Consider the following 144,179-nt stretch of genomic DNA (forward strand, 5'->3'; position numbering starts at 1 on the left):
GTCACACAATTATAGATTTAAATCTTAATTCACAATTATTGTGCAATATTTTATAGACAAGTTAATGTTAAAAATATTAACATGTATATTTTCTCTGTTTATATTAAAGTAATGAAAAGAATATGTAGGTAGTACTGAATAAAAAAAAATAGAAGAAAAAAATTGAATTTGAATTTCTGTATATATTAATTAACAAATAGTTAGTTTGAATAATACATACTAATTTCTTTAAATAAATTATAAGTTGAAGCTTTTGTGGGAAAAACAAAAATGTGTTAAAAGAGTTAACCCTTTTTTTATTTATGTATATTTCTAAAACAAATAAAATTAACTTTTAACCAAGTTTTAGAGGGAAAAAAAATCTACATATTCAATTCGTTTCTTCAAATGTAGTATCACAAAAGTAAATATATTTCACAACCTTTACAAGAATCCACATGGTGGAATAAAGCTCTACTACTCCTATAGCAGCACCTTTGAGACAACACCTTTCCAATTAATGCCTTATGTGAAGGAATCAATAATTGAAAGAGGAATACTCGTGAAACATTTTTTTTATTATTAAATGTGATGAGTTACATTCTTATATAATAAAACTTTTCTAAAATATATTTAACAATGAAAATATCTTAAAAATAACATATTAAAATTCTATTATATTTTGATGTACAACAACAAGATTTGAACATAATATCACTAAATTGACTTTTGTGGTTCAAATATGTTACTAACAATAAAAGTTTATTTGATCGATAAAGATTAAAGATATAATGCATTTCTTAAAAATGTGTTCAAATCTTTGTTGGTATGAAAAATTGTTACTAAATTCTTTATAAATACTTTTTTACATGAAATTTATTTTAACCCATATAAATTTTTATGATTGAACTCTCCTAATTTTTTTTTAATAAAAAGTTTCATTTTCATAGGTCTTTATAAAAATAAAATAATATTTGTAATTATAATTTTATACAAATAACAAGAATCAAATACAAATTTTTAATTAAAAAATATAAATATCAAATCATAACTAAGGAGTTTTTTTTTTAATTTTTAATTTTTTCTCTTCTAAACTTTTATTATGAATAGTAATGATAGATATTTAAAAGAGAAGTGTATTAATTGGTAGTGAGAAGCTTCCCTTGGCTTCCATGAATAAGGAGACAGAGAATTGGGCAAAGAAAGGCTCACTATGCATAGGAAGATTCTATTTCCATTCCTGTTGGAGTAAGCCAATGAGAACAAAGGTTACAGCTGGTGCAATGCATTGTTTTTTTAAAGCAACCAATAACACACCCACTTGTGTTGTGTCATGAAAGCATATGATTGGCTTAGCATGGCAAGTAGCAACCTAGTGCTATTAGTATTAGCCCTTCATGTAACTCTCTCTCTCTCTCTCTCAAGTTTCAACTATAAGTTGCTTTTGTTGACCAAGTTACAAGAATTGTGCACCACCACCAATATGTTTAGTGGACCCCACTCTACCCTGTGTGCCACATAGCTATTTCAATTGGTTGAGGGGTTTATGTCAGATAATAAAGCCTTTCATTTCTGACTCAGATCAGAACAAGATAAGAAAGAGGGTATCTGTTTTCATTGTTAATAATAATAAAGAGGAGAAGAAAATAAAAAAGACTAGAAGAGTAGTGTCCCATGTTTCTTTCTTTTGGGAATTCAAATTTAGTTAGATATTTTTGGCCAACTAGTTCCTTAGTTTTTTTTTTTTTTTTTTTTTTTTTTTTTTTTTTTTAATTATTAAAAGTAATAACCTTTTTTTATTTCTTTGAATTTTGTCAAACCAAACATACAACTTTTCGTTATGGAATTTTGAACTTTCCGCGGTTTTGGACTTTAGATCCATAGATTGCATCTAATGGGGTCTCACTGTACTGTTTGACTTGATCAAATGGATTTTTGTGCCATTAAACTAGCTACCATAAAAATGTATTTATTTTATATTTTTATGAAATTAATTCCAAATGTGATTAAAATGTATACAGAAATTATTTTTTTTTCAAAGGAGAACTTAGTTGGTTAAACAAATATATAAAATTATTGTAATTAAATCTCTTGATACGAAGTTCAATTTTGATGGATAAAAAAATGTTAAAATTAATTTTAATTACAAATTTTATAACCCTTTGTCCTTTCTTAAAGAATCTTTTAACTATTTTTATATGTGGGGTTCATAGCTCATTCTTTCAACCATTTTAGCACAATTAAAGAATTTAACCAATTGTAGTAAATTTATTAATAACATTTGCATAGTTTTCTAGAACTATTGTCATCTCATTTTTATGTTTTCATTAGTTAACTAATGTACTCTACTAAACCTAAAACTATATATATTAAGCCAACGTTGGTTCAACATATTTTGGTAATAAAGAAACAAATTAAGAAAATTTTTATGTTAGTTGATTTGATCTCAACTCCAGCCACTTTAGTTATTGTTATTGTTATTATTAGTACGTAGAAGTTGATTATTGTAGTCGAACATCCTGGTGGGTCCATACGTAATGAGACATAATACTAAGATAATTTAATTTAGGAAAAAGAAAGGAAAGAGGAAAATTAAGTAATAATTTGGTGAAACCTAAAACCCTGAGGTTATGTTGCCGACATGGCACGCATAAACGTGTTGGAAAGTCAATAATATTTCGACAAGTGGAAGGTGTCGTAATTGGCCACCATAATGCTTATCAACATGTGGCCATAGATAATAGAGAATAATATCGATGACTATATCAATCATAGTACACAATTATCGCAACACTAATTAATATCATTGCTATATAATCTTATTATTATTATTATTAAATATGTAATTAGAAGTTTGATATTGAATTAGTTTATATAAAAACTATTGTTAAAAAGTTTAATTTCTTAATTAAATTGTAGCACATCAGAGAATAAATTCTTTATTTTTGATTTCAAAAATATTTCTACTAGATTTATATATATAAGAAAAAAGACCAATTTTATATAGATTAAAAAAATTAGTTAAATATGTTTAATCTTAGAATTTCTCATAAAAAGATACATTATATTTAGTGAAATATATATTCTCAACTATACATATAATTAATAGTATTCTCATATTTATTGTTTTAAGGATATTTTTGTTTTAAAATATTAAATAACTTTGACTCAATTGAAATTTATTTATATTTTAGTAAAAAAAATTAAATATTTTTTAATTATATATAAGTTTAGAAAGAATAATCTTAATTTATAAATGAAAAATTAGTACACAATTATTTTAATTTAATTAGTAAATTTGGGTTTGAGTTTTAATATATAATCATATCAAAAGAGAGTTGTTTGGCCATAAAGATTTTCATCAATTTCAATAAAGTTGTTTTTGGTAAATAAAAAGGATATATATTTGAAAAATACTCATGAAAAGATATTAAAAAAGGGCAATTTTTTTTCATTAAAAAATATAATTGCACATTCATTCATATAATTTTATTGTAATTTTCAAAAAAACTTTTCAGTTGTTAATGTTTTAAACAGTGTTCTAGGGATATTCACTAGGTAGACTTAATGTATATTTTATTAAAAAGGGAAAATAGAAAAGAGAGAGAAAGCTTAGCACCATGTTTGTTTGTTTGGTACTGGTGCAGGCATTGCAGATAAGCATTGCATTCTGGAGAGAGAGAGAATTGGTGAGATTTCTCACTCAAACGTCCACCTCATCATCTGATCTACTTGTTCAACTTGGCAAATTATACTATATAAAGAAAATTCAAATAATAATAATAATAGTAATAATATGATTGGTATTTTCTAATTCAGTGGAAATTTGTGTATGGTGCATTTTTTTGTTTTGGAGGAGACTTTTTGGTGGGCATGGAATTCGAGGTCAACCAAGTCAACATCTTTGTCCATTTCCTCCATTACAATTCCAGATTGATGCACTTTTGTTTTAATAAATACGTGTACAATTTCCATGATTAAGCAATTACTGTACAATTTAGAACACTTTATTTATCTCCTGCATACTTTTAATTCATTAAACAGGGTTGGTTAGATCAGAGTTCTTTAATTTGACCAATGGAAAAAAGAAATAGAGCCAGAAATTAAGATAAAAAAATTAGTAAATTTAACTATTTGTTTAAAAGGGAAAAATAGGAATTATTTGTAAAATTAATATTAAAATTTCCAGTCTCCCTGTGGCAGAAGCGGGGGAAAATTAATTATTTTTTAGTTTTTAAAAATTAAATATTGTTTGTAATGTAAAAAAAAATTAAAAAAGAAGAAGAAAGAAAGTATAACTGTTTATAATGGAAAATATTGTGTACTAAAAAAATAGGATTAAAAAATGAAATTCTACTAAAAGTAGTCAATTATATTTTTTAATAAAAGTTAATTATCAACAAAATTAATAGATATTTTGTACTAATAAAGTAATTATAAGAAAGTAAATCTATTTTATTGTGTATGAAAAAAATACTTATTTTAATGTGTATTAATTGCTAATTTCTTTTTTACACTTTCATGTGAGTGTCTTTATTTATTGATTTATTAATAATGTAAAATATCACCTTTTATCCTTATTATAAGATTCAAGTAACCAATTGATAAATATTAAAAAATTATTTCTTTAAATTAGTAAATATGTCTTAAATTTTTTTTTTCTTTTCAAAGACACTTAATATACGTCTCCAAAAAAAATTGTATTCCCAAGAATAAAAGGTATATATTTTTAATAAATCAAGCTGAAATATTTTAAACTTAAAAAATAAAACTAAAATAAAAATTTAAACAAGAGACTAAAATTATATTTTTATTTTATTTTTTCCTGTCATATTTCTCTTTTTATTTTTTATTTTCTACTCCTCGTCCTAAATAAAACATTAAACAAAAACCAAAGAATTGAAAGTCAACAAAATTAGATGGCATTTGTTGTCATAAACAAAACTAATGATCTACTCGTGTAGGGAATAAATGAACATGAAATCGACTCCCATTGCTTATTTGATTTTTTGAAAAGTATGGTTCACTCGATTTACTTCCATTTATTATCAGAACTCATTATGAAAATAATATTTTCCCATTATAGATTCAAAATAATAAAAATAGAAAAATATTTTTTCCTAAATTAATAAAGAATAAAATAAGTGCAAAATGTGAAGCACGTATAACCCTCTAATCTATGGGAAAGTGCCCCTTTCTCGAAGTCCTCCCCCAACAACTATTGTTTCATTAAATCAAACTGCAATCTGCATTAAAAAACATAAAATCAGAGACACAATTTCAAATAGTCAAATGGGAAAGACAAAATTATTTTAGACATGTTATTTTCGGATACAAAATTTGGCGGTTTGGAAGTTTGTTCCAATAGTCGTTAGTTATTATTTGTTTGCTCACAGGACAAGGGGCGTGTATTTTTTGTCTATGACGTCATCTGTGACGTAACAAACCATTATTTTGTGTTTGTTTTTTCAATTTTTAATATCCAATTATGTGTCTTTTCAAAAATAAAAATAAAGAAAAAGAAAAAGAAAAAGAAATAATTCCTTTGCAATAATTCTCTCTTATTTAGCTGGGTCTTGTTTTTTTCCCTCAACGCATATGAATTGAAATGACATGATTAGAAAGAAAAGGCAGAATGAGATTGATAATCTGGTTTAGAAGAAAATTTTGCAAGAATTAAAGAGAAAATTGAAGAAAAAAATTATTTTAAAAATCAATAAAACAACTAATATAGTTATTAATATTTTTATATACCTTTTTATCCCTTCTCTATTCAAACAAAACATAATAGTATTTTGAAGGAGAAAAAAATATAAACATTGATGTATTTATTTTTTGTTTGACCAAAGAAAAAATCGAAAAAAGAAGAAGAGAGAAAAGCTAATTTATTGAAATAAATATTTAAAAATATTTTTTCTAATTTTCTATTAATTTAAATCTCTAAATTTTAGTGTTGATACTTTAGAAACTTTTATATATATAGCAAAATAGAAAATATTTTATAAAAATACCTATTGTTAGTTAAAATATTTTTCGGGCGATGACCCACAAAATCAACATGAATAAATAATTGAATCTTACAGCGAATTCGATCCATAAAATTTATTTTATGATTAAGGGATGACTTCTTAAATTAATAATTTTATGCAAACGAGCCAAATGTACATGCAACTATACTTAATCAAAGACAAAATATTTGTTCACAAAAGAACTTATACTTGTCTTTTGGGCAAAGGGATGATTATCTAAGCAAGCAAAAATATGGTTTAAATGTTTAATCTTTATGAGAAAGAATGGAAAACTAACTGTAAAGAAATGTTTGGTTTGTGATAATTTTGAACGAAGTAATTGATCAACTAATAACCTCAAATCAAACACCTACCTAAATTATAGTGATCAACTAATGAGCTCAAACACCTACCTAGATTAAAGTGGTCAACTAGTACTAATAATAACTTCAACTAAGACTGCCTAAATTAAAGTAAACGGTCAACTAATATTTTGAAACGACCATCGAAGCAACCAGGTGATTGGATATTTATTTATTTATTTTTGGATTGTTTATATGCAATAATATAGTTAGGCTAGTAATCAGCACAAAATTAAAAAAAAAATATATATATAGTTAGGCTAGCTTTTATAGGAGGGAATATTGCTTATACAATTTGGCAAATTGCTTAGATATGATATGCACCAGTTCCTAACTTGGTAACCTTCTAAGAAATCTAGCTGTTGAAATCAGATAATTATACCGTTGCAATATATGACTAAAAAACTATAGTTTGAAAACCATATTTGCTAAGTTAATCACTAATGCGTTATGTTTTCTTCAGCAGTAGTAGACTGTTGAATGATACCTAATTAATATCAAATTTCCACCAAACGTTAATTAAAATATTTTTTTCTGCATTATATCTTTGCTGCACAGTGTTATTATTATTATTTTTTTAATTTTATATAATTGTGATATTGATAAGAGTATCTATCTTTAATAGAATCTCCCCTTTCAAACAAGTTTTTTTTTCTTCCAACCTTTATACATAAACAAATGAATCAACTAGGGCATAATTGTTCCATCTTCATGAGTGATCTTTTGTTTGAATGATATGTGACCATGTTATTGTTAAATTCAAAGATTTTTTTATATAAATAATTGTATCCAATAAGTTGAAGAAAATTATTTCATTTAGTTGGTATAAAAGGATTTGTCATTTTTACATATGAAAATAGTATAAGTCTACCAATTGATTGGATTGAGTCTTACTCTTAAAACCATTTTTGGCACACCAATAAAATAAAAGGAAGTTATTATGTTCAAATTTAACATGAACATTGTAGCACTCTAAGGGGGGTGTATTGGATTAGGATTTTAAAGGACTTTTTTAGTTAAAAAAATCCTGCGGATTTTAAAAGACTTTGCAGGATTTTCATGACTTTTAAGATTTTGAAAGATTCTACAAGACTTAAAATCAGGATTTTAATGGATTCTGCAAGACTTTTAGATTAGGATTTTAATGGATTCTGTGGGATTTTGTGGAGTTTTGACATTTGATAAGATTTAAAAAAAATTATACATTCAAATTTAAAAAGAGTCAAAGATAAAAATAATAAATAAAAAAAATAATGTCTAGATAAATAATAATAATAATTCTCTATAATATTCTATCCTCTTTTTATAGCATCCACTATCAATTGTAACAATTCATCGGAATCATCCTTAATCCAAGCTTCATAGTTTTCTTTCTCTTTTCATTTTTCTTTATTATTTCCTTGTGAATCTCCCATTTGAATTACTAAAACAATATATGTTAAAAAATAGTTATATAAATAATTACGGATAATAGACAAAATCAATAAAATTATATTATTATTTTTAGAAGCACACCATCATACAAGATCGAATATATTTTTGCTATCCAAATGGATCAAATACCTCAGTTATTATAAAAAAAATGTAAAAACGAAAATATAGAAACATAAGATAATTTTTTATATAAAAAAATTAGTATATTCGATACTGAAAAAATATTTAGATATATAATTTTTTTTTATATAAACAGAAGTATTTAGATATAGAGAATATATATATATATATATATGATAATTTTTAACGATATTTATAAATATAAATTATTCTAACAAATATTTTAACAATATTTTCTTTTTTAAAAAATAAGTTAATGAAGGCATAAATCCTAAACCCTAAAAAATTATATATTGCAATGTCTTATGTTAATTTTCTTTTTTTAAAATATAAAAAATCTTAATTTCATAATATAAAAATAAAAAAGAAAAATTCATAGTAAAAAAAATAAAATAATTGTTGAGTCATAAAAGGAGGAGGGATAAGAGTAACAAATTCAAGGGAAAGAGAGAATTCGCAATTTTTATGCTAAGATGGTTCTTCCCCCTACTAAGATCCATTTTTATCTCATTCTACTCACAAAAACCCTAACAAATTCATCTTATATATATATATATATATTGTTGAGATTATGATATCAATTTCATCTTTCACCTTTTTCTTTTCTTAACGTGTGTCATAAAAAAAATTACCACTTAAAAGTTAAAATTTCAAGTATTTTTTTGTGTTATATAAAGGAACAAATTCAACTACATAGAATAAAATAAAGTAAGTCAATTAAAGAGAACGAACAGAAAAATAAAACAAGTCAATGACACTATCATTTACATATTAGAGTTTCACAAAATAGGAGAATGGTATGAGAATAGTATTATATATGAGCAATGAACAATAGTGTAGTATTATTAGTAGAGAAAAAATGGAGAAGACAGGAGCATAGAAAAAAAAGATGAAAAACTCACTTGAAAATTCTTAAAACACTTGAAAAATCATTTCAAACAATCCTTCAAAATCCGATGGGTTTGGATGGGATTGTTTTATGAATCTGGTATTTATAGATAACACTAGAAAGTCTTTCAAAATCCCTCTCACACAACAATCCTTTAAAATCCTTAAATTTTTGAATACCAATGGATTGTTTTTAAGTTGTAAAAAATCTCAAATGAATACCAGTGGATTTTAATGGACTCTTTAAAAAATCCTGAAAATCCAGATTGAATACCACTGGATTGTTTTTAAGTGACATAAAATCCTGATTGAATACCAATGGACTTTTTTACTCAAAAAAAGTCTTTTAAAATCCTACGAAATCCTAAACCAATACACCCCCTAAGTTTTCGTTAATTATTTTCTTTTAACAATACTTATGTTATGGTATTTTGAGACGTGGTGTTTAAAGACTTTGGGAGTTAAGAAACTTGTAAGGAGTCTTTGTGTGTTTTAAAGATATTTTTTTTGGCAGAGACCCAATTTGACCTTGAGGAGAGAAATATATAAGATTTCTTTTAAGAATTGAGTTTCATAAGTTCAATTCTTAAGAAATCATAGTTATTAGTGAGAGAGAGGCTCTAGAGTGTTGATTCTTCTTCTTCTTCCTTGGACTCCCCGAAGGCGTAAAAGACCCTTGTTGACCAGTTGAATTGCAATCTGAAGTTGTTAAAGTTAAGGATTGATGTTGGTGTGGAGCTTTTCTTAGTGAGAACTCAAAGTTCTTCTTCTTTTTTCTTCCTCTCGGATTGGTGAGGTAATTAAGAGCATCTAGAAGTGATCGTTGTTGATTTTTGATTTACTTGGTTGATTTGTGTTCATTGGTACATTGTTGTGCTAGTTGAATTTAGATAGAATGATTGAGATTTTAAGTTTTGGGTGTTTTGAATTTATGAGGGTGAATTTTTGGTGATTAATCAAACTAGTTGTTGAATGTTGAATTTATGGTGCAAAGTATAGTGTGAATGATGTATATGTATGGTATGTTGTTTTGCATGTTTGGGATTTCCTATATTTCAAGTGGTTTGAGCCAAATTCGAGTTTTGCTATGTGTAGACTTATTATCACGTCGGGTGCGCCTTTAAGGCGTTGGACTCAATTTCAATAAGAGGTTCTCTGTCTTGCTCATGTTGAGCACAAGATTGGTGGTGCCAAGCGTGAGAAGAGAGAATTGTCTCAATTGAAATTATGTTGGGAGTGATTTGAATGACATAAAACATGAGATGAGAGAATCAGTGCTGCCTGAATTGGTGTCAGACACCAAAAGAGTGGTGTCAACACATGAAGAGAGAAAATCATCTATGTCTATATAATCTATTGCATGTTGTATGTGGATTGATGATATTTGTTCTATGTATATTGTTAAGGAATAAGATATATAAATGATTAAAGTGTGATGTTGATAATGCTTTAGGAATTTAGGCATGTTGCGTTGATACATTGTTGAGGCAAGATTGAGAATGTTATAAACATTTAGGCATGTTGATTGACTTATGACTAGAGGAGAGATATTTTTGAAAGTTGGATATTCTATTGTGAGGATATCGATGTGGTGCTCTATGAGTCAATTGTTGAAAAATACTCCTTGAGTAAGTGTTATATCTTGGAGTGGATGATTGAATCTCCTTTAGGACCTTAATTGATGCAGCATGTGGGCCAAGTTAAGGTATACTAGTTATAAGTGACCAATGTTGATTTGTATGTGGGTAAGGTTGAGACATATGTGTATATATAAAGTGACCAACTGAGTAAAGTACAAGGTGGAAAACTTAGTTCTTAACTGAATATTGGAGCAACATAATATTTGGAGGATAATCGGTGAACTAATTTCATAGGGAGCTTATTGTTGCAAGTTAATGTCACAATATGCTCATACCCAAACTATCCTACCTTGATAAAAATACTAGACTTTCTAGTTTAAGTGACAACATCCAAAAAATTATATATGTTGTTAGGGATTGGTATCCCAACCTAGTTGTTAACCTAACAAATGTAAAAAGGTCGTCTTAGTTCTGTAGCAACCTCGGTCGCGACGGGACGGCGAAAAATAAATTGAAAAAGAGGGAGTCGCCACCAATGTTATTTTTTACGGAAAAACATTGGAAAAACCATAAAATAGAAAACAGTCTGCGAAAACCAAATTTTGAGTTCGGGAGTCGATTACGTATGAGGAAGGTATTAGCACCTCACAACGTTCGTCCTAAGACGATTACCTTTAATTAATTAAACTAATTATTTATAATTTATAAAATATTTATCTCACTAAATTATCAAATATGTTTTATTTAACTAATTTAAATTATGCATTGAAAAAAGGTTAAAATTATTATTGTTATATAAAAAGGAGGATAATATATTTTTTATTTTTTTTGGCTCGACAAGATTTAGTTCTTGCTCCTACGTATCTTCATGTGCAATGAAGAATCAGAGTTACGTAGTTCTTTGTAGAAAATGTTTGTGTGTTGATATTTTTTTATTTAAATTTATTTTTGTTAAATATAGGATTCTTGAACTGTCGCAGCTCATTCATCTTAAAAATATAAAATTAACTAAGGTGTACACCAAAGTCAATTTAATGAAATTTTAATTATAATTATTGCTAGAGATTGTTATGAGGTTTTAGACAAAATTAAAGATAAATAGAGTAAAGTAGAAAGCTTAAAAGGAAATAACAGAGGATAAGAGAAAATAAGGAGGCTCGGCCTTCCATCTAAACATGATTACAATTCATAAATTAATAGGAGGCTCAGCCTTCCATTCAATGAATATTTTGGAATAATAAACTTGAAATTGATTATTAAAAATGTCTTAGATATTTAAATGGAGAGTATGACAAATAGAACTGTACACAAGAGATGATGAACGTGACTTCCACCACGGATCTCCCTCCCTTTCTCTCTATTTCCTCTTTCAGCTACTAGCCTCTGGATAAACAGAAACTTCGGGCAGAACCTCCTCCTCTCTTAGGGATCGGAACTAGGGCAGAACCTCCTCTCTCTTTCTCTCTTTCTCTTTTTTTTTTCTCTCTCTCTCTCCCTCTCCTTTTTTTCACTCCCTCCCTCTATTTATAGGAATTACAAAGTTACTATTCAGGTACTATTCACTCACGAAAATACTATTCATGAACAGTAAAAAATACTATTCACTCACGAAAATACTATTCATGAACAGTACAAAATACTATTCACTCACGGAAATACTATTCACACCGAAATTACTGTTCACATTTTTTTTTTATTTTTTTTTTATTTTTATTTTTATTATTTTTTTTAAAAATATACCTTTTTTGCTATATATATATATATATATTTTTTTTAAAACAAAAATTGACATTTTCCGGACGAAATTGGGTTACTACAGTTGCCCCTCTTTACTTAATTTTACTAGATAATATAAACAAATCTTGTTTCCATATTATCGTAGTAAAATATAAGTAAAGAAAACACCAATTTCGTCCCTGAGCTTGAAACATTAAGAAACATGAGCGCGAGGAACACGAAACATTAAAAAAACATGAGCGCGAGAGCTCAAAACATTAAAAGACATGAGCGCGGGGACTCAAAACATTAAAAGAGTGAGCATGAAGGCTCGAAACATTAAACAACATGGGTGCGGGGGCTCAAAACATTAAAAAGGTGAGCGCGGGGGCTCAAAACATTAAAAGAGAGTACGGGACTCAAAAGATTGATAGAGTGAGCATAGAGGTTTGAAAATTAACAGAGTGAGCACGGAGGCTTGAAAGATTGATAGAGGCTTGAAAACTAAAAGAGTGAGCGCGGCGGCTCGAAAGATTGATAGAGGCTTGAAAATTAAAAGAATGAGCACGAGGGCTCAAAAGATTGATAGAGGCTTGAAAATTAAAAAAGTGAGCACAGCGGCTCGAAAGATTGATATGTGAGCATAGAGGCTTGAAAATTTAAAAGAGTGAGCACAGCGGCTCGAAAGATTAAAAGAGTGAGTACGGGGACCCAAAGGATTGATAGAGGCTTGGAACTTAAAAGAGTGAGCACGGAGGCTCGAAAGATTGATAGAGGCTTGAAAATTAAAAGAGTGAGCACGGGGGCTCGAAAGATTGATAGATACTTGAAAATTAAAAGAGTGAGCACATGGAGGCTTGAAAAGTAAAAGAGTGAGCACAGCGGCTCGAAAGATTGATAGAGTGAGTACGGGGACCCAAGCATTGATAAAATGAGCACAGGGGCTCGAAAGATTGAGAGTGAGTGCAGGGACTCGAAATATTGATAGAGGCTTGGAACTTTAAAAGAGTGAACATAGAGGCTTAAAAAGTAAAAGAGTGAGCACGGGGACTCAGACGATTGATAGAAGCTTGAAACATTAAAAGCGTGGACATAGAGGCTTGAAAAGTAAAAGAGTGAGCACGGGGACTCAGACGATTGATAGAAGCTTGAAACATTAAAAGCGTGGACATAGAGGCTTGAAAAGTAAAAAAGGTGAACATAGAGGCTTGAAAATTAAAAGAGTGAACATAGAGGCTTAAAAATTAAAAACATGGGCGCGGGGACCCGAAACATTAAAGAGTGAGAATTTTGATAGAAACAATGTTGATGCCAAGTAAAATAAACTTCAATGCATGTGTTATGCAAGTACATTACTTGATTACATGTAGATGATAAGTACCGAACTTTGGTACAAATGTTGTGGATGCTAAGCATGTATTGAACTTGAATGCATGAGTAAGGGATGGACCAAACTTTTGGTGATGCAAATGACAAGTATGCATTGGGCTTGAATGAATGTGTTAAACAAAGTATTAGACATTAATGTGAACAATGTGGGTGTTGGACAAGTATTGGATTTGAATGGATGTATCAAACTATGATGTAATGAATGTCAAACATGTGCCAAACTCAAACGTAGATGATATAGATGTCGGACAAGTGCGAGACTTTATATGCAAGTGATGAATTTGAATGCATGTATTAGGAAAGTACCAAACTTTGATGCAAACAAAGTGGATGCCAAGTGAGAATTGGACATGAACGAACACTTCAAACATATTAATACAAATGATGTAATGCTTGATTCGGTGTTAGAATGTTTATGAGGTGTCATTGACAAATTTCATTTTGTTTCTTTTTTCTTTTCGAAGAAAATCATAAAATGATTATTTTCTTTAGAAAAAGCAAATCTATGCAAAGCCCTTTCACCCTTTTTTTTTATCCTTTTCAAATTCATGAAATCCTGTTATTTCCTTTTTTGTCAATCGTCGAAAAATGATCTCACAATTTATCTTTTCAAACTTATCCCACCTAGAATCAAGTGAGACTCATTTGGCCTAACTTATCAATTAAGTGATTATCACCATCTTGTTATTCCCTTTGAAACATCATTTAATCAACATGCATAACAATGACACATGATTTTTTTTGGAAGACTATTCAAAAAGGATATTTGAACGTGACTTTATTTTGATATAGAGAAAATAGAGCAAACTACCCCAAGATATGACAAAAATTGAGAACCTGGTGGGAATAAGAGATTGAGCAATTGCCCCAGTTTGATGTCAAATTAATGGAGTGAAAGGTGGAAGAATGTAGACTAACTTGGACTTGAACAAGTGAGGAAAATGATTTACATCACTTTAGACTCGAGTGGATAGAATCAAACAGTGACACATATGGGAAGGATAAACTGTATTTAGAATGGCGGAATATGGATGATACAGGCATTGACTTGATTAAACTTGAGACACATGGATCATATGGTTGGAATGAAAATGTGATGATAGTTGACAACTTGTCCCGGTATAAAAGGAGTACTTTGAGTTGTCCCAATTTATGAAGAAATAGGGAACAAAGTTGGACTAGACAATTATTCCAATTGAAAGTTAAGGTGATGAGATGGCAATGAGATGCTTTGCCCCAGTGTGAAGTGGTTGTCCCAATTTAGTCTTGAAAGGAAGGGGTAGAATAAGAGACAATGATGAATGTGATTGCTTTGTTTTTTGACTCAGGAAACGACATTGATATATGAATTGATGGAGGAATCAGACATGAAACAAATGTCTCATTTAATTGGGTAGGGGGAATCAAAGGAAGGCATGAATTGTGATTTGTTCCCAATCTAATCTTTTGAATGATTCTCATAATTATTGAGCATAGTAATCAATGAACATTGATGAATAGAAGATTTTGCACTACATGTTTGTTTCTCTCCATGATGTAATGGATGTGCAAGTCTTATGAGCATTTGTATTTTTTGTTTTTTTTTTTAGCAATCGTGTTAACGATGATAGATGAGTTCAATTGTTTTGTCTTAAGACTAAACTTAAAAAAAAGAAGCAACCAATTTTTGATCTGTATGGACTTTATCAGATTGTAACACTGGTCGGTGAGATGGATATGAAAGAAAAGATACAAAGGCCCAACTGTGTGTTTGGAGGTTATTCGAAACAAGGATCTTTGCTATAGTGTTGGCTTCAATGCTTTTTCGGTTTCTTTTCTTCGCCCCTCTTTTTTTTATTCACCACAGCTTTTGCCTAGGTTTTTCTTTTGGAGTTTGCAGCCTACCAGGTTGCTCTAACTTTTGCCTAGGCCGCCTTTTTGAGGTTTTCAGCCTAGCGAGCTCTTGTTTCTTTTATTTATTTTCATTTTTTTTAGACCTTAACTTTTGCCTAGACTGCTCTTTTCGAGTTTTTAACCTAGCAGGTCGCTCTAAATTTTGCCTAAGTTGCCTTTTCAGGTTTTCAGCATAGCGAGCTTTTTATTTTTGTTATTTGTTTTCATAGAATTTTTGACTGCATCAGAGTTTATTGGGTTCAATAGATCTTCCCGTCCACTTCCCTCTATGATCTTTTTGGGGTGGTAAAATCTTCTTCAATACCAAATCTCTTTCTTGAGACTCTCGTGGGCGGACCTTTTTGGCAAAAGCTCTGTTGATCCTTTTTTGATATAATTGACCATGACACAAGGCATTCAATCTCTTCTCTTCAATTAGGTTCAACTGTTCATAGCGAGCCTGAGCCCATTATGTTTTCTCAAGTTTGGTTTCGGCCAAATACTCTTAGAGAGGGTATCTCAATCTTAGTGGGAAGTACTGTTTCCATACCATAAACTAGAGAATACGGAGTTACCCCAGTAGAGGTGCGACAAAAATGTGATATCCATGTAGAGCGAAAAAGAGCATTTCATGCTATTCCATGTAGGCGACCACCATCTTCTGAATAATCTTCTTTATATTCTTATTTGCCGCTTGTACTGCCCCATTCATCTTAGGAAAATATGGTGAAGGATTGTGATGTTGAATTTTGAACTCTTCACACAACTCTTTCATCATGTTGTTACTTAGATTGGTCTTATGATCAGTAACGATATGAATTGATAGACCATCGTAATAACAAATTAAATCTCTTTTGATGATCTTGACCACCACATTGCTTGTCACACTGGTATAAGAAGCTACAATGACTTTTTGAGGCTTTTGGTTCATTTCTCTTCTTTTTCATTTTCCATTGTTCAGATGATATCATAAACAAATTGAATGTGAACACTATGTTGCCCCTGTTTTGAGGGTGAGCCTTGTTTGAGGTAATTGAAGAAAGTTTTCATTCTTAAGCTCAAATTTGGGTGGCGAGTGATATATGTTTTTGGAGATAAAGAAACATGGTCATACATCATTTCAAATCTCAATTGCTTATTTTTGAAAGGTTAATCCTAAGACAAAACTTAATGAACCCCATGTTACTCCTTTTCTTTTTTATTTTTTCTTTTTTGATTGTCCTAATTTTTGCTTAGACCGCCCTTTTGAGTTTTCAGTCTAACGGACTTTACATTTTTTCACATTTTTTTTTTTTGCTCATAAGACTTGTCTCCATTAAATGTGGTAGATGGTTGGACAAATACTCATAAAATGATAAATTTGCCCAATGAGAAATCTTCAAATTTCTATTGCCAAACTTTCTAATTGAGAATCATCCAACAGACTTGACTTTTTATGAGGACAAACTCTATTTTTGGAAGGATAATGAGGAAACTATGAGATGTAATGGGACAAAGACAATTTATGACAATGAAGATAACAACACAAACTTGTTATGCAAGTTAATGAAATGAATACTTCAAAAGGTTAAAAATGGATTTAAAACCACGTCAATTGACAAGTTAAATGGTCAAAGAAGCTCATCTTCTCGATTGAGAATTAAATGTAAGTGAGAACAATAATTTCATGTTATTCCCTATTTTCTTTGTTTCCTGCTTTTTTCTTTTTCTTTTGAGACATTGCATACATTTGTTGCTTGACATCCTCTTTAAAAGAAAATAATCAAATTAGATAGTTGTTATTTTTTTTTAAAAAAAATGACATGAATGAGCAATCAATTAGACCTTTATTTTACTATGAAATGCATGTATAAAAGAAAAATGTTGGAGTGAAGAATTTGAAATGAAAAAAATGTTTTTTTTATTTTTCTTTTTGTTTTTTTTTTTGTTTTTTAGAGAAACAAATGCATTTGATTCGGGATGATGAAATGAGAATGAATGCAATTATGGAGAATGATAAGAAAAGACGATGGATATGTTGATGAATATACCTAACATGATTACTTAATATAAATAATGCTTATGCGTGAATGTCATGGGAGATTATGAAAATATTGAATGTTATGAGATACATTTTAGACTAAATGCTCAAATGGAATAATGATCTTACTTTGAATTATGCAAGAGAGAACTGTATTCATTTTTTAGAAACAAGTGTCAATGATGATCACAATTGCAATCTTTTAAAGTTGTATGCATGATTTCATAAAAAAAAAATTTATGCAAAGATGTAAAATGTATGTCATGAATGAATTATGAAATGTAGATGAATGCATGCATGCATGAATAGTTTTGTGGTGATGAATGTTATATTGAAGATGCGTGAGATATGATAAAAGTCAAAAAAATGTATGATGTGTATTATGAAATGGAATAAAATTCTCTTCTTTTTTTTTTTTTTGCGTCATTCGAACGTAAAGGTAGCATATTGCTCCTGTGATACTTAATAAGGACATCCTTAAGTTGAAAACTCTATGGACTACTAACACGTGTTCCTTTCAAAAGGGTGGGGCTATAGTTCTAAAATAGATTCCTAGAGCCAATAACCCTTCTTAGGATATTAGTCACAATAATAGGTAAACTATTAGAGGTGATAATACCCTTGAAAGGATCAAACTCTAAGTGAGGCCTTCATAATAACCAAACAAGATGTTCATCAAGAAGGTTACTACTACTCAACCTCTTACTATCCTAAGTTGCACTCAAGTCCGGGCATAGGACCCCACTCATAAACGTGTGTGAAATTGTGCAAGTGAAGTGTGTGAAGGGAGCAATCCTATACTATCCAATCTACAAAACACATCACATATGATATAGAAAATAAAATTCTTCTATCCTAAAGTTCAAATTCCACAACACATATTTATATAATTCATGCATATAAGACAAACAACAAATAAGGAACATAAAAAATAATAAAATAAAATAAAAAGTGAGATAAACATTTAAAAAAATTATTAATTAGTTTAACTAATTATTATAGGCTTGACTCTCAAAAATAGTCCCCAGTGGAGTCGCCATCTGTAGCAACCTCGGTCGCGACGGGACGGCGAAAAATAAATTGAAAAAGAGGGAGTCGCCACCAATGTTATTTTTTACGGAAAAACATTGGAAAAACCATAAAATAGAAAACAGTCTGCGAAAACCAAATTTTGAGTTCGGGAGTCGATTACGTATGAGGAAGGTATTAGCACCTCACAACGTTCGTCCTAAGACGATTACCTTTAATTAATTAAACTAATTATTTATAATTTATAAAATATTTATCTCACTAAATTATCAAATATGTTTTATTTAACTAATTTAAATTATGCATTGAAAAAAGGTTAAAATTATTATTGTTATATAAAAAGGAGGATAATATATTTTTTATTTTTTTTGGCTCGACAAGATTTAGTTCTTGCTCCTACGTATCTTCATGTGCAATGAAGAATCAGAGTTACGTAGTTCTTTGTAGAAAATGTTTGTGTGTTGATATTTTTTTATTTAAATTTATTTTTGTTAAATATAGGATTCTTGAACTGTCGCAGCTCATTCATCTTAAAAATATAAAATTAACTAAGGTGTACACCAAAGTCAATTTAATGAAATTTTAATTATAATTATTGCTAGAGATTGTTATGAGGTTTTAGACAAAATTAAAGATAAATAGAGTAAAGTAGAAAGCTTAAAAGGAAATAACAGAGGATAAGAGAAAATAAGGAGGCTCGGCCTTCCATCTAAACATGATTACAATTCATAAATTAATAGGAGGCTCAGCCTTCCATTCAATGAATATTTTGGAATAATAAACTTGAAATTGATTATTAAAAATGTCTTAGATATTTAAATGGAGAGTATGACAAATAGAACTGTACACAAGAGATGATGAACGTGACTTCCACCACGGATCTCCCTCCCTTTCTCTCTATTTCCTCTTTCAGCTACTAGCCTCTGGATAAACAGAAACTTCGGGCAGAACCTCCTCCTCTCTTAGGGATCGGAACTAGGGCAGAACCTCCTCTCTCTTTCTCTCTTTCTCTTTTTTTTTTCTCTCTCTCTCTCCCTCTCCTTTTTTTCACTCCCTCCCTCTATTTATAGGAATTACAAAGTTACTATTCAGGTACTATTCACTCACGAAAATACTATTCATGAACAGTAAAAAATACTATTCACTCACGAAAATACTATTCATGAACAGTACAAAATACTATTCACTCACGGAAATACTATTCACACCGAAATTACTGTTCACATTTTTTTTTTATTTTTTTTTTATTTTTTTTTTAAAAATATACCTTTTTTGCTATATATATATATATATTTTTTTTAAAACAAAAATTGACATTTTCCGGACGAAATTGGGTTACTACAAGTTCTATAGGGTTAAGCTACTTAGACTGCTCACCCTATTATAAGAGATCTCCATAGGTGAATGTGTGACAAAATATTAGTTGAGGTTTATGAATATGATATGGTGTGATGGCTTGTTGTTTATATCACTAGTACAAAATGGGTCTTTTACGTCGTATATTTTGAGGCTTTTACGTCGGAAAAGACTCCGACGTTAATACGAGAGACGTAAATTTACGTCGCCTGTCAAAAACGACGTAAATTTACGTTGGAGACACCTTGTGCCTGAAGTAAAAAAGGTCTTTTAAAGGGGAAAAATAAGGCAAGAATTTACGTCGGACTACACCTTGTCCGACGTAAATTTACGTCGGCCAGTGCTAGGTCCGACGTAAATTTACGTCGGACAAGGTGTAGTCCGACGTAAATTCTTGCATTTTTTTTAAATTATGGTTGTTTTTGCTATACGCAAAACCTGCATATATATAGTCCATAATATAAAACCTAAACCAGTCAGTCCAAAATATAAAACCTAAACCAGGCAATCCAGAATAGAAATTTAAATTATATTTCAAAATTGAATGACAGAAAATAATATATAAATCTTAAAAAGCATAAATTATGACAATGTAAATCCTATAATCCTAAAAAACCTATAAAACATATGTTTGTCAATGCTATCAAATTAGAAACATAATATCTAACTAACAAAACTTAGAAATCTAACTAATATATACTTTGAAGAAAAAAAGTTGCCCATTGTTCTCTTATCTTGATGATCTCATCTTCGGGCAATGGAGATGGATCTTGAAAGACCTGAAACATTAATTTAAGTGTCATTAATATGCAATGTTAATTATTCTAAAGGTAAATATACTTAAATAAATTTTTATATGAATTACCTGCGCCCAAGAATCAATAATACCCACAAACAAACGAGTCTTGTTGCTTATTACACTAAAATGAGAAACAAATAACTATTATTTCCAAAGTCAAAATTTAAATATTATTGCTTGTATTAATTAATTTTCTAACTTTAGGGTATATGAAGTGCGATGTCTTTGATGATCTGCTTCTTCCACTTAAAATATTAGCTCTAGACACGATTCTAATTAATTGAAATAAAATCAGATGTTAGCCAATATATACAATTACAGTTTTAAAACATAATGAAAAATTTTAGTTACCCTTGTAATTGGCATTTAATTTCGTGGCTTGGTTTTCGATGTAATGAACAAAACCACACCACGGTGTATTCCTTAGGAATGATTACCATTAATTGCCAATAGGACCTACATTGTATGACAAACAAATTAGTTATAAAATTACCATGATTAGAAAACCAATTAAAAAACTAACCCGTCAATGTATGAAGCCATGTATATATCTCTTCCTGATTCACTCATCCATGTTTGCATATATTGTTGGATGTGGACCTGAGTGTTTCCTGATTTTTGGATGGATTGAGGCTCAATAAATCCATATACTTGTGCTTGTGCTTGCTCCACACTCAATTTGTCCATGTACCTAACACAAATAATTATTATAAGTTAAATGTAATTATTGTAAATTTAGACTCATAAAAGAAAATATGACTTACATGGCCCACAGCTGTATGATAGATATATTTAATATGGAGTTTCCCCCAACAATCTCTAATGCATCAGGCAGGGATATGTACAGTGGAGCATCAGAGCTATCAACTCCAAAAACTCTAATGTCCCACTGTAATTGAATTGGTCTCTTCCTTAATCGTGGTAATATAGTTAGAAGCGTAGATATGGGATCATCCTCAGCTTCTGCGATATTACCATGATCTTCATGAGGTTCTCTCATGACCTCCTTACCATGATTGATAAAATCCTAAAGAAATAATCAAAATTAGTTAAACAATAATAGAATTATAAGAGTATAAAAGAGCAATAATAGAATTACCTTTGCCCGTGCTGTAAGCGGCATCACCAAACATTTTGGCCAAGCTAAGAATGTGCCGGTTGCCTGCCCCACTAGTTGAACCTCTGTATTGGGCAAAGGCACTGGAGCAGCAACATCTTGAACTTGGTCAACCACAACCCGTGTCCAGTTTGGGTGTAGAGGGACACCATGGATGGTTGAGCCACCTTCAAATATTCGGCTAATAGCCACTAACCGTGGGGGGGGGGGGAATCCTCAACATATAACTCACACTGGTTTGGTAGATCAGTGTGAGTCTGTTCCCCTAAGGGATCTGGAGCAGCACAACTCCCTTTAGTGCTGACTCGAACACCATCATGAGCAACTGTAGTCTGTTGCTGAGAACGAGCAAAAAGTTCAAACTTCTGTTCAAACTCTTCTCGAATGTTTTTCAATTTCTCTTCAAACTGCATCTCCATTCTCTGCATAGCCTCTTGACTACAAGAGTTAACAGTGCTCCTCGATGATCATGCACCAAAGAAATCTCGATGGCTCCAAGAACCACCAACACCACGCACACGGCCTGCGTGCTTTGGCCTTCCTATGGCCGTTGTGAGGATATCATTCCGACCATGGGAAACAAATGACCCCTGGGTGGTCTGCTCAACTAAACCCTCCTGCAACATATTAACAATAAGTATACCCTAAACTACACTTATGAATTAAATGAGTTGAAATGAAGAGTCTTAGTTTATATATTTTTACTTACTATTTTATCAGCAACGACCCTTGTAGACTCAGAAGTCATTTGCCCATCTGATTTTGTCCGGGCTGCTATCCACATCTCATTGCGGGGAGGTGACTCCACACGGTCAGCAGACTCAACCCTTGCTGCCTCTGCCCTAGCCTTCATCATTTTTTTTAATTCATATCCCCCTCTTGACAATAGATGGGGTGCATCATTCTTGCTCTGTCATTCTTGGGCAACTATTCTTTTGGCCTGCAATAATACAAAAAAGAAAATGAGATTAATTAAAATAATGATTAAGTATTTGTGTCAATGTAAGAGTTATCAATAACTAACCTGCCAAGAAGGGTCCAATCGAGTGGCACGAAATTGCATCCACTCCTCATCAGTGATCTGATACTTTAGATAGGGAGTCTCATCTTGTCGCTCTCCAAATACATACTCCCGTGTCAAGAAAGTCTTGAAGTCTCTCCACCTGGTGGCAAGGGCAGATAACATCTTCCTCCTCATGACCTTAGTGTTGAGAATGTCAAAATTTTGCTATGAAAATAACAACAAATAATAAATAATGTATTTAAGTTATATAATATTAAAGGGATGTGAAAGTATATACCTGAATATCCTGCCACATGAGGTTCTTGTTAGCCTCGTGAATGTCATCCCATGATGAAATGATAATAGAAACATGTCGTCGAGCTAGGACTCCCAAATAGCTCTTAAACTTGGCAGCATTTGGGCCTGATGCCTTGCCAGAACGAGGATCCACCTCAACCGGTGTCCTCTCCTTGGCAATGCGTCCAGCTGTCAACCACTCAAGTTACCATATGCTGGAAAATCATTTATTGTGCAAAATAACATTGCACGCATGGTAAATTTTTCTTCACGATATGCATCAAAGACCTTCACTCCTGTCTCCCACAACATTTTCAAGTCATCAATCAATGGACTAAGATACACATCTATGTCATTTCCTGGTTGTCGGGGTCCTGATATCATCATAGACAACATAATATATTTTCTCTTCATGCATAGCCAAGGAGGCAAATTGTAAATGACCAACAAAACTGGCCATGAACTGTGTTTACTACTTAAGTTCCCATAAGGATTCATGCCATCTGTAGCTAGACCAATTCTCAAGTTTCTTGACTCTGCACCAAATTCTGGAAATGTTTCATCAATCCTCTTCCATTGCGGAGAATCAGCTGGATGTCGAAGAAAATTGTCACATTTTCTACCATTTTCATGCCATGTGAGGTTTTTTGCATCCTCTTTAATGGCAAACAATCTTTTAAACCTAGGTATTATTGGAAAATACCATAAGACCTTAGCAGGGGGACCCTCTATTTCTTCCTCACCACTACTTTCATTAGTTTTCTTTTTGAACCGCGACAATCCACATGTTGGACACACTTTCAGTGTAGCAAAATCATTTGTATACAATATGCAATCATTAGGGCACGCGTGTATCTTCTTATACTCCAAACCCATTGGACATAATATCTTTTTTGCCTCATAGTTGCGATTAGGTAACATGTTATCTTCTAGAAGCATCTCCTTCAACAACTCCAACAATTCTGTGAAACTTTTATCAGTCCAGCCATTTCTTGCTTTTAAACTAAACAATCTTAAAGTTGCTGATAATCTTGTAAACATACTGCATCCTGGGTACAATGGTTGCTCAAAATCAGACTTTAAGGTATCATATACATGTGCTCTTTCAAAATTTTCTTCACCAACATCACGTATCATCTCTTCTAAGTTATCGTCCATCCCTTCAAAATTTTCAGTTGTTGACACTGTTGGAATGTCTAATATTTCTCCGTGCCATGTCCATACTGTATAACTCTTCACAATACCATATATAAACAGGTGATCATGTATTTCTCCAACTTCTTGATGTATTTGATTCAAACAACGAACACATGGACAATAATATGCCCCTTTGATGGTTTCCCATTTTCTCTTGCAAATTCCAAGAACTCTTCAACTCCATTTCTGTACTCTTGACTAATGCGACTTGCATTCATCCAACTTCGATTCATTATCTATATATTAACACAAATTAACTATTGACTCAATTATTCATAATTTTTCTAACCTAAACTACAACCATAAAAAATTGATAGTAATTTCGGATAAAATCCATAAATATTTCTACTAATACGATGGTAAACTAAAGGTCAATGCCTAAAAAAATCCATCTTTAATGCATCTGGAACGGCCCGTACTGAAACCAGAAAGGGCTGTTCCAGATCAACAATTTACAAAACAAAAAATTTAAGCAGAATAGCCCGTACTGCTTGTAGAACGGCCCGTACTGCTTGTAGAACGGCTTGTTCTGCTTGTAGAACGGCCCGTTCCAGATGAACAAATAACAGAAAATAAACAAAAAATTTGCGTAGACAAGAAACTAACCTCAAACGTGTAATCTGCAGACTCTTAGAGACTTAGAAACGTGCAATGTGGAAGCAAAGGCACTTGGAGACTTAGAGAATAAGAGAAGAAGTAATAGTTTTCGTAAACAGTGGGATGCGCGGGAATGAGAAATGGAACGTTGGGCATCTTAGGGTGGAAATTTATGTCGGACAGGGGGGGTCCGACGTAAATTAGTCTCTCAATATTTACCAAACTGCCACCGCGTTTTTACAACGTCGGGTATTCCAGTTTTCAACGTAAATTAGGTGACGTAGTAGCCCTTTTTTGCACTAATGTATGCTCTAGTGATTATATTATTGAATGAGATAGTTGTGGTGTAAGTTTGATACACTTGAGTTATTTGTCTTTCAAACTTGATGTCATATTGAGGTCCTATATATTGTTGGTTTACATGTTGGTGTTGGTGATTAGTATAGTCATCTTTACTTCTATTCTAGCTATTTGTTGATTCTCTTGAAATCTAACTTATCTTTACATGTTTTTCTAGTGATTTAGTTGTGATGATCATGTTTACACGTGAGTAGGACAATATTAGGATAGTATTAGAATTGGAATATTGTATCTTATTTCCCTCTTTTTGATTCTTCTCCTTTCTTAAATTTTGATTCTTATACATATAGTAATTTCATGTCAATATTAAAGTGATAGACCTTAATGATGTTGTGTTGATATTTTTATTTATTTATTTTTATAGGAATGAAGTTAACAAAAAATAAAAGTTAAAAAACTATAACATGGAATAATTATATTTTAACCAATATGTATTTTATATTGCATGCATGTGTGGTCTATTTTCTTTTCCTTGTTTATTATATGGCCGTAAGTTATGGAGATTGACAGCTTGTTATACACAGAAATACAAACATCCAGTGTGCCTGAAAGGGTTTGTATCCAACTATGGTTAACTTCTATAATAATAAACTTGTTAGAACAAGTTTAGATAAATTTTAATCCAGTTCTAATACACTTCACACCTCTTAAGTTAAGTAAAATGAGTAAAATTATCAATAGATATACAATGCCTGAAAACCTAAGCCAACCATATACTACATTCCAAATCCAGTTTGACACCAGACAATATAAAAAAAAAATTAAAAAGGAAAAATCTTCTTCAAAAGAGAAGCACAACACCCATGAAATTATTATTTTTTCAATATTACGATATAATTATTTGAACAAATTTTCTTCAACAATCATTTTTCAAAATACAACATACCCGAACCCAAAACTTTGCTTTGAAAAAATCATTTGTTAGTAATATGTATTTTAATTACTAGCATCCTTACTTGATATTCATGATAATTGTTCAAGTATATAATTTATATTCAATCTAAATGCACGTATAATTATGTAGTAGTATGCATATTATAATGTTATTAATAAAGTAACACAACTCTTCCATAACAGAATATATAAGATTACACTTGTAACCGGTCATTTTATATAATAATTAAGATTATGTTTACACTTGTGGAGTTTGGAATCAACTTTCCAGTCAAAGCAAGCTGGGTAAGAAAATGTTGCTAACAAAGGACAAAAATTTATTAACTTGTTACGTATCGAAAGTTATGCACGATCGGATGCTTGTGAAAGTCATTTCCACACATGCTTTTGAACCCTTTCATTTTGCTTTGGTCAAAGTCAAATTTAGTTTATGATTTTTTTTTAAAAGTAGTAGTATTCCAGCTGAAAGGTTGATGGATATGACCATAAGTAATTGGCTTGATTGCATGGGTTGAATAAGATTTAGTTCTAGCTAAAAAATTTGGTAATATGTTTCATGGTAAAGTTGGATCAAAATATATATGATTATTACATTATCCTATTATTTTTAACCATAATTTAGAAATATATATAAGTAGTACTATAAACATATATAAGATAGAAATATCTCTTTAAATATACTTTATTTTATTCTCATTATCGGAATTTAAATATTAAATAAGTTAATTAAAGAACATATGATAGTACTTCTTATGCACCTAATATTGGTCTACGTTATCCTAATTGATAATGCATCTCGCAACTAACATAGCTATCACTATCAGCCACAATGAGTAGTACATATACCAATTAGCATTGTAGTTTTAAGAAGGATCAGAAGGACAATAATTGGAAGCACGTAGTTGCCTTATTGTGGACTCAATTGCCAGATGTTATGTTATATTAAGGTGTCTCAATTCTCAAACAAGAAAAGAGAGGTACCAACTTGTACATCAGATTAATAATGCCAAAAGTCAATCATGCATAATCTAAGGTAAATTACATTTAATTAGTATCCACTATTTCAATTAATTAACTTGTAATTTTTGAGAGCTTGTTCAAATATAAATCCAACAATTAATATTTGGTTTGCAAAGTGACAATAATAATTTGTGTCTCTTTATTAAGTTGTTTAAGATTTGAATTCTAACTTTAGATATGAAATAAACATCTTAAAAAGAGATATTTTCTTATGTGTTATGATCTTTAATCAAAATTAGTCACTATTAAATGATGGATACTCTGTATTTATATCATAATCAATATATATATATATATATATAAATTTATTAAAATAAATTATATATAATGACATACAAAAAGTGTCATTATAGATATAATATATGTAAGTATATATCTATTTGACATATAACTATCCATAATTTTATTGTTGATTTTGAATGAAATTTAACAACATATTTTATGTGTTACTATAGTCTCTAATCACTTTTTAACAATATACCAATATATATTGTATCTATTGTGTAAATAAAAGTAATTTTTTAATGATATGTATTGTGTCACTATTAGGTATGTATCATTATATGACATTTTTTTTTGGTAATAACCCTACTTTTGAAAGATTTTAAAAAACATTGAATTGTGTTAATTAAAAGTATTTATAGATAAATTAGCGGTCAAAGACATTTCAAAAAAATAAAATTGAGGCAAATAAATTGATTTTAATATATAATCTTTTTGGTTTATTTTATCTTGTTAATTCATTTTTCTTTTCTTTTATAATATTTATCTGTTGAGAGTATGTATTAGCCAAATTTTATCTATATATTTGCAAATTCTAAATCCTAACGTTATGACTTTTAGGTACATATAAACCATCATAAACCCTTCTTTCCAACCTAAAATATCTCATTTGTGTTGGATGTCAAATAACCTGATTACACCATAATTGACAAGAACACTATAGATAGACCTAGCTACATACTCTACACATGTAGTCCTCTAAATGAAATAGACAATGGTTGAAGTTAATGCACCTTAATTAGATGCTCAATTTGTTGCAGACCATGAAATCTCATTTGATGCGATCTGAAATTTTAAATTGACTACAAAATAATTTCAGAAAACAAACATTACATAAACTTCGAGTATTTTGAAATAGTTATTATAAGCTTTTAAATCAAAGTGCAAAATCTTAAATTATCATAAATTTTTAAACCTTTCATACCCAAGTTAAACTTTTATCTTATTTCCGCACTTTAATTTTTTGATAAAAATATTGGTATATAAAAATCTATTATTAACTTGTTTTGAGAAAAAAGAAAAATAATTTGAAATAGAGGGATCATATGTATTAAATTTCATGTTTTTAATGTACGATAATTTATTTTTTTTGCTAGTGTCTTAAAAAGAAATGAAAATATTTAAAATTTATGGAAAAAGAAATATTTGCTGTATTAAAAGTATTTCGATATACTATATATACAGAAACCTCTGTTTCATATTTGTCATGGGATGTGATTGATCGATTTATCGACTCAATTATTGATTATTCAGTCTTGTTTTAATTGTTGAGGCATTCATCGTTAAGCTCATGCATGTTTGTCTTCTATTTTTTTCACTGTACACTTTTATTTATTTTTATCTTAGTTTTACCATGAAACACTTTATATTTGAACTTCAATATAGGTCTTTTATTTCTTAGGTGAAGAATTAGGGAAATGTCTTTTCATGTCCTAATATTAACCAAATCAAATATCAACTTATGCTACCAAAGAGTAAATATCTTATAATTTAGTATAATTCTCTATCAATGTAGAGATTTTGAACCTAACTATGTATTAATAATCAACCGTTGTTGGGTTGTCACCATCAAAACTAGCTTATAACCTTTTTGTGTTACACTCTAGTTGAAGCACATGATGGATTTGTCGTCATGGAAAACTTGATATTCATCATCAAAATCAATAATTATATATGATGTATATTTGTCAACTTCGAAGTTAAATCATGAAAGTTGAAACCAACTTATTTTTTTTTGGAAATGTACTTGTAGCTAGAACTTCGCAGAAGATAATATTAAACTGTTTGTGATTAGTTGCACTGTCAAGTCCAATAATTTATACCCTGCATTATGAGGTAGTAGAAAGCAGCTATTGCATATATATTGATTTGATAAATTCTTGCAAAAATATGGATAGTTTAAATATAATTTATAATTATATTAAAAAAGGGTTAGTTTATTATAGATATTTCATATTCAATGCTTGAATTTTAAATTAGATTTGTCATAGATATATCAAATTGCGGAATCAGTGTATAAAAAATATGAATTCAATTCTACCATGTGTTATGATATTTCAAAATAAGAGTGATATTTGCCACAATTATTATCAGTCACACTCTTCTAATAATGAGAGAAAACACAATGAAACGATATTTTAAGTATTCTTGTACTGATAACAAACAAAGCTTAACTATAATTTAATAAGATAGGATTCTGATAATTGACACCCTTTTAATACCGACAAATATTTAAAAACAATATTAAGTGGTTAGAGTAATATGTTTGTTGGTTGATTTCTGGAAGCATATGGCACGTGTAAGTTATAAAATGACGAAAAGAAAATGGTTCATTTCTGGAAGTGAAGAAAATATTGTTATCACATACATTGTCAATCACTAATCGATTATCTAATTGAATTTATTCAATTAACAAGACATATTGAAAGTTGTATTTTAAAAAATTTATTAATTAATATAATACTTATCATTAAAATTTACTTTTATCCATATTATAAATAGATTATATGTTAATACATTATTAAAAAATGTAGATATATTGTTAACCTTATTTAAAATCAAAACTAAAATGATATATTTATATATCAAATAAATTTATATATATATATATATATTATATCTATAATGACACTTTTTATATAATATATATGTGATATTTCTTATAATATTGAGAAGAAAAAAAACCAAATTAATGTGACAAGTAATCAATAGAACATAAGCATTGATATGTGATATTTCTGTATCAACGATAGACCAACACTCAATCAATTCACTATCAAAATTCATTTTCTACTCATTGAGGTGCCCACAAAACCAATCATGCTCAACCAAAAAGATTGCAAGACAAATCATAACACAAACATTACAAACCAATAGTTGAACATACTCTCATAAGAATGACTTCCCAGGGTGAGTGTTTCTCTCAATTCCACTCATCATTTCTATGAACATAAACATTGATATCATCTCTTCATTACTACTCTTTCAGAGAAAATTAAGGATCACAAGGACTTTTTTGAGGGTTCTACTGAGGCTTGGTTAACAAAGGACTGTGGTTTTACAGATTAAAAGGGTTTAAACTCAAGAGAGTAGAATGAAAATGAATCACCCTTTCTATTCAACTCCAACCATTTCTCTCGCAGCCTAATTTCTTCCTTCTATTAAACACCTGCCTCCACAAGAATGTATGACTAGCTTTTAAGAATCCCCCTTTCTTTAGAGACTTCATGCATAAGTGCTTGCTAATTATTTTGCTTTTGATTTTTTTTTTTGAATGATGATAGAATAAAAATAACAAGCACAAGCACTGCTTTTGACTTAAACTTGAACAATGATGTTGATATAGGGTTGACTCTTTCCTTCAAACTTTGCACTATCTTGATTTCACCATTTTCCTTATTTCCTTCAACCTTAGTAATTTTAACAACTCCGCCAACTTAATCCCCAATTCATTTCCTTCAACCTTAGTAATTTTAACAACGCCCCCAACTTAATCCCCAATTCATTTTCATTATACTCTCAAGAGTTTGGTTAGGGTGAAGAGTTGGTATTTGGAAAAGGCTAAAAGTTGACTGAAGGTTAAGGCTCAAACAAGTTTCGAGGAAAGGATTCAATTATGGTTTACTGTTTGGCTCTAGGCTTGAGAGGAATTCAACTATGCAAAATGAAATGCCTTAATCTTATCCAAAACTTCTCACAAGAGCAGTCATTCAAGACTCAACCAATGCAAACACATATATTATGATGATGGCCCTCAAAGTAAAAGTGTATAAGATATGATCTATGCACTGTTTAGTTTCTCTCATTCACCGGCTTGGCTAAATGTTCAATTATTGATCTTTCATGTCATGCTAATCAAATATCTCACAACTTCATGATCAACAAATTGGATGAGTACAACCTCAAAGCAAGTCTCAAAACAAACCATTTTAAGGTAAATCAAAAGATGTGTTTTCATTTTTTGTTGATCTAAAAGCCATCTCATTTACTACTTTCCAAGAATGATTTTCATTTTTTTTCCAAAAATTTTGTTAATTGTTAATTCACAAAAGGTATATATATATATATATATATATATATATATATATATATATATATATATCCAGAAACACTAGTATAATCGCACCACAAAAAGTGTGAACATAACATCAACCAAGAACACCAAAAAGTTCAAACATCTAAACAAAAGCAAGTAAACCAACCATGTAGTCCAAACCATTAACAAAATAGAAACTAAAACAACTAAAATTTAAAATGACTGGAATTTAAAATGGCATAAATTTAAAATGGAACTCCTCTTCCTCAAAAGTGGGTGACAATGACCCATCATCCCCTTGCTCATTCTCTTCTTCATTAACTCCTTCTTGCCTGTTGCTTCCTCCCTCTTCATGTTCTTCTTCTAAGTGCATTGCTTGCCCATGCTCTCACTCCCCTTGCTCCCCAACATGATCTCCACCCCCTCCAGAAAAGACAAGGCTGTCCCAAGGCCACATAACTGCTTCCGCAAACTGCTCAAGTGTAGGCCATGGGTATAAGCTGTCACCTGTGTCTGCCTGGTGTAAGGTGTAATGGTAGAAATAAGAGTGCAATGCCAACTGTCCTATATGATTCGCAGCTTGTTGAAGCTGTACATGGCACAAATAAGTCATTTGTAGCTGGTGTTGCGCTTCCATATGCTGGAACTGTTGAGTCATGTAGGTTTGCATAGTGGATAAATCAAAGGGCCCAGTTGGTGGGCTGAAGGCGGAGGAATGGATGATGGAGGGTGTTGTAATCTTCTAGAAGCTCTTGGAAACTCTCTTGGATTATAGCATCGGGCCTTGACGAACACATGATCAATTCTCTTTCTGATGGGAGTAAGTGGTTGTGGAATACGCACTCCCTTGGCCTTGCACATACCAATGATTAGTCCCGGAAAAGCTAATGGCCGCATCGCTCTAGATTTTGAGGGCTTGGAAAGAACAATGGCATTCATATCATTAGAGATCAAGGTAGCGATGTCCACGTCCCTCTGTTGCATAATACAGAATATCATCTTTGCCTGTGCAATGGTGATGTCCGAGGAGTGGGTGAGAGGAAGGACATTGCTGTATAAAACTGCTAGCCATAACCGAACAACAGACTTCAAGTCCGCTCTGAGTATATGGGTGGGTTGATTCCTTGTACTGGTTTGGTACTGACTACCGGGAAGACTTAGAGTTTCCAGCACCAAAGTAGACATATCTTCATCCATGGCAGTGTGCATGAGCTTCTAGTAATCATCTTCTGAAGGGATGGCATAGTCAGTTTGCAAGTATGCATTGATGGCTTCTGCACTGTAAGGAACTGAAATGCCTCGCACCCAAGAGATTCGATCTTTTGAATTAGGTTTAGTTGGGTAGGCATTGGCGTAAAACTCCCTGATCAGAATTGCATTGTAGTTCTCTTCTGGTTGTCCCACCTTGGTCCATTTTCTTCTACTAAATTCATCGCTGAAATCTAACAGAGGAAGATATGTAACCACTGGTCGCTTTGCAATTATATGCCTCCCCTCCAAATTTATAAATCTCTGTTGTTTAAACTTGTTCCAGAATCTGTTGGGTAAGAAAGTGAAACCTCTGGTTGGTTGTGATGGTGTGGGAGTTTTTTCATCCTCAAAGGATGAAGATGAAGATGAATCCAAAGTAAGAGCTGCCACCTTCTTTCGCTTGCGATCAGCCAGAATTTCATGGGTGGGTTGAGAACCACCACCTCTTAAGCGTGCCATCTGAAAAGTTTGACAACTAATTTTCCCAAGCAAGTTAATGTAAAACTTGATTCATACAGTCAAGAGCATATTTCTTTATAGGGTGTATAAAAAAATGATTGACCAACATTCCAATACATACACCCCTAAACATAACTCATCACATGACCAAGAAAGAATTTCACAAGAAATATTTCAAATATACATCAATGAAGTGTTGTTAACACTAAAATCCTACTCCCAACAACGATTAGTCCACCAAAAGATGTGTTAAATTTGAGAAATGGAATCAGATTTCACTTGGTTAATGATGAATCCAAAAATCCCACAATTCAACTTTTCAATCCAAAAAGAGAATCAATTCCACATTGTGTTTTCATGATGATCAACGAACACAAAAATGATGAATGTCATGAGGGATGTACATATTGTTCATGGGAGAAGAAAAGTTCGTGAAGAATTTAATCAAGCACATGGTAAAAATTGATAAGAAAAACAACATGCACGTGCATTCTTGTTCATTCAAGTGTTAAATTTCATCACAATAAGGGAATAGTGTGCTCATTGCATTCAAATTGAAGACTCTTCTCATTCAAGCATTTCTTCGAACATAAAGCAAGCATAGAATGTGAATGCTCATGCATGTCCACGTTGAAGGTTCAAATACCCAAACTCATGCTATCTAGTCCAAGAAAAGAAAGAAGCAAAAAGGTATACTTCCAAATCAATCAAAAAGTTCAGAAATGATGAAAGATTATGAGAAAGGTTCAAAGAAATGAAGAACTTACAACCACCTTCCATGCAACGAAGAGAGAGAAGATAAAGGTGAAGACTTTACCTTGCAATGCCAATAAAAATGGATTCTTTTGTGTTTATGTGCACAATGGATATGGAGATTATGAAGAGAGGAGATGAGACGTGGGAGGTGAAGAGGTTTGGGATGAGAGAAAAGGAGAGACGAAGAGGTAGATAGAGAGGGGGTTCAATTTTAAAACTGACCCAAACTGCCTCAACCCTTCATTTACACACGTTTTGAGCCCCACCACTGTGGCTGCAAAACCACCGCTGAAGCGGTGGATGATTTAAATTCAAAATTGAGCGCTAGAGAATTGGCGCTATTGCCGTGGATGTGGCTCTTGAGAACTGGGGTTTCTTGACTATTCCAGAAAGATAGCGCCATGGCGCTGAAGGCACTGCTGCAACGGTGTTGCTCAACTGGATTTCTAAGTTTATAACCATGTGTAGACCCCTAAAATTGTCCGGGTCGGAAATAAAGCTTGAAGACTCTCGAAGACTGAAGGAAGATCAGCCAGAAGGACTCCTGGAAGGCCCTAGGAGGGTTCTCTGTAGGTCTAGAGGTCTTAGAATGGCTCAAAATAAGGAAGTGGAAGGAATGAAGCCCAATACGGCCGTACTGAACTTAATACGGCCGTATTGAAGCTTCAATACGGCCGCAGTGAACTCAATACGGCGTATTGAAGTTTCTGAAACTTCAATACGGCCGTACTGAAATCAATACGGCCGTATTGAAGCTTCAATGCAGCCGCAGTGAACTCAATACGGGCGCATTGAAATTTCTGAATTTCAATACGGCCGTATTGAACTCAATACGACCGTATTGAAGTTCAAAAATTTCAATACGGCCGTATTGCTTCTGTAGGCCGTATTGCGCCTATTCCCTATAAATATGACGTCAATTGGACGTCATTCCACACTTTTACACATAGTTTCAACCCTCTCCTTGAGTATTCTGGGGTTTTTGAGCAGTGTTCTGCCCTAGAAATCACTCGGAGAGTTGATCCGACGAAGTTCTTGAGCCCCGAGCCATTTTGCTTGAGGATCGAACCTAGTCGAAGGGAAATCCTCCGGATTTCCGTAGTCAAAATTTTATAGGAGGGAGCGAGCGGGCTTGTAGAGCGAGGGAACGCCAAAAAGCTTCCCAGTTTTACGAAATATATAAAAGCACGCTTCAAAGGTTTCTTCTTAAATCCTTCCTTTTACTGCTTTCTGTGTGCATATTTAAACTGTCATCATGTAGATAGTTAATATATAATCGTTTATAATAAATAGGGGTAATTTAGTAATTTTGTACTATTATTTTTAGAAATAATCTGTCATAGGGAACCCGAAAGGGGCGTTGTGGGGTGCTAACACCTTCCCCACGCGTAACCGACTCCCTTACCCAACTCTGGTTGTAATGGCCGAAGTTGATTTATAAAATCAATTGCCTTATCCCTTTTTCCAATGTTTTGAGTAAAACATTGGTGGCGACTCCACGAACCCTTTTACTACGAAAACCACTAATCCATGGAGGGTCCCGCTTGGGATTAACATGGATTGGTGAGACATTTTAATAAATAAATTGGATAAGATCGATAAGGTCTCAGTTTGAGAACAAGTCGTTCTAATAATCCAATACATTTTCAAAACTAAAATAAAAGCGAGCTCGACCGTCTTCGCGACCGCCGAGGCCCGTTTGGGCCGGTGGCGACAGATGGCGACTCCACTGGGGAGGCTTCGAGAGTCAGTCCCATTTAGTGACAGATTATTTTTAACAAATGATAGTTAAAATTACTTTATTACCCCTTTGCTTGTATGATAACATGCTTTATATATTTGGCTTTAAATAACTGTTGTTTGTTTAAAATTCCGCAATTGTTTGAAATATAAATTGCACACAAACCTTTGCACACAACAGTTCCCTCTATACCCGGGGGCATGAGTGGTAATCCATAGGGAGTGGATGTTAGTACGGCCGGTTGAATGGGTCCATAGGAGCCTACGAGACCGTTGTCGGAAAAACATCACTCAAGGTGATAACCATGAACTCGAGTCCGACAGTGCGTTGGAACTTTCCATCGACTTACGACGAGAGGAATTGGGTCCCTATAATGGGGGCACCTTGGGGGCCTTTGACCAAGTGAGAACAGTTAGATCCTCCTTGAATATGCACTTTTCTGCAGGAGACCCCTACCTCGTGATTCGCTCGTGACTGTTCGTGGATGAGTGAATTGTTTGTGCATTGTTTATGTGAAATTGTTTGAGCATACATTGCATTTCTTTAAACATACAACATTCCTATTCTTTTAAAAATAAGAATAAATAGGAATAAGAATCTTCCATTATACGGTGTTAACATCTACCTTCATCACATTCATATAGGTAGTTTCCCTTTTTACCCAAAAAATACAAAAAATATATAAAATAAAAAATACCCAAAAAAAAAGAAAAAAAGGGTCATTTATCCAAACCAAGCAATATCATGCATCATCTTAGGGACATCCTAAAAAAATGATAATGCTTAGTTGAATAAACACTATGCATGCATATTCAACCTCATCATCTCATATCATGCATATAGATCATGGAGAGATCTAGGAGTCATTCATACATCTCTCCTAGTAATCCATTAATAAACATTAATAAAAAGAAAGAAATAATCGATGCGTATATTCAAAGAATGGATCGCACGCCGTTCGTTATCAAGTGTAAGCCAACAACCGTGCCAAGCGAGCATACGTCAACTCCGTTGTTGGTAATCAAGACAAACAAAGGGGAAGGTCCAACACCATTAAGGATCACAGTTCCAAGGCCTTTCCCTTACAAATCAAATAAGGCTGTGCCGTGGATATACGACATCCACCTTTCTGCCGACAGCGATATCTCTAACATCGCTGGACTTGGGGGCATGACTAGGAGTGGCAGGATCTACACTCCCGAAGATCTACAAGAAAAAGCTCCCAAGAATAAAGAAAAAGGAAAAGATAAAACCGAGGAAAAAGAATCCGAGGAGGAGACAGACGAGCTGTTAAAGTTTATCCGACAGAGCGAGTACTCCATCATGGATCAACTTCATAAGACGCCAGCAAAGATTACTCTGTTGTCGTTGATCCTATGCTCCGAACCGCATCGGCAAGCTCTGTTGAAAGTCTTGAACGAGGCATACGTGTCGCACACTATCTCCCAAGACAAGTTTGAGGGGATTGTTAGTCACATCACGGCTAATGATCACCTCACCTTCATCGATGAAGAAATCCCCACCGAGGGATCAAACCACAACAAGCCCTTGCACATCTCTATAAAGTGCAAGGAGTATCACATCGCTAAAAGTCTGGGTAGATAATGGATCTTCCTTGAACGTAATGCCAAAAAGAACGCTCAAGCAATTGGCAATCAAGGGAGTCCAAATGCGCCCGAGCAACATGATCGTCCGAGCTTTCGACGGTTCTAAAAGAGAAGTGGTGGGAGAAATCAATCTTCCAATCCAAATTGGACCCACTATCTTCAACGTCGAATTTCAAGTGATGGACATTACTCCAACATACAGCTGTCTCCTTGGCCGACCTTGGATTCATGATGCAAAAGCTATTCCTTCTACGCTCCACCAGAAAGTCAAGTTCATAGTGGGTGACAAACTGGTGACTGTACAAGCTGAAGATGACATACTCATCAACAAGCCATCCAACATACCTTATGTGGATGCAGCAGAGGAAGCTTTAGAAACCGCCTTCCAAGCATTGGAAATTGCCAATGTTGAAACGTTTCCCCAAGAAATGAAGAAGGTAGCTCCATACTTGCCAGAACAAGGATTGGGCAAGTACTCCCAAGGAATCCCGGAGCTACCTATTATCAAGGACAATCCGGGGAAACAAGGGTTAGGATACAACCCTGTTAAAGATCAAAGAACGAAGAGGAATCAAGATCCTTCTCGACGTTCTTTAAGCCAGATCTTTAGGAAGGCTGGTTCACAAACGTCAAGGCCAGCTGTCGTCATCAAGTGTCCTTTTCCTTCTAATAGGGATGTATAGACTCAGTGACTATTAGAGATCACTCCTCGGGGACAGCCCGACCCCCGAGCCTCGATAGGGCACATGTTTCCGCTGCGATTATAATAAAATCATTCTTCATTAATTTCTTATTGCTTCTTTTCTTGCTTGCAATAAAATTCTAAACCACATTATTTAACCCTGTTTGAATGAACATAAGTGAGGTTAAAATCGTCTTAATAATCAATAAACCCGCATCATTTTTATGTGGAAGCGTGCATGACAGCTTGGAGCACCTTTTCTTGGCATCAATAAGTGCCATCATGGATAAAAGAAATCCTAAAGATAATAAGCTCGGCAGGAAACCCAAAAAGGGGACTGCGCAAAAATAAGAGCAAAAGACCCGCTAGGAATCCCACAAAAGGGTGACCTAGGCAAAAGTTAGGGTTACAAAATGAAGACAAAAACCCGCTAGGAATCCCACGAAAAGGGTGACCTAGGCAAAAATTAGGGTTACAAAATAATGAACAAAAACAAAAGCCCGCTAAGACATCACAAATGGGTGTTTTAGGCAAAAGTTAGGGCCGTCAAAAAAGAAAAACAAAATAAATCCATGATGGTACCATCAATTGAATTCAACAAGGGGCTCAAGAAAAGCTATCCAAGTTGTCAAAACACAATCATTAATAACAAAGATGTGCTTAACCTCATAAGTGTTTAATCGAACAAGCCTAAACACATAAGCCTACCATGGCCAGCCATTCTTACAAAATCCATTTTTCAAAAATAAAATAATCCCCTCTAAAACACAAACTTTTGAAAATATATATCCTTTCCTTCTTTTCTCTCTTGTCCCAACGATTTTTGAATAATCTAGTGGAAACATGGAGATATAGTGGTCAATAGGAGGGTTGACACATCTTCTAAAGAAAGGGAAGAATCATTTGGTTGATGACACCAAAATCAAATATGCATCATTCCTCGGTAACAGAAATCGGCAGAGCACAGTCCGTCTGGAGGAATGGCAAAATCCAAACACAAAAACGCATCGGTTAATTCTTTTGAAAAAAGAATCAAATAGAATTAGGTGCATCATACTGCATACATGCATACAGATGATAGGTGTACTGGAAGATCACTTATTCTCTGTTTATTGAAAAAACAAAAAATATATAAACTTCAGAAAAAACAATACGCCCGTATCATGTTCAATACGCCCGTACCAAAATTAGGGTTATGAACAAATTTTCAATTCAATACGGGCATACTGAAATGGATGCGGCCGTATTGGCCATAAAGAAATTTTCAAAGACCTCGTCATGAGGCAACTACATAAATTAGAAAAAATAGGAAAAATTGCTTGTGTATGACAGCAGCAAACAAAATGCAAAGATTCAGAAAATCAACAGCGTCATACAAAATAACTGAGCCTGGAGAGGCTTGCCGAAAGAATACTCTCAAAATAACTGAGCCTGGAGAGGCTTGCCGAAAGAATACTCTCAAAATAACTGAGCCTGGAGAGGCTTGCCGAAAGAATACTCTCAGAATAACTGAGCCTGGAGAGGCTTGCCAAAAGAATACTCTCTCAAAATAACTGAGCCTGGAGAGGCTCGCCGAAATAATACTCTCTCAGAATAACTGAGCCTGGAGAGGCTCGCCGAAATAATACTCTCTCAGAATAATTGAGCCTGGAGAGGCTCGCCGAAATAATACTCTCTCAGAATAACTGAGACATTTCTATACAGAAAAAGCCAAAACCAACAAAAAAGGCAAAAATACAGAAATCAACAAAAATACAGAAAAAGCCGAACTCAACAAAAAAGGCAAAAACACAGAAAAAGCCAAAATCAACAAAAAAGGCAAAAACACAGAAAAAGCCAAAATCGAAAAAAGGGCAAAATACAGAAAATCCAACAAATCATACAGAATAATTGAGCCTGGAGAGGCTCGCCGAAATAATACTCTCTCAGAATAACTGAGCCTGGAGAGGCTTGCCTAAATAATACTCCCGCAGAATAATTGAGCCTGGAGAGGCTTGCCGAAATAATACTCCTTCAGAATAATTGAGCCTGGAGAGGCTCGCCGAAATAATACTCTTTCATCATAACTAAAGCCTGGAGAGGCTTGCCTAAATAATACTCCTTCAGAATAATTGAGCCTGGAGAGGCTCGCCGAAATAATACTCTTTCATCATAACTAAAGCCTGGAGAGGCTTGCAGAAATAATACTCTCAGAATATTTGAGCCTGGAGAGGCTTGCTGAAATAATACTCTTTCAGAATAATTGAGCCTGGAGAGGCTTGCAGAAATAATACTTCCTCAGAATAACTAAAGCCTGGAGAGGCTTGCAGAAATAATACTCCCCCAACTGTACAGAATAAATGAGCCTGGAGAGGCTCGCAGAAATAATACTCCCCAGAGAAACCTCAACTCAAGCTCACGGAACGAATCCCCAGCGAGAGCTATCAAAGCAAAATCGACGCAATCCCCAATGGAAGTGCGATCATCCAAACAGTATATACAAGTCAAAGGACTTAACACTTCCTTAGTGGAAGATAGCTCTCCGACTCAAAGCGCTGAGTGAGGCTAAGCCTGCAGAGGCTTCCTAAATAATACTCTGGGATACATAAGATCCCTCATTCCCCAATCGCCTACTCAGAGGCATCCCTGCAAAAGGAGAAAAATCAAAAAATATCAATAAATATTCCCCAAGCGGAATCCGGCACTCAGCCGAACACTGAACCCCAATTCCTCAGTCGCCTACATAAGAGGCACTCCTTCAAAAGGAAAAATCATAAAAAGATCAATAATCATTCCCCAAGTGGAATCCGGCTCTCAGCCTATCATTGAACATCAAGATGATCTGCCTAACAGAAGAGGCCAATCACAACCAATGACAAAATCCCCTGGCGGATAACAGCCTACACAGAGGCAACAAAATCCAGAAAATCAAAAAGAGATACCCGAATAAGGACAACCGGGATACTCCACCCACGTCAAAAGGACGTCAGCCAAACATAAGGCATCGCTCAACTCAGAGAGAGAGCATCTGTGTCTATACCCCAAGGAGTCAAAAATTCCCCATGGGTACCAACAATGCAATGCAAGTTGGGGCACAAGAACCTATGAATGACTGCACATCCCCTAGACGGATCCCTGCGTTATCCAGCCCTCAGCGGCACAAAATCAGAAAAACCGTCGAAGCAGCATCGTGGACTGTGGAGACAAAAATCATATCAAATCATTGCCGAAGTGATCAGAAGACACGGAAGCAGGCCTGGAGAGGCAATACTCAACTGCTGAATGTTAAGAGGCAGGACCTGGAGAGGGTAAACTCACACTGCTGAATGTTAAGAGGCAGGGCCTGGAGAGGCAATACTCAACTGCTGAATGTTAAGAGGCAGGACCTGGAGAGGGTAAACTCACACTGCTGAATGTTAAGAGGCAGGACCTGGAGAGGGTAAACTCACACTGCTGAATGTTAAGAGGCAGGACCTGGAGAGGGTAAACTCACACTGCTGAATGTTAAGAGGCAGGACCTGGAGAGGGTAAACTCACACTGCTGAATGTTAAGAGGCAGGACCTGGAGAGGGTAAACTTAGTTACCGAGGTTGTCAGGAGCGCCGAGGTATACAACAACCTGGAGAGGTTACTCAACAATTTTCCACCGGAAGACGCTACAAGTCAGAAGGTCGGCGCATCACCCGGACAATTGGGTCAACTCCTTTACTTGTCAGCCGGTACACCAAAAGGCCGTCCGACTAAGTAAAGGGGGGGCAGCTGTAGACCCCTAAAATTGTCCGGGTCGGAAATAAAGCTTGAAGACTCTCGAAGACTGAAGGAAGATCAGCCAGAAGGACTCCTGGAAGGCCCTAGGAGGGTTCTCTGTAGGTCTAGAGGTCTTAGAATGGCTCAAAATAAGGAAGTGGAAGGAATGAAGCCCAATACGGCCGTACTGAACTTAATACGGCCGTATTGAAGCTTCAATACGGCCGCAGTGAACTCAATACGGCGTATTGAAGTTTCTGAAACTTCAATACGGCCGTACTGAAATCAATACGGCCGTATTGAAGCTTCAATGCAGCCGCAGTGAACTCAATACGGGCGCATTGAAATTTCTGAATTTCAATACGGCCGTATTGAACTCAATACGACCGTATTGAAGTTCAAAAATTTCAATACGGCCGTATTGCTTCTGTAGGCCGTATTGCGCCTATTCCCTATAAATATGACGTCAATTGGACGTCATTCCACACTTTTACACATAGTTTCAACCCTCTCCTTGAGTATTCTGGGGTTTTTGAGCAGTGTTCTGCCCTAGAAATCACTCGGAGAGTTGATCCGACGAAGTTCTTGAGCCCCGAGCCATTTTGCTTGAGGATCGAACCTAGTCGAAGGGAAATCCTCCGGATTTCCGTAGTCAAAATTTTATAGGAGGGAGCGAGCGGGCTTGTAGAGCGAGGGAACGCCAAAAAGCTTCCCAGTTTTACGAAATATATAAAAGCACGCTTCAAAGGTTTCTTCTTAAATCCTTCCTTTTACTGCTTTCTGTGTGCATATTTAAACTGTCATCATGTAGATAGTTAATATATAATCGTTTATAATAAATAGGGGTAATTTAGTAATTTTGTACTATTATTTTTAGAAATAATCTGTCATAGGGAACCCGAAAGGGGCGTTGTGGGGTGCTAACACCTTCCCCACGCGTAACCGACTCCCTTACCCAACTCTGGTTGTAATGGCCGAAGTTGATTTATAAAATCAATTGCCTTATCCCTTTTTCCAATGTTTTGAGTAAAACATTGGTGGCGACTCCACGAACCCTTTTACTACGAAAACCACTAATCCATGGAGGGTCCCGCTTGGGATTAACATGGATTGGTGAGACATTTTAATAAATAAATTGGATAAGATCGATAAGGTCTCAGTTTGAGAACAAGTCGTTCTAATAATCCAATACATTTTCAAAACTAAAATAAAAGCGAGCTCGACCGTCTTCGCGACCGCCGAGGCCCGTTTGGGCCGGTGGCGACACCATGCATCAGGGTCTATGGCAGAGAGTTAGCACCATGGCCGTGATCCTAGCGCTAGAGCGGTGGAAAAAACTAAGTTTAATGGGGAGTTCCAGGAAGTTGGCACCTTGACGCTAGAATTGGAGCTTGAGCGGTGGAAGTTTAACACTTAAACATATTGTGTCCGAGACTAGGCGCTATGGCTGTGAGTTCTAGCGCCACAACGGTGAGAATTGAGTTGCAAATGTAGCTTGGCAGAGACTTGGCGCTAAGGCTATGAGCTGGGCGCTGGAGTGGTGGAACTTAAAATTCACAACAAAAGCAAAGCAGAGAAATGGCGCTAAAGCGCTAGACTCGACACTGTAGCTGTGGGTCTTAGAATTAAAATTTTGAACTCCCACTTTCCATTTAAAACAATAGAGATTGATGATAAGAGAGCCACGTTCAAAATCATATTCAAAGCCACTGGTGCCACTCTGAATAAACAAGGTGCCTAATGAATGTGATTTACTTCCTAAGGCATGAGATCTAGGGAATCCCTTGGAAACTACTAAATCAAGTTCTTTATTTAACTTCTCCACAATTCCCTTTCTAACACCAATGTCAAACAGCACAATCACTATAAAGCATAATCATAATAGTAGCTTGCATAAAAATAGGCATCAAACATTTCAGCCAGTCACCACTCCTAGTAAACACCATCAGCAACACCTCTTGAAGTCAAATATGAAATTCAAAACTCAACACACAAACTCTACTACCAAAACAAAACATCAAAATAATCACAAACCTAAAACTCAACATGCTACACAATCGCTCTAAAGCATCAAAATAACACAAACAGAACTTCAACAAGATCAACAATCTTACATATTCTAAACATTCCAATCATTAAGCAACATTCAGTCTAAAATCAAGCAATTTTATGAACCAAAAACTCTTTACTACATACTATTTAACACAAAACTCAAAATTTTAAGCTAACAGTTAAACAAAACATGCTAATTTAATGTCTTTAGCTTGACAATTCCTGTATGATCATGGCTCCTTCAGATGAGGAATGGTGGTGAGTCTTTCAACCTCGCCCCCCAAATAGTGTTTGAACCTTTGACCATTCACTTCCTAGGTCCTTCCAGTGGCAGGATCTTCAAGTTCAGTTGCTCTATATGATTTGACAGATTTAATTGAGAAAGGGCCTGACCACTTAGATTTGAGTTTTTCAAGAAACAGTTTCAACCTGGAATTAAACAGCAAAACTTGTTGGTCAGGTTGGAAGTTCCTGTTCAGAATTTTCTTGTCATGGTATAGCTTAGCTTTGTGCTTGTAAGATCTAGAAGACTCATAGGCTTGCAACCTCATTTCTTCCAATTCATGCAATTGAAGCTTTCTTTTCTCCCCTGCTGCCTTCGAATCATAATTTAAGGCCTTCAAAGCCCAAAATACTTTATGTTCCAATTCAACTAGCAGATGACAAGCCTTACCATAGACAAGCTGAAATGGTGAGAACCTAATAGGAGACTTGAATGCAGTCCTATAGGCCCATAATGTATCATCTAACTTCAAAGCCCAATCCTTCCTAGAACTGGCTACTGTCTTCTTCAGGATTCTCTTCAATTCTCTGTTGGATACCTCAGCTTGCCCATTGGTTTAAGGATGATACGACGTATCTACTTTGTGCCTTACAATGTAGTGCCCCAGAACTTTTTGCAATTGAGCATTGCAAAAATGAGATCCACCATCACTAATGAGTACCCATGGTGATCCAAACCTGCAAAAAATATTTTTCTTCAAAAATTTTATGATAGTTCTGGCGTCAACTTTCTACACAGCACTAGCCTCCACCCATTTTGTAACGTAATCAACTGCCACAAGGATGTATTCATTCCCAAAAGATAATGGCAAAGGCCCAATGAAATCAATCCCCCAACAATAAAAAATTTTTACTTCCAAGATGTTTTGCAGGGGTAACTCATGTCTCTTGAAAATTGTCCCTGTTCTTTGACACTTATCACAGCTCTTGCAATCTTTGAACAAGGTTGGCGAATAAAATCCGGATTAGAGAACCTTTGCTGCTGTTCTTTCTCCATTATAATGCCCTCCATAGGGTGAGTTATCATAATGCTAGAGAATATCTCTAATCTCAGCCCCAGAGACACACCTCCTTAATAGACCATCAACACTTATCTTAAACAGATACGAATCATCCTAGACATAGTAATTAGAATCTCTAAAGAACTTCTTCCTTTGTTGCCAGTTATACTATTCCGGAACAACCCCTGCTGCTTTGTAATTTTCCATATCAGCAAATCAGGGTGTTTCACTCACTGCAAACATCTTTTCAACAGGAAAGTCTTCTAAGATTTCTTCTTCTTGACTAGTCACCTGCTCATTGACAAGTCTTGATAGGTGATCAGCAACATGATTCTCACACCCTTTTTTGTCTTTGATTTCTTAATCAAACTCTTGTAACAGAAGAATCCATCGGATCAATCTAGGCTTTGAATCTGCTTTTGTCAACAAATACTTGATAGCAACATGGTCAGTGTAAACAGTGATCTTTAAACCCACAAGGTAAGAACAAATTTTTTCTAATGCATACACTATGGAAAGTAACTCATTTTCAGTTGTTGCATAGTTAATTTGATTTTCATTCAACACTTTACTTGCATAGTGAATAACATGAAAAATTTTATCCTTCCTTTGGCCCAAAGCAGCTCCTATAGCATAATCACTAGCATCACCAATTAATTCAAAATCAAGTTTCCAATCAGGAGCTATGATTATAGGAGCTGAAACAAGCTTACTTTTTAATAGTTCAAAAGCCTGTAAACAATCATGATCAAAATCAAACTTGTTATTTTTAAGAAGAAGGCTACTGAGAGGCTTAGCTATCTTGGAGAAATCTTTTATGAATCTTCTATAGAATCCTGCATGCCTTAAGAAGCTTCTGATCCCCTTCACGTTGATTGGTGGTGGCAGCTTTGAGATGATATCAATCTTGGCTGGATCTACCTCTATGCCCTACTGAGAGACTTTGTGGCCAAGAAAAATGCCCTCTCTGACCATGAAGTGACATTTCTCCCAGTTCAGCACCAAATTAGTCTCTACACACCTCTTGAGAACAATGTTGAGATTTTCAAGGCAAACTTTAAAGGACGAGCCAAACACGGAGAAATCATCCATGAAGATTTCTATGCATTGCTCCACCAGGTCAGAAAAAATTGCAAACATGCAACGCTGAAAGGTAGCTAGTGCATTACACAATCCAAATGGCATTTTCCTATGCACAAATACACCAAAGGAACAAGTAAAAGCTGTCTTCTCTTGGTCTTCCGGATCCACAACAATCTGATTGTAACCTGAGTAAACATCCAGAAAATAATAGAAAGCTTGCCTTGCTAACCTTTCAAGCATTTGATCCATGAAAGAAAATGGGTAGTGATCTTTTCTTGTGGCTTGGTTCAACTTCCTGTAGTCTATACACATCCTCTACCCAGTTATAGTACGAGTGGGAATCAATTCGTTCTTCTCATTATAAATCACATTCATACCTCCTTTCTTACGCACGACCTGAATAGGACTAACCCAAGCACTGCCAGAAATAGGATAAATCATACCAGCCTCAAGTAGCTTGGTCACCTCTTTTCTCACCACCTCTTTCATTGTTGGATTCAAGCGTCTCTAAGGTTGGGCTACTGGTTTATAATCCTGCTCCATATGAATCTTGTGCATACAATAAGACGAACTAATCCCTTTCAAATCAGATAGGGTCCAACCAATAACACCTTCATTGGCTTTTATCACTTGAATCAATTTATCCTCTTGCTCATTTGAAAGCTGGCTACAGATTATGATTGGCTTCCCACCATTTTCTTCTAAGAAGACATACTTTAATTGTGGTGGAAATTTCTTCAATTCCAGCTTCACTGTCTGATCTTTTTCTTCCTTCTTCAATTCTTCCTTTGACTGAACATTGGTTGATGAGCTTTCACCTTTATTCAATGCATCAACCACATCCTGAACTTCCTTATCTATGACTTTATCCAACTCTTCATCAAACATAGACAAAGCTTTCTCCAATGGTGAGACATTCTTGAAATTGCCTTGAGTTTCCAGATACACGTCATCTAATACATCAATTCTGAAACAATCTTTATTGCCCTTGGGAAACTTCATTGCTTCAAAGACATTGAAATTCACCTCATCATCTTGAACTCTCACCTTCAGCTTTCCATCATCCATGTCAATAATAACTCTAGCTGTCTTCATAAGGGTCTGCCCAAAATCAAAGGAACCTCAACGTCCTCCTCCATGTCCATGACTACGAAATCAACGGGAAACATGAACTTATCAACCTTTACTATCATATCTTCCACTATGCCATGTGGAAACTTGATGGATCTGTCTGCCAACTGCAAGGTCATTCTTTTAGGTCTTACTTCCACTTCTCCAATCTTCTTCAGCATGGATAAGGGCATTAAATTAATATTGGCTCCAAGGTCTAACAGTGCCTTACCCACTGATAAATTGCTAATTGATACCGGGAGAGTGAAACTGCCTGGATCTCTGGACTTTTGAGGTAGAGACTTCTGTATAATAGCACTGCATCCTGCCTCGAGCTCCATAGTCTCTTCTTCAAGGACTTTTCTCTTCGTAGTTAACAATTCCTTCATGAACCTAGCATAAGTGGGCATTTGCTCCATGGCTTCAGTGAAGGGAATATTTATCTGGAGCTTCTTTATGATATCCAGAAATCTTAAGAACTGCCTTTCTTTTTCTTTCTTAGAAGGAGCATGAGGGTAAGGTAAGTTTCTTACAAGAACAGTTGAAATGACTTCCTTGCCCTTCTTTTTCTTGTTCTCCTTCTCCTCTCCATTTTTTTCTTTTATTTTCTCACTATCTACACTCTCATTTTTATTTATTTCCTCCTCATTCTTCTCACTCTCTTCCTTAACCTCCCTCAATTCAACATTTTCCTTCCTTTCATTTTTCTCATTTTTCTCACTCACTCCAACATCTCCACCAACTACCTTCCCACTTCTTGTTGTTATTTCTTGGAAATGCTCCTTGGGGTTGGTCTTGGTGTTGGCTGAAAATGGGCCTCCAGACATGTCAGCTAATTGTTTAGCTAGCTGACCTACCTGTACTTCCAAATTCTTGATGGAAGCCTCAGTATTCTTCAAGTTGTTCATAGACACTTGCATGAACTGGTTCAGAGTCTCCTCCAATTTACTATTTTTTTCATGCATAGAGGGATACACAGGCTGTTGTTGCTGTGGTTGTTGTGGTGGTGGCCTATTGGATGGTCCAGCTTCATTCCTCCATCCATATCCTTGGTTGTTGTTGTTTCTCCAACCTTGATTCCCCTGCATGTAATTGTTAGTATTATAATTACGGGAATTAAAATTACCTTCTTTCTATTGGTTTCCCACATAGTTGACCTCTTCTTCATTTGAGTTCTTAGAACAGTGACCATTGGGATGTTCTCCCCCACAAAAATCACATTTTAAAGAAGCATTTGATTGAGCTAGGGAAGAAGCAATAACATGAAGCTGTTGTGGTCTTTTGGCCATCTTCTTAGTTAGTGCTTCAATCTGTTGAGATAACAACTTGTTTTGAGCAAGGATTGCATCACTTGTACTTAGATCAAGAACTCCTGTTTTATGAGATTGGTGTCTTCCATGCTCTGCTTGGTGATCAGAAGATGCCAAAGATTCTATAATTTGGGTAGCTTCTTCTGGGCTCACAGTCATCATGGTGCCACTAGCTGCTGCATCCAATAACATCTTCACCTCAGGCTTGATTCCATTAATAAAGAAGTTAAGTTGAGCTATATCCTCAAACCCGTGGTTAGGACATTTTCTAAGCAATGACTTAAATCTCTCCCAAGCTTCACAAAATGGCTCGTTTGCACCTTGCCTGAAAGTTGTGATTTCTGATTTGGCCTTAATATAGTTGGAAGATGGATAGAATCTATTCACAAACTTGTTTTTCACATCACCCCAGCTTGTCAAACTTTGATTAAGGTGAGATTGTAACCAAACTTTAGCTTTTCCTGTTAGAGAAAATGGAAACAACCTCAAGTATACAACTTCCTCATCACCTTCAGGAATTCCCATAGTTCCACATAGCTCATAGAAATTTGACAGGTGTGAGTATGGGTCTTCATGATCTAGGCCAGCAAATTGTTGTGAGCTAACCAAAGTAAGGAAGGCAGGCTTCATCTCCATAACTCTAGAAGTATTTGGAGCTGCTATATTGGAGAAATGCCTAGGACCATGTTGTTGTGCGTAATCACCTAGGGTCCTTCTTGGAGGTCTGGTTGGTCCATGTCCACCATTATGAGTTCCTAATCCCTCTTCAACCATCTCTAATTCAAGGAATGATTGATTTGATGAAGTAGAAGAACTCGAAAGATCTTGCTATTATTTTTGGAGTCTCTCTAACTGTCTAAGCCTTCTTGTCCTACTGTTGTTCCTCCTTGTCGTTCTTTCAATTTCAGGGTCAAAATGTAATTCCTCGGATGGAGTTTTCCCTCGCATACAATTTCAAGAGGTCTGCACAGCAAGGTGAGTCCACAAAACACAACAAGACAAATGTATCTATATATTATAAATATTCACAGAATGAATTATTTACACAATTACAAAATCACAAGAACAAGAATTACTAAATTGCACCAAATCCTCGGCAACGGTGCCAGAAACTTGATGAGGTTTTGATAACAAACCACTTGGCAAGCGGACCAAGTTTCATTGTAGAAATACAGTATCATCCTCAAGGATTTGGGAGTTCAGTAATTCCTACTCTAATGATTAATAAAAGAGACGTTGATGAGGTTAGTATTGAACTAATGTGAAGTAAAATTGAAACGATTGTGTGAAAAATATAAGAACAATTATATGAAACAAGGGTTGGACCCAGGAGCACTTCCTAACTCTCAAATTTTCTTAAAATAAATATGATTTCAATTTCATTACCTCCACGTTCATTTAGTAATCCAACAAGATTCCTCAAAGTCGAATCCTAAAGTGATTAATCTAAAACATGATTCCTCTATGTTTGAGACTAACACTTTGCATTAAGAACAATGACTTGAACACAAGTGACTAACCATATCAAGTCTATCCCTAGAACAAGAGATGGTTAGGTGCAAGATACAGTTCAGGTTTTCAAAAACGTTTTCCAACAGGATTCAAAAACCAAATATTCATACAACGGTTGATCAAGCCGATATAAGCATTAAAAGTAGAATCAAGCACAAGCAATGAAAATGAAATGCATATATAGATTCAAGAAATAGAGGAGTTAGTAGTTACACTAGGACCAATCCTCAATGGGTTCAGCCACACATGGCCATTATAAGATAAGAGAAGTGAAAGAAGGGATTACAAAGTAGAAAATGAAGAAAAGAGGTTGATCTTTGTTCCCAAAGGATCCAACTTCCAAGTCTTCGTTCTTGCCTTGTTTTCTCCTCTTCGTGTGCTCCAAATCTTGCTTCTTTATCTGTTTTCGTCATGCCCCCTGTTTTCTCGATTTCCCCTTTTATATGAGCTTTAAAACAAGGGAAAAAAAGATTTTTCCTCCCACAGCTGCAGCTGTAAATCCACAGCTATAGTTGTGGAGAGTCCTTCAGGGTGAAGAATCCTCCAACGCTGCAACTGTGGTTTCGTAGCCATAGCTGTGGAAAATCCTTTAAGCTTAAGGAACCTCCAGCGCTGCAGTAGTGAAGCCACAACTATGGTCTTGGATCTCTGGAACTTTTGCTAGGTCCTGGGTGCTCCATGGCTTTAGTTGTGAGTCCGCAGCTTTAGCTTCAAATCTCTAGAACTTCAAAATTGCAATCCAGATTTCCACAGCTATAGCTGCAGAACCACAACTATAGCTACAATTTTCTGACCTCCTAATTCCTTCCCAGATTTCCACAGCTCGAGCTCCAGATCTACAGCTATGGCCGTGGATCTCTGCCTTCTCAAATTTTCTGCACAAATGGAGGGAATTCATTAAGATTTTGCTACTACTCTTCTACCCTTTTAGTATAACTTGATTCTTCCAATTTAGGGGGTAAAATAACATATATAAATATCTACAATTACCAAAAAGAGTACCAAAAGTTGAGTGTAAATGAAGAGTAAAAGAAACTCAACAACATCGGCCCCAACATTTTGCTTACCTGGATTATATTCAATAACAAAATCATAACCCATAAGCTTGTGCACCTACTATTGTTGCTTCGAAGTTTGCAATATCTGATCCATTAAAGGGTGCAAACTCTTATGGTCAGTACGAATGATAAAGCAATGTCCCAACAAGTAATGGCAAAATTTAGCAACCGCCTCCATTATTGCCAACATCTCAAAACATAAGTAGATTTAGACTGCATTCTATGAGAAAACATTTTAGAGAAAAAAGCAATAAGGTGTCCTTGTTGACTAAGAAAATCACCAATACCTGCTTTTGAGGCATCTGTCTCTAATTCAAATGGAATTGAAAAATTAGGAAGCACCAAAATAGATGCTTGTGTCATAGCACGTTTCAGATTGTCAAAAGCAACCTGAGTTGTATCAAACCACAGAAAAACATCATTTTTTTAATAAATCCTGCAAAGGAGAGGCTAATGAAGCATAACCTTTAATGAAACAATGATAGTAACTTGTGAGACCAAGGAGACCTCTAAGTTGCTTAAGAGCGGTCGGAACTAGCCACTAAAGGACCGATTCAACCTTATCAAGATCCATATGCACGCCTGAAGAGGAAACCATATGACCCAAATAAGTAATATGTTGTGTACCAAAAGCACATTTTGACAATTTAGCATGGAGTTGTTGCTCTTGCATAATAGACAATACCTTCTCTAAATGTTGCAAATGATCCAACCAAGATGCACTGTAAATTAGTATATCATCAAAAAACACCAAAACGAACTTGCGCAAAAAATCCTGAAATATCTTATTCATAAGTCTGAAAGGAAGTTGGAGCATTTGTAAGACCAAATGGCATCACCAACCATTCATAATGGCCTTGACGTGTGCAAAAAGATATTTTATGACGGTCTTCTGGTTTAACAAGCAACTGATGATAACCATAAAACAAGTTCAATTTAGAAAAGTAACAAGCACCATGTAATTCATCCAATAATTCATCAACAATAGGAATTGGAAAACAACCTTTAACTGTCATAGCATTTAAGGCCCTGTAATTTGTATAAAATTGCCACAACCCATCCTTCTTTTTTACCAAAATCACTAGAAATGAAAAAGGACTTGTACTATGTTGAATAAGCCCTTCCTGTAATAATTCACGAACAATCTTCTCGATCTCAGTCTTATAACTAAAAGGATACGGATAAGGCCTCACTTTCACTAGAAGAACATTCAGTAACAATGAAATTGCATGATCATGACTCCGCTACGATGGAAAACCATGAGATATGGTAAATACTAAAAGGAAATGTTGAAGGATAACCAATATGTCATAAGGCAGTTTCGAAACCAAATGGAGTAAAGGATCCTCTACATTAGAAGACATATGTGGCTGTAATTTAAAAACTGTTGAGATCGCATCAATATGATGAAGGCGACAATGGTGATGGTATTGCATTTGAGTAACAGAAGTCGACCTTTGAGAATCTCCTTGAAGCGTGACAAACTCTGGCCCATCAAAGAACTTAATTGTAAGTGTGTTATAATCTACCACATGAGCCCCCAATGTCGACAACTAAGAAGCGCCAAGAATTATTTCTGCACCTGAAACTAGTAAAAGAAAAGCAGATAAATGAATTGTATGACCCTGAATGGAAAGTGGAACCTATCTGATTCGAGCTTCACATGACAAGTAATGCTCGTTGCCCACCAAAACCTTGAAATCAAGTGCATGTCCAATTGGAAGTTGAAGAAATTTTGCCAATTGAGGTTGAATAAAATTATTTGAAGGCCCACTGTCAAGTAGAACCTGAACTTCATGCCCAAATAGTAACCCACGAAAACGCAAAGTACCCGGACCAAAAGCACCATGAAAAGTGCTATGAGATAAGTGATGAAATTCTGCCAGTGACTCTTCAACAATCGGAATAGAATCATCACACTGAATAAGTGGCGAAGTTTCTTGCGGCAAGTCATCTTCTTGGAGAAGAAATAAAAATTGACGATCTGGGTAGCGATGGTTAGGTGTAAATTTCTCATTACACGTATAAAAAAGGTCGCGGTCTCGTCAAATCTGCATCTCAGTGGCGGTCATGCACTTTACGAAATTAGAAGAAATGGGTGCTGGTAAAGCCTACATTTTTTACGTTGGAAACAAACCTGGCGTCGATGAATTTTGTAATGAAGGCAGAGGGGAATTAATCTGGTTTTGCGTCAAAGCCATAAAACGGTTCTTGGAATAGTGCGGAGTTGGTGTGGGCTTAGCATCATACAATTTTGCTAACACCACCGCCCTAACCAAAGAATTTGGCAATTAAACCATAACTTCCCTCTTTACATTTGATTTGAGACCACTGATAAAACAATCCAGTAATGCGGCATCAATTAGGCCTTCTACGTGATTCGCCAAGAAAGAAAATTTATGATAATAATTCTGGACTGAATCAATCTATTGAAGCTTAAATAAGGCCGCATGAGGCGAGTCTAATGGAGAAGGACCAAAATGCGCTTCAATTTCTTGCACAAGAGCCCAATTGGGAAGGAGATTCATCTTTTGAAGCATTTGAAACCAAGGACTGACATCTCCTTCCATATGGATAGCAGCGATGGCCAACCGTTGTGGTCCCGATGTTTGATATAGTAAAGAACTATTCCATGCGAAATAACCAATTGAGTGGTTCGGAGCCATCGAATTTATGGAAATCCAACTTCATAGAGTGAATAGGCAAATTATTATTCGAAACCCCTCAAGCAACATCCGTACGACCCACACGTTCCAAATTACATGAAATTATGTGAATGGAACCATTCGTGAAGGATCGTGAGATGTCATAAAGGAGTTCAATTTTTGCTCCAACATATCAATACGTAAAGAACTTGCTTGTTGAACCATAACATGCTCTTAGAGTCGCTTTAATTCTACAGTTATTTCCTTCAAACGAGTATTTTCAGCCATTGGGAGGACAATGAAAGCACCAAATGTTGCAATACTACAAGACCAATGTTCAATAAATTCACTCAATAAAGATAATATAGTCTATGATTTATTATTGAAAGTAAAGTTTACAACTAGTAATACATAATTATCGAAATAGAGAATCCAAGTCAGACATGACATTGGCCAAGAAAGAGAGAATAAACATAATTCAGAAAGAAAGTACAAAGATACAAGTTACACACCTCACAATACAGTTACTATGTATTATATATAAAATACATATTAGAGTTACTAATCATTAACCATTCTTATTTTTTTGTTTCATTGATCAGCAACTTCCATGTTTTGTGCCTCTCACACTTACTACGTCTTGGGTTAGATATGTTATTTTTGTCCCCACTTGCAGTTATCACAAAATCCACTTCAAGTAAACAGATCTGTGCTTATATATATATATATTTATATATATAATTGATGTAATATATATTTTAAAATATACTAAAATACAAATACTTTGATTACTTTCAAGTTGTTCAATTTTAACAAAATTTGATATAAACATATAAAGTGAGATAAACTTTCAATCTAACGGTTGGATTTACAAAATTCACATTTAATATAAATTTATTAAATAATATAATACTTAGTAAAAATTACACCAATATTATTATAACCATCCTCTCTCTCTCTCTCTCTTTTATATATATATATACTAATATATAAAGGGGATACCCTTTTCGGTAACCACTTTGGTCTCCACTTTTTTAGACCATTATACCCTTTTATTTTAGAAAATTAGAAAAAAAATATTTTTTAATCAAATTTAAAAACTTGAAACTAATGAATCTATATTAATATATAAAGGAGATACCACTTTCAATAACTAGTTTTGATTTTCATTTTTATATGGACCATTTTATTTTTTGTTTATTTTTCAATAACTATCTTTTTTATGAGTAACTTCTCTTTTTTTTCTTATTTATTTATTTTTTTTCTTTTAATATAATGCAGGCACGGATTGCCTTTTTCAATAATTATAATGGTTTCACATGTCACAAATGGACCATGGTTTCTCGACATTACATTTTAAGCGTTCTTATGTCTGGGTTCTCTTTTGTTGTTCTCTTTCGTCTGCTTCTTCTCCCTTCGATGATCAAAAGGCGGCACAGAAACAACACCAGAACAACGCAAAGAGGATGAAGAACACGCACAGGTGCAAGTAGAACTTTTCATAAATGGATTGATTTTGCTTATCAGATACAATACAGGCACAAAGTGCCTTTTCCTGCTAGTATATATAAGGAGGGTTCAAACGATACCAATGTAACTTTTATTAAGTGTTACACCACTCAATAACTTTATATTAAATAAAAATTTTGTAAATCTAACCGTTAGATTGAAAGTTCATATCACTTTATATGTGTATATCAAATTTTGTTAAAATTGAACAATTTAAAGGTGATCAAAGTGTTCATATTTTAGTATATTTTGAAATGAATATATTACGTCGATTTTGTTTTATAAGAATGAAGTATCAAATCATCTTGGATTAATATAAAATTTTGTATATATGATCTAAGTGATATGAACTTTCAATCTAACGGTTGGATTTGCAAAATTCACATTTAATATAAAGTTATTGAGTGATGTAACACTTAGTAAAAGTTACACCGGTATCATTTGAACCCTCCTATATATATACTAGCAGGAAAAAGCCACTCCGTGCCTACATTGTATTAAAATAAACAAAGGATAAAATGATTAAAAAATAAACAACGGATAAAAAGATTAATGTAAAAATGGAAACCAAAAGTAGTTATTGAAAGTGATATCCCATTTATATATTAGTATAAAAGTATAGATTTATTAGTTTCAAGTTCTTAAATTTGATTAAAAAAATTTATATATTTTTTATAATAATAGGGTATAATGGTCAAGAAAAGTGGAGACCAAGGTGATTACCAAAACGGGTATCCCCTTTATATATACTAGCAGGAAAAAGGCACTTCGTGTCTGCATTGTATTAAAAATAAAAATACATAAATAAAAAATGAGAAGTTACTCATTTTTTATTTAAAATCCTTCTCGCGAAATAAATAATAGAAAATATCAATGGAATAAAAAACAAAAAAAAATGGAAGAATTACTTTAGTAGAAGTATAGGGAACCACAAAGTGTTGGATCTTAATTTTATTGCAAAATGTTGATACTCCAAATGCAAACAAAGCATTAAAAATAACCTAAAAACCAAAGTCAAAACTAAATTATTGTCATTTATTAAAAAAAAATACATTTTAATATATTGATTTATTCTTATTAAATAATAGCATTCTCATTTAATAAGGTAACTGTCTCAGACCATTATTTGATACATATTTCAATGGTTAAGTTATTCAAAGTGAAAGCAATGCCATTTGTACTGAAAGTACAACCACCCTTAGTTCTTCGCAATGCAATATCATAAAGTTGTCAAAGAGGAAATACCTGTACTATCCGTACTGCAAAGCCGAGCTCCCAGCTCGGCATCACAGCGCATGGCGACCTCGGATACACGCTATGTGACGTCAGCTCGTCACTTAAACAGATTATAACTGATCTCGGGCCCAAGGCCCAACGAAACCCTAATTCACACTAAGGTACGTGCATTACTTATACGAGATTCCTACTCATACAAACCCTAACTTTGGCATCATAGTCTCTTTTGTAGGTACCACCCCCATCTTGAAGCACAAAACGTACCCGTGAAGGAGGCTCACAAATCTTACCCAGCGGATCATCTCTACCACAGATCTCCGGTAAGAACATTTGGCGCCCACCATGGGGCCGATCAAGACAGCTCTTATCGGCCACGCTTATGGTATTCACCAGAAGCCATAGTAGACGCGCAACAGACGACGCAAATCACACAACTACCATGGATAACGAAGCCATATTGAGGAGACTAATCGACCAGGTCGAACAGATGCGGCAACAACACGACGTCGATCTGCGAAACATGGGTGCCCATCACGAAGCTGACCTAGCAGCGATGAGGACCGCCAATGAAGCTGACCTAGCGGCACTACGTGCCGAAAATGAGCGAATTCGCGCTCAGCTCCCTCGACGCCCCTCTGATCATCAGCCTCAGGCGAGCAACCTCCACAAGGAAGAAGGACATTTGGTCTCCCAACCCCGGACCGCAACTAGGGCACCGACCCCGCGACCTGCCACGCATCGGTCTCATGCACCGACGAACAAGTCGGCCCACGAAGTCAGCAAGGCCCCAACTCAGGCCACGGGGGGTCAAGCAACCTTCCGCCGTCATCCTTTCGTGGATGGCATCATGGAGACACCACTCCCTCAAGGATGGAAACCTCTCCACCTCGATCGCTATGACGGCACGACGGACACCAATGAGCACATCGACCTGTACACAACACAGGTAAACCTTTACACTAACAATGATGCTATTTTGTGTAGGGTTTTTCCAACCTCGCTCAAGGGGGCCGCGCTCAACTGGTACACCCAACTTCTCGCTGAGTCGATCGACAGTTTCAGCATTCTGGTCAGGCGATTCACGGCGCAATATGCAACGAGCCGGCCTCACCACATCACTTCAGCCGCCCTGGCCAGTCTCAGGCAGAACGATGACGAGCCACTCCGGGCGTTCATGGAGCGATTTGCTGCCACCTTGGTCAAGATCAGAAATCTGAACCCCGAGGTCGCCCTGCATGCCATGCTCATGGCACTCAAGCCCGGGCCCTTCGTCGACAGCCTATGTCATGAGGCTCCTCGCGACATGGAGGAACACTCCGCATTCTGTGACCAGGTTCGCGGAAAGGGACCAATGAAGCCAGAACAGGGTCACAAGGACAAGGTCAAAGTCAACAATGATAGCCAGTTCAAGAAGTCGGCTAGGGCAAACAGAGGGGGGAGATATGACTTCTATACTCCCCTGAACACGCCCCGAGTACATATCCTGGAGGAGGCCAGTAACAGCAACCTGCTCACCCTGCCACCGCCAGGTCACACCCCCAACAGTGCCGACAAATCCAAGCACTGTCGGTACCACAGGAATCACGGTCACACACTGAGGAGTGCCACACACTCCAAGACCGTATTGAAGAACTCATCCAGGCAGGCCACCTTGGCCAATATGTCCAGCGACAGCAGGGTCACCGAGGAGGCTATGGTGGATGAGGACGAGGCAGAGGTCGTGGTTCAGGAGCTCGCACGGACCAACCCTCTAGCTCTCAGCAAAATGTTGGCAGAGTAATGCAAGCTGAGGTAAGCTAAGAAACAGGATTGGCTCCCCTACGGGGAGTAATCAATACAATTACAGGTGGTTTTGCAGGGGGAGGTGCCACCGGCTCGGCCCGGAAGAGACATCTGCGCTATATCAACAGTGACCATTCTGCTACCTCGGCTTCGCACCAAAGTTCACCGCCGATCACCTTCACCGACAACGACTATGCTGACGTCAGTCCCAACCAGGATGATCCCATGGTCATAGCCGTGAAGGTAGCCAATTGGCAGGTGCACAAGACACTAATAGACCAGGAGAGCTCGGTAGATGTCTTGTATTGGCCGACCTTCCTCAGGTTAGACATCCCCCACTCTCTCATCCAACCTCACACAGAGCCCCTAGTCGGTTTTGCAGGAGAGCGAGTGCACACTTGGGGATACGTGGACTTGCTGACCACCTTCAGAACCTCTCTGGACACAAGGAGAATTATGGTCCGATACATCCTTGTGGAAGCCAACACCTCTTACAACATCATCATTGGGAGGCTGACGTTGAATCAGCTCGGAGCTGTGGTGTCCACTCCACACCTCACCATGAAGTTCCCGGGAAGTGACGGTAAAATCATCTCCGTCAAAGTAAATCAGAAGACAGCTCGGCAGTGCTACACCGAGAGTCTGAAGATCTCCTCGTCTGGCGAGCAAAGCAAGAAGGATCCCCCCACCGTGGCTCACATCACCCACGTGGAAATTGATGACCTCGATCCGAGATCCGACTCCCACGACGAGAGGCCAAGCCCCATTGACGAGCTTGACGACCTCCAGATCGGGAAACTTCCCGGGCAGTGCACAAAAAATAGCACGCAGTTGAGCCCGAATTTGCGACAGCAGCTCGAAGCTGAGATTCTTCAGAATGCCGACCTCTTTGCCTGGTCTAGCGCCGACATGCTAGGTATAGACGCTGACTTCATCTGTCACAGGTTAGCGATACACAAGGAGGCAAGGCCAGTGGCCCAGAGGAAGAGGAAGGTCGGCGGTGAAAGGCGGGAGGTCATCATCACCGAGACACAGAAGTTGTTGAATGCTGGCTTCATCCGTGAGGTCAGATATACCACATGGCTGGCGAATGTGGTCGTAGTGAACAAGAGCTCGGGGAAGTGGCGCATGTGCGTCGACTACACCGACTTGAACAAAGCATGCCCCAAGGACTCATACCCTTTGCTGAGCATTGACAGGCTGGTCGATGGAGCGTCAGGGCACGCCCTCCTCAGTTTCCTTGACGCCTACTCCGGGTACAACCAGATAATGATGTACCCACCCGACGAGGTTCATACGTCCTTCATCACCGACCACGCCAACTATTGCTACCGGGTGATGCCCTTCGGTCTCAAAAACGCAGGGGCAACCTACCAGCGGCTGATGGATAAGGTTTTCCACCAGAAGATCGGGCAGAACATGGAGGTCTATGTCGACGACATGGTAGTCAAGACCACCTCGGCCACAGACCACGCTACCGACCTCGTCGAGGTGTTCGCCCAGATCAGGAGGCACAACATGTGCCTCAACCCGGAAAAGTGCGTCTTCGACGTCCAGGGAGGCAAGTTCCTCGGTTTCATGATCACTAGCCGAGGAATCGAGGCCAACCCCGAGAAATGCAAAGCCATCATCCAGATGCAGAGTCTGCAAATGGTGAAAGAGGTCCAACGCCTAGCTGGACGATTAGTCTCACTGTCCCGTTTCATCCCCAGACTCGCGGAGAAGGCAGGGCCGATCTTCACTCTGCTACGGAAGCCAAAAGACTTTCAGTGGACGGATCAGGCGAAGAAGCTTTCCGAAGCTTCAAAACCTTCCTCATGACTCCGCCAATCCTACAGAGGACGGATCACAAAACCGACCTCCTTCTCTACTTGGCCGTAGCAGAAAGCGCCATCAGCGCAGTTATAGTACAAGAGCACCAAAAAGTGCAAAACACCGATCTACTTCATCAGCCGAGTCCTCCAAGACGTGGAAAAGCGGTACCAAATGATCGAGAAGCTGGCACTGGCACTTGTCACCTCAGCTCGGCGCCTCCGACCCTACTTCCAGAGTCACCAAGTGGTAGTCAAAACCGACTACCCGATCAAGCAAATTCTGCGAAAGCCCGAGCTCGCCGGACGGATGATTGCGTGGTCAGTAGAATTTTCTGAGTTCGGCATCCAGTACGAAAGTTGCGGACCCCTGAAAGCTCAATGCCTGGCCGACTTCGTAGCCGAGCTCATGCCTACTACCACCGAGGAACCCTAGGTATGGACTTCACACGTTGATGGGTCCTCCAACTCTAAGGGTGGTGGTGCAGGTATCATATTGGAGGGGTCAAACCAAGTCACTTTGGAGCAATCCCTCAAGTTTAGCTTCAAGGTGACCAATAACCAGGCGGAGTATGAGGCACTCCTCGCAGGACTAAGGCTAGCACGCGACCTTGGAGCTCAAAGAGTGAGTTGCAACAGTGACTCAAAGCTCATGGTGGAGCAACTCAGTGGGACGTACCAGGCAAAGGACACTCTTCTATAACGGTACTTCCACGTCGCATCCCACCAGATCTTGTCCTTCGACGAGTTCACCATACAGCATGTGCCGCGAGAACAAAACACCCGAGCTGACCTCCTATCAAAGCTCGCCAGCACCAAAAGGCCTGGACAACATCGAACTATCATCTAGGAGACCTTGCACTCACCCAGCCTGGACGACAAAGTCATCAACGTCAGTGGATGACAGGCATCTGGAGTTACTTGAAAGAAGGGATCTTGCCCGAAGATAAGGACGAAGCTTGGAATATGACGATGAGATCGGCTAAGTTCGTCATTATTGGGGACGAGCTATTCAAGCGTGGCATTTACACTCCACTGCTCAAGTGCTTGACTGCGCCTCAGGCAGCCTACGTCATCGAGGAAATTCACCGGGGCATATGTGGCATGCATTCCGAAGCACGCTCAATGGCGACTAGAGTACTCCGAGCTGGATACTACTGGCCCACGTTGAAATCGGATTGCCAGGACTACATACAAAGATGCAAGGAATGTCAGCAGTTTGGCAACACATACCGGCAGCCGCCCGAAGCTCTCCACCCCATGATGTCGGCATGGCCTTTCTCTCAATGGGGAATGGACATCCTCGGGCCTTTCCCCCCTGCGAAAGGTCAGCTCAAGTTCCTCCTAGTGGCGATCGACTACTTCACCAAGTGGATCGAGGCATGCCCACTCGCCAAAATCACCGCTGAAAATGTGCAAAGGTTCACCTGGAGGAATATTATCTGCAGATTCGGAATCCCTCACACCCTCGTTACCGACAACGGCCGGCAATTCATCGCACAAGGATTCGAGGACTTCCTCAGCGAGCTCGGTATCAAGCATCTCCCGACCTCGGTGGAACATCCGCAAACTAATGGCCAAGCCGAAGCAGCTAACAAGGTCATCCTCCGGGAACTTAAGAAGCGACTAAGGAACGCCAAAGGACAGTGGGCCGACGAGCTTCCCAGCATCCTCTGGGCGTATCATTGCACCCCCAGTCAACAACGCAAGAAACGCCTTACAGGCTAACTTACGGGGCTGACGCAATGATCCCAGTGGAAGTCGGAGAGACATCACACCGACGCCAAGCCTTCAACAACGAGCAGAACGCTTAAGAGTTGACAGCCGACCTCGACCTGGTTGACGAGCTCAGAGAAGAAGCTCAAATCCATGAAGAAGCTTGCAAGCTCCGAGCCTCCAGAAGATACAACACGCGAGTGCAACCTCGCTCTTTCCGAGTCGGCGACCTGGTGTGGCGTTTGCTAGGAGAAGCTCGGAAAGACACGTCAAATGGAAAGCTCGCACCCACCTGGGGTGGCCCTTTCCGAGTTGTAGAAGACTTGGAAAACGGAGCATACCGACTGGAGGAACTCAGCGGAAAGCCCATACCGCGAACTTGGAATGCCACGCATCTCAAGTCTTACTTCAGTTGAATCTTGTACAAATGAGTTGTACACTCTTTTCCCACCTCATTCTTTTACCCCAAAAAACAGAAAAATAGGTTTTGCCTGAGAGGGTTTTTAACGAGGCACATATATCCAATAAAATAACTCATTCTCTTCTATTCACATTCTCTTATCTTCATCATTTTACTCTAATTTTAGGTCGAGTACGAACCTTAATACGCTTACCCGAGGTCGAGTTCGAACCTTGATAAAATTCATTTTACTTTAATTTTAGGTCGAGTACGAACCTTAATACGCTTATCCGAGGTCGAGTTCGAACCTTGATAAAATTCATTTTACTCTAATTTTAGGTCGAGTACGAACCTTAATACGCTTATCCGAAGTCGAGTTCGAACCTTGATAAAATTCATTTTACTCTAATTTTAGGTCGAGTACGAACCTTAATACGCTTATCCGAGGTCGAGTTCGAACCTTGATATAATTCATTTTACTTTGAGGTCGAGTACGAACCTTAATACTCTTATCCGAGGTCGAGTTCGAACCTGGGCACGATCTATTTCACCCTAAAAGCGGAGGTCGAGTTCGAACCGTGGTACAATTTATTTCATAATAAGCTACGAGTCGAGTTCGAACCTCAAGACAAAACATACACATCAGGCCAAGTTTGAGCCCCGCAAGAGCGCAAAACACACAAGTCCAAGAGCAGAAGAACCATCGATATATACACAATAATGTATGCTAAGTTCCAAACATGAATTCAAAAGCAATAACCAAACAGGAAAAATAAACTAGGCTATCACAAAAGTGGCCTAAGCGGAGGCATTTTCATTGGAGCTGTCCTCAAGGTCATCCTCCGCCACCAACTTCCCAAAGCGGACCACTTTCTCCACATGCATGGCAGAGAAGTCGAACCCCGGGGCGAGAAACCTCGCCTGGCGAGCTGCCTTTAGAAATCCCCTCTTATGCTAAAAAATAACAGCTCGCTCGGTCTCCTCGAGCTTCCTCTCCAGTCCCGCCTTCGCCTCCTCCAGCTTCGCGAGGTCCACCCTCAGAGAGGCATTCTCCTCTGCTTGGCCACCAAGGAGCACCTCATCGCAAAGGCGCTTCTCGGCCGCCGCCACCAGCTCCGCCTTCTATGCGGTGACCTCGTCCTCCAAGGAGCGCACCCGAGCCCGGGAAGAATTGGCCTGCTCCCGCAACTCGCCCACCTGAGCAGCATAGGTCTCATTAGACCTCAAAGCAATCTCCAAGGACTTCTGGACCCTGACTAACTCCCTCCGGGTGGCCTGGAGCTCGGCCTCTCCCTGCAGCTTAGCCTCCCTGAGAGCAGCCGCCATAGACCTGTTCTCCTCCCTCAGGACCTTGTTCTCGTCCCTCAGAGGTTGAACTCGGTTCCTCAGCTTAACCAGATCCTCCTGCTATTTGGACCACCTATGCTTCTAGTGGTCCACAATCGTCATGATCCTCTACAAAAAGACCTGGGCAGCATCAAGGCCCTCCACGGGTCCAGCCTCGTCTATCAGCCCCTGGTCGCCCGAGGTTAGCGAACCTTGGGGGAAGAACTTCTCGGCAGTCACCCCAGCGCTCCACAGCGAGTTCATGTCAGTCGAGGCACTCACGTGGTCCAATCGCACCTAGGTGAGACCCTTCCCGAAGCGGTGAGCTATGTATTGGCTCTGGGAAGCCCCCTACGATGAACCTGACGGTGCCGCCGAGGTTGCAGGCGTAGCTGTGGGGACCTCGAGACTCGGCCCCTTGTCGCGAGCCTCAACAGAGGCAGAAACTGGCGTCTCCTGCTCAGCAATAGGAGGGTCCACGCCTGGCACCTTTGACCTCGGCAGCGTCCCCTGCCTGCAAAAACCAGTGCCATGTCAAAAAAGGAAAAGAACAACATACAAGATAGAGGAAAAAACAAAAAGCGAGGTACTCACCACGGCGGCCTGGGTGACCTGCTCAGCAACCGAGGCCTCCACCTCGGCAGCTATCCCTGCCTGCAAAGACAATAGCACATCAATAAACAAAGCAAAACCGACATAGAAGAAAAGTTAAAGAAAACAAGACACTTACCTCGGCAGAAGGAGCAACTTGCTCAACAGTTGCCACAGCGGCCATTTGGGGAGCCTCCCCAGGCGGAGGGCTCCCAATGAGGTCGACTGCATCGGCATCAGCGGCCTTGGAGGTCACCTCCTCCGTTCCACGAGGGGCAGAGGTCCCCCCGACCTCTTTCTCGCCGCTCTTTCTTTTTCGGTTGACCATCAGGGGGGAAATCTCCTCCTCTTGAGGCTTGGGGACCTCAATTTCAGCAACATTGTAGCAATGCTTCAGCTCACGCCACTTATTCCTGCCCATTATGCCTACAAGCACAAAAAACAAAGCACATCAGAAAAAGAAGTTTTCACAAACCCTAATAGTCTAGAGAGGACGAAATACTCACTCTTCAGGCCCCTCTCCTTGTACGCCGAATTCGCAAGCGACAGGACGAGCTTGCAATCCAGCGGGCGAGGAAGCGCGGTAAGGTTATCAATCGCGGCCGTATCCGAAGCCGTGAACTTCAATTGGCCCACCCCGTGAATCCTAGACGGTTTGGGGCACCAATAGAAAGGGAACTTCGAAAACCTGCCGAAATAGAACGCCTCATCCTCCAAGGGATCGACATCCACAAGGGCAACCCGGAAGAACTCTTGTTTATAATTTTTGTATGACTGGGAGTAGAGAGTAAATAAACCCCCATCCCTACTCGCACTCAGGGACAGCACGCCATAAGGTGGAACGCCTATTTTCAGTTGGTAGAAATGACGAAAGACAGGAAGAGACACCTCTATTCCTAGGGTCGAACACAGGACTTGAAAAGCCCTCAAAAAATCCCAACTGTTTGGGTGCAACTGGCAAGGAGCCGAGTTGATAAAATTCAAAAAGTCACACTCGAATTGTGTGAAGGGAAGACAAACGCCCAAATCCCTGAAGAAGCATTGGTAAACATAGAAATGGGGAGGGCCAGTAGACTTCCCCATATACAAGCCCTCACCGGCCTGACAAGGTTCAAGCCGGATCATTCGAGAAATGAAAGGGTCACAAACCCTGTACGATCTCAAAATCGCATTAACTTTAAGAAAGGACTGGAACACGCTTTAGGCTTCCCCCATCTCGCGCTGAACCCAATCGTAGCCAGGAATGCCTGGAACGAGGTTCGTAGGCGGCTCCACCACCTTCTTTTTCTCGGTGGCAGCCGTCCTAGTAGCCACCGCCTTGCCCCGCGCCTTGCCCTTGCCCTTGGAAGGCGCGGAGGATCCAACACCACTTCCTCCAGCCATGGAGAAAACAAGAAAGACTCGAAGAAAGATTTGGGAAGAAGAAAAAAGAAAACTGTAGAAAGGAAGTACCTGGTACTCTTCCACAGAAAACAACCCTAACAATGACTGGGTTACCGGAAACGACGGCGGAAACGGAGAAAATGGAGACAGAGGATAAACAGAAATGAGAGAAACAGCGTGCGCAAGAAGCTGAAAGAGTGAAAAATGAGTAAAGTGAAAAGGGAAAAGGCGCGAGGGAGAGAAAAGGGTTTCTCCAAAATTCAAAACGGTCACGGCACGTGTCAACCAAGGGACACGTCTGACGACACATTAATTGAGAACCATTATGACAAATGCAATCCATCATTACATAACCGTCACTCCCATTAACGCTCCACTTGCACGTTTTCAGAAATGACCAGTTATGACACATGGCATCTCAACAGGCAGGCGTACGCGAAGGGTCACAGCCACTTGACGAGCTCGATCTTAACTCCTCGATCCACGGTCTTTGGAGCTCGGGGGGCTAGTGTACTATCCGTACTGCAAAGCCGAGCTCCCAGCTCGGCATCACAGCGCATGGCGACCTCGGATACGCGCTATGTGACGTCAGCTCGTCACTTAAACAGATCATAACTGATCTCAGGCCTAAGGCCCAACGAAACCCTAATTCACACTAAGGTACGTGCATTACTTATACGAGATTCCTACTCATACAAACCCTAACTTTGGCATCGGAGTCTCTTTTGCAGGTACAACCCCCATCTTGAAGCACAAAACGTACCCGTGAAGGAGGCTCACCAATCTTACCCAACAGATCATCTCTACCACAGATCTCCGGTAAGAACAATACCTATAAGTTATTCTAAACTTTATCCAATTAAGGGAAGTCAATTTGACGGTTGAAATGAAATAATTTGCGGGAAAAAATGCGATGTGAATATTCCATACCCAAATATTCATTCAAAAACTCCAATAAACCTATAACAAATTTGAACTATGAGAAAATCTCAACATGGAGCAATTTTTCAGAGTGAATGAAATAACGAAATCTAATATACATAAGCGCAAAGGCACAAAAAAAAAACAAACAAAATTACTCCAAATCGCATCTGAACCTTTATAAGTCGCACTATTAACTATGTATGATTTACGTTTTTAGAGAAAACATTCAAAATGAAAGGAAAACAAAATGAAATGAAACCAAGAATGAAGGGGATGTATATAATAGAAAGTATAATAGAGGAAGTGAGAGAGAATATACCGTAATGGAGAATAAATTATGCACCGATGTGTAGTTAGCTTAACAAAAAGAGAGGAAGCAAGAAAGACGAAATTGTAAGAGTGAAAATAATGAGTGCAATTACTTAAAAAGGTTATTTGGTGAGGAATAAAAGATTTTAAAAATATAGAGATGATAGTTACTTGTATTAAGATAGTGGTTATTAAGGGTAAAAAGATCATACTAAAAGTGGAGACCAAATGGTCGTTATGAATATTTGTATCCCTTTTATATAATGTTATAGAGTTATATATATATATATATATAATAAAAAAAATTAAAATCAACCACGGAAGCATTGTAACAGAATAGCACACGGGGACACAAAAACAGTGAAATTAAATTCTATTCTACTTAATTTTTTGGAAATAATTGTCATTTGAACCAAGTTTATACACAAAAGAAATGGTTATACAATAATTTTATTGCAGATTGCATTTCTAAATTACAAGCCTCAAGTCTAAATAGAGCGATTCCCAACAGTTATAGAATTTTATACTTGTACCTGTCTGGAGGATACACCAAATCTTCTCGTACTCTGAAGGCCGAACGAGTGGTCCAATCCAATGCGAGTGAAGGGTTGGTACCTGCAAAAGGCACTCCAACGCTCAAGTCAGGACAAGCACCAATATCGAGGGTAATTAATGAACAGTGACGTTACCTTTTGACTTGAGCTATTTATATTGACATTTATGGGCTTTGGACCCCATGGGCCCTGCAACGTATTTACCGTATTAGGTAATACACCTTAATCAACTAATTAACTCGTAATCATGGATTAAGGGCCATGAGAGATGATGGGCCGATCCAGGTGGCCGAACGCCACTCGGTCACTTGGTTTTGCCTTTTGGCAGCCGACCGGGTGGTGGCCGAACGCCCTTACCCGTACACTGCCCCCCAGCCTTGAAGAGAGACGTGACTTTCTTTAAGGGTAAACTGAAGATGGCGGTTAGGGTAAGGTGAAGGGTCATGTATTAAATAACCGTTAGATATGGAAGATCTAACGGTTACAACTTTTCGATACTTTAAATTTTCGCGCCTTTTTTCATTCCTATAAATAGGTTAAACGGTAGGGCCATTCATACACTTTATCATAATCCGTGTTGAGTTATTCCGAGACCTCAGAAGCCGACCCGGTTATCCTTCGTTTAGAAAAATTGGTAAGTTCTTGTAACCATGGTTGATACTTCTTCTAGTTCTTCGGCTAGCAGCTCTCGGTCCTCGTCTTCCGAGGGGTTCTCGTCCAGTATATCAAGTCCTAGGTTATCTCAATCTCCCATGCATGCCGAAAGGTCAGGTGAAAGCAGTGCCGCAACCGACGAAGCTTCTACTAGTGGCGGTGAAGAGGTTCAAGAGAAAAGAACACGAGCGTCTAACCGTCAACGATATGGTCCGTCTGATGTGCCTGGATATGAATGGGTAAACGGGGAAGTGACTTCATATTATTCGCGCTATCAAGACACCAAAATGATCACAAATCTCCTTGATTACACCAACTGTTTAAATTTTGATACTAAAGAGAATCCCTACCCGATTGGGATTCGGTCATGCCGAAACAATGCTTTTGTTAATCCTGATTTAGTTTGTCTTGATCAAAGTGATGGCAAAATGCCATCATTCTATATGTATGATTGTCTCCTCCGAGATCTCAAGGTTACGTTGCCGTTTGACGAGTTCACGATGGGAGTGCTACGAGTGTTGAATGTAGCTCCTACTCAATTGCACCCGAACAGCTGGGCACAACTGCAGGGCTTCAAGCACTTATGTAAATGTCTTCATATTAAGCCTTCCCCTCTTCTCTTTCTGTATTTCTACTCGTCTCGGCCAACGATTTTAGCAAAGTGGCATTCCCTAAGCCGAATAGGGGATCGGCTTTTATTAAATAGTTTCACTTCATCGTATAAGAATTTCAAAACTGGATTTTTCCGAGTGACCATACGGCCGAATGGGCAACGTTTCTTTTTTGATGGTAATGGGCAAAGTTTATTTCCGTTATACTGGACTCGTACCCCTCGGCCCTATGACGTGGTACCGAAGAAGATGCTGACAGCTGAAGAACGAACAGATTTGAAATTGTTAATGCGCCTTCCTCGGCGATTGCCGACTAGGTCATTAATCAATTTAATTGTATCGCCCCGTTGGTGGACCGACCTGATAGGTATGCTATTCGTCCTATTTTTTTCTAACAATTTAAATCCTATTGATGTTTACTTAACTCATCGTGCAGGAATCATGGTCAAAAGTGGTGCTGCTGACTTAGACATTCGTAGCTTGCTTGCCGCAAGGGTGAAGCAAGCTCGGCGATCCGGGGAAATAGGTACTTCAACTGTTGCTTCCTCTCCCCGACCCAATACGGACGACCGGTTGCCTCCTCATCCCGAACGCAAGAAGAAGAAAAAGGAAAAAGAGACCAACCGAGAGCGCGTAAAGAGAAAAGGTTCTGACGATCAACCAGAAGTGTCCAAAAAGGCGAAGTCATTGCCTGAGTCCTCTCCAAACCGAACCGTCATTGTGGTGCCTCCTCCACTGATGTCTCGTGCGTTTCTACGCGAGGATACTCCCTCCGAGTCAGTGATTCGGTCTGATCTTGTCTCTCCATTCGGGCAAGAATTTTTATCATCCTTGGATGGGAAAACAAAGTGGAGACTTTTTTGCGAGGTTCAAGCACGCTCTTTGGCTCTGGCCCATCACCTTGCTATGGAACCTCTTGGCGAGGTTCAGTCTTTGAAACAAAATTTAGAGGAGGCTGAAAAGACTGCAGCCGATGCAATTTCAGTCAATGAAGAGGTGACTGCCAAGAATAGGGATCTCGCTGCCGAGTTGGATGCTGTTCGGCGTGATAATGATACCCTTCGTCTGGAACTTCAAAAAATAACCAATGAAGGGCGTCGCCGACTGGAGGAGGCTGAGACTGCCTATGACACCCTCAAAAAGCAAGCTCAAGAAAAGATCGTTGCTCAACATGAGGCTGGGTTCAAGCAGGCCATTCGTCAGGCTAAGCATTTCGGTCAATTTGAAGAGGGCTTTGAATTTGATATGACTAAGGATTTCTATCAAGGGTCCTTGATATCTTATGCCGATCTGCCTGAAGGAGCTGAACTGGATGATGATCCTGCCCCCCAAGCTGAAGATGATGTGGAGACCTCCGAGGAAAACACACTGGATGAGGGACACCATGATCCTACCAACGATACTGAGGGAAATCCCGATACCGTTATGGGAGATGAATCCGTCCGGACGCCGGAAGAGTAGTTAATTATACTTGTAATCAAAATGCCCTTTTTGTTGTAGTTTGGAGGCCGATAGAGCTTTCTTATCTGAATGAAATCGTTTTTCTTAAGCAATCTGTTTTGACTTGCTGTCCATTAATGATTAGTTAAATAAAAATCATCATTCTTGAGTCCTGATAAAGAGCCGAATGGATTAACCACTTGTATGTATATATCTAGGACCGAATGGGTAACCATTTGAACGCCTGAATAAAAGCTGAACAAGCCAGTTTCATCTTTCAGTTAAATAAAACCAAAGATAGGAAATAAACCCGAATTGGTAGCTGTCTTTTGGGTAAAACTAAATCAACTTTGACAAATCCGAAAGGACCTGCTTCGGTTGGTAGCTTTCTTTTGGGTAAAACCGAATCAACTTCCTTCGGCTAGTGCTTGCACGTTTTATGTAAGACCGAAAGAACACGTACCGGTTTGTAGATCTTGAATAACACCGAATGGGTTGCCTCGGCTTGTACTTCTGTTTTATGAAAAACCGAACGAACAAGCCTCGGTTTCTAGAACATTTGTGAATAAAACCGAATGAATTGCCTCGGCTTGTACTTCTGTTTTATGTAAAACCGAACGAACAAGCCTCGGTTTCTAGAACATTTGTGAATAAAACCGAACGAATTGCCTCGGCTTGTACTTCTGTTTTATGTAAAACCGAACGAACAAGCCTCGGTTTCTAGAACATTTGTGAATAAAACCGAACGAATTGGCTCGGCTTGTACTTCTGTTTTATGTAAAACCGAACGAACAAGCCTCGGTTTCTAGAACATTTGTGAATAAAACCGAACGAATTGGCTCGGCTTGTACTTCTGTTTTATGTAAAACCGAACGAACAAGCCTCGGTTTCTAGAATATTTGTGAATAAAACCGAACGAATTGACTCGGCTTGTACTTCTGTTTTATGTAAAACCGAACGAACAAGCCTCGGTTTCTAGAACATTTGTGAATAAAACCGAACGAATTGACTCGGCTTGTACTTCTGTTTTATGTAAAACCGAACGAACACGCCTCGGCTTGTAGAACTTTTATTAATAAAACCGAATGAATTGCTTCGGCTTGTATATCTGTGATGGAAGCATATTTGTTAAGGCACATCCTTGGCCGAGTTGAACAACTCGGGAGGGAAGCCTGTTGCGAGACTTTGAGGCACATCCTTGGCCGAGTTGAACAACTCGGGAGGGAAGCCTGTTGCGAGACTTTGAGGCACATCCTTGGCCGAGTTGAACAACTCGGGAGGGAAGCCTGTTGCGAGACTTTGAGGCACATCCTTGGCCGAGTTGAACAACTCGGGAGGGAAGCCTGTTGCGAGACTTTGAGGCACATCCTTGGCCGAGTTGAACAACTCGGGAGGGAAGCCTGTTGCGAGACTTTGAGGCACATCCTTGGCCGAGTTGAACAACTCGGGAGGGAAGCCTGTTGCGAGATTTTTTGAGGCACATCCTTGGCCGAGTTGAACAACTCGGGAGGGAAGCCTGTTGCGAGATTTTTTGAGGCACATCCTTGGCCGAGTTGAACAACTCGGGAGGGAAGCCTGTTGCGTTGATTAAGTAACAGAATCGAAAATTGAGCTGTAAGAATGGAAGAACTGCATAGATTTTTATTAACAGGTGCCTCGTTAAAAACCTTATCGGCCAAAACCCCTTTTCACTTTTTTACAAGGGGAGAAAAGACCGAATAAGGAAAAGAGTACACCATCTATGTATACAAGGTCTGATTTACAACAAACATTAACTATAATAATGCTTCAGATGGGATGCATTCCAAGTTCGCGGAATGACCTTGCCTGAAAGCTCTTCCAATTTATATGCACCGTTCTCCAAGCTATGCCGAATCCGAAATGGGCCATCCCAATTAGCAGCCAACTTTCCTTCTCTCGGATTACGCCTCGCCGATCCTTGTGCTCTCCATACTAGATCACCTTCTTTAAAACTTCTTCTGATAAGATTGGAATTAAATCTGCGAGTCATCCTTTGCTTGCAAGCTTCAGCCGTGATTTCTGCTTTGAGACGAACCTCGTCCGCCATATCCACTTCAGCTTGGAGAGACATATCATTGGTATTTTCATCAAAATGCATTCTTCGAAAAGAAGGTTCTCCAACCTCCACAGGTATCATAGCTTCGGTGCCATATGTCAGCCGAAATGGTGTTTCTTTAGTCGTGGATTGGGGCGTGCACCGGTAAGCCCATAGAACTTCCAACAATTCCTCCGCCCAAGCTCCTTTAGCGTCTCCCAACCGTCTCTTCAGTTCGCCAAGTATGACTTTGTTTGCTGCTTCGGCTTGCCCATTGGCTTGTGGATGTTCAACAGAGGTAAATCTGTGCTTGATACCGAGATCTTGTATGAACCGATTGAGTTTCTGATCGGTGAACTGCAGCCCATTATCGGTAACAAGTGCATATGGAATGCCGAAGCGAGTAATGATGTTCTTCCATAAAAATTTTTGGACATTGGCAGCTGTGATACTTGCAAGCGGCTCGGCTTCAACCCATTTTGTGAAGTAATCCACAGCTACCAGTAGAAACTTGCACTGTCCTTTGGCTATCGGGAAGGGGCCTAGAATGTCCATACCCCACATCGCAAATGGCCACGGCGAACTTATGCCGTGCAGTTCTTCAGCCGAAGCGTGGATAAGGTTACCATGTCGCTGACATGACACACAATGCTTCACAAAGTTTACACAGTCGTCCTTGAGAGTAGGCCAGTAGTATCCGGCTCGTAGCACTTTTGTTGCTAAAGTCCGTCCCCCCGAATGAAAACCACATATCCCTTCATGCATTTCTCTCAAAATGTAGCTAGCTTGTGCTTCATCAACACATTTCAACAATGGAGTCGAGAATCCTCTCCTATACAAATCTCCTCCAAGAATAACATATCTAGCGGCCTGCGTTCGGAGCTTTTTAGCCGCTGTTGGGTCCGATGGTAGTGTGCCCTGCTCAAGATAATCCATTATCTCGGTGATCCACGTACGAACGGATCGCTCCACTGTCAAACATTCGGCGGCTACCACACTTGGCGATTCGAGGTCCAAGTGAAGTGTGGTTCGTAGTTGTCCAGGCTTTCTGGTGCTGCTTGCCAACCGAGCCAATTGGTCCGCTCTCGTATTGTGTTCCCTTGGTGTGTGTTTTACTTGAACTTCTTCAAACGTATCGCGCATTTTTTGGAATAAATGATAATATTTCAACAAGTTTGCATCTTTTACCTGAAAATTATCATTCACTTGTTCGGCTACGACCTTTGAATCGGTCCAGCACTCCAGCCGGTTGACACCAATTTCTTGCGCGAGTCTTAAGCCAGCCAATAACGCTTCATACTCGGCCTGATTATTTGAAGCTTTGAACGCAAACCGTAAAGACTGTTCTATGATTAATCCTGTTGGTCCCTCCAAAATTATACCTGCCCCACTCCCTTGATTGTTTGAGGAACCATCCACGTGTATCGTCCATACAGTATTAACAAAATATCCTTTCGGTTGCAATTCATCAACGAAATCCACCAAGCATTGGGACCGGATGGGTCCCCTAGGTTGAAAACAAATATCAAACTCCGATAACTCAATTGACCAAGCCATCATCCTTCCTGCTAACTCGGGTTTGCGTAACACTTTGGCTATCGGGCAATCAGTTCGAACAATAATCTGATGACTCTGAAAATATTGTCGAAGGCGCCGAGCAGTGTGAACAAGCCCGAGTGCCACTTTTTCTAAAAGCTGGTACCTTGTTTCGGCTTCCTGTAACATACGACTGATGAAATAAATGGGCTGTTGTCCCTCTTTTTCTTGAATTAAAACCGTACTTATTGTGTCATTCGAAACACACAAGTAGACCAGAATTGGTACTGCCGGATCGGGCTTAGAAAGGATAGGTGGAGAACCAAGACGTTCTTTTAAAGTCTGAAAAGACTTCTCACATTCGGCAGACCATTCAAACTTGTTCGCTTTTCTCAGTAATTTTACCATAGGTTTGGTTATTTCAGCCAAACACGGGAGGAATCTTGACAACGCTGTAAGCCGACCTGCTAACTGCTGAACTTGCTTAAGATTCTTAGGGCTGATCATTTTGACGATTGCCATACACTTATCGGGATTAGCTTCGATCCCCCTAACCGAAAGCATGAAGCCAAGGAATTTTCCTCCTGATACTCCAAACACACACTTCTCCGGATTAAGCCTCATATCATACTTGCGCAACTGTTTGAATATTTCAGAAAGATCCATTGCATGTTGATCAACATTTCTGGATTTTACCACCATATCATCCACATATACCTCCATGTTCTTGCCTATCTGATGTTGAAAAACTTTATTCATTAACCTTTGGTACGTTGCTCCAGCGTTTTTCAACCCAAACGGCATTACCCGATAGCAGTAATTAGCCGAATCGGTAATGAAGGCCGTCTTTTCCTCATCCCGAGCATGCATGGGAATTTGATTGTATCCCGAATAAGCATCCAGGAATGTCAACATTTCGTGTCCCGAGGCTCCATCGACTAATCGATCTATGTTTGGAAGTGGATAGGCATCCTTAGGGCATGCCTTGTTGAGACTTGTATAATCTGTGCACATTCTCCACTTTCCATTTGACTTTTTTACCATGACCACATTCGCCAACCAAGTGGTGTAATGAACCTCTCGAATGAATCCGGCATCAAGCAATTTGGCAACCTCTGTTTCAACTGCCAGCTTTCTTTCGGTCCCCATTTTTCTCTTGCGCTGCGCGATTGGTTTTGCTTCGGCACAGACTGAAAGTTTATGACACATGACTTTTGGATCCACTCCTGGCATATCGGAGGGTGTCCATGCGAAGAGATCTCTGTTCTTCTTTATAACCTGACATAAGGCCGAGTGGTCATCTTCAGAGATTTCGGCACCGATGTACGTGACCTGCTCGGGACGTGAGCCTATCTGGAACGGCACTTTAGACTCAATTGGTTCCACCCTTTCTTCATTATTCATTCTTGGATCAAGATCCAACACAGCCTCTTCTACTAGTGCCGAAACGTTCACAGCATGAATTTTGTTGGATTTGGATTTTCTTTCCTCCCTCGGCTCAACACGCAAACTAGCGTAATAACATTCCCTAGCAGCCTTTTGATCAGCGTGAATTGTAATGATATTTCCTCTGTCTGACGGGAACTTCATTGCCAAATGTGGCGTTGAAACAATAGCTCCTAATGCATTTAGGGATGGTCTACCGAGTAGGATATTATACGAGGTATTAGCTTCAACGACAATGTACTTTACTTGGATCTCTCTGCTCTCCTTTTCGTCGAAACAAAACCTTGTAAAAAGTTTTATGTATCCCTTGGTGCTGACTCTCTCTCCTGCAAAGCCAACCAACGGATCGTCATAAGGAAGCAACTCTTTTTCCGAGATACCCAGCTGTTGGAATGTGCTCCAATATAGTATGTCCGCCGAACTGCCCTGATCAACCAGTGTTTTCTTGACAATGCAGTTGTGAATCTCAACACTAATGACCATCGGATCGTCTTGTTCTGGGTCAATACCCTTGAAGTCTGCATCTGTGAAGGTTATCGTTGGTAATCGCCGAGACGACTGTCGGTGAACAGCGTTGACCGACCGGATAGCTCGGAGATGTCTCTTTTGGGCCGAAGAAGTTGTGCCCCCACCTGCAAAGCCACCAGCAATGGTATTGATAATCCTTCGATGCGAGGGTGCCGAATCATCTTTTCTTTCACGTGACCTGCTTCTCTCGCGTCGACCTCTATCAGAGGTTTTATCAGAACGGTCTTGCCTGTGCCGATCCTGATACCTGGGTTGGTATGAACGATTTTGAGACGAACCAGACCGGTCCACAAAATTGTGCAGTTTCCCTTGCTTAATCAGGTCTTCGATCTTGTCTTTGAGGGCCGCGCATTCATCAGTTGAATGTCCCCGATTCCTATGATACCGACAAGATTTGCTAGTATATGCTCTTGGCGGAGTAGATGCTCTCTTCGGGATCGTTAACACTTCAGATGCCAAAGCCTGTTCGAGGACCGCCGCGCGATTGGCATTAAGGGGAGTATACTGAGTATACTTCGGTCCACGAATAGGCCTCTCCCGAAGGGATATTTCTTTGCCTCGCCCCCTGTATGATGGTTCAACTGGTTTCTCGGATTTAGTGGACTGCTCGGCGCGGGCCTGATTTCTAAATTCTGCCAACTCCTCCATCTGCATGTACTTATCTGCCCTCCTACGTAAATCATTCATGTCCGAAGGAGGCTTTTTACAAATGTTGTTGACGAATGGGCCTGGTTTTAAAGCCGTTGTGAGATGATGCAGCGCCACGGCTGGGTTGAGATCTCTGATCTCCAAAGTAGCCTTGTTAAACCGATCCATAAACGCCCGAAGAGACTCTTTTTTATCCTGCCTAAGACTAACCAAAGATAAAGATGTTAGACTGTGAGGGCGACTTGTCGCAAATTGGATAGTGAACTGGGATGATAATGTATTAAAGGAATCGATTGAGTTAGGTGGGAGACGAGTGAACCAGCTGAGAGCTCTGCCTTTGAGGGACGTAGGAAAAATCCGACACAATGCAGCGTCATCGGTCGTACTCAGAGTTACCTGTGTCAGAAAAACATCTAAATGTTCATCAGGATCAGTGGTACCATCATACTTGTCAATAGGTAAAGCCTTCCAGTTGTCCATCAGGGGGAGTTGCATAATGGAGGGAGTAAACGGATGTCGGTGTGATCCGATAGTGGTTACATCTGCAGGACGAACTACAGTAGGTAAAGCCGAAGGGAATCTCTCAGGGGCTACTGCTGAAGCGTGGGGGACCGATGTATGGACCGCATGAGATTGGTATGACCCCTGAGTTTGTGTGTTGGTGGCATGGGTAGGCTTCCAAGAAGTATCCTGACTTCTCAACGCTTCATTTTCAGCCCTCAAGGCTGAAAGCTCCCTTGCATCTTTTTCTCTTTGTTGTTTCATCAATTCCATTTCTTGCTTGAGTAGTCGTACTGTTTCGGTAAGATCTGTTTCATCCACCATCTCCACATGTTCTTCAGTAGGGCGGTCTTGCGTGTTTGTTCTCCTAGTTATCGGCATCGTTCTTAGCAAACTTTCAACCACTTTCGTTCGGCCCCACGGTGGGCGCCAAAATGTACCTGTCTGGAGGATACACCAAATCTTCTCGTACTCTGAAGGCCGAACGAGTGGTCCAATCCAATGCGAGTGAAGGGTTGGTACCTGCAAAAGGCACTCCAACGCTCAAGTCAGGACAAGCACCAATATCGAGGGTAATTAATGAACAGTGACGTTACCTTTTGACTTGAGCTATTTATATTGACATTTATGGGCTTTGGACCCCATGGGCCCTGCAACGTATTTACCGTATTAGGTAATACACCTTAATCAACTAATTAACTCCTAATCATGGATTAAGGGCCATGAGAGATGATGGGCCGATCCAGGTGGCCGAACGCCACTCGGTCACTTGGTTTTGCCTTTTGGCAGCCGACCGGGTGGTGGCCGAACGCCCTTACCCGTACAATACTTTTGTACGTGGAGAGAAAAACTGAAAGCATTACCGTGAAATACATTGTACAGCAAAGTCCAATCACCTATCTTTTGCTACATAAATCGGTATACAATGTTAGGAGTCAACCAGAATCTATTTGCCATGGAAAAATGGACACTAACTTGTGGCTGAAATTTCATACATTAATGGGTTGTACCTATCACATATTCAGCAAAAGCTGCGGCTATGTATTGACATCACAGGGTATATGCCTTTGTTTGAAGGGTCAAGAAACAATGTCATACAGGGGGAGCATGCACGGTACAATAAGTGGCTTCCAGAAACCTTGACGAGACAAAGAAAGTTGTACGAGAAAAGCCATTTCTTTCCTAAAGCCGCAGTGCTGTTACATCATGGCTAGGCATCGATGCTGCAACACGTTCAAACCCTTTCTCTAAGATGTGTCGTTGTATGTTTGGCCGAAAACTATGAATATCAATATTCCGTTTCCATTAAAATAAATGGTTATTGTGTAGTAAAATGTGAAGGTAGTGCCTTGGCGTGTTGACTCTCCATCTCGAGAACCATTAAGGATTTCTGCCTCTGATATCGGTTTCTCTTGGCGGCTAATGCTGCAACCGAAACCATAAAATAGTTAAAACTTAAACATCAAATATATTGAAGATGATTCTAAACACAAACATTTCTGGTCATTTTAAGGACTTTAAATGGCTCCTTACTGATGAACATATATGTAGAGACAAGTTTTAATGTGGTGCCTTTTTGTCTGAAGATACTATTGCTTAATTGCAGAAGTACACAGAAAATAAACCCCGTTCTTATGCAGTAAAAATATACTAGAAAAATAAATACGTGTGTTTTCATAATTATTAACTTTAAAAATGGAAATCATATATCAAAATATTCGGATCGGGTCCTCTTCAATAAGTTGATAACGAAACAACAATTTGAATATACCACTCAGAAAAACTGCCTGAATGGTAAAATGGAAAGCCTGGAATATGATTATATGGGCTACAAAAGAATTGCAATAATGACATGACAAAGTACATTGCAATAGATGAATGTAGACACAGGTAAAAATGTCAAGGTACAAGAATAAAGCATTCCCCAAGAATAATACACGGACAGTGTTGGCAGGAAAGACATCATTTAGATCAAGGACATTCATTAAAAGGCACGAAGACGACAAAGACAATATGATGGGATATCTGCTTTACGGAAACAACAAAATACCTAGTCCAAAAGACTGGAATTACCAACATATAATAGATGAATAGAAGTAGGTGCAAAATGGTGTGGGGGCTAGATTTAAAATGCATTGAGTGACAAGACGATTATTAATGTGAGAAATCTTGAATCCCGATTATTTTCTTTTGTCATTCTCGCAAGCCAAATTTGGTTTATGATAGGGAGGTCAGGTATGAAAGCCATATGTCTTCTGTGAAGTACTGGGGGTTGATGGAGAGGAACTGAGGGAAATGAATATACATATGGCTTTCACCAACTTAGAAAAGGCCCATATGATAGAATGTTAAAACAAGTCTCGAGGAAGGCATTGGAAAAGAGGGGGAGTTTTGGTGGTTTTAATTTGGTCCTACAAGGATATGTATATTGCTTGCTTACATTTGGGCTATCAAGGATGTGCTTGATAAGGTTAAAACTAGCGCACAAATATTTGCAGGGATCACTAAGGACTTCCCTATAAGATTATACTTAGGATCAACTTTCAGTCCTCTTTTTCCTTGATTATGGTTGTCACATCAAGTGATCAAGGCGCCAATGTATTCATGCATGATTTTAGAAAATCGTAGTCCAAGTGTGGAAGAATCTGAGTGTTGGGGATAAATAGGTGGAATTGAGACACAAATTTCACCTTGTTTCTTGCTTTTTCTATCCCTTTTAACATGGTATCTAGGACCTAAACAAGAGGCGTCCCTAATTTGTGATATCAGGTGGACCCACTGCCATCTGATTTTTTTAATTTTTTGCTGAAACCATGTTTCCCTGAGAGTTTTTGGCCTCCCTGCCATGTACCTCTTCTAACAGACACAAACACACTTTCCGGCCACTGGTGGCTTTTTGGCTGGCATTGGCAACAACCAAATTGGATGAGCACCATGGCAACTGGCCTGTTCCCGCTGTTGGAGAACTATAAAGTCCCACCACATCGGGCAAAGAGGACAAGTTGGATAATACACTCATGCATGATAACAGATTATGAACTTTTTCTATTGCTTTTAACTTCAAAACATGAACACTTGTTTCAAGTAATGAGAAAATATCTAATCACTTAGACGAGTGGAGTTTCAAGGTCACATACTGATTTCTTTTTGGAAAGTAGTGATAAAAGAGTTTGTGAGGATTGCAAGGTGATTCCAAGAGAGAGTCCAACTACACAGCATATGGTTTTGATTCTTGATGTTTCAAAAGGCCTAAACAGATAACTCGAAAAGTTGCAAATCAAGAATCAAGTTGTGGCAACTTAGGAGAGATAAAGTTGACTTTTAACTTAAGCATATGGGTTTTTATTCTTGATGTTCATTTCAAATTCCAAGAATCAAACTGCGTCAACTTCACATAGATGAACTTTTTGACTTTTAAGCGGAAACTATTCCACGAGGGGATTATTTGGATTTACAAGGTAGTGTTAACCTTTTTCTAAGATAAGAAAAATTGCTAAAGCAATCTTGGGTAATCAAAAGGTTTTGAGCCATGAGATAAGGAATCTTGGTGGTGGAATGAAAATGATCAAGACAAGCTAAGAAACTAAAGATATTGCTTTAAAATCTTATATGGGTGTAATAATGCTAAAAATTGTGCAAAGTATTAGAATGCTAGAAATGAAACACGAAAAGATGCAATAAAAGAACAGTCTAAAGCCTTTGAAGAGTTTTACAAAGATCTCAGGACAGAATGGAGAACATTAAGATTTATAATATCACCCAAAATAGAGAAAATACAAGAGATTTGGATCAAGTAACCTGCATCAAGGATGAAGGGAAAGTTTTGGCCATAGATCACGATATCAAAGAGAGATAGGGAAATATTTCTATAAGCTATTCAATGATGGACAACAATTGAGTCCTAATATGAAAGGACTAAAAATCTAAAGAGGACAAATAAAATTTAATCTTATTATCATAGAATTTGGACTTGAGGGGTAAAAGAGACTCTCAAGAGAATGGACAATGGTAAATTTGTTTGCCTAGATGGTATCCTTATTGAAGTTTGGAAGTGTGTTAGAGAAACATTTTATTTGGCTCACAAAGCTTTTCAATGAAATTTTGAGATCTAAGAGGAAGTTGGATGAGTTGAGGAATAGCACTTTGGTTCTTATATTTAAAAACAGGAAATATTCTTAATTGTGCTAGCTGCAAGGGTATAAAATGAAAAGAAAACACATACCCCAATCACCAGAAACCATAATTCCTTTAGCAGCTAGCTAATTGTTGCCTTGTGTTAGAAAATGAAAAAACAGCTTTGCATTTGGCAATATTGGGAAAAATCCAAGTCCTACATAGACTAGAGATAAGACCATAATAGTGTATATAAATAGGGAACAATCCTCATCTTATAAGCCCATTTTGAAAGATTAAGTTAGGCTCTTAACTTACTCTTTAATATGATATCAACACTATCTAGATCCACTCTAAAAGGGTCACCTACCATTTATCCACACACCAAACCCAATAGTATTGGATGTGAGGAGCTGTATTGAGAAAAAATCCAAGTCTCACATCGGTTAAAGATGAGGCCATAATAGTGTATAAAAGTGGGGAGCAATTCTCACTTTACAAGCCGATTTTGTAAGGTTGAGTTAGACTCTTAACCAACTTCCTAATAGACACAAATCACAAATGAAGAAGTGAGTGATTGACAACAATAAAAGAGAGATTGTTGTGGTTATTCAGTAATGGCACAAAAGGCAAAACACTTTGATCAACCAAATCATCATGGTCCTCCTTCCTCCCCTATATAACATGTTTATGAAACACTTAGACTAGTCATGAATAGCTGCAAAGGCACAATATGTGTTGCAATGACTGTGACTACAATATGCAACATAACAAGGGCAACAAGAGGGGTACCCATCATGCTATGATGGCACAATTAATGGTATGGGTGTTCATAACTAACCCAATGCAATGTAAATTGCATAAACCAAACCGAAAACTGAAAAATTGATTTCTTTTTAATTGGATTGGATCGGTTTTCAATTCCAAAGACAAAAACAATCCAATCCAAACCAAAACGAACACTCTTATCTCTCTCTTTATATATATATATATATATATATATATATATATATATATATATATATATATATATATATATATATTCACCTATTAGCCTATTGTTAAAATAACATTTACCACTTTTATCCTTATTTTCTTTACCTGTTAAAATAACTCTTCGGTATCCACATTTTTTTACTTCCCAACTTAAAATGACTGTAGAGTGTCCACTCTTGTCACATACATTAAAGTTATTCTCAACCTTCTCCCCAAGAGATGAAACACCTTTCACCCCTCTTCATGAGTATAAGAGACGAAGACCTGTGACAATGAAGACACCACTAGGCATGGCAACGGGGCGGGGCCGGGGCGGGTTTTACGATTTCCCGCCCCCGATACCTGCCAGGGGTAAAATCTGGGTATCCATCCCCGTCCCCGACGAGGTTCGGGTTTCCCCGCCCCACCCTCTCCCCTGCTCCTACCTTTTTTATTTCTTTTTTATTTCTTTTTTTCTTTAAATAAATATGAACAAATTTTAAAAAATAAAAGAAAAATAAAATAATACAAATTTTTACATATAAATATTTTTAATTTTGATTTATATATATATATATATAAATAATTTTTTAATTATATTATTAAGCGGGGCGGGGGTAGGGGTGGGTGGGGGCAGGTACGGGGACGGGTATTAACATCCCCGTCCCCACCCCCGCCCCTGATTTTATCAATCGGGAAAAACCCGAATCCGAACTTGAACTCGATAAACACGGGTTTTCCCGTCCAAATCGGGGCAGGTTCGAGCGGGTACTCACGGAAGCGGGTTAGATTGCAATGCCTAGACACCACTCACAACTCCTCTCCCCTACAATATTTACTTTGCCTTTTACCCTCTATTTTAGTCAATGGTGTTTTGATTTTGTTTGGTATTCTATATTGTGGTAACAATGTATTGACTATTGACTACTTAAAAATTTACTTGGTTTTTTTTAAGTTAGTGATTTTATCACGTTATTGAATATTGATAGATTATCTCAATTCGTAATTTTGTATATTATTATTATTATTATTATTAATTAACCGAAATATATTTGGATTGGATTGGATTAGATTTGATTTTTAAATCACAATGATTAGATGACCAATGAACCAAACTGAAGAGATTGGGTCGAATGGTTTTCTCCCTCAAAATCTATCCAATCCAATCCACGAACACCCCTAATTAGCAGCTTGAATGCACACTATTCAATATTGATTATTATGGTTTGCAGACATACAAAGGTTAAATTCGCTATCCACCCCACTCTGAAGTAGATTTTCTGTGCTCATGAGATGAGTCTATTTGGGTTCAGGCTAAGTGTCTCTATAATACTCACACGCAATGCCTTTATGAGGTATGCCAAAACCTAATGAGTGTCATTGTGTTATGAGTCCCACATCGTGTATTGGAGTATAGTTTTACTCCTTTATTATTATTTTCGGTTATTATAGATACTTAGGTTATCTTTCTGTTATTATAGATAATTAGGTTATCTTTCTGTTATTATAGATAATTAGGTTATTATAGACCAATCTTAATTGGCTCTATAAATACCTGTCTTGTACTCTGTTTTCAGTAGTTAATGAATTACATTCTTTGCCTATTGCAAATCTTCTCTCATCTCTCTCTCTCTCTCTCTCTCTTACTCTCTCTCACATATAATTCCTTTATGGTATCATAGAGCTTCTTGATCCCCTTCTTCTTCTTCTCTCCGTTTCCGCTCGTCCAACATCTCCCTATGGCTGAATCTGACTCTACAATGAATTCTTCCCCACCACCACCGCCTCCTCCACCAATTCATGCTAACCCAGTCAACACCGTCCCGCCCAAGAATCCTCCCGCTAACACCCATCCGTCTCTCACCTTCTCTCACACCATCTCCGAAAAGCTTGACACCAAGAACTATCTTCTTTGGTGTCAACAAGTTGAACCCGTCATCAAGGGTCACCGCCTTCACCATTATCTTGTCAACCCCCAAATTCCTCAAAAATTTGCAACCCTTGCTGACCGAGATGCTGGTCACATCTCTGAATCCTATCTTGCCTGGGAACAGCAAGATCAATTACTACTATCTTGGCTACAGTCCTCCATGTCTAAAGACATGCTTACACGAGTCATTGGTTGCAAGTCCTCCTTCCAACTTTGGGACAAAATTCACACATACTTCCACTCTCATATGAATGCCAAAGCCCGCCAATTGCGCAATGAACTTCGCAGTACCACTCTTGAAAATCTGTCAATCTCTGAATATGTGCTTCGAATTCAAACCCTAGTTGATGCCCTCACTGCCATAGGCGACTCTGTTTCTCCAAAGGAACATCTTGATATAATTCTTGAAGGTCTTCCCGAAGAATACGAATCCACCGTGTCTCTAATTAGTAGTCGTTTTGACCTTCTTACTATTGATGAAGTTGAGACCTTGCTCCTTGGTCATGAATCCCGTCTTGACAAATTCAAGAAGAAAGCCGCTGCCTCCATTAATGTCACCACTGCCACCACTGAACCCAACCCGTCTGCCACGAACCCACAAGCACATCTCGCTCATCAAGACAATCAATCTGGTCTCTCTCATTGTCGAGGGGGTCGTACCAATTCTCGTGGTGGTCGTTTCTCCAATCGGGCAGGACGTGGTCGAGGCAGATTCGCTGGATACCAATGTCAAGTCTGCCACAGGTATGGACATGTTGCCTCTGCCTGCTATTATCGTTTTGATGAAACTTATGTCCCATCCTCACCCCTTGAAGTACCCGCGCACCCCTCCATCAACCAACATAAAAACCCAGGCGCATGGTACAACAATCAACCTACTTTGTCTTCTCCTTATCAACATGGAATTCTTGGACCTAGACCTCAATTTACTCCTCAAGTCCAATTCACCTCCACCCAGCCACAACCTCAAGCCATGATTGCATCATCCTCCTCTTCAAGCAACAACAATTGGTATCCGGATTTTGGGGCATCAAATCATGTTACCAACGTTTCTCAAAATATTCATCAATTCACTCCTTTTGAAGGACCTGATCAAATCCATGTTGGCAATGGACAAGGGCTTCACATTAACTCCACAGGTGTTACCACTTTTCATTCTCCAATCAACCCTAAGTTTCAATTCGCTCTAAACAATCTTCTATTTGTGCCCTCCATCACAAAAAAATCTAATCAGTGTTAGTCAATTCTCCAAGGATAATTCTGTATATTTTGAATTTCACCCCCACATTTGCTTGGTCAAATCACAGGACACTAAAGAAGTTCTTCTCCAAGGCTCAGTTGGTTCTGATGGCCTGTACAAGTTTCCTACACTCCTTCCTACTCCCAGTACGCAATCTGTCCAGCAAGTGCAACTGGCCAGGACCTTTTCTGTCAATACTGCAGCAACAAGCCCTGTTTCCTTTGCCACTTGGCACTCTAGATTAGGACATCCCAATGTTGATGTAATGAAACATGTTTCTCGGAACTTCAACATTCAACTTGTGCACAATAATAAATCAAATTTCTGCACTCCTTGTTGTCATGGTAAATCCCACAGATTACCTTCCAATCTGTCTAGAACCATTTACAATACACCCTTTGATTTAGTATACAGTGATTTGTGGGGACCTGCTCCGGTTACGTCTACTTGTGGATATCAATACTATGTAACTTTTGTCGATGCTCACACACGCTTTACATGGATCTATCTTCTCAAGTCTAAAGCTCAAACCTTTAATATTTTCAAACAATTTCACGCTATGGTTAAAAATCAATATCACCACCCAATCAAAGCATTACAAACTGATTGGGGTGGTGAATATCGTTCCTTCACTAATTATTTGAATGAAGTTGGAATTCAACACCGTCTAATCTGTCCACACACTCACCATCAGAATGGAGTTGTTGAAAGAAAACACAGGCACATTGTTGAACTTGGTCTCACGTTGATGGCTCAAGCTGAATTACCTATGCAGTTTTGGGATCATGCCTTTCTCACTGCAGTTTATCTCATCAATAGACTCCCCTCCTCATCCATTCAAAATGCTGTCCCTTATCATAAACTCTTCCATCAACCACCAGATTATCTCTCTCTTAGAATCTTTGGTTGCTCTTGCTTCCCACATCTTCGGCCCTACAACAAACACAAACTTCAATTCCGATCCCAAAAATGTGTTTTTCTTGGTTACTCTACCTCTCACAAAGGTTACAAATGTCTTGCTGCTGATGGACGTCTCTACATCTCCAAAGATGTAGTGTTTAGTGAAACTAAATTTCCCTACAAGGAACTTTTCTCCTCTTCCAAGACTAGTGACTCCCAACATCCTATTTCTGTCCCTCTTACTATAAATCCCACTCCCACACCCACTCATGCGACCAGACCCACCTCTCCCAATCCACCCGCAACCTCACCAAACCCAACCTCTAATTCTTACAGCCCCAATACTGCTGCCAGTACCTCTCCCTCTACTCTATCCATTCCAACATCCTCCAACCTTGAACCTTCCTCATCTCCTATTATTCACCCTCACAATGTGCACCCTATGACCACAAGAGCCAAAGATGGTATAGTTAAACCACGCCTACAACCCACCCTTTTATTAACTCAGGTAGAACCAAAAACCACCAAACAAGCCTTATCTAATCCTACCTGGTCTGCTGCCATGCAAACAGAATACAATGCTCTTCTTTACAATAACACCTGGTCTCTTGTTCCTCTTCCACCACATCGCACTGCTATAGGCTGCAAGTGGGTCTTCCGCGTCAAAGAAAATCCTAATGGTACGGTCCAAAAGTACAAGGCACGCCTTGTTGCCAAAGGATTTAATCAGCAATTTGGATTTGACTATCATGAAACCTTCTCCCCTGTTATCAAACCCGTTACTGTCAGACTCATTCTCACCCTTGCCCTCATTCATCGTTGGACCATTCAACAACTCGATGTTAACAATGCCTTCCTCAATGGAACACTTGAAGAAGAAGTCTACATGCAACAACCACCTGGATTTGAAGCTTCTGATAAAAATCTCGTCTGCAAACTTCACAAGGCCATTTATGGGCTCAAACAAGCACCTCGTGCTTGGTTTGACAAGCTCAAATCAACTCTACTGCGATTAAACTTTTATGCCAGCAAATGTGATCCATCACTGTTCATTTACTCTCAGGGCAATAATGTCATCTACATTCTAGTGTATGTTGATGACATTATAATCACTGGCAATAATTCCTCGATCCTTCATACACTCGTCTCTCAACTTCATTCAATCTTCTCCCTCAAAGATCTCGGTAATCTTGATTTCTTTCTTGGCATTGAAGTAAAGTCTCAGGCTGATGGTTCTCTCATTCTTACTCAAAGCAAGTACATTCGTGACCTATTAAATCGTACTGATATGGAAGGCTCAAAACCCATTTCTTCTCCCATGATTTCTGGCAGCAAACTATCAAAAGCAGGCTCTGAAGATTTCTTGGATGCTTCTCTCTATCGTTCAGTTGTAGGTGCATTACAATATGCTACTATTACAAGACCCGAAATTAGCTTCTCTGTAAACAAAGTCTGTCAATTCATGTCCCACCCCCTTACACATCATTGGGCAGCTGTCAAAAGAATTCTCAGGTATCTAAAAGGCACTACATCCTGGGGTCTCCGTCTACAACCTGCTTCTTCTCCTTCCTCTCTCTCGATCCATGCCTATTGTGATGCAGACTGGGCGTCTGATCCTGACGACAGGAGATCTACATCTGGTGCCTCCATCTTCCTTGGACCAAATCTCGTGTCCTGGTGGTCCAAAAAGCAAACTGTAGTTGCCCGCTCTAGTACTGAAGCCGAATACAGAAGTCTTGCCCTCGCTACAACTGAAGTTACTTGGATCCAAACCTTGCTATCTGAACTTAAAGTCACTCATTCTACTCCAATTATCTTCTGTGACAACTTGAGCACTGTTGCTCTCGCTCACAACCCGGTTCTTCATGCACGCACCAAACATATGGAATTGGACCTATTCTTTGTTCGCGAGAAAGTGGCTGCCAAGTGTCTTCAAGTTGTTCATGTTCCAGCTATTGATCAGTGTGCTGATGTGCTCACCAAAGCTCTCTCACCTTCGCGGTTTTGTGAACTTCGGTCCAAGCTTCAAGTAGTTGAGTCTCCTCATCCTACTTGAGCTTGCGGGGGGCTATTGGAGTATAGTTTTACTCCTTTATTATTATTTTCGGTTATTATAGATACTTAGGTTATCTTTCTGTTATTATAGATAATTAGGTTATCTTTCTGTTATTATAGATAATTAGGTTATTATAGACCAATCTTAATTGGCTCTATAAATACCTGTCTTGTACTCTGTTTTCAGTAGTTAATGAATTACATTCTTTGCCTATTGCAAATCTTCTCTCATCTCTCTCTCTCTCTCTCTCTCTCTCTTACTCTCTCTCACATATAATTCCTTTATCGTGTAGCATAAGAAGTTCACTGTGGTACATAACTCATGAGGCTCTCTCACCTAATGGAATTGTCTAAAAGTTCAATGTGGTACATAACTCATGAGGCTCTCTCACCTAATGGAATTGTCTTTTAGATTGGGTTATCCTCTTGTGCTTAACTAATAACAATTGGTACCTTCATTGAGAGTGGACTACAAAAAGGACTACTTATAAGTTGGATTAAGTTGCAAATTGGGTATTGATATGTGAGTGAAGCCATTAAAGAGAAAAGGGCTACCATCAAGTCAACATCAGTGTCAATAAGTTTTCGTGGACGTCAGCTCTTAAAGGTGGTGGCAATGTTTGGATTCCCACATTGAGTAAATAAGAAGATCAATTTAGTACTTAAGCCGTGAGGCTCTCACCTAATGAACTAGTCTTTTAGGTTGGGTTCTACTCATTTGCTTATTGCTTAAGTCTTAACACTGCCTCTTGGAGACTAGATGGCACAATGTCTTGAATATTTGGGTAAGGTGAGTAGCGTTCTCCATGACTTCAATAAACTATTGTCCCCTATTGCCACTCCTGGCAAGGAACTTGAACAATGTATCTTCTTCATATTGCGGACCTTGTATGGTTTCCTGCTCAATATTCTATGGTTTGTAATTAGATATTGGGTTATCCCATTGTACCCACTTTGAGCTTTGTTTGGTCCAACTTACTATAGGTATTGACCAAAATCCCTAAATAGGTTACTTTTCCACTCTGCCATTTTCTTGTCTCAACTAACCTTACCTTTGAGTCCATTACTTTCTGCATCCACTTCTTGATTTTAGTCTGAATTTATCTCTTCTACTTCACCGCTTCCTCCTTTGCCTTTTGACTTACCCACTACAGATATCACATGCTCTAGACTTGATTTTAAATTGTGTGATAACTAGGGTCCAGTAACAAGAATTAGCTGGAGGTTGCTTCTAAATTTTTAAACCAAAATAAATTCTCCCATGCAAACTCAGCTTCTCTCTTTTCTACTCAAACATGATGGTGCAAACTTCAAACAGAGGTGAATGGCAATGAGATTTGAGCCTATCGACAATTTCAAACAAGGTTGGACCAAAATTTATCTCTACCAATGATAATAAATAATGGAACACGACTACAATAACACGTATTAAAGACAGGCTGAAACCAAATTTGTCAATACTAGGCAATTCTATAATACACTATCAAATTATGGCGTATTAACACTACTATAAAAAAAAATGAAAAAATATAAAAATTAAAAAAGTATTAATTACTAAACTGAGATAAGCATAATAGTCCATGCATACAACAAAAAACTAACAATGAAAATATTGTAGTTTGTCCACTCATTATCATGTCCATAGATTTAACTTTGATTTTCTGACCGTATAAATAGTTTTACTTTTACACTATCAACGAAATAATTCTGCCACCATTTTAAGAAGTAAAATTGTTGTTCATCATAAAAAAATTAAAAAAAAAAAACTTTGGTTACTAACTAAATAAAATTTTTAGTGTAACAGAAAAGAGAAGAAACCACACCAGTACAGTAATTAAAGAAACACCAGAAGGCCTCAAAAAAAGAAGCTTGACAGAAAAAAAAAAATGTTAATGAAATCATACTTACAAGTTAATTCATGAGGCAGAGCAAAGTCGTAGTCATTCCTTCTCCTCCTGATGTAAATATAGACCAGAAGCAGTATTGCACAGAAAACAAAAAGACAGGACAAGCCTATTGCAACTTTACCCGGAGTAGATAATTTTCCATTTTCCCAAAACATAGGACAAGCTGGTAGAGATGGTACACCACACAAACCTTTGTTGCCAGATAGACTGAGCAAAATCAAAACAAACTAAAGGTATCAGAGATTACTTCTCAATTATATAATTACAATTTAATTAAAGCTTTATTAAGTGCACCACAGCACACAAACACAATCCTTTGGTGATATACTACTTTTGTACCTATTACAACCCAAGCAACCAAGGCAACAACTAGCGCTGATTAATTCCCCAGAAGGACAAAATCTTAGCCAGAATATTCATGTAAAATCAGATGACATCATGAACCTAGGTGAGTGTGCCTCTGCTAGCAATATATTTTGAATTGAAAGGTTTGAAATGGAAAATCAACTGATTTTTGTCACTTTATAAGCATAAATTTCAGTAATAAGAAGCCATTGCATAGTCAGTCCTTTAAAGATTGCAGGTAAATCAAAGTTGAGGATTTCAGAAATCATCAAATTTACTTCACCTTACATGAATAACTCAATTTGGATATCTTACATAAAAAATGATTGTACAAGAAGAACAACAATGAACAATGGAAAGAGACAGAAGGGCAGGAAACTTTATGTGAAGATCTGGCATTGAAGCTAACTTTAGTATTAAATGCTGATGACAGATGACATCATGAGCTTAGGTGGGTGAGTCTCTGCTAGCAATTAATTTTAAATAAGTACACAGACACAAAAACAAGAAAAACAGACAGGACCTCATATAATCAAGTATGGAAGTAGTGGAGATTCAAGCCGAGCACATTATCCAGAAGCTTAAAGAATAAAAACATTGAATTAAAGATACATACTCTATAGCTCCACCATGCACACCAATTGAATAAAGTTCCTCTGGTACCCGCCCTTCCAATAAGTTATCATTCAATCGCCTGACATGATAAAATGGATTAGAAAAACAGACAAAAGTAAGCTAATTTTGCTGTGAACAGGAAGGTAGAAGGGAGAACATCTTAAAACTCCCTAGAGTCAAGTGTTATCTACCATTTCTTTTCTACAATGCCCAACCACTTAAAAGAGAAGAAAAATAGAATGATCTATGCTTTCAACACCAAATAGCAACTTCATTGATGACTAAGGAACTTCAAAACAAAATAAATACCTTTTTCATTCTGACACACTAGTATTAAGATGCAATTTAATCTAACAATGATTAACGGTTATAATTACAAAAAATCGAAGCACAGATATTACTACTTTGATCCAGTAGTTCCAAAGCTGCTAGAAAAGAAGTAAAAAAACCAAAATTAATATTTAGAGCAAAATGTGGATGCATTTGTGGGGAAACAACATCAACAGAGAAAAAACAGCATAATTGTTGGCTATTTGGGATTATCTCTTATTCGTAGATTATGATTACTTTACTTTGTAAGTTGTTTGGTGAACACTGGACAGCACAAATATTAAATTTTCTACAGTACTATTTTTGATATTAGTTATCTTAATGAATTTGTAGTAATTATCTTAATGGGGTGATGAAGGTGGAGGTAATAGTGGTGATGACAACAATAGTGGTTGCGGCTGCAATGGCGGTGGTAGTGGTTATAATGGCAATGATATTGGCAGCAGTGACAGTTGTAATAGTGGCGGCACTAGTGGCAAAGACAGTGGTTATAGGTGGTGGTAGGGGGCATCGGTAGCAATGGTAAAGGTCGAGTTGGTGCAACAACAATGATGATAGTGGCAGTTGTTTATCTATTGAGTAATTTGTGTTGTATTTTTGAGTGATATTTCAAAAGATTAATATGTTTATTGAATTAGAAAATTATTTTAAATTAATTTTGTTTTATTAAATAATATATTTTAATTAGAATTAGTCTTGTTGACTTGGTCATTTAGATTAAGTTTTATCTTATATTTTGACTTGGTCTTCAAGAGATAATATATTTTATCTTATGACTTGGTCACAGGTGATTTTGAGAAACAATTTCTTTTCATTATAAATATAACCTACAAAAGACTTTGAGAGTATCTCCACACATATTTTTTCTTGATTGTATCATGAATCTCATGGGTTATTCTCACTTAAGAAAATTTTTCAGTTCTGTTACCTCAATTATTAATTAGGAAGGACCTATTATATCCTGGGGAACTTGCGCATCACGCGGATAAGTCTTTAAGAACAGTACTATCACACATCTCAGGTTAACGTTGGTTATGTGATTGTAGAATTTTCATATGAGAAAGAGGACTCTTGTTCGTGATTGATTTTGAAGATGGATAACAATTTTACAACATTTCGTACTTGGGACAAAAAGTTGTCCCATGGTTTATTGAATAACCAAAAAAAAAAAGAGTTTTTGTCGTGTCCTTCAACATCTAATTTATCCTATCCCATGATGTTTTTGTAAATCAAATGTGGAACAATTATATTTGTCCTCTCTAGTACCATGATTTAACAAATCAATTAGACCTTTTATCTTCTTTTACCGATTAGGATTAAGATTACCTTATCTTTTTAAAATTTGAATTTTGTTTATGATTTTGTCTCGATAAGATTATGTATAACAGAACCATTACCACTCCTAGTTTTATTTTTAGGATAATTGTTAGTTATGATCCTAACAATTAGGATTGTTTTCTTATATGTAGCCTTATAAAAAGGTGGACTAGGATTGGAAGAATCAAGCAAAAGATTATTTCAGAAATATCCGTGTTAGTCTAGGAGCACTATTAAGTATGAATCTGCTTCTCACATACACATTCACTATAGGTTGCAAGAAGGATTCTTCCTTGTTTGGACCCACGAGTGGCAAACCCATACTTAAGTGAGAGTGGACAAATGCATTCCCTCATTTTAATTAAATTATTAATTAAATTAAATTATTAATGCATTCACTGACCCCTTGACCACTAATAAAAGTTATTTTTTAATTAAAATATGATGAAATGGTTCTTAGCATGGATCCAGTCACAGTTCAAGGGATGTAAAAAGTAAACTTAACCACTAAACCATACAATTCTATGCATATATCATTTACAAATATGATATATTATTAATTTTAAATAATAAAAAAACTGTCTCCACTGACTCAGGTGCAACACCCCAAGTTTTCTCAATAAATTAATAAAATATTTTAATTACTTAAGGAGAGTTTTCTGAGAAATAATGGAGTTGTTTTATTTAAATATATGTGTTTTAATTAATTAATTAAGTGTATTTTTGGGAAAAAAAATGTATTATTCTTGAGGAATATTTAAGTATGTATTTGAAAGAAAAAAAAAAAAAAAAAAAAAAAAAAAAAAAAAAAAAGATAAGTGAAGAGAGTTCTCTTTTTAATAAATTAGGGTTTTGAGTGTAGACTATTTATGTTTCTTATTTTCATGCTTACAGTTTCTTCTCTGTGCTCTAAAAAACTCTAGAAGATCTGGAAGCCGACCACCCTGAATGCTTGCATTCATCTACAATTGTTCATCAAGATAAGGGGGAGTGAGTAGTCTTATTCTAAGATGTGGGTGTATGCTACATAGTGAGATTGGCCTCCCAATCTTTTTTTTTGTTCTAGTATGTGATGAGGGAGAAATCTCAATTCTGTCTTGTAATCTGAATTTGTGTTTCGTGCCATTATGTGCATTAATTGTGGTGATTGAGGCATATGTATGCTTGATTTCGTGTTAATCGCATAAATCGTGAATTAGTGAGTGGTTGTAGTTCCTATAAGAACCCAAAAGTGCTTAGTAAAGTGAATTATTGTGATTTGGTGATGTTTTGGGTATTAGATGTTTAATTGATGACTTAATTGTATGATAATAGGCTTTAATTTGATATCTTACTGATTGAATTTGGAGGAATCTTATAATATCATTTCTAGACTGCCATGGCTCACTCAAGTGACCTTAGGCTCGCTCAAGTAAGTCCATGACAAAGAGTTCTGGGTAGCAGCTCGCTCAAGAGAATTTTAGCTTACTCAAACGAATTGACTCTCACTTAAGCGAATGATTGTCTTACTTAAGCGAGTAGATGGCTGAATTTGCTTTCATGGTTGTCATGATAGTTGTAACCTAGGTGTTACCTTTCAAATGCCATTGAAATGTCTAGAATTCAAGTTATGATCAAATTAGTGAGCAGATGTCAAGCTATCAATTTTAGGCGGAAATGTTGTAGTTTTGTAATTTTTAAACATGGTAGATGACAAAATTTACTAGAGGTAACATAGAAATTGTAAACAAACTTGATAGCATGTATGTGGCTCTAGATATTGTATTTGGACAACACAAGGTCATAGAAAATTGTTATGGAAAGATAGTTTGCAAGAGGTGATAGTGAATTGTTTTACCCTTTAAGTGTTTGATCTTAGGAATGGTTTATAGAAATTATGGTAGAGAGCAATTGTAAATAAGTTATGTTGGGAGTTGATTGTTAAAGACTTAAGATGTTTGGGTGATAGTAATGCCTAAGGAATTAATGTGTGATATCAATAACGTCGCAAGACCATAGTATTCAATTTTGGCTACTATCACGGTGTGGTGGAGTGGCTCTGTGTTGCTACAAGAAACTTGTTGTAGAGCGCTTTAAAGATATGGCCACAAATCGCGGGTGGCGGCATTTTTTCTCTTACTTCTTCCGACGGATCTCCAATAGATTTGTCATCTTCTTCGACGGATCTCCACAAGTCTACCTTCTTCTCTGACAGATCTCTGCAAATTTGTCTTCTTCTCCAACAAATCTATGCAGATCTATCTTCTACGCCAACGAGCGCTAGATCTGTCTTCTCCAACTACAGCGGCTCTATCTTCTCCAAAAGATCATCTCCAAATCTGTCTTCTTCCAAGAGGGGAGGTGGCGACGACTAATGAGTTTAGGGTTAGTGGGTTGAAGTAAAAAAATATTAGGGTTGGAAAAGTTGAACCAAAAATTTTATTTTCTCTTTTGGTTAATGGGCCTAGGTAAAGTTTATTTTTACTTCTCTATTTTTTTACTGTAACTTCTCTTTATTTTTAATTAATATAATTTAGATAATATTTTAAGTAATAAAAAATTTAATATAAGACCTTAAACATTTTGTTTTCTTATTTTTCTAATTTTTTATTTTGTTTAACTACTATAATTTTTTATTATTGAAAATATTTAATGTATAAATTAAGTTATGTTTCTATTTTTATACATATATTATTAATTATGTATTATAAATTACATAATATATATATATATATAAATAAATTAGAATAGCGGTATCCCACTATCCCAACTTTAGAGTTGGCCGCTCCGCACTGCTATCTAAGATTAATAACTATGCACGAAACTAGTTAAGTTATAAATTTAAATGCTTAGTTGATGTTAATCTCCTAATAACTATGGTTGAGGTATTAACATATGATTAGATGATTTCATAATGATTCTATTTGAGGTGTTATCGGATGCATAGTAGTCGATCGCAGTTGGAGCGGCCGCTATCGCGGCGCTCTGGAGCGGAGCGGCCCAATGCCGCAACTATGATGACGTCGCGTCTCGGATTCGTGTCACGAATGGAGCAGCCGTGTCGGTCGCATTGCAGAGCGGCAAAAATTGTGGAATCGCGGCGCATCTTGGACAGATCTTTCATTAAGGGTAAGTCTGTCATTTCACTAGGGTTTTTTTGCCCTAATTCTTCCTTTCTCCCTCTCGTGCGATTTTGCGGAACCACTCTTCTCCTTCTTTTCTCAACTTCCTACACTCTCTCCTCCCTCTCAGACACAATTCTTTTTAGGGAATGATGCACTCCATTTGTCTTCTTCAAGCACCTCTCTCAGTCTCTCTTGACGAGGTCATCCGACGTCTCCTCCAGTCCATCAAGTCCGACGTCTCCTCTGATCTGTCACGTATGTCTTCTTCTTCTTTTGTTTTATCTATTTTTATTTTGTCTTCTTCCTTTTTCTTTCCTTATTCTATTTTTTTTATTCTGCTAATCTGTTTTACTGCTTCTTATTCTGTCTTCTCCGTTGTTCTTTTGTTTCGTGGCTTCTAATTTAGCCGCTTCCCTATTTCTAATTCAGCAGCTTATTTTTTAAAATTTTTTATTAATTCAGTTGCTTCTCTATTTCTGATAGAACTAGTACCAACCGAATATGGAATTCAAATTTAATAACAACAGAATGCTGGAACTTTATTAATCATAATATTGCTTCTTGAGACGAATTACAACTGGACACCAATAGCCAGCTATCCAAAACCTAATTCTTCCCAATCATAATCCCCAATAGAGGTACAATCTCCTCTATTTAAACTAAATCTAATAACTGAAAATAGATAAACTAATCAAAACAAACTATTAAAAGATAAACCTAAAAAATAGATAAACTATTTAAAATAGATAAACCAAAGCTTTAAAATAAATAATGATAAAACAGGTAACTCAATTTTGTTTGGCTAACTATTATCATTATTTTCCGTTTTTGTGGTGCCTCCTATATACCTTAGCAATAGGAGGTTTTGGTTGAAGTCTATCAATACCCCCCCTAAAAGAACCACCTTGTCCTCAAGGGGAAATTGAGGAAAAGTATCTTGAATATCTGCAGCTAATTCCCAAGTATCGTTGCACGAAGGAAGTTGTTGCCATTTCACTAATACCTCCACCTGTCCAGTGTGTGATTCACGGCACTCGACGATTTCCTCAGGTTTCACTTCCAACTCATGATCTTCATTTAGCATAGGAGGCAATGATTGAGGTTGTTGCTGCGGTTGGAGTGCTTTCTTTAGCAGACACATGAAAAACTGGATGAATTTTAGAATGAGCTGGTAACTCTAATTTGTAAGCAACCGCACCCACTTTACTAATAATTTGGAAAGGACCATAAAAACGAGAAGCTAATTTCTCATTGGGCCTCTTAGCCAATGAACGGAGACGGTAAGGCTGTAGTTTCAAATAAACCCAATCCCCAACCTCAAACTCCACCAATCGCCGATGTTTGTTAGCATAAGAATGCATTTGATCTTGAGCTTTAAGTAAATTCTGCTTCAATTCCTGTAACATTTGATCGCGTTGCTCATTAAGTTGATTCACGGCTTCAACCTTAGAAGGGATGGTTCTAGCCTTAATCAACAAAGGAGGTTCTATACCATACAGTGCCTGAAAAGGAGTCATCTTGGCAGAAATATGATAATTGGTATTGAACCAAAGTTCAGCCCAGGGCCATTGTTTCGGTTTTGTACTAGAGAAGCAACGTAGGTAAGTTTCAAGACAGCGGTTAACAACCTTTGTTTGGCCATCTGTTTGAGGATGATAAGCGGTACTAAATTTAAGCTTAGTTCCTGCCAATCGAAAAATTTCCTTCCAAAAATGACTCAAAAAGAGCTGGTCTCTATATGATACAAACGAAGAAGGAAAACCATGTAAACGGACTATCTCCTTAACAAAAACAGCAGCTACTTCTTGAGCAGAGAAAGGATGGCCCAAAGAGCAAAAATGAGCATATTTAGACAAACGATCTACCACAACAAAGATAGTATCTTTCCCTTTTGTCCTTGGCAGTCCTCCAATAAAATCCATGGAAATATCACTCCAGACTTGAGCAGGAATAGGTAAGGGCTGTAACAGCCCCCCTGAGCTAGAGTGTCATATTTATTCCGTTGACAAATATCACATTGTTGCACATACTTCTTAATGTCCCCTCTCATACCTTCCCAAAATAAGAAGCTAGCCACTCGTTTATATGTGCGAAAGAAACCAGAATGGCCGCCTGAAGGGGTGTCATGGCACTCGACTATAATAGTGGGAATTCTAGGGTTAGTTTTGGGTAAAACTAATTTCCCATGATAATGTAATCTGCCCCTAATTAAAGTATAATCTGCATGTGAACGAGGATCAACCATTAAATCTTGAATAATGAGTTGTAATTTAGGATCTTGTTGTACCTCATTGTCCCATTTATCCACTTCTAATGATGCTAGGAGGGATAAAGCAGCGTACATTCCCTTCCTGGATAATGCATCAGTCACTGAATTTTCCCTTCCTAGTTTATATTGAATTTCAAAGTCCATTCCGATCAACTTGACAGCCCACTTGAATTGTTCTTCACTAAATAATCTTTGATCAGTAAGGAATTTCTGGCTTCTTTGATCAATTCTAATAATAAAATGTCTGCCCAACAAATAATGGCGCCATTTCTGAACTGCTTGCACTAATGCCATTAACTCCCTCTCATAAATTGACTTTAGTTGTGCTCTTTCGGATAACCCTTGGCTCCAAAAGGCTATTGGTTTTCCTCCTTGCATCAGTACGGCTCCTAAACCCTTACTTGAAGCATCAGTTTCTACCACAAATTCTTTGGAATAATCATGTACAACCAAAGAAGGCAGTTCGGTCATGGCTTTCGGTCTTGAAAAGCTAATTCAGCCTCTTCATTCCAATGAAATTTATCCTTTTTAAGAAGGTTAGTTAAGGGTTTTGCCAATTTCCCATAGTCCTTGACAAATCTTCTATAATACCACGTTAACCCAAGGAATCTCCTAAGGCTTTTAATATCCTTAGGTTTAGGCCAAGTACACATAGCTTCCACCTTTTTTTGGTCAGCTGCTACACCTCCTCCAGACACAATATGCCCCAAATATTCCAGTTTAGTCTGCCCAAAAGTGCATTTCTTCTTGTTAATTTTCAAAAGGTTAGCCTGCAACACCTCAAGGACTTGGCGTAAATGTGAAAGATGTTGTGATAAAGTCTCATTGTATATTAATATATCATCAAAGAATACTAGAGCAAATTTTCTGAGGAAGGGTTTAAGCATCTCATTCATGAGGGCTTGAAAGGTTGACGGAGCATTTGTGAGACCAAAGGGCATCACTAAGAATTCATAGTGCCCTTCATGAGTTCTAAAGGCTGTTTTCTCAATATCCTCCTCCTTCATTCGAATTTGATGATATCCAGATTTGAGATCACTTGAATATGAATAATTTCTTATATTATTGAATCTGAATAGGTACAATAAAATAAATAGGCATAAAACATAATCAATCCCTAAAGTTTAGGGATTTAGATAAAACTGACTAAGGAAACTAACTAGAAAATAAGAGAAGATAAACTAGTATATCTAAACTATATCTTATAGAATTATCTTAACACTCCCCCTCAAGCTAGAGCATATATATCATATGCATCTAGCTTGCTACATATATATGTTATCCTAGGACCTCGTAAAGATTTAGTAAAGATATCTGCAAGTTGATCCTTGGAGCAAACTGAGGAGGTCTTGATGATACCGAAGATGATCTTTTCTCTGATGAAATGGCAGTCAACCTTTATATGCTTTGTTCTCACATGAAAAATTGGATTAGAGGAGAGGTATAAAGCTGACTGGTTATCACAAACTAGTTCCATATGACCAACCTTGCAAAACTACAACTCTTGAATTAAGAATTTTAGCCACAAGAGCTCACATGTAGTGTTAGCCATAGCACGATATTCTGCTTCTGTACTTGATCGTGCAACAACACTTTGCTTTTTACTCTTCCATGAGACAAGATTACCACCCATGAAGACACAATAGCCTGATGTTGACCGCCTATCACTTGCATCACCTACCCAATCTGCATCTGAATATCCAACAATGTTTGTATGTCCTCTTTCATTGTAAACAAGTCCTTTTCCTGGTGATCTTTTGATGTATCTAAGGATTCGAACAACTGCAAGCCAATGACTCTCACAGGGAGAGTTAAGAAATTGACTTGCAACACTAACAGGAAAGGATATATCAGGTCTGGTCATGGTGAGATAATTCAATTTTCCCACTAATCTCCGATATCTCCCTGGGTCAGGATAAGGCTCCCCCTGATTAGGCATAAGCTTTACATTAGGATCTATGGGAGTGTCAACTTGCTTACAATCTGTAAGTCCGGTCTCTTCTAGAATATCAAGGGCATATTTTATCTGAGAAATAGCAATTCTGGACTTTGACTGAGCGACCTCAATCCCAAGGAAATAACGTAGGGGACCTAAATCCTTAGTTTGAAAGTGTTTAAATAAGTGTTGCTTCAGAGCCTTGATGCCCTCCTGATCATCACCTGTAATCACAATATCATCTACATAAACAAGAAGATAGATAAATCTATGTGTCGATGAGCGTCTAAAGAAGACAAAGTGGTCTGTCTCGTAGCGGATCATTCCAAATTTCTGTATAACTTTGCTAAACCGACCAAACCAAGCACGAGGTGATTGTTTGAGGCCATACAAGGACTTTTGTAATTTACATACAAGACCAGACCCCCCTTGAGCAACAAACCCAGGAGGTTGATCCATATAAATCTCCTCCTCCAAATCACCATGTAAGAAGGCATTTTTGATGTCTAATTGAAACAAAGGCCAATGCCTCATAGCAGCCATAACTAAGAAGAGACGAATTGAGGCCATCTTCGCAACAGGAGAGAAGGTGTCGCTATAATCCAAACCATATACTTGCATGTATCCCTTAGCCACAAGACGAGCTTTCAATCTATCCACCTATCCATCAGGGTCCACTTTCACATTAAATACCCACCGACAACCAACAACAGATTTTCCAGGCAGAGGTGGGACAAGTACCCAAGTGTAGTTGGAGTCTAAAGCTTCCATCTCATCAATCATTGCTTGTCGTCATCCTGGATGGGTTAAGGCCTCCTGTACTGTGTTGGGAATGGTAATAGAGGAAATAGCGGAGACAAAAGCATAATAAGTAGGAGACAAACGATGATATGAAAGAAAGTTATAAATAGGATGAGGATTACAAGTAGAATGACTATCTTTACGAAGAGCAATGGGCAAGTCAACTGAGGTAGGTGGGGCCGGAGTAGGTAAGGAGACTGGAGCAGGGGCAGAATCACATGACTCAGTTGTAGAAGTACTGGGAGGAACAATAGTATGTGACTGACGCTCATAGGTTATCCCAAATCGGTGTAGAGGACGATCAAATCCTGGTGGTGTGCTAGGAATCTCTGGTGCCTCTAAAGTAGTAGGTGTAGAAGGCACACCGGGATCAAAATGAGGAATAGGTAATACCTGAGAAAGGAGATCTGAGTCAACCGAGGAGACATCTTTAGCAAAGAAATATGGTGTATTTTCAAAGAAAGTGACATCTGCACTAGTGTAAAATCGATGTGTAGCAGGAGAGTAACAGCGGTATCCCTTTTGAACACTGGAGTATCCTAAGAACACACATTTGATAGCCCTAGCAGACAACTTAGCACATCCTGAGAAAAGATTATGGACAAAACAAATACAACCAAAGACACGAGGATGAACAGAGTAAATGGGATTCAATGGGTATAATAGGGAATGAGGTACTTGATCATTCAAGACAGAGGATGGCATTTGATTTATTAAATACCCTGCAATAAGTACAGCATCTCCCCACAACTTTGGGGGTGCATTGGCATTCAATAAAATAGTACAAGCAGTGTCCACAATATGTCTATGTTTTCGCTCAGCTACACCATTTTGTTGAGGTGTATGAGGGCAACTAGATTGATGTAGAATGCCATGAGAAGTCATAAATGATTTGAAGCAATCTGAAAAATATTCTTTAGCATTGTCACTTTGTAAAATCCGAATTACTTTGCCAAATTGAGTTTTGATCTCCGAATAGAAACTTTGAAAAATATTGAATAACTCAAAACGATTTTTTTATTAAAAATATTCAAGTACATCTAGAAAAATCATCAATAAAGGTAACGTAATACCTATGCCCTAAAAGAGAAGGAACTCGACTAGGGCCCCAAACATCAGAATGAATGACATCAAAGGGAGACACAGCTCGACTATTAATACTCTTAGGAAAAGAAGTTCTAACATGCTTCCCTAATTGACATGACTCACACTCTAAGGATTCCAAGCGTGAGAGATGAGGTACCATTTTCTTTAATTTATTCAAGCTTGGATGACCCAGGCAACGATGAATTAAACTAGGAGACTCAACAGATGCACATATGGTAGAGGTAGAAGACTGAAGGTAGTAGAGACCATTTGATTCATATCCGACTCCAATCGTCTGTCCCATACTCCGGTCCTGTATCAAGAAAGAATCAGAAGTGAAGGTTATGGCACAATTTAGTGACCGAGTCAACTTACTTGTAGAAATCAAATTAAAAGGACATCCAAGAACTAGTAAAACAGATTTTAATGACAGTGAAGGGGTAGGTGATATTTGGCCAATACCAGTGGCTTGGACTTTTGACCCATCTGCAAGAGTGATATGATGTGGAATTTTAGGTGATAATAGGCTATGGAAAAGGGAGACATTACCAGTTAGGTGATCAGAAGCACCAGAGTCCAAAACCCAAGGTCTAATAGACGTAGAGTGAGAGAGACAGACGGTAGAATTACTAGTGTGAGCAACAGTGACAGAGGAAGAGGCTTGTTGCGCTGCCTTCAATTGAAGATACTCTTTGTAATCATCGATAGATAATGAGATTGGATGATTGCCCTCAGATTCAATCTTGAGCTCTAGAGCCGAAGTTGGAGATTGAGCCATGAAGAGAAAAAAGGAGAAAAACAACAAAAGAAAAACTCAATCAAAAAACCACAAAAACAGCTAACAATCAACCATGAAACACCGAGGTAGCAACCAATCAACCACAAAACTCCGAGTCAGCAACCAAACGACCACGAAACTCCGAGACAACAACCAAATGATCACGGAACTCCGAAACAGCAACCAAACGACCACGAAGCTCCGAGACAGCCACCAAACGACCACGGAACTTCGAGGCAGCAACCAAACAACCACGGAACTCCGAGGCAGCAACCAAACAACCACGGAACTCCGAGGCAGCAACCAAACAACCACCAACAGACCACCTAGAGTGTGACCACCTAGAGTGTGACCCACAACCTGAAAAGGGTCAAAACGAGAAGAGGGAGGGTCGACGAGTCCAACAGAGTGAACCGCATCGCAAACGGAGGCCTGGAGGGCGGCGCGTGAACCCCACGCGTCGGCGAGCTTCCTCAACAAGAACCGCGCGTGAGGGCGCGTGAGACAGCGGCTGGTGGTGGCTCGCGACGGAGAGACCGATCGGCGACCTTTGAATGTACAAGCAGTGTCAACTCCGGCAACCGCCGACAAAAGTCAAAAACCCTAGTGTTGGCAGCTGGATTAGGGTTCCTGGACTAGAGTGCTATGGTACCAACTTGAATATGACTAATTTCTTATATTATTGAATCTGAATAGGTACAATAAAATAAATAGGCATAAAACATAATCAATCCCTAAAGTTTAGGGATTTAGATAAAACTGATTAAGGAAACTAAACTAGAAAATAGGAGAAGATAAACTAGTATATCTAAACTATATCTTATAGAATTATCTTAACAAGATCCAACTTAGTAAAAATAGTAGCTCCACCTAATTCATCCAGTAACTCCTCAATGATAAGGATAGGAAATTTATTAGGTATGGTAATCTTGTTCAAGGCTCGATAATCCACACAAAATCTCCACCCTCCATCTTTCTTCCTAACTAAAATGATGGGACTGGAATAAGGGCTGATACTTGGCCTTATTAATCCCGCTTCTAACATCTCCGAAACTAACTTTTCAATCTCAGATTTTTGATAATGAGGATATTTGTATGGCCTGAGATTGGGAATTTCATCCCCCTCCTTAAGATGTATTGCGTGATCATGTCTACGATTAGGAGGAAGGTGGGTAGGGTCTTCAAATAACTCCCCAAAGTCCTCTAACAACCTTGAAACTGCAGCAGGAGTATTAAGCTCGGTTGTTGGAATTTCTAGTTCCTTTCCATAATGAATAAGTAGACACTCTCCTTCATCCTTCAAAACTCGCATAATAGCACTAAAGTTCATCTCTTCCTTGGTTAAAGCAGGATCTCCAATAATCTTGTGCATAATGTCCCCTCTCTTCAATGTGAGTTCCAGCCTCCCGAAGTCAGCCTTTATCTCCCCTAGACTGGCTAACCAATCTAGTCCCAAAACCACATCCACTCCTCTTAGGTTGAACAAATAAAAATCTTGAATAATGTCTAAATTCTGCATATGAATCAACAGTCCTTTGCACTTTCCTCGACATCTAATCTTGTGTCCATCCCCCACTTCCACCACGTAAGGAGTGTCTTCTACTGATAACTGTAACCTCTCCACCAATTCTGTGGAAATAAAATTGTGAGAAGCTCCATAATCGATAAGAATAATGATTGACTGAGTTTGCAAATCTCCCCCCACCTTCCATGATTTAGCTGTCGTGAATCCATTCATGGAGAAAAGGGATAATTGTAGTGACTTGAAACTTTCAGGTATAGTTAAGTCTTCTTCCTCCTCCTCGTTTTATTAAATATAATCAAGCTCTTCAAGAATGCTTCGAGTGTCAAGATGCAATTGATCCAATTGCTTTAAATGAAGTTGATGATAACAATGAATGGATGTTGGGAGAAGAGAATGATGAGGATGGTTTTGATGATGACTTGGTGTTTGATGATGATGTTTTGACTTGGAGAGATGTTGCCCAGTCAAGTAGTGTTGGTGAACCTTTGAAATACACTAGGTGACAAACACAAGTGAACAAGACATCAACAATTGCATCTACATCCAAGAAAGATAAAGGAAAAGAAGTGATGGAAGTAGTGGAAAACAAGGATGATAATGAAGTAGAGGAAGAAGAAGAATATAATTCTAATGTTAGTAGAGGTGATGAATTTGAGGGAGAGGAAGACTTTAATCTTGATGAGGAAGAAGATTAAACTATAATGTTTACTTTTTTAGTTACTTAGAGCTTTAGCACTTTGTTTTGAAGACATTTTATATTATGTATTGTTTGAGTACTATGATTGGATGATGTTGTGGACATTGTTGTGTTTGAACTACGAACATGTGACTCTTATGGGATACAATGTTTTGTGCTAGTGTGTGGGCCCTGTGATGGTCACACAATGTGAAGTCTAAGCAAAGGCTTAGCTAGGATAAAGTTTGGGCATGTTGCCTAGCAATGATATGACTTAAATGTGATGTGATATGAACTTTTGATAATGAATACATGTGATATGAATATGCAACAAGTCTTGTGTGACATGCATCCTAAGCATAAATGTTTTGTGATAGGTACGATATGGAATACGCTGTCAGAGAAAGTCTCCCTTGTGTATACTTGGAAATTCATGACCTTGGAGACAGTTGGGTATGGGGGCCTCAATTTTGCCCATTTGTGTGCATGAGGTGAAACTTACATGATACAGCTACCTTGACGCACCCTGGTATATCTCCTCCAAGTGGAGTGGAATGTTGTGATGGCTTGACTCTACATATTCTCCTAAGCTGCTCTTGTGTGCCTTTAGGCAATTGTACAAGGTCAAAATGTTTTACTGGCGCCACATGCATACCATACAGCGAAGCTTGTGTTTATTGCATTGCATGCATTTATGTGTAATTTGTCTATTGAACTATTTGATTCAATGACTAAGTATTGTTGTTTTGTGTTTGGTTATCTGGCTACACCAGTCCTAATAGCCAAAAGAAGATGCTTCTCACTCCCCTTTCTTTTGCTAGTGTTCTTGTGTATGTTTGCAAGAAAGGATTATCATGTGGATGATGAGACTTAGACCTTGTGTTAGGGTTGTGCTCTAATAGAATGTGATATCGGAATTTAGTTAAGATCTCCATTTTTATTTCCTTTATGTTTATGACTTCATGTTAATTTCCTTGTGTAATCACTTTATTAGACATTTGTTTTAGTTCTTGTTTTAGTTCTTGTTTTAGTTACGTGTTATTATGTGATACCTCTAAACGAGGGGATTTGAGAACTGCATTTATTCAGTAAAGTTTATTTTTAAAATTTTTCCATCCTTATTTTAAATGCCTATGTTAATATGTGGGGTAGAAGGTGTCACACAAGGTCTTGGATCTGCCACCATGACTTGATCCTACACAAAGGTGCATAACAAAGCACAGATTCAAGTATACTTCCAATGCACTTTATCGGTCTCTCAAGAATCACAATCACAATTGTGAAAATTTTAACATTTTATTAGGATTTGAAGTGGGAGAGACCGGGGAAAATCATAAACTAACTTTAAAGAAAGAGGAAGAAGGGGAGAATTAAAGAAACTTTGAAAAGAATTAAAATTGACATTGATATCAAAATAGATTGAGTACAAGGTGTTTTATCTATTTATAGATCCTAAGAAATGTGCAAGAGAAAACTCAGGACACCTGTCTAACCATCTCTTAACAGATATTAACAGCTGTATACTTAACAGCTGGCACCTAACTGTAAGAGAAGCTAGACAATTACAGAGAATTCAGTAAGAGTTACTCAAGCCATCTCTGACAAACCCCGTGCAAACTCAGGAAGGAAGGAGCGAGAAAGAGCAACCCTGAATGCAGTAAACCATTTCCCTCCCACCCTCTCTCACCTGCCAATGAACTCTAAGAATGGAAACCTGCATGGAAATTTGGAGACTTTGCTGGAATTTATTAAGAAACTTGCTGTGGAGAACACAACAACTACTCTACCTTGTCAATATTGCATCTTCCAAGGGTTGATATTGTAAAGAATCTAATCCCTGCGGATGCAGGTCCTATAACCCCTAACTAAGGCTCATTCAGGTTTATACCCATAGGCCCAAAACAGCAAGGGCCCTTAATTCTCTTCATGCGAAAGATTGACATGGGAAGAAAGGGAATTAGTTATAGAGAGAGATAGTGGGGTGCGATTATATGGAGAAGGGAGGGCATTATGGAAATTGTAACAGCATAGTTAGGGCTAGAGACTATTCTCTGAGCTTTGGGGAGTTACTGCTCTAGTTATTCCCATTTCCTTCTTTCAGTTCTTAATACAGAAATACAGTGAATTCTCGTTTCTGATATCAATCTGATAGAACTGGTACCAACCGAATATGAAATTCAGATTTAATAAAAATAGAATGCCGGAACTTTATTAATCGTAATATTGCTTCTTGAGACGAATTACAACGGGACACCAATAGCCAGCTACCCCAAAACCTAATTCTTCCCAATCTTCCCCCAATAGAGGTACAATATCCTCTATTTAAAATAAATCTCATAACTGAAAATAGATAACTAATCAAAACAAACTATTAAAAGATAAACCTAAAAAATAGATAAATTATTTAAAATAGACAACCAATAATGATAAAACAGATAACTCAATTCTGTTCGGCTAACTATTATCATTATTTTCCCTTTTGTGGCGCCTCCTATATACCTTAGTAATAGGAGGTTTCGGTTGAAGTCTATCAATACCCCCCCCCTAAAAGAACCACCTTGTCCTCAAGGGGAAAGTGAGGAAAGGTATCTTGAATATCTGCAGCTAATTCCCAAGTATTGTTGCACGAAGGAAGTTGTTGCCATTTCACTAATACCTCCACCTGCCCGGTGTGTGATTCACGACACTCGACAATTTCCTCAGGTTGCACTTCCAACTCATGATCTTCATTTAGCATAGGAGGCAATGATTGAGGTTGTTGCTGCGGTTGGAGTGCCTTCTTCAGCAAAGACACATGAAAAACTGGATGAATTTTAGAATGAGCTGGTAACTCTAATTTGTAAGCAACCGCACCCACTTTACTAATAATTTGGAAAGGACCATAAAAACGAGAAGCTAATTTCTCATTGGGCCTCTTAGCCAATGAACGGAGACGGTAAGGTTGCAGTTTCAAATAAACCCAATCCCCAACCTCAAACTCCACCAATCGCCGATGTTTGTTAACATAAGAACGCATTTGATCTTGAGCTTTAAGTAAATTCTGCTTCAGTTCCTGTAACATTTGATCGCGTTGCTCATTAAGTTGATTCACTGCTGCAACTTTAGAGGGGATGGTTCCAGCCTTAATCAACAAAGGAGGTTCTATACCATATAGTGCCTGAAAAGGAGTCATCTTGGCAGAAATATGATAATTGGTATTGAACCAAAATTCAGCCCAGGGCAACCAATCTGGCCATTGTTTCGGTTTCGTACTAGAGAAGCAACGTATGTAAGTTTCAAGGCAGCGGTTAACAACCTCTGTTTGGCCATCTGTTTGAGGATGATAAGCGGTACTAAATTTAAGCTTAGTTCCTGCCAATCGGAAAATTTCCTTCCAAAAGTGACTCAGAAAGAGCTGGTCTCTATCTGATACAATTGAAGAAGGAAAACCATGTAAACGGACTACCTCCTTAACAAAAACAGCAGCTACTTCTTGAGCAGAGAAAGGATGGCCCAAAGAGCAAAAATGAACATATTTAGTTAAACGATCTACCACAACAAAGATAGTATCTTTCCCTTTTGTCCTTGGCAGTCCTCCAATAAAATCCATGGAAATATCACTCCAGACTTGAGCAGGAATAGGCAAGGGCTGTAACAGTCCCCCTGGAGCTAGAGTGTCATATTTATTCCGTTGACAAATATCACATTGTTGCCCATACTTCTTAATGTCTCCTCTCATACCTTCCCAAAATAAGAAGCTAGCCACTCGTTTATATGTGCGAAAGAAACCGGAATGGCCGCCTGAAGGGGTGTCATGGCACTCTGCTATAATAGTGGGAATTCTGGGGTTAGTTTTGGGTAAAACTAATTTCCCACGATAATGTAATCTGCCCCTGATTAAGGTATAATCTGCATGTGAACGAGGATCAACCATTAAATCTTGAATAATGAGTTGTAGTTTAGGATCTTGTTGTACCTCATTGTCCCATTTATCCACTTCTCGTGATGCTAGGAGGGATAAAGCAGCGTACATTGCTTTCCTGGATAATGCATCAGCCACCGAATTTTCCCTTCTTGGTTTATATTGAATTTCAAAGTCCATTCCGATCAACTTGACAGCCCACTTGAATTGTTCTTCACTAAATAATCTTTGATTAGTAAGGAATTTCAGGCTTCTTTGATCAGTTCTAATAATAAAATGTCTGCCCAACAAATAATGGCGCCATTTCTGTACTGCTTGCACTAGTGCCATTAACTCCCTCTCATAAACTGACTTTAGTTGTGCTCTTTCGGATAACCCTTGGCTCCAAAAGGCTATTGGTTTTCCTCCTTGCATCAGTACAGCTCCTAAACCCTTACTTGAAGCATCCGTTTCTACTACAAATTCCTTGGAAAAATCAGGTACAACCAAAGAAGGCAGTTCGGTCATGGCTTTCTTAAGGTCTTGAAAAGCTAATTCGGCCTCTTCATTCCAATGAAATTTATCCTTTTTAAGAAGGTTAGTTAAGGGTTTTGCCAATTTCCCGTAGTCCTTGACAAATCTTCTATAATACCCCGTTAACCCAAGGAATCCCCTAAGGCTTTTAATATCCTTAGGTTTAGGCCAAGTACACATAGCTTCCACCTTTTTTTGGTCAGCTGCTACACCTCCTCCTGACACAATATGCCCCAAATATTCCAGTTTAGTCTGCCCAAAAGTGCATTTCTTCTTGTTAACTTTCAAAAGGTTAGCCTGCAACACCTCAAGAACTTGGTGTAAATGTGAAAGATGTTGTGATAAAGTCTCACTGTATACTAATATATCATCAAAGAATACTAGAGCAAATTTTCTGAGGAAGGGTTTAAGCATCTCATTCATGAGGGCTTGAAAGGTTGACGGAGCATTTGTGAGACCAAAAGGCATCACTAAAAATTCATAGTGCCCTTCATGAGTTCTAAAGGCTGTTTTCTCAACGTCCTCCTTTTTCATTCGAATTTGATGATATCCAGATTTGAGATCCAACTTAGTAAAAATAGTAGCTCCACCTAATTCATCCAGTAACTCCTCAATGATAGGGATAGGAAATTTATTGGGTATGGTAATTTTGTTCAAGGCTCGATAATCCACACAAAATCTCCACCCTCCATCTTTCTTCCTAACTAAAATGATGGGACTGGAATAAGGGCTGATACTTGGCCTTATTAATCCCGCCTCTAACATCTCTGAAACTAACTTTTCAATCTCAGATTTTTGATAATGAGGATATTTGTATGGCCTGAGATTGGGAATTTCAGCCCCCTCCTTAAGATGTATTGCGTGATCATGTCTACGATTAGGAGGAAGGTGGGTAGGGTCTTCAAATAACTCCCCAAAGTCTTCTAACAATCTTGAAACTGCAGCAGGGGTATTAAGCTCGGTTGTTGAATTTCTAGTTCCTTTCCATAATGAATAAGTAGACCCTCTCCTTCATCCTTCAAAACTCGCATAATAGCACTGAAGTTCATCTCTTCCTTGATTAGAGCAGGATCTCCAGTAATCTTGTGCATAATGTTCCCCCTCTTCAATGTGAGTTCCAGCCTCCCAAAGTCAGCCTTTATCTCCCCTAGACTGGCTAACCAATCTAGTCCCAAAACAACATCCACTCCTTTTAGGTTGAACAAATAAAAATCTTGAATAATGTCTAAATTCTGCATATGAATCAGCAGGCCCTTGCATTTTCCTCGACATCTAACCTTGTGTCCATCCCCCACTTCCACCACGTAAGAAGGAGTGTCTTCTACTGATAACTGTAACCTCTCCACCAATTCTGTGGAAATAAAATTGTGAGAAGCTCCACAATCGATAAGAATAATGATTGACTGAGTTTGCAAATCTCCCCCTACTTTCCATGATTTAGCTGTCGTGAATCCAGTCATGGAGAAAAGGGATAATTGTAGTGACTTAAAACTTTCAGGCATAGTTAAGTCTTCTTCCTCCTCCTCGTTTTCCTCATCCTCACACATCACGATCATACGAAACTGTTTATTCTTGCAGCGATGCTCACGATGGTATGGTTCATCGCAACGGAAACATAACCCTTTCTCGTGTTTCTCTCTCATTTCTGCTCCTGTTAAGTATTTAAATTCTCTTCCCCTGTTACGAGACCCTTCTCCTGTCGTCTTGCCTCCAATACTGCCCATGGTATTCCCTGTTGAAGAATCCTCTATTTTCTTTCCAATTAAGGCTTTGGAATCAATCGTAACAACCTTACTTGAAGGGTTACTCCGAAAAAATCCATTCGATCTGGTGTAATTATTAATTGACTTCTTGCTCAACACTAAATTTTTTTGTTCTACCATGATGGCTTTCTGGATAACTGCTGAAAGGGTAGTGAGTTCATATAATCTCACTTCCACTTGAATTTCTTCTTTTAATCCATTCAAAAAAATTCCCTTCGCAAAATCTTGGTTAATTTCCCTCAAGGCCCCCACGTATTTCTCAAACTCCTCTACAAACTCCTCCACCGTCCCTGTTTGCTTGAGAGACAACAACAATTCAAAAGGATTTTGAATCATGGATGGTTGGAAGCGCCTGATAACTGCCAATTTGAATCCTTCCCAAGTAGGTGTTGGGTTGCATCTTTCCCACCACTGGAACCAACTCAAGGCTCTTCCCTCCAATGCAACCATGGTTGCTTGCATTCTTTCCTCGTCTGTGACACCTTTTAGGTTAAAGTAGCGCTCCAATTTCTGGGTCCAGCCAAAAGCATCTTCGCCCGCAAAAATTGGAATTTCCAATTTGCGCCACAGTTCGTTGCCCCTATCTCTGGAGTTGTTGTGATCCCCACTGGTTATGTGGTTGTCTGTTTCGCCTGGCTGCACTCCTAATTTGGCAGCAATTGCCATGAGGAGTTCCTCGTTTTTCTTGGTCCTGGCTTCATTCAGTTCCATTCTAGTCCTCATCTCTTCCCTCTCTTGAGCCCATTCTTCCATGCTTCGCTCCATCCCTCGTGTGGTTACCATGCGCAGCTTTTAGAATCGTGGGTTTTTCAGGGCACCAGATCGGTGCTCTGATACCAGTGATAGAACTGGTACCAACCGAATATGAAATTCAGATTTAATAAAAATAGAATGCCGGAACTTTATTAATCGTAATATTGCTTCTTGAGACGAATTACAACGGGACACCAATAGCCAGCTACCCCAAAACCTAATTCTTCCCAATCTTCCCCCAATAGAGGTACAATATCCTCTATTTAAAATAAATCTCATAACTGAAAATAGATAACTAATCAAAACAAACTATTAAAAGATAAACCTAAAAAATAGATAAATTATTTAAAATAGACAACCAATAATGATAAAACAGATAACTCAATTCTGTTCGGCTAACTATTATCATTATTTTCCCTTTTGTGGCGCCTCCTATATACCTTAGTAATAGGAGGTTTCGGTTGAAGTCTATCACAATCTTTATCCAAGAATTCAGTGGGGGAGAAATGAGAATAAAAGAGGAAAGGATAATTAGTGCACAGGGGCATAAATGGATTAAAAAGGGAATAATTTTAAGCTAGAACATCAGTGCATTTGCTCAGCACAACTCTGGATTTACCTTTTTTTATATTCTGCATTTTCCATTACGTAAGGAGCTAATCTATGTTGGTTTTGGTGTTATGAGGAAAGAATCAGCTCTATCAGATTATAGCACCTAATTGATTTCACCACTTTCATGTAAGCATTTAAGAAAAGGACAATCGCAATAAATACAAGGGTTTTATTATTGTGGGCCTGTAAGAAATAATAATAGCATTTACTGATAACCTTATCAAATTAAGGAACAAAGTATTAAATGTGTTACAGATATTGTGAATATATTACAGATATTGTGGATACATATATTATGGTTATTATCTTCACTATCAATTAGGGATATGATTAGATTAGTTTCTATAATATTAGAGATTAGTATCTCTATCATTTATTGTATTCACTCTATAAATAAGATTGGTATGTGTACAACAATACACACAATTCCTGAATCACAACATGGTATCTAAAGCTTAGGTTCTTTTCTTTTAGAATATATTTTTTCTCTCTTCTTGCTAAGGCCCTCGTTGCCACCTTCGGCCGCCGCTGGCAGCTGTGTAGGCGGCTGCCGCCGCTGGCAGCTGTGTAGGCGGCTGCCGCCTCCGATTGTCGCACTGCCGACCGCCGCCTTCGGTTGCTACCTTCTAATCGCTGCTTCCAGTGGTCGCTTCCGGTCGCCAACTTCGACCGCCACTTCCGGTCGTCGCCGCCTCCGACCGCCGCATCCGGTCGCCAACTTCGACCGCCACTTCCGGTCGTCGCCTCCGGTCACTGACTCCGACCGCCGCCTTCGTTCGCCGACTTCGACCGCCGCTTTCGATAGCCGTCTCCGACCGCCGCTTCCGGTCGCCCACTCCGACCGCCGCCTTCGATAGTCGCCTCCGGCCACTGCCTCTGGTCGTCGCCTTCGACCGCCGCTTCCGGTCGTCGCCTCCGATCGCCGCCTCCAACCGCCTCCGATGACCAGTTAGCAGATGTGTTCACAAAATCGCTTAAAGAACCTCGGATTGATTACATTTGTAACAAGCTTGGTGCATATGATATATATGCTCCAGCTTGAGAGGGAGTGTTACAGATATTGTGAATATATTACAGATATTGTGGATACATATATTATGGTTATTATCCTCACTATCAATTAGGGATATGATTAGATTAGTTTCCATAATATTAGAGATTAGTATCTCTATCATTTATTGTATTCACTCTATAAATAAGATTGGTATGTGTACAACAATACACACAATTCCTGAATCACAACAAAATGTTTATGATTTTCATTTAATAGTTTCTATTTTCTAATCCTTACTTGTGTCCTAAAGGCACCTGTTAACAAAATCCTAAATATAATGCAGTAGATACTTACACGAGCTGCAAACCTGAAGAGGCTATACTATCTGGTATGGAGCCTGTTAACTGATTGCTGGACAAGTCCCTACAGCGTTTGTCAAAGAAAACAAGTAAAATATTAAATAAGTAACATTAGATTAATTAATAATATAGATCAACAGCTTACTAATAATATTTACACAAAATATTCTTTTAATAAAAAACTTATAACATTATTACTTGACTCCATAATTTAGCATGTGGATTTTCCTTTCTATTCCTAAAAATCCTATGGCATGAATCATAAAGAAATGATCCCCTTTGTCACTCCATCTACAGCTGATTCTCAAACATTATCCTCTCCTTCACCAAATAACCTTGTTCTTGAATATTGTTCGTCAAATACTCAAATGAAATAAAAATTAAAAAAATATTCTATTTTACATGTTGCATTGTCTTCTTTATTCTATTTTTCTTTCTTTCAGATTAAAAAAACCCTCCAAAGTAGAACTTTTTGCAGATCAAGATAAGAAATTTGAATATTTTTTGTTTACTATATTTTGTTTATTCATAGCAAGATTATTTAACATTGTAATGAATTCCTTTCTTAAATAAGAAAAAAACTGTAAGTAGAAGTTTCTTGTTTCTTTCTCAGTTCTCACATACATTATTTGCTGGAAAAATATAGTATGCATCTCTTAAGAATGTGGGTAATGAGTAGGGTTGGAAATAAGTCAAGCTGAGTCGAACTCGATTCTACTCAGCTCGGCCGACAACATTTGGCTCAACTTACAACTCGACTCAAGTTCGACGTGAACCTTTTTTCTAGCTCGAACTCAACTTAGTTCAAACTCACTAGCAACTCAGCTTAGCTCGTTAGCTCAAATCACATGAAGCAAAAATTAATTTTTTTTTAATCTTATACATTTCAAATTTTCAATATAATAATAGATTTTAAATAAATTGGTTGTTTATTTTTTTAAAAAACAAAACATAACTTATTCTATTAACTTTTCAAGATTACAAGATACAACTATAAAGAAACATAATTACAACTGAAGTCTATATAAATTAAAACTACACCTTGCATAAATAATAGAAAATCCAATCCATAATCATTAAATTTTAAAGTGTTCACTTCTTTTATTATTATTAACTTATAACTAAATTTTGAAAGTTCTTTTAAATTTTAATAAGTTGAAATTAAATAGAATGTTAGTTATATATTTATGTCAAGCCGATTCATGAACTAAACGAGTCGAACTATACGCAACTCAAGTTCGGTTCATTTATTTATTGAGCTCAATCATTGACTTAAGTTCAGCTCATTTGATTCATAAACCAAGTTCAATGTGTTAATTATCAAATCAAACTATTTTCGAGTTGGTTCAATCCTAATTGTGAATCTAACTTAACCTTAAAAAATTGGGTTGTAAGGTTAAGGGTTGTCTCCCATTTATAAACTTTTTGTTTGTCTAATCTTTAGTCAATGAGGAACTTAAGATTTTTCCAATACACCTCAATGGTGGGTGGCGCTTTTGATGGATCTAGAGTAGCTTTATTACCATCTTAGAATAGTAGGTTATGAGTCTAACTCAATCCTACAAAACCGGTTTGTAAGGAGAGAATTACTCCCTACTTATATACACTTTGTTGGCATTATTCTAAGTGGCAACAAAATATGTTTCTTGTGTTTGGAATAAAAAAATATATTTGATACAAGAAGACATGATTTAATAGATCTTTTTTCCTATTATTTCTATAAAATATATTCTATCTAATAGAAATAATAGGAATGAAAAATTATTTTTTCTTGTGTTTGGAATAAAAAAATGTTTAAAATTTAGAAAAATGAATTATTTGTTGGAACTTGGAACAAGGTACCTATGCAAGAAAAACATATTATACAGATACATGATAATATTCCAGTACAAGTCCATTTTGGTCCTTCATTTATAAATGAATAATGCAACATATCGGTCATTCAATTTCAATTTATGCTATCAAATTGTACCTTACAGTGGCATCAAATTGGTTCTTAAAAGGACAAAACAGATGGCATTTAATTATCAGTGAATGATCAATACCGATGTTTCTAAACATGAGATTTCATACTATTGGGAAAAATTCAAGTTCAACATTGACTAGAAATAAGGAAAACAAGGTTTATAAGTGAGGGGCAACCTTCACCTTACAAGCCAGTTTTTAATATTTTATAGGGTTGAGTTAGGCCCAGACCCCCTTTCTAAGGCCTAAAGTGAGGGATAACTTTCATTTTACAAGCCAGTTTTAATGATCAATACCTTCTGGAAAAATATTGGACATTTTCTCTTCAATATTCAGTTAAGTAGCAAAATTAAATGAAAGAAATATCTTGCAAAATATGGATTTTAAGTGGGGTAAATAACTTGGAAACTAGTATAAAAAATCAAACAAAGGACTCCAGTCAATTGAGTTCTGTAAAATAGTTTGCATACATTTAGAAAAACAAAAACTCAAAACTTACAGGTGTATAAGGGATTTCTGCCCGAGTCCCAAAGGTATATCACCGACCAACAAATTAGAACTCAAGTTCCTGAAAAATTAAAGAGAAGTTACTCAATGATATAAACCAATATAAACATACATGACTAAGTTTGTCTAGGGAAACACATACTGAAAGCATAAACAATCTACTACAGAAGTATATGGGCATCTAGATCCAAAATTCCAGCCAAAATGCATGTACAACAAAACAAGGCTGAATATTCAATAAATTTTATCAGTGATTAAGAACAGAATCGATTAAGAATGTTGTCCGTTTATCAAGTATAATGAAGGGAAGGTGTTAACATATATCATGATTGTGTCAACATGATGTGTCCTATCAGAATATAAACATGTAGCCGCAACAAAGAAAACAAGTTTGGTTGAAAGTACCAAGGCTGATTGTATTGAAAATAAATAATATTCATATTGTTCTAATGATAGCCGTCAAACTAGCAATTGATCTCGCAGAATTATACAAGTTTATACGAGTTTATAATTCTAGGTAGGCAAATTGAGTTGACACACTCTCAAGCTTGTTTCTTGGTAGAATTAGTGGAATCAAATTCACTCAGACATGCACAGAAATGCAAGTTAAAACACCAAGCCAACCAGTAAGATATGACTTGTGAGAATTAAATTCTACATCTGCAACAAATTTGCCCAAAGCAACCATGTTTTAGTTGCCCCCTTCTACACACCATTTCTGCTCAAGGAAAACACAAAGCACTCAATGAAGCCCTCGCACATGTGTCACAGAAAGCCACCCAATCACGGCTTCGACAGTTTGTTCATGAAACCAGTAATTCATTTGTGAACCTAGCCACACAATCAAAGCATTTTCTACATATGGTGATTTGGCAAATCCAGGTCAAGACTCACGATGAAGCAAACTGTCGTCTACAAAGGACATGACTCTTGAACCCAAATGCATGATCAAATCATTTCTGCAAATCTGTTCTATTATGTGCTTTCAAGTTTCAAATATAACCAAGTTTTGTACTTGTTCTATTTCTGCTTAGCTTCCATGTGTTCTATTTGTGTTCATGTACTATTTGTGCTCAAGTTCTATGGTATTCTGTTGGGTAAAATCGTCATTATATTGTGCTTGTTTTATTGGGAAGATGAGCAATTAAGCACAGTTCTGTTTGCTGCATTTTCCCAACATTAAGTTTGAATATATTTTCTTGTCCCACTGCAGAATGTCGGTTAAGCTCTATTTGTGTTCTGTTCTTTTGGTTTTGGTGTTATTGTTTCTATATTTTCTTTTAAGTCCATGTTAAAAAGAGTGACTAGTGTAAGTCATTAAAGGTGTGAGGATAAAGATTAAGGTATTGTTGATTTGGAATACTTACAAGAACACCATTTCTCATTTTACTTTTAAATATTATTTTGTATTAGTTAAACATTTATGAGTTTGAGTTTTTTGGAAGCTCCATAGACAAGAATATTACAGACTCTTTGAATTTGACAACCTAGGTTCTCATGGAAGAAACAAGTATAAGCCATACAAAATATAATTGAACATAACAAGCTAACGACTACAGACTATGACTACTGCTTTGAACAAATAAACTACAGAGCACCTTAAGACAACAGGAAATTTTATACACCTAGGTCAATTAGTATATTTTCAACATTTGGCTGCTGATACTTACAGGCTTACCAAGTCTGACAAAAGACTAATCTGGTCACTTATGAACCCTTTCAAGCCTTGACTGCCCAAATCACTGAAATGAAAATTGAAAGGATAAAGTCACAGCTTTAAGAGAGGAAATAAATCATAAATGGTTGGAGAAAAACAATTATCTGAACAAGAAACAAATTGTAACTTCCACCATTTTTATTCCTAGTTTCAGGGAGCATAAGTTGAACCCATAATCCCCTACCTACCAAGCTATTTAGGGTAAGGAGTATCGATAAGCCCAAAAGGTCAATGACAGAATATTTTATGAGGGGAAACTTCTGTTTTTAGTTTTGTACAAAAATAGAATAATAGTTTGTATGGATAAGTTTCTCCAAAAGCACTTTTAGAAGGAAAAAATATGAAATAAATTTCTCAACAAGTTAAAACTTGTTTATGTGCAAGTTAAAAATAAGATTTTAGAAAAGCTAATACAAGAGAACCTCTAAAAATTAGCTTATGCATAAGCTATTTTTAACTTACAGGGAAGCTTGTTTAATTTGAATAAGCTTCTCTAGAAACACTTCTAGAAAGAAAAAATAAGAAAAATTGAAATAAACTTCTCAATCAGCTAAAACTAGATTATGCATAAGTTAAAAATAAGATTTTGAAAGCTAATAAGAGAGAGCTTCTAAACATTAGTTTATACATAAGCTAATTTTAGCTTATGGAGAAGCTTATTTAATTTTTCTTTTCTATTTTTCTCTCCTATAAGTGCTTTTGAAGAAGTTTACCCAAACAGACTCTAAGTCTTTCTCATACAATGATATGGCCATAACAGATCATGAGCAGTTTAGACTCACCCACCCTCTAGTTTCAAGTCTGTATATTTAGCATGTGATATGTACCCCACCACTAACCTTATACAAAAAGATTCAAATGTCAAATATTAAGAGACTTTTTAAGTAAGACTCCTTGTACACGTAGCAATAATTTTCTTTCCCACAACCAACTAGAAGCTGAATTGCAAAACTTAGGAGAATGGTAAAGAATGCGTACATTTGACTTATCACAAGAGCAGTATTATCCTTGCTCATACGGCATGTAACTCCCTCCCAAGCATCCCAATTAGTAGGAGCACAAGGATCTCCATTCCAACCCATTCTTTCAGGAACCCTGAGCGAGTCTTTCAATGCTTTCATGGCAACCACTGCACTCAAGCAAAGAAAACGAAGAAAAAGAAAGTTCATTCAGTGACCACAATTCTTGTGTAGTTGCTCGCCGGTCAACAAAATCTTGACCAAGTCCCTCCTTCCCCGTTGTTGAATTGTAAATAAAAATCATTACCCAAAAAGAAACCGCCAAAAATAATTGGTAAATAAATATATTTTGACGAAATTTTTAAATCATAACCCCCTAACAAAATTTAAAAAAAACACACCAATTTATGACATCAATTCAAAGCCACACACACAAAATAATTGCGGAAAAAGTTAAAATAAAGAAAAGCTATATAATCGACAACCATTATTACACAAAATTAATAAATCATAACACCCTAACTAAATTTCCAATAATACACCACCTCATGACATCAACATTCCCAAACAGAAAATTACGAACAAGCCACCAAAAGAAGAAAACAAAATCAGATTCCTTTCACCCACCAAAGTTTCCAAATTGGCATGCAACTTCAACAACGAACTCCCCTCTCAAAGCATCGGCAAAAAATTTATCAACACCCCACCAAATCAAGAAAAAACAAACCGGGGCATCAAAATTTCCCAAAAAACACAGAATTTAATTTAACCAAAGCCATAATTCACAATTCCCGAAAAAAAAAAAAAAAAAAAAAAAAAAAAAAAAAAAAACACCCACCTTGTTGAGGAACTGTGGAAGGATCACTAGGCACCAAAGCATAATTCTCAATCCCACAAATCAAAGGCGCACCCACCACCCCCACAAGCTTCACGCTTAACATGCTGCTACTCAAATTCTTCACCGTGTGATGCCAAGTAAACGCAGCAAAACCCCCTACTTGCTTGTAAATATCAACCCTAGTCAAATTCTCATCATTGATGAACACATCAAACACCCTCTCCCCGGCCCTCCTCACCCTCCCTTCAATCTCCGCAAAATGCAGCCACACCAAGTAATCAAGCTTCGCGTCCACGCTCAATTCGTACTCCAAAACCCCGTCACCCTCCTCGGCCGTCGCCGCCGTCGCGGCGGCGCTCTGGTACAGCTTCTCCGGGAAGTAATTCGGCTTCTGATCGGTCCCGCTGATGCCATTCCGCGTGGACACGGCGACGACCCTGCTCCGGCCGGTTCGGAACTCCGAATCGGACTGCCACGAGCGGCCGAACCGGTCAGAGTCGTTGGAGAACCCCGGCCCCCACTGGTCGGAGCCGCAGGAGAGCCTCCCGTAGTTGACGAGCACCGTTCCGTTGTCGCCGATGGCGGCGACGTCGTAGGAGGCCGGATCGGCGGCGAAGAGCTCGATCGAGGAGACCACCGGAGGGTCGGTGGCGAAGCTGTAGAAGCAAATTAGGGCTTCGGAGGAAGCGAATGCGGCGAAGAGGTCAGCGTAGGCGCCGTCGCGCGCGACGGACTGGGGCCACGGGGAGCGCCAGGAGAAGACGACGGTGCCGGCGACGGCGACGTCGAAGGAGGGAGGGTGCGACTTGCCGTCGTAGTTGTCGTAGACGACGAACGTGCGGAGGAGGTAGCGCGAGGGCGGCAGCGAGGGAATTGCGTAGCAGTTCTTCTTCCCGGAGGAGATTGGGAAGTAGCGGAGCGTCTTCTCGTGCGCGTGACGGAAGCGCAGCGGCTCCGACACGATCGCGGCGGCGCCGCCGCTGAAGTAGCGGTCGGAGAGCCACGTGGTGTTAAACGGGTCAGTGCTGTTCGTTGGACTGCCGCAGTCGATGTGGTAAGCAAGACCTGTGTCAATAATCCAAATCATCATTATTATTATTATTAAACAAAAATTAACAAAATTAGAGTGGCGGTGTGAGGTTTTGGTTGTGTGCGGAGAAGCGTACCGTGTGGGAATGAGGGTGAGGGAGGAGCAAGAGTGTTCCCAGCGGTGGTGAAGAGGAAGCATAAGAAGAAGGAGAGAGTGAGAAAGAGAGACATTGTGTTTAGTTCAAGTGATGATGGTGTGAGCGTAAAGACATAAGGGAGAGAGAATGTGAACTAAAGAAGTGGGTAATAATGGTAATGATAATGTAATGAAATGAAAAATGAGATTCCCGGGAAATGTGGTGTAAGGTGTTTGCGTGAGAGTGGAGAAAAGGAAGAACCAAGGGTGAAGAAGAGGTGGAACTTGGAACGAAGGAGTGCTCAAGTTTTGTGACTTTTTTTGTTTTGTTTGTTTGCTTGTAGAAGTGAGAAAAAATGGCAATTAGTGAATCAAAATCGTGTTAATTGTACAAAAGGGGTGGGTTCGGTTGGGGTATAGTAACTCTACGTGAGTGAGTGTTGTAAGATATTGGTGGACTTGATGTTGATATCCATAAATGGACCTTTTCATGACAATAATGAGCTTTGTACGCACGTGACTCGAGCCAAGTCACCGTTCAGAAACTCATCAATCAGAACCTCGTCATTTACCTAAGAGCATTCTCTAAATAAGTCACTTCATTTATGTATACAACAAACTGTATATAATGGAAATGGAGGGAAAAAATATATATGTGATCAAATCAATTATATTGTTCCGATAATACGAAAACCATGGTATTTTAATATTTAAGTGTGTGTTTCCCTAAAAAATAAAAATAATAAGTGTGTGTTTTTGTGTCTAATAAATTTATCTTTATTTCGCTACAAAAAGTATTTTAGGATTCACTCTATTAAAGTTAGAGTATTCAAAAGTATAATTTGTTTTTTTTTATCTTAGGATTAGGATTTTTATAGTTAACTAATTATATGTTTATGGACTTGAGAGTTTCAGGATTCGATAAAAGTAATTTAGGTATCATATTTTTGTATATTATCTTGATTTTTAAAGATAAAATTTGGTCTAGATTTTTTAAGGTTGAACTGATTTTGACTTCCCTTAAGCCTGAATAAGTATAACAAATCACATACTATGTATTAGAGGTCAATTTAACACCATTTATCCCCTATTCTAACTTTGATTGGTATGTTAAGCGATACAGACCCCGACTTGTGCAATACATTAAATACTCTATTATTCATTGTCACCTTATATCATCTCGAAGAGTCCATGTTGTATTATATTTGAGATGATACACTTGTCCACCAATCTCAAGTCTAAAAAGCCTAGGAATTAGTGTAGAACAACCCCTGAATGATTCATTCATGTCAGATGTGACCATAATGGTGAATATTCAAGATGGTTAATCTTAAACATAGAAGTCTTCACCATGAAGAACATGTTACTCTAGCATTTAAGAGTAAGTATGTTTTTCTATGTCCAAAAGACTTATCTTGAACATTGAAGTTTTCTCTTATGTCATGTCCTTTTCTAGGGTGTTTTCAGATCCACTTATGTACCCCTCTCTTTTTTTGTATTGTGTTAATTGGGAAGTTATGACATCTTTTGTAGGTGTATTTATTTTGCAATCACCGTTGTGACTCTAAGAAGACAATTTGCCTACATAGTTACGTCACGATGTATGTAGAAGATCTTGTTGGCATTTGACTTAGGCATACAAGTAGCACCTAGTTGATATAGAACTCGCCTAAAGCCAACTTTTTTTGTGTGCAAAGAATAACCTAATTACCATGTTGAGGCTAAGGTTGGTTTGTGAACACCCAAGAGTTTACAGTCTTACAAGCTTTGGGTTGTAGGTTACACACACAATGGCCACACCATCCTCAAGCCTCAACATGTGACCGAGATGTAAGTTAGTTTGAAGTCGTATAAAGGTACACGTACATATATGATAAGAGAGGTAAAAAATATATAGTAAATATCTTATTGAAAAAAATTGTGTACAATAGAAACGAATAAAAAAATATAATAAAATAAATAATGTAAATATATAATAGGTTAAAACCCTTATTTGGTCCCTGATAACATTTTTTTTGTTTCAATTTAGTCTCACTTTAATTTTTGGTCTCAATTTGGTCCCCAATAATTTAAATTATTACAATTTGGGACTTCCATCCAAATGATTTAAACGGAGTTAACTGTTGGTCACGTGGATGCCACGTGGCGTCCACGTGGATGCCACGTAGATGCGTACGTGGATGCCAAATTGCACGAATACACCTGGAACCAGAATGGCCCGTTCTGAAACCAAAACGGGTCGTTCTGCTTGCACATGGTATGTATTAATTTTGTAACTGAAACGGGTCGTTCCAAATGAAAATTTCACACACCATGAGTGCATAAGAACGGGCTGTTCTGAAATCAAAACGGGACCGTTCTGAAACCAGAACGGGCCGTTCTGGTTTTAGAACGAGCCGTTCTGGATTCAGAACGAGCCTTTCCAGAAAGCCAACTTCATGCATGCATTGACCAAAATGCTGCAATGTGATTCAAAAATTGAAAATAAAAATTCATAACATATCATAAATTCAAAGACAGAAACATGATTCAGAAACTGAAAACAAAAATTCAGAACATAACATATACTAAAAAAGTTCAAAGAAATTACTGAGAAAGGAAATCATCTGGGTAACGCTCAAGGGAAAACATCGTTATGTTTCATCCTTGACTGTATAGTATCAATTTGGTAGTAAGTGGTTCACTCCAGTTTGACTAACAATGAAATAAAATTTGCTAACATTGTCTTTAGTGATACACTGCATTGTCCTTAATGATACACTGTATAACCCAATTGTTCAGCAATTGAAGTTATCAATTTTCATTGATAATATTACCAAATCCAGTGTTTGAAATGCTTTGTACCTTGGATCTTTTTTCTTTCACGATTCACAACCGTAAACTATAATCAGTGACCATTCGTGTGTGGTATTCTAGAACCAGAACGACTCGTTCTGAAACCAGAACGGCCCGTTCTGGTTGCACTCTTAGTATGTTAAATTTGCACCTGGAACGGGTCGTTCCGGATACAAAATTAACACACCAAGAGTGCATCCAGAACGGCCCATTTTGGTTTCAGAACAGGCCGTTCTGGTTCCAGGTTTTTTCAAAAAATTTGGCGTCCACGTACGCATTTACGTGGCATCCACGTGGATGCCACGTGACCAACAGTTAACTCCGTTTAAATCATTTGGACGGAAGTCCCAAATTGCAATAATTTAAATTATTGGGGACCAAATTGAGACCAAAAATTAAAATGGGACTAAATTGAAAAAAATAAAATGTTATCAGGGACTAAATAAGAGTTTTAACTTATATAATAAATATATAAAATAAATTATGTATATGAACTATATTTTTTTGGAACTAAATTAGAATAAATGTATCTTTGTGCTCAAATATCTAACTCGCTTTGACTAAAGAAACTATTGTTTTTCAAAGAAAATACTATTGAGCCCTTAGTTAGGAGACAAGATCTAAAAGAGCCACTCCAGTTTTACAAATAAATTATTTTTATAATTATTTTTCTAGTAAATGTTAAACCAATGAGAAAATTTATAAAATTTATCAAAATAAAATAACTAAATTTTTTTCCATAATATGAATAATACCCCTTAAAAATTTAAGATAAATTATTTTTCCATATATTTTTCTTTCTGTTAATGTCCACTTTACAACCACATTATAAAGTAAAGTTGACTAGTTTTAGAAAGCATTTAGTAGGAGAAAAAGAAAAATGTCATGTCTCTACTCCATCGTATTATTAACTCTAAAATAAATTTTAAAGTTAAACTTTTATTAAAATTAATAATAATATTTTTAATAAAAATATTTTAAAAATGGATCTTAAAAAATAATTATATTTATATATCTTTTAAAAATAAATTTTTTGAAGTGATTTTTAAGAATGCAAAAGTAGCTTTTAAGTTATAAAATCTTGAAAAAAATTATATAAATAATAATATAAAATATTTTATTAAAAGAGGCCTAAAATAAGGACATTGTTGACCTCACATGCAGGTCGGCCCTGGACCCATGGTCCTAATTTTTTTTTTATCATTTTATTTTGTTTTATTTTGATTTTCTATACCTATTTTAATTTGTTGTATTTTTTTAAGTGTAAATCACATATTTTTGGCAAAGTTAAGAATGTTGCATAACAATAATATTATTTTTTTGATTTGTGGATAAGATTCAGTATCTTAAAATTGTCCATTAAAGATTAATTTATGTTTGTAAAACATGATTTTTATTGACCAAACATTCATATCAATAATATAATTATCTAAAAAATAGTAATTTCCTATTAATTGATTCGCATACCTAATTATGTACTTAATGATATCAATGATAATTTTAATTAATAGAAGAACTATTTTAGAATAGTTCTTATAAAATAGATTAAATAATTTTAATTTAAAGGGGGTGTATTGGTTTAGGATTTCTTAGGATTTTAAAAGACTTTTTTTGAGTAAAAAAATCCATTAGTATTCAATCAGGATTTTATGTCACTTAAAAATAATCCAGTGGTATTCAATCAGGATTTTCAAGATTTTTTAAAGAGTCCATTAAAATCCATTGGTATTCATTTGAGATTTTTTACAACTTAAAAACAATCCATTGGTATTCAAAAATATAAGGATTTTAAAGGATTGTTGTGTGAGAGGGATTTTGAAGGACTTTCTAGTGTTATCTATAAATACCAAATTCATAAAACAATCCCATCCAAACCCATCGGATTTTGAAAGATTGTTTGAAGTGACTTTTCAAGAATTTTCAAGTGAGTTTTTTATCTTTTTTTTCTATGCTCCTGTCTTCTCCATTTTTTCTTTGCTAATAATACTGCACTATTGTTCATTGCTCATATATAATATTGTAATATTATTCTCATCTCATTCTCCTATTTTGTGAAACTCCGATATATAAATGATAGTGTCATTGATTTGTTCTATTTTTCTGTTCGTTCTCTTTAATTGACTTGCTTTATTTTATTCTATGTAGTTGAATTTGTTCCTTTATATAACACAAAAAAAATGCTTAAAATTTTAACTTTTAAGTGGTAATTTTTTTTATAACACACGTCAAGAAAAGAAAAAAGTGAAAGATGAAATTGATATTATAATCTCTACAATATATATATATATATATATATATATATATAAAAGATGAATTTGTTAGGGTTTCTGTGAGTAAAATGAGATGAAAATTGATCTTAATTGGGGGAAGAACCCTCTTAGCATAAAAATTGCGATTTATCTTCTTCCCTTAAGTTTGTTACTCTTATTCTCCTCCTTTTATGACTCAACAATTATTTTATTTTTTTTACTATGAATTTTTCTTTTTCTTTTTATATTGTGAAATTAGGACTTTTTTATATTTTAAAAAAGAAAATTAACATAAAACGTTGCAGTATCTAATTTTTTAGAGTTTAGAATTTATGTCTTCATTAGCTTATTTTTTAAAAGAGGAAATATTGTTAAAATATTTGTTAAAATAATTTATATTTATAAATATCGTTAAAAATTATCATATAATATATAACTAAAATAATATATATATATATATATATATATTCTTTATATCTAAATGCTTATTCTTTAAATAATAATAATAATAATAATAATAATAATAATTATTATTATTATTATTATTATTATTATACTAATATTATATATATTGCATATGTAATTAGGTAACTATTTTTTTGGTGGATTGTGGATTTCCTAATCGATGCTAATTTTTAGCTCCATTTCGAGGTGTAAGGTATCAACTACAAGATTTTGCAGGTCAGGGTAATAATCCTGAAAATGAGAAAGAATTGTTCAATCTTTGTCATGCGTCTTTAAGGAATGTGATCGAGAAAATATTTGGTATTTTTAAATCAAGGTTCAAAATTTTTAAGTCAGCATCTCCATTTTTATTTAAGACACGAGTAGAACTTGTGTTAATATGTGTAACACTAAATAATTTTCTACGTAAAGAATGTCGTTCTGATGAATTTCCAATTGAAGCGGTAGATGAACCTTCATCTTCAACGTTACCAATTAATGAAGATCATACTTTTGAACCTATTATTCAAATCCAGGAACAAGAGCGAAAATACGCTAATGCTTGGAGGACTAGTATAGATATGGATATGTGGGTGAATGCTATTTAAGAGGACAAGATATTATGGAGAATTATTATTATTATTATTATTATTATTATTAATTATCTAGACATTATTTTTTTTATTATTTTTGTCTTTGACTCTTTAAATTTGAATGTATGAATTTTTTTTTGAAATCTTATCAAATGTCAAAAATCCATGAAAATTCTACAAAATCCCAACAGAATCCATTAAAATCCTGATTTAAAAGTCTTGCAGAATCCATTAAAATCCTGATTTTAAGTCTTGTAGAATCCTGTAAAATCTTAAAAGTCATGAAAATCCTGCAAAATCTTTTAAAATCCGTAGGATTTTTTTTAACTAAAAAAGTCCTTTAAAATCCTAATCCAATACACCCTCTAAATCTCCTAAAAAGGACGGGAAAGGGTATTATTAAATGATTTTTTTTAACAATTATCAAATGATTTTAACTTTATAATAACTATTTAAGTTGTTTTTTCCTTATGTTTTATTATATTGTCAATTAATTAATCATAATAAACAAAGATAAAGTAGTTCAATTACCTCATTTAAATTGTAATTGCAAGGAGCATGTTTGTATTGGATTGATTTATTGTAATCTCCCATTTATTAAAGAGACTGCCAATTTTTGTTTGTAAAAATTATTTTGGGAGTCAAATTATTGGTTGAAAAATGTTATACAAATAAGTTAATAATAGAATAACCCTATTCGAATTTGTTGATAAATTAAACTAAAAATTAATTATTCAATGATCATTTATTGAAGAAATGAGTAATGACTTAAATAAGGCAGTTGGTGAATAGAGCGGCGTTGTCAGGATAGGTTGCAAATGCAAACTTGCAATCGCGGGTAAGTTTTTGGCTCTTTATTTTTATTTAATGACTTCTGATTAATCCAACTTTTTTAATCATTAATTAATCCAAGTTTGTTTTATAAGAAAATGCTTAGTTAAAAAATATAATTTGTCCAAAATTTTGTTTTACGTACAAGAAATTTTTAAAAAATATTATTTGATATATTTTTTGGGAGCCTCTAAGATAAAGTACTTTAGCAAATTGCTGTTCAAAAAAAAAAAGTACTTTAGCAAATACTTTATTCATGTACCATTATAATTACCTTAAATTAAGAATTACATAAAATACTTCTCAATTTATTTATCATATATATTTTTAATTAAATTTTCATATTTTAAAAATTAATTATTAATAATTAAAAATAATTTGTGTCACAATATAAATCCTTTATCATCAATATAAGATATAATTTAAATGTTAAAAATGTTTATTTATAAAATTTAAAATAGTATAATTTGTAATTTAAATTATATATATATATATATATATTATAATTTCAGTTATATATAATTAAAATTTAGGTTGTATGCACGTATTAAAATATTAGTAATGAATAAAATTCTTAATGGGTATTATGTTTGGAGTGTGGTTACATCCTCAATTCAATCTATGCTATTACGCCTACCTCGAGAATGAGGTTAATGTTAGGAAGGGTTTCAATTTTTACATTTTCATTTTTCTTTTGTTAGCTAAGTTTAGCTTCAAATTGTTTTTGATAAACTACTCAATTGCTTCCTTTATTTTTCTTTAATAGGTAATCTTAACCTCTTTATTTTAAAATAGAGATCTTTAATCTCTTTAATTTAAAAATACAAAATTTTAGTTTTTTTATTAAATTAATATTTATTAATTATTAAATTTTAATATTTATTCATATTTAAACGATATGATATATAGTAATATAATAATTGAAAATAAAAGAAACTTTTTTTAAAAATTACATAAATAAGATTTATTAATAAAATAAATAGTTATAATACATTAAAATAAATATAAATTAAGATTTTTTTTATTATCTTTTATTTTTATCAAATTATTAAATATCATATCACTTGAATAATGATAATTAGATAACGTAAGATTTAAGAGAATTTTAAATTGACAATAAGGTCAAAATTATATTTTAAAAATAAGAAAATTATAAATATTTTTATTTTAAAATAAAATAGGAGACAAAAAGTATGAATTATGAGAAATAGACACATAAAATTACAATTTAGTCCATTATTTTTGAATGAGTGATTTAATAAAGGTGAGAGATCAAAGAATGTTGGTCCAGTTTCATAGTGATGAAATCAGTGGCAGAAAGAGTAAATTATAAAAAAATAGATGTATTAAAAATTTTCCTATTAATACAATTTTCTTTCATAATCTACATCATTAAATATTTGAGTAAATTATATTCTTCTCCTCTAAGAAAATATGAATATTACATTGTTGTTCTTTTTTAAGTTAAAAATATTAGAATATTTTTTTATATAGATTTTAATATATAATATTTTATTCATTTTTTAAAAATTCTTTATCAAAGTTCTGTTAACTTTCATTACAAAAAAAATTTATTATCGATCATTTCTTACATTAACATCCTCTCACATAAATAAATATTATATCATTTTTCCTTCTTATGCTAAAATAGACATTTTTCTCCTTTCAAATATGTTACACTTCAAAAATATATTTTTTATGAATAATTTAATTAAATATATATATTTCAAAATTTTATGACAATTTTTTTTATTAATATTAAGTTAAATATTTTTAATAGAAGAGTAATAATATAATATTTCTATTTCTAAGAGACAAAAAAATATAATTTATTTAATATTTTAACATATGAATGACGAATAGTATAATAGTTACTTTTTTAGAAGAGAAAATGTAATTTATATTAATAATATTAAATTGAATAAATTAAATAATATATTTTAACATAAATAAGAGGATAGTGTAATATTTCATCCCTCGAGTAATGTAATTTTTTCTAAATATTTTGATAATAGGAGATTTATTAATGGACCACCTATTTTGAAATATCATTCCAGTGACGAATCAAGATGTATTGAATTTTAAGTTAAACTTTAATATAATCATTATAATTATGATGAATAAAAAAATATTTTATTAATTTTTATATTGGTTTATTATAATTATTTTAAATTAAAGACTATTTATTATTATTATTTACAAATGAAACAACGTTATGAATATTAGTATGGTTGAGGCACTTCGTACCTCTATTAAAGATAAAATAAAATAAAAATTAAGTAATAAATATAAGTTAATCTAATGTTATAATTAGTCAATTAATTTTAAGGTATTAATTTTGAGAAAAATATTATTTTTTTAATTTTTTAAAATAAAAGAGTATAATGGTCAACAAAATATGGTGACCAAGGTAGTTACTAAAAGAAGTATTCCCTTTATATATTAGTATAGATTATATAAGTTATTGATAACAGTTTTTTTACCAAAAAAATATCTTTTTAAAAAATATTTCTGAAACATACCTAAGGCCACTTTAATTACCCAATTAGACCTCTTTATTGTTCTGGTTTAGAATTCGGTCTCCAAAGAGTCGAATTCTGACCTACATGGTTGTGTCCCTAGCGTCCAGACCCTGTCGGAATTCGATCTGAGCATGATTTTTTTTTTACATTTTAAAAAATGAATTTTGTTCTGTTTTTAAAATTTTAAAAATAAATATATTATTATTATAATAATAAATAATATTATGTTTAGATATTTATTTAAATGTGTGGTAATAATTTTTAATATTAATATGATAATTATTATTTAAATAGTTAATTATTATTTGAATTAAATAAGTTAATTAATGTTTAAATAAAATAAGTTAATTATTATTTAAATAAGATAAGTTAATTATTATATAAATAAAATAACTTAATTATTATTTAAATAAAAAATTTAAATATTAAATTGATAAAGAGAGAATGCATTAAAAATAAAAATTCATAACAATATTACATTAAGACAAAGTGAATTACATAAGGTTTAATCTCCGTAATGGTGCCTAGTTTCACAATGAGGGTGACGTCTATTACATCTTGGGTTACGTCGTGGTGATTGTTGCTCTATAGGATTTGGATAATCATCATGGACTGGTTGTTGGAATGCAACTGAGGAACTACCAGGTTCATTAGCAAAATCTGGTTGGTAAAGAGATTCCATGTATGATTGTGCTGAAGATGGAGTTGTAAAATCTACTCTAAATAAGTTTGTAAAGAAATCTTTTGAAGTTGTTACAAATGAATGTCTTCTATCAATTATGTTTGCTTGTGGCATCATGTTGTGTGGAGGATTTCAAACATGTTGGTGAGTCTCTTTATACGACGGCATGGAAGTTGCATTGGTCTCAAATAAGGTGGTAGTCCTTCATTGTTGGTGGGTCCTTGGATCTTGTACTAGTCGTGGCACAAATAAGAAATAGAAGGAATTGGTCAAGTACCATTCCATGTATTCTTGTGTGTTAGACAATGGGCCTTGCATTGGATGACCTATTAATGTGTGCTCACATCGATTGTTCCATATGTCGATCCATTGAGCATGTCTTGTAACCCAATTTTTATCATGTCTTCCCCTCATGTCAATTTTGTGTAGGTCATTCAAATTATTGGGTGGAGAAGGGACATCTTGTAAGAGACCGAACTGTAATTTCACTCTATCTGATTGGTGTCATTCAACAATTGCAAAATAAATGACGGGGGTACATGAAGTCTACAATTGGGCATCTCTATATGCTTGCATGAGTATTGATGTTTGCAAGCCTTGATATGGAGCCCATAAAAACTACAAATAAATTAAACTTTGTTACTTAAGATAATATGTAAAACAAAAGAAAATAAGAAACAATTAAAACTTTGTTATGAAGATTTACCTAATCAGCCTGAATGTGATCAAACATTGATCTGTACCCCACAACATCATTGTGAGGTACATTTCAAAAGTTGAGTACTCTACCCCTGCTCCATTTGCAGACCAAAGGGTATGTTGGTGTTACTTTGAAAATTGACACAATATATGACATTCGATGTCATGCCCAGGACTGTAATAGTGATGCATAACCACCCATTGTTATACTCGTAACATCTATGGCTCTACACATTTCCCTGTATAATTGGCTAAACAAGTAGATCCCTAACTGTATTGTCTTTTTCTCCTAAGATTAGTTAATAAATATAAATACATAAGATGTACCTTGTTGCCTGTGTTGTTAGGCATCAAAACACCTCCAATTAAACCTAATATATATGCCCTATAATGGGCATAAAGTTCTTCTTGAGATGGTTCCTCCAGTAATTCCAACATATTGTCTCTCTCAACCACTTTAGCTTGATCGTAGAGCCAATTAGTGACTCCTTTGATTGGCACGATGCTAAGATATGTGGAACACATTTCTTCCTAGTCATACATTGTTGGGCCAATGACAGGTAATCCATCAGCTCTTAGCCCGAGTTGAAGTGCAACATCCTTCAGGATTATGGTGCACTCCCCTATTGGAAAATGGAAGGTGTAAGTCTCAGGTCTCAACCTTTCGACCAAAGTTGTTACTAATGCGTGATCCACCTTAAGATGCATGAGGTTTGCAACCCCGGCAAAACCAACTTCATCTAGCATAGGAATAATTAGAGGGTGTGGTTTTAGCATTGAATGACAGTAAGAGAAAATAATATTTTTAGTCTCATACAATGATTAACAAATTAGGCATATTATATGTAGATGTTGATTGAAATTTTAAGTAAATAATAGCATTGTGTAAAACTTATTGTTCTACCAATGAAGGCAGACCTATGTTCGTTTTGCTTCCACAACATTTTTGGTTGGTGATAAGTGAGAAAGGAAACCAAGAAGGATGCAATTGGGAATGTAAGTTTGAAACGAAGCAAAGAAGAATGGAACTGAGAATGCAAGTGTGAAAGATAGTGAGCATGGTTATTTATAGTAAGTGAAAGTGTGAATGAGAAGGGATGATTGAGCCCACACCCAAAGAAACACTTGCACATGAGAAAGAATCCAATGCTTGCTTGGGAGAAGAGAAAGTGTGTCTGAGAGGTCACATTTAATTGCAGGGTGGGTTCCACACGGAATCAATGTGCTGCTCGCATAACGTGCACCTTAGAAGATGTGACTAACATGTCACAGTCAAGGGTGAGCCCCACGTGAAATCAATGTCTTACTCGCATAACGTGCACCTCAGAAGGCTTGACTAACATGTCATAATCAGTTGCAAAATATGGGCCCCACACAGAATCGATGCCCCGCTCGCATAACATGCACCTTAGAAGGCATGACTGACATGTCACAATTAGTTTCAGAACGTGGGCCCCACACAAAATCAATGCCCTGCTCACATAACATGCACCTTAGAAGGTGTGACTGACATGTCACGGTCAGTCTTAGAACATGGACCCCACACAAAATTAATGCCCTGCTCACGTAACATTCACCTCAAAAGGCGTGACTAACATGTCATAGTCAGTCACAGAGGGTGGACCCCACAATTACAGAGAAGGGAATCTAATACTCAGATTTCAAATTGTGTTTCATTTCAAACAAACATTTACCATTGTAAATGGGCATAACGTTGTTGAGTTTAACACACTCTAAAACACTTGCATTCACTCTCAAAATCTATTTTGACCTTTCTTGTTTTCAAAACATGTCTTCAATATATGTCATCATTCACTCTGATGGTGCCATTAACACTTGTCCTAATGAAGGAGTTACCTTCACCCCACCATCAGCCAAATTGGTTCTATTAAGGAGAGGAGTAACTCTACAAAGGCTGAAGAAAATAATCCACACAAAACTTCGATGACATGAAAATCAAAGGGTGGCAACCATACATTTTCACTGCCCAATTAGACTTGGGGCAGGGGTGAGAAATTACAGATTTGTTGAGTTGAATGATGATGAAGATGTTGAGGCAATCTTCAACATTCATGATACAAATGAACTTCAATCAAGTATAAAACTACATGTTACCTTCGATACTTGTACATCATCATCTAATGAAGCCCAACCACCATAATTTTCACCTTCACCTTACTTACACATGAAACCATAAACCCACATATCCCAACCTATGATATGAATTTTGATTACGACATGTTGTCCTACACCTAGCTTTTAACTTGTCCATTCGTGAACTGTAGTCAACTAGAATCCCAACTAATCCAAGAATCCCAGCCAATCCAAGAATTCCACATTGAAGAACACATAGTTGTAGGTCTCCCAACTAAATTTTTTGATCCTTTTAGCAAGGACAAAGACAAAATCTTTACACAAGAGCAAGATGATGACCAAGGCACCGACCCACTTGCAAACATTCCACCATTCGCACCATACTTACCAAACACCCCACTTCAACATTTTCTAGACTTCCCAACTCACATACATGAATATGATTTGGAGTTTAGTCATATTTTAGATTGAGAAACACCGATCTATTTGCCTGGAACACTATTTGTTGGCCAACGCTTCATCACAAAAGAACAAATGCAGGACGCCATCAACATATATCATATTGTGAATCACTGCACGTACAAGGTGCAATTGTCAAACCAAGCTAAGCTTGTTGTGGAATGTGTTCATGCCAAGTGTGATTGGTGATGTTGAGCAATATTGTGCACCAGAGAGCAATATTAGGAAATAATGAAGCTAGAAGGGCCCCACACATGTGTTTTGCCACTGATTTCATAGGATCATAATAATTTGGGATCACGAATGATTTCCTAAACTATTCATGAAATTATTGAGGTTGATCCCTCCACACCCATCTTAATCATCATAGCCCACATAAAGTCAACAATGGGCTATACTATCAACTACAAAAAGCATGGTTGGCAAAATAACTGATGATTGAAAATTTTTTTGGCAATTGAGAGGAGTCGTATCACAAGTTACCTAGTCTGTTGCAAGCAATGCAATTGTATGTTTCTGACTTCATTTGGAAGTTGAATACACAACTGATGTACCAAGGTGACGTGTTGGACGAGGGAAACGTTTTCTTCAAGAGGATTTTTTGGAGGTTCAAACCATGCATTGATGGTTTTGCTCACTGCAAGCCAATTGTTTAAGTGGATGGAATATTTTTGTACGATAAGTACAAAGGGACGTTGTTGGTGGCAGTTGCACAAGACGAACGCAATAACATAATTCTCATTGCCTTTGCTATGGCTAAAGGTGAAACTAGCGATGCATGGTTCTTTTTTTTAAGAAACCTACGGAAGTACATAACACCACAAGAAGGGTTGTGCCTCATTTTGAATTGTCACGAGGCTATCAGAAGTGCATACTCCAGAAATGAAAGTGGTTGGACAAAAAACAATTTTGTCCATGTTTATTGCATTAGACATATTGCACAAAACTTCATGCGATGATTCAAAAATGATGCACTGAAGAAAGATGTCGTCAATATGGGTAATTTTATTACTTTTTTCAGTTATTATTACTTTTTACACTTGGTTAGCTAGTTATGTTAATTTAATTTATAAACTTTTTTTTAGCATATGGGATGACTGAGCCTATATTTTTTTACTATTACAACATAATAAGATATAATAATCTTGAAGTAGCACAATGGTTAGATAACATCCCAAGGGAAAAATGGATGCTTGCTTGGGACAACGGACGATGTTGGGGACACATGACAACAAACATAATAGAGTCAATTAATTTGATCCTCAAGAAAATAAGAAACCTCCCAATTTGCTCCATGATCATGGCAACATATACATGCTGTAACAAATTCTTCGTCGGGAGGTACATGCCATGATTAATGCTGGACATGTCTACTCAGAAGTTGCGTCAAAAATAATTCAAGATGCACAATTAAAGGCAAACACTCAAGAATGATCACCTTTAACATAATAAGCACAAGATTTTTAGTAGAAGAGACACAACATCCGGGAGAAGTTCAACCATTAGGGAGATTTACAATAAGGTTAGATGATGTGGTATTATTGTGACAAAGGAAATTTTAACATATACATATCTTAATTGTTGCATGCTTACACGCACACTACAATTTTAACATCTACATATCTTTTGTTTATACCTTACAACAAGTCTCCAAGGTATATGAAGGACAATTTGGGGAACTAAGGCATGAAGACTATTGACCAACTTACATTGACCCAACTTTATGTCCAAATCCAGAATTAAAAAGAACTTCCAAGGGTTGATCCAAGTCAAGCGGAATAAGAACAAAGATAGACATTAGAGAACAACAAAATCGTGTAAAACATTATTTCTAATGTCACACCCCTAGTCACACAAGGAAAAGATGTCTAAACATTGTTCATGGCAGTCATTTATTTATGTAGCCTACAACTTATTTTCTTTAATGTATCATTTCCAAATTAATGTTAGTAATTACATTTTTTATTAAATAATTTTATTAATATTAATACATTAATATTTATTATTAATTAACTTATTTTATTTAATAAATAATTAACTACAAAATTTAATAAAAATTAATATTTTATAATAATTACCTTATTTTATTTAAATAATATTTTTATTCTAAAAAATAATCATATTAATATTAAAAATTATTAACACAAACTTAAATATTAAAATAAATATATAAACATAATATTTAATTTTATATACAAATTTAATATTATTATAATAATAAAAAAATTGAATTGAATTATATAATTAATTATTTTTATTTTCATCATTTTTTCAAAAAAATAAAAATATAAAAAGCTGCTCAGAATTCGACTCTCCGAAAATTGAATTCTAATAGTTGAGACTTGAGACACGCAACACCATGCAGGTCAGAATTTGGCTCCTGGTTATCGAATTTTAAACTTGCACAATGATCATGTTTAGTTGGGTAAATATTTAGAGGGTCTGTTTCTGTAATTTTTTTTAAAAAAATATATATTTATGTAAAAAATTCCATCGACAACTATTTTAGTTTAGAGATAAAAAAATAATAAAAAAATACATGTACAATATTAAAAAATGATAAATATTGTTTTCGTATGAAAGATCGCTTAAAAAAACTAAGAGCGTTGCAAGTGAAGCTTCATGGACAATTGCCCTTACAATTTTTTATTTTATTTTACTTACTTATGTTTAATGTTTTTTTTTTGTCTCCATTAAAAGATAAATGTTGTTCCATAACATCTTTTCTTGAATAAAGGCAAAAATAATTATAATTTATTTTATAAAAAATGGTATTAATTTTATCACTACATCTATTAATTTTTCTCATTTTAGTTACTGTTAGTTAGTGATACAATTAGTCAATTACACACATTATAAAACCCATAATATTTTTGTTTTTATCAAAATATAAAAAACTATTTTTCCTTCACTAAAATAAATTTATGGATCCACTGTAGAAAACCTTAACTAAAGTCTAAAACTTAAAATATTCAATGAGTGTAATTGTCTTGTCCTGGACCTAAATCAAAGCATTATACTCATTTAACTTATATTTATGAGTCTCATGATTTTTTGTAGTTTCCATCATAAAATCTTGAAATGATAGTTAAGTTGTGACATTTAGTATTAATGATTTTGATTATCATATTAAATCTCTTGACTCAATAAATATATGGCAACTTTTGTCTTTCAGATTTAGATTACTAACTTTAGCATTAATTATACAAGGGTTAGATAACAAAAGTCTACGAAGATATTGAAGATATATATACAAATTAGTTGAATTTCTCAAAATAATTTAAGACAATACACTTCTCCATCTTTAAACCTGATGATGTATGTAAAGATTATGAACGAATTTCTCAATTTTATCGATTAATCAAAATCCTAAATTCTAAATCCTAAACCCCTCAAAATATATACTAGAGGGTACAAATGTTTGTATACCTAACTATTCATATTATTCTTTTACATATAATAAAAGATAAATTCTACAATGGTATATGGTGTTAGGTGATTTGTAGTGGTCTATTTATTTACACTGTTGGATTGTAAATTTCTATCAAATATATGCCACATCAATCGTAGCAAATATTTCTCTTTCTCACTTTTTATTTATTTATTTATTTAATTTTTATATTTTCATCTCTCCCATCTCCTATCTCCTCATCCCACAGACAAACACTATCCTTCCACCACGTTTGGCAACTCCACAAAGCAAATCTTGTTACAAGTGGCTTAACACAATCAACAAGTGGCATCTTCATGAGATCATTAGAGGGTTGCTCTATGGCCAAGGACAAAGTTCCAAGAGTACCCATTATTTTGTTTAGGTGAGTAATGTGGTGGAGGAAAAGGTGGGTTAGTGAGAGTGCAAGGGTTGTCTAAGAAGGTGGTGGTGGTGGCCATCGTGGGGAGAAAAAAAATGAATATTCACGTACTGGCATGGGTATCCATTGACCTGTGGAAGATGATCAAGCTTCATTGGTTGTTACTTGTTATTTTTGACGGATCTAGAAGAGAAGCAATAGGAGATCTCACCCTACCAATCCAAATTGACCCCACTACTTTTAATATTGAGTTCCAAGTGATGGACATCACTCCTGCTTACAGTTGCCTCCTTGGACAACCATGGATACACCAGGCAAAAATTGTACCCTCGAGGCTCCACCAAAAAGTCAAGTTTGTGGTAGATGATAAGCTGGTAGTAGTGCAAGTAGAAGAAGATATGCTTATTAGCAAACTACTAACCATTATGTATGTGGACGTAGTAGAGGAAGCCTTGGAGACCGCTTTTCAAGCATTAGAGATTCCCTGTGTCGAGAAAGTTTTAAGCAATGGAAGCTTAGTAGCGTAGATGCTGCTTAAGAATGGCTACCAGTCAGGACAAGGGCTTGGTAGGAATGCTTAAGGGATAACTGAGCTACCAGACTTCTAGGGCAATCTGCGGTGACAAGGTTTGGGATACGAATCAACATTTTCAAGGGATGAGAAGCCAAAGAGCCTCCCTCTATGTGAGGTCTTTCAAAGGGCTGGCATCCAAACAAGTGGAGGACCAACTTTGACAATTAGACAGATCAAACTTTTCTAAGGGGTATCCTCCCTCTACTCTTCTGTGTATGAATCACGAACTCAGGGTATGCCTGGACCCTCGAGCTACATTAAAATGGCACGTGTAAATTGAGAATATTATTTTAATGCCATGCATTTTTCTATTTCATTTTTCTTTATAATCATTTAATCTGAGCCCCATTAACCAACCTGTAATAACCAAGCATATTTGAAATAGAAACATCATCAGGATGATAGATTAATGTGCGTTAAAACTAGAAAGAATAATAACGCAAAAGGAACAATTAAATGAACCAGGCGTGACTTGAAATTGAAATAATATAATCAACACAAGGGCATCTCCCCTCCAAATAGTGACTGCTTTGCGAATGTTGCATATAGTAAAAGCCCAACAAGAAACCCAAAAAGGGGGCAGAGCAAAAATTAGGGCAAAGTATGCTAGGAAACCCATGAAAAGAGGAACCTAGGCAAAAGTTAGGTTCAAAATAAAAATCCACTAGGAATCCCACAAAAAAGGTGACTTAGGCAAAAGTTAGGACATGAAAAAAACATCCCAGGTTGAAAATTGAAAGGCAGTTCAGGAAGGTCATTTGATCAAAGCACAACCCCAAGTCACCGCTTGACTTTTAACAAAACAAGATAACAAAAAAACATTCTCTCTATTTCGAATACGCTGGTTTAACAACCTAAATACAAGCCTACTTTGGCCAACCTTTCTTCTAAAAACCACTTTTGAAAACCTTTCTAAATAAACCATTTGGCGAATCAAGATATCCTCTTTCTTTCCTTTCTCTTGACCCATATGGCATTAAAATAATACCAAGAGATACACGAAGTATGCATAGTGAATACTCATAAAGAGAAGTTGGAGGTATCCTAAAATGGAGTCTAGGGATGTTCGATTTGAGAAACTAACAAATTGCATCCTGGCTGGCAAGGAATGACCAAACTATGCAAACCTCAGGTTCAAAAGAACACGCCCCGATAAGAGAAAAATTCGACATGAATAAAGGATGAATTATCCACATCGACAATGAATACACATAGATTAGTTTCTTGAAGTTAAAATTAATATTCATTTTAGTTTAAGCACATAACCATAAACACATTGCATGCACATGATACAATGATATACATAAGGGTAGGAATTTCCCAAAAAAAAAAGACCAGAGCGGTCATTCCGCGCCTCTTGGAGGCCTATATAAGGGGGTTCCCACCCCCATTACAAATCACTCTACATTTCCTACTCCCTTGCTTTCTCCCTAGCTTTCTTTGCATACTTGTCTGCATTTTGTGATCTTCCACTTCTCCAAGATGAGCCAAGGAGAATCCTCACACAAGAGGGCTGGCAAGCGGGCCCAAGTCCCCCCTTCTATTGCCCTAGTGGTTATGAGTGATGAGATCTATCGAAGGCATCGACATCTAGAGTCCTTCGAGATCACTCCCACGAGGATGCTACAACGAAGCATCTTAGAGTAGGTAGGACTTTGGGACAGAGTCCAAAAGCTCATGGGAGGTATCGGTTGGGAGTTCCTATCAGAATCTCTAAGCCAGCATTCCGTGAGGCCACTGTGGAGTTCTTGGTGTCTTCAGTGCAACACTCCACGAAGTCTACTTATGGTGTGGACATCCCTATGTTGACCTTCTGGATGAGTAGGATGCACCGATGCATGACCTTGGCGGACTTTAACCAATTTGCCAACTTTGTACCAGAGGAGCGCTTTGACTCTAGGGTATATTTAGATGCTATCTTGGCCAGGCCACTAGAATCATCGTTGAACTCCATGTGGTAGGAGCTCACAAGGGAGTTCATCATGCTTAGGACGACCAAAGCCTCGAGGCTTAAGGACCCAACTCTAGGAGTGGTTCATAAGCTCATGACAGGCTTCATCCACGAATGCTCGGAGAGCACTAGGTCGGTGACCCACATGGACCTTTTCCCTCTCTACTACTTGGTTTAAGGTATCTAGTGCAACCCTAGGTCATTCTTCTTGTAACATGTCCATGACTTCGGAGGATGGCGAGCACCATCACTCGCATAGGCTACATAGTGGTGGGATCTCTATTCACCCGATTGGTAGAGCATTATGGGGTCACCCGGGATGACGACCTCAGATTGATCCCACGGCCCATCGGTGCCGCTACCTTGAGGAGCATGGGGGTCGTTGATAGCATAGGAGGCGAACATTCCTTGGTTCGAAAGCTCACCTTAAAGGACCTTGACGAGTTATTCGAGGACAAGCCCAAGTAGAAGTAGGAGCAACCAAGACCATGAGAGGGGATAAAAAGCCTCTAGTGACAGCGGGAGTAGTGGTAGATAGCCATCGATGCTCACCTTGACTAGATGAGCCAGAGCATCAATCGTCGGTTCATTAACTTAGAGGTAAGGATGCGCCAACAGTACGAGCAGATGATGGATTGGCTACAACATCGCTTCCCCGACCCCTCGGCTGAAGATTAGGGACCTTTTCTTTTATTTGTATTCCTGTTACACTTTGTATTCAAAATTTTCATATTAATGAAATTTCAGTTTCTCATATCGTCTCCTTTATTTATTTTCCATTTTAAGTTAGGAGAAAAAGTCAAAGTAGAATAAACAAAATAAAAAGGTAGAATATAGAAAAAGGATAAGCTTCTATATAGAAAGAGTCAAAGCTAAAAATAATAAATGGGTTAATAAAGTGAGCTCTAGAAATCCTCAACAAGGGGGCTTCAACTAGGCTTGACAATCTAACCCGTCCTCGTAGGTACACGCCTGAACCCATCTTGATTTGGACAGGAAAAACCCGTGTTTGTCGGGTTCGAGTTCGGTTTCGGGTTTTCTCCGATTCATAAAATCGGGGGCTGGGGCGGGGACAGGGATGTTAATACCCACCCCGCCGCTGCTCCCGCCCTTGTACCCACCCCGCTTAATAATATAATTAAAAATGTATTTATATATATATATATAAACCAAAATTAGAAATATTTATATGTAAAAGATTGTATTATCTTACTTTTATTTATTTATTTATTTTCATATTTATTAAAAATAAAAAAATAAAAATAAAAAGGTAGAAGCGAGGGCGGGGGCGGGGCAAGGAAACTTGAACCCCGCCGAGGACGGGGATGAGTACCCAGATTTTACCCCCAGTGGGTATCGGGGGCAGGGAACATAAAACTCGCCCCCACCCCGCCCCGTTGTCATGCCTAGCTTCAACTAAAAAATCAAGAAAAGGGGCAAGAATCATCCTAAACAAAAATCACACTCCAAGATAGAACTACTACCTAGGTAACCAAAGACCCATGGAAGCATAAGAATTCGACTGAGAGAGTAACCCATTCACCGAACATTCTAAGTAAGTTTGAACTAAGCCTGGAGAGGCTTTGACAAATAATACTTAGATAAAATCCTTATTACACAGACCAGGCCTGGAGAGGCTTCAGCTAAAGCAATATTTAAACTCTAAAAATCCCAACCACGGAGACCAAGCCTAGAGAGGCTACAATGAAGAAAATACTCATAAAGCAAAACCATGCATCCCCCGCCCAAGAAGAACAACATTGCCAACAATTCCTTTTGGTTCCCCAGTAGAGAAAACAAGATCACAAGCTATGATCCTTCCACAACAAGGCACTCTTCTTCCCACCAACATAAGGGCACTTCCAACAATTCGTCCACAAACAACCTAGAAGACAACCACATAGACCTAAAGAGGTTGCAAGAAATTAATACTCAAATCATCAACCTGGAAAGGTTGTAAGTAGTACTCATCAACCAGGAGAAGTTGTATGCAATACTCAAATCATCGACCTAGAAAGGTTATAAGCAATCCTCATCAACCTGGAGAGGTTGTAAGCAATACTCAAATCATCGATCTAAAGAGTTTGTAAGAAGTACTCATTGACCTGGAGAGGTTATAAGCAATACTCAAATCATCAACTTTGAGAGGTTGTAAGTAGTACTCAAATCATCGACTTGGAAAGGTTGTAAGCAATACTCAAATTATCGACTTGGAGAGGTTGTAAGCAGTACTTGAGAAAATAAGAAATTTATAATAATAAATATTTTAAAATTATAAATTTATATAATTAGGAAATATTTTAAAAAATAAGAAATTTATAATAATAAATATTTTTATTATAATTAAATTTTATAATAAATAAATAGTTTAAATATATAATTATACTTTATATTTATGATAAATAGATAAAAGAAATTAAAAATATTTAAATTTAAATATATATAATAATGAAAGAGATAAATTATTTAATTTAAAATTAAAAGAGCGAAACTTTATTAGAAACTAGCTAACTACCCGTGCATGCGCACAGGTTGAGTTGATTCGTAATATTATATATTTTTTAAGTAAGAATTAAAAGTTAATAATTTTTTAAAAATTAGTAAAAAAGGGATAATCATGAAAATAGGGGCATAGATAAAAGAATTTAATTAACAGTCTAGTACACATCAAAATAAAAAGATATAAAATATTTTATATTATATGTTTAGATAACAATTTTTCATGAAAATACTTTTAACATTCTCATTTGTTGATGTCTTTATGAAATACAACTAATAAGTCCTAAAGTGGTATAAATGTAATAAAAAAACATTTGATTGAAGAATACAACTAATAAGTCATAAAAGTGTTGTATATGTCTACATGTAAGTAATATGAATGTATTCTTCAATTAACTACATGTGAAAATTGTTGTTTATCCTCCATCAATGTAGCAACTGCACAAAAAGTTAAAAAAAGATAGTAATTATAGGTTTGAGGTGATAAAGTTTGATATGGTTAAAAATTTATATAAATTTGGTACTCACAAAAGAGATTGATGAAGTTTGGTTCCATTGTATCTAATCTGGTATAAGACCTAGAAGCATAGTATTAAAGATGCAAAAGTATCGCATAGCAATATTTGTACATATGACATCAAATGCTCCTGCATTAACAAATTGTAATTTGTGTAATTAAGTTTTACAATTGAACTCTTATATTCTACCATGCAACGTATATTTTGAGTATTTAAATATCAGAAAAACAAAAATGTATCCATATATAGAAATTTTAAAAGAACAACTACAATTGAAAAGTTATACCTATATGATTTCTTGCCTATTAAAGGTTTTGTAACACTTTTAAAGGTTCTATAAGACCTCCTTAAAAACAACATTAGTAGTAGACATCAATGGTTTATTTTCTTTGTCATGAATCAAGATCTTCAGACCCTGTTTGCTTTGAACTCTAGAAATTGTAACATATAATTGTCCATGACGAAACACTGGCCTAGGTAAGTATAATCCAACATTTGCTAACGATTGAACTTGGGACTTATTAATTGTCATTGCATAGGAAATAATGATTGGAAATTGTCTCCTAATCAACTTAAAAGGCCATGCAGATTGTGATGGAGACATAGACATGCGTGGTATATAAATCTCATTTCCGTTTGAATTTTTAGACATTATCTTTGCTCCAATGACATGATTAGCTAGTCTTGTAACAATCATACAGGCACCATTACACAATCCTTCATATTGATCTAAATTCCTTAAAAGCATCATATGTGTTCCAATCTTCAATTTAATTTTATGATTCGGAAGACCTGATGTTTTAAGAGAATTTAAAAACTCAGGTGTGAGTACACCAAAAGTTTGCTTTCAGTTGACTTTGAATTCTCAATAGAATCAT

General features: G+C 36.7%; 6 protein-coding genes, 1 long non-coding RNA gene and 1 pseudogene across 9 annotated transcripts in view; 1 reads left to right on the forward strand and 7 right to left on the reverse strand.

Annotated features, from left to right (window-relative positions):
- Window positions 1-4,307, forward strand: part of LOC145953161 (uncharacterized) — a 5,016-nt gene extending 709 nt beyond the window's left edge. The window contains exon 3 of the long non-coding RNA XR_014430713.1: window positions 3,627-4,307. This is a non-coding gene — a long non-coding RNA (uncharacterized LOC145953161). The remainder of the gene's footprint in view (window positions 1-3,626) is intronic.
- Window positions 4,308-43,943: 39,636 nt separating this feature from the next.
- On the reverse strand, window positions 43,944-44,908 carry LOC145953430 (uncharacterized). Its single transcript, XM_083067385.1, has 2 exons — window positions 44,766-44,908; window positions 43,944-44,439 (listed from the first exon to the last, which is right to left on the reverse strand). Exons 1-2 carry the CDS (start codon window positions 44,906-44,908, stop codon window positions 43,944-43,946), a joined length of 639 nt encoding a protein of 212 aa, XP_082923511.1.
- Window positions 44,909-47,086: 2,178 nt separating this feature from the next.
- Window positions 47,087-49,189, reverse strand: LOC109815867 (uncharacterized). Its single transcript, XM_020380686.2, has 3 exons — window positions 48,263-49,189; window positions 47,726-48,187; window positions 47,087-47,602 (listed from the first exon to the last, which is right to left on the reverse strand). The coding sequence occupies exons 1-3, from the start codon at window positions 49,187-49,189 to the stop codon at window positions 47,087-47,089; spliced, it is 1,905 nt and encodes a 634-aa protein (XP_020236275.2).
- A 14,618-nt stretch (window positions 49,190-63,807) lies between these two features.
- Window positions 63,808-64,422, reverse strand: LOC145952979 (uncharacterized). 2 transcript variants are annotated; one of them, XM_083066128.1, is made up of 3 exons: window positions 64,141-64,422; window positions 64,005-64,064; window positions 63,808-63,924 (listed from the first exon to the last, which is right to left on the reverse strand). In XM_083066128.1, exons 1-3 carry the CDS (start codon window positions 64,420-64,422, stop codon window positions 63,871-63,873), a joined length of 396 nt encoding a protein of 131 aa, XP_082922254.1. In that variant the 3' UTR covers window positions 63,808-63,870. The 2 variants fall into 2 exon arrangements, with proteins under 2 accessions (XP_082922254.1, XP_082922253.1); XM_083066127.1 differs by lacking the exon at window positions 63,808-63,924 and having other exon boundaries at window positions 63,945-64,064.
- Window positions 64,423-71,647: 7,225 nt separating this feature from the next.
- Window positions 71,648-76,972, reverse strand: LOC145953431 (uncharacterized). The gene has a single exon (XM_083067386.1). The coding sequence runs from the start codon at window positions 76,970-76,972 to the stop codon at window positions 71,648-71,650; it is 5,325 nt and encodes a 1,774-aa protein (XP_082923512.1).
- A 493-nt stretch (window positions 76,973-77,465) lies between these two features.
- On the reverse strand, window positions 77,466-121,019 carry LOC109815866 (receptor-like protein 4). 2 transcript variants are annotated; one of them, XM_020380685.3, is made up of 9 exons: window positions 120,541-121,006; window positions 119,375-120,439; window positions 118,556-118,706; window positions 117,531-117,602; window positions 115,853-115,921; window positions 113,384-113,452; window positions 90,673-90,750; window positions 89,713-89,918; window positions 77,466-78,016 (listed from the first exon to the last, which is right to left on the reverse strand). In XM_020380685.3, exons 1-9 carry the CDS (start codon window positions 120,632-120,634, stop codon window positions 77,910-77,912), a joined length of 1,911 nt encoding a protein of 636 aa, XP_020236274.1. In that variant the 5' UTR covers window positions 120,635-121,006; the 3' UTR covers window positions 77,466-77,909. The 2 variants fall into 2 exon arrangements, with proteins under 2 accessions (XP_020236274.1, XP_082922251.1); XM_083066125.1 differs by lacking the exons at window positions 77,466-78,016; window positions 89,713-89,918 and adding an exon at window positions 101,672-101,827 and having other exon boundaries at window positions 120,541-121,019.
- Window positions 109,831-113,330, reverse strand: LOC145952978 (uncharacterized). The gene has a single exon (XM_083066126.1). The coding sequence runs from the start codon at window positions 111,451-111,453 to the stop codon at window positions 109,831-109,833; it is 1,623 nt and encodes a 540-aa protein (XP_082922252.1). The 5' UTR covers window positions 111,454-113,330.
- A 22,359-nt stretch (window positions 121,020-143,378) lies between the features above and the next one.
- LOC145953432 (uncharacterized) overlaps window positions 143,379-144,179 on the reverse strand; it is a 9,729-nt pseudogene continuing 8,928 nt past the window's right edge.

Source organism: Cajanus cajan, chromosome 11, assembly GCF_000230855.2.
Source record: "Cajanus cajan strain Asha chromosome 11, NIPB_CcT2T_4, whole genome shotgun sequence".
Classification (NCBI taxonomy): domain Eukaryota; kingdom Viridiplantae; phylum Streptophyta; class Magnoliopsida; order Fabales; family Fabaceae; genus Cajanus; species Cajanus cajan.

What these genes read in the sequence shown, in the direction of transcription:
- LOC145953430 (XM_083067385.1), bottom strand. Translation starts at nt 44,908, where the DNA reads ATGGAGAAAGAACAGCAGCAAAGGTTCTCTAATCCGGATTTTATTCGC. An exon ending in CCCTGCAAAACATCTTGGAA is followed by an intron (nt 44,440 to 44,765) that starts GTAAAAATTTTT and finishes GGTATCCAACAG; the next exon opens with AGAATTGAAGAGAATCCTGA.
- LOC109815867 (XM_020380686.2), bottom strand. Translation starts at nt 49,189, where the DNA reads ATGGTTGAAGAGGGATTAGGAACTCATAATGGTGGACATGGACCAACC. An exon ending in AGAACTCAAATGAAGAAGAG is followed by an intron (nt 48,188 to 48,262) that starts GTCAACTATGTG and finishes AATTACATGCAG; the next exon opens with GGGAATCAAGGTTGGAGAAA. An exon ending in AAATAAATAAAAATGAGAGT is followed by an intron (nt 47,603 to 47,725) that starts GTAGATAGTGAG and finishes GCTCCTTCTAAG; the next exon opens with AAAGAAAAAGAAAGGCAGTT.
- LOC145952979 (XM_083066127.1), bottom strand. Translation starts at nt 64,422, where the DNA reads ATGGGCAGGAATAAGTGGCGTGAGCTGAAGCATTGCTACAATGTTGCT. An exon ending in AAGTTGCTCCTTCTGCCGAG is followed by an intron (nt 64,065 to 64,140) that starts GTAAGTGTCTTG and finishes TTGTCTTTGCAG; the next exon opens with GCAGGGATAGCTGCCGAGGT.
- LOC145953431 (XM_083067386.1), bottom strand. Translation starts at nt 76,972, where the DNA reads ATGCCGATAACTAGGAGAACAAACACGCAAGACCGCCCTACTGAAGAA.
- LOC145952978 (XM_083066126.1), bottom strand. Translation starts at nt 111,453, where the DNA reads ATGGTAACCACACGAGGGATGGAGCGAAGCATGGAAGAATGGGCTCAA.
- LOC109815866 (XM_020380685.3), bottom strand. Translation starts at nt 120,634, where the DNA reads ATGTCTCTCTTTCTCACTCTCTCCTTCTTCTTATGCTTCCTCTTCACC. An exon ending in TTCCACAGTTCCTCAACAAG is followed by an intron (nt 118,707 to 119,374) that starts GTGGGTGTTTTT and finishes GCTTGAGTGCAG; the next exon opens with TGGTTGCCATGAAAGCATTG. An exon ending in TTGTCAGACTTGGTAAGCCT is followed by an intron (nt 115,922 to 117,530) that starts GTAAGTATCAGC and finishes TTAATTTTTCAG; the next exon opens with GAACTTGAGTTCTAATTTGT.